We start from the raw sequence: 144,179 nt of genomic DNA, 5'->3' as shown, positions 1-144,179 counted from the left end.
ATAAGCACAACTTTTAATTACCCAAGCACAACACATACCCTTTGCGATACCCTGTCGTAAAGGATGACTCCAAATAGGAAGGGGGGAGGCATTCTGAATGCCGACCTGAGATTATGACTATTAGAGGGAAATGTTTTGTGAGATGCATTGAATTTTTGCGTTTTATTGTCATAATTTTTTTACGAAAGAGTATATCTCCTCATAGTAGTGTTACAAAGGAGTATGGGGACAAAATCCATATATGACCCTCTAGGGACATGTGTATAGTGTACATAGCATTTAGATTTCTATTTGAATGATTTTTCTTTTGTTGAGTTGTTTTAAGATTTTCTTTGTTTATTATTAAGAAAAAAAAATCCATAATCCACATGAAGAAAAGACTGACGAGAGGCCTGAGCACTACAAAGAGAAGAAGGTACAGGAAAACGATGAAACTTCACGAAGTATGTCTCAGCAGCCACTACAACAGCCGAAGAACTTGTCACAAAGCAGTGTCAACATGCAACCGACAAGTCATAAAAGTCAAAATCGAGTAGCTAAGCCACAAAATGAGTGAGGTGTTACTCCCAAAGCTTCAAGTAATATTCTATGTGGTCTAAGCGTCTTAGCTATTCTAGGTACTGCTCAAGCTGGAAGAGTTGAGCATATTTACGTTGTGTCGCTCATGCTGGTATAGGTGAGCAAAAGAGTCAAAGTCTAAGTACTTAAGTCTGGTGAAGTGAAGAAGAAGGTCCAAAAGATACTCTCGTACTGAGCACAGATACGAGTGGAGAAACTTCTACATCGATAACCCTTCTTGGAAAGTTGAAAGCTATTGAGACATCTTTTGATGTCACATGTGCTACATTTATTCCTCGAAACACCCATCATCTCCTTCTTTCACATTGCATGCTTTTGTTGACAAATTTCTCATATGTATATAGAATGTCCCATAATTGGCACTTGCATCAGGCACTCTTTCCGTGTTTCACCCAAGCACTCACCTTTCATGAACATGTACTTCACGTTCAACTGCTCAACTCCAATAAGAGCGTATACCAAAGGCATTTTTTTCCCACTGGGTTTTTTCCCTTTGGTCATCCAGGTTTTAGACCCTAATCTAAAGACACCTATCACCATCCACTTGTACCTATTCCTTCTACATCAACAATAAGGAAATGCTACTCAAATCAAATGACAAATGAATTGGAGCACCAATTTCAGATCATAGTATACTTCTCCTCAATGGCGAGTTGAAGAATGGCCTACAATGACAAAGCTGCAGACAACACTAACAACATGATTGCACAGGAACAAAGAAGTCCCCAATGAAGAAGAGCAGACATAAAAGTAATCCGAGGATCTCAAAAGATGAATGGTTATGATGATAGATGTCCACTCTAATGGATCATAGTTCTTGTTGTGGTTCGACAAAGATACAAGCAGTGAAACAGATGAAGCCAAAACAACAGCAAAGTGTTGACCGTTGGGTCAACAACACAACATAACTCAAGAACAAATAAGTCCTTAATGACAAAGAGCAGACATAAGGGTAATCAGAGGATCTCAAAAGCTTGTCCTTGATAATGCGCATCGAATGCTCGGCAGGGTTTTGAACCTCAAATTAGAATAATTAAGTCCTGGATTCGGCCTGACAGACAGACTTTGCATTGGAGTGCAACTTGGCCTAAAGAAGTTAAGGGTTTAGCCATACAATTTCTACAGAATTCTTACAAAGTTGTCATTGGCTCACAAGATCAGAAATCCAATCACTCAATTCTACAGATTGTCGAAGTTGTTTCTGTGAATCACAAATACTCTGAATTCCCAGTTTTTCTGGAGCAAATGATGGATGGACCTTTCTCTATCCATGATGATAAGAGTCAAGTTAAACGACATTGGGTTCTTTTTGAATTTAGATCTGGCAGTAGACCTATAATGACAGAAACAGTTGCTGTTGCAGCTCGGAGCGTGGATGTGAAAGACATAAAGTTCGTCATCAATTATGATTTTCCTGAATCATGTGAAGACTATGTACATCGGATTGGACGAACAAGACAAGCTACTGCAAAGGCTATAGTCTATACTTTCTTTACAACAACAAAACGATAGCAAAGACCACATCGCCATCGACAATCAGGTCATGTCGGGGACGACATGAACGCGGAAGGGGGGAATGTTGACCGCTGGGTCAACAACACAACATAACTCAAGTTTCGTACCAAAGTCTTATCTTTTGCGAGTTATGAAATGCTGCAGATTATGGCTATAAACGTCATTTGTAATGAGTAGTTATTCTAGTTTCAGAAGCCGGGGTGCAATGGCACTTCCAGATTGTAAATACAAAGCCATTTGACCCTTTCAACCCCATTTTTGGTTAAACCTAAGGTAGCCTTAGTATATAAGGTATCTAGGTCATTTTGTAAAAAAGACTTTTATCATAATCAAAACTTAGCGCCTCCGTCTACTGTGTGTGAGAGAGAAAGAGAGTGAGCGTGAGCTTTATCCTCTCGCTACGCCCGGCTCGCTCATCACATTGGAGATCCGACTGCACCATTGTTGTAGGCTCGAGGAGAACTACGCGACAACGCCAAGCATTCCACGCGAGACGAAGCGCACACGCTGACACATCTACGAGCTATTTGTGGTCGTAAGTGTATCAAACGATGTTTGTTTTTTGCGTGCTAGTAGTCTATAGAATCGTGGCGACATAAGCTACGCATAGGTACTCATAAATTTCAGTTTTGGGCACTTTCATAATTCTGCTCTGTCATCCTACGCGTTTTTCGCAGATGGGTTTAGAGTGAGGGTTTTGAGTATAGAAGCTTAGGGACAGGTGTATCCTAGTGAGGGGATGGTGTTCCTTAAGTTTCGTATGAATCTGGCATGATTAGGTGAGTTACCTTCCGTATGTGTGTATGTGGCTAGGTGGTTTAGTTGAGGGTAGTGAGGTTCTTGATTGTGGTTTAGTTGGCCTTCCAGAGTGTTGTATGTGTAGGATGGTCTCAGCCTGACAAGCTCAAGAGATTTCCTCCGTGTGCCTATCGTGTTATCTGTGTCCTCGATTGACGTTATGTTGATCTAGGTAGTGTTTGCATGCACTTCATGGGTGTGTGTGTCGCTTCCGTCCAACAATTTGTGAGCAGTACTTGTGGCAACATTAGGGAAAAGTTAAAGAGCTAAGGATAAAAGCTTCAATACACTCTCTCTCTCTCTCTCTCTCTCTCTCACAATTGAATCCTTCACTAACTTCTTTAACATTAGATATTTCCACAAGAAAGCCTCTACCTTTCCTTCTCTCAAAAGGTCTCATGATCTTTCACTTGTTTAATTACCTTGGTCCTTTTACAAAGCAAGGTGAAGATGGCGAGCAATTGATATCTTTGTGCCATTCGTGTCCTTCCTAGGCGTAGCATATATAAATGATTTCTGTTTAAAAGAAGAGTAAGATTCTGGAAAACCTTACATGTTTACGTAAACCTTTCTACTTTTATCTTAGATGCAGCTACCTTCAAGAGAATAAGCTCTTCATGTAACCCTTTCTCATTTTGGCTTAGATGAGCTCTTCATGTAACCCTTTCTCATTTTATCTTAGATGTAGCTACCTTAAAGAGAATGAGCTCTTCATGTAACCCTTTCTCATTTTATCTTAGATGTAGCTACCTTCAAGAGAATGAGCTCTTCATGTAACCCTTTCTCATTTTATCTTAGATGTAGCTACCTTCAAGAGAATGAGCTCTTCATGTAACCCTAGTCCCTTTCTCATCTTATTGAACTCTAAAGGCCTTAGTATCCATATGGATGAAGGTCGTCCAATTCTTGGTGTTTGACAAGTGTCCCTCAAAGGACCCTTGAAAGTCTTGAAAGCTTTCAAGAGCATTGAAGAGAAAGCCTTTCACATGATCTTTCCCAATGCTGCATTTACTTTATTTTGGAAAGGGTGCAACAAATTATTTGAACATTATAAATTTTCAAAAACTTTTGATTTTTTAAAACCACAAATCATTTTAAATTTAAGAACTGGGCTTGCCAAAAGCATTTTTCCTAACCAAAGAAATTAAGGGCACACTTGAAAGTTTGTCCATTTTTATGTCAAAATATCAAAGATTTATCGGTTTTTACATTAAAACTTGTAAATATTTACAGGTGTTTGTCAAGGATATCTCAGAATCTAGCCAAGATTTTGCAACTCTAGTCGGTTAAAAATACACTAAGCCCCGGTTTTTTTCAAACACTGCTTAAGAAGTAAACTAAATTCCACAACTTTACATTAAGAATTATGAGCTTTTACCTTTTTAAAATGGATTTTTAACTCTCATGCAGGGCTCGAGAAACATTTGTGGACCTGGCTTTGGAACCTTTTCACACGCATATGGACAGGCTAATTCTCAATTTGAGACGGATAATCGCACTAAAAATCTCATATTATAACTAAAAATTCCATAATTTGAACCGGCTTGAGAACCTTCTTGTCCAAACTTGAGCTGGCCATTTTACATTTTGAACAGGCTTTGGATAAAGCGAGCCTATCTTTTCTCGAGCCTTGCTCTCATGACCCCTCAATAGTCACCTTTTTGCCTTTTGAAGCCCTCTGTGAATACTTCACCATAGGACCAGAAATACTGGCTATGGTTCATTAGTTCTGAAGATTCCTCCAACCTGAGGCATAGGCCAGACCTTGATATTTGCTATCCTTCAAAAAACTGGAAGGAGATTTCGAACTCGACCCAATAGGCGACACATTTCACAAGTCAGCAAGCTAACCAATCGAGCATGTTTACTGTGCTGCCATCGCCAGCGCCATCATTATGAGGAAAAAAACTTTCCCTGCCTTCAACTTGCGCTCTTTGGCCTTCGACAGGTTTGCCCCCCTCTCGCGGCCCTCGCTTTCCCTCCCCCGCACTCTTAGGCCTTCGGCTGCTTTCCCCCGGGGCCCGTTAGTCACCACCTACACCTCCTTCCTACTTCCGCATCTGCCCAGATTCGCTCTCATTTTCCTTTTTCAAAATTCGTAAGACATCCTTCACCTCGTCTTAGATGTAGCTCGTAATGTATATATATTGTAGAATGATTGAAAAGATTTTGTTGCCACGAGTAGCAGCGCCATATCAGTGGCATCGCTTCCTTTTTCATGGCTGGCTCCCCTCCATGCCTCGACCTGCTCCTCGCCCTTCCCTCGAAATGTGCGTCTAACCGCCTCGTATAGCTCCACCGTTACTTCACTAGCTCACGGGAATACCCCGCTCCTGTGTAAGGGAATCTTTTTTTTGGATGCCTCTTCCGTTATAGCCGCTGCAGCTGCTCTTCAAGCAGAGAAGCGCATTTGTAACAGGGCTCGATTATCAGAAATTCACAATCGCAAGGAGAAGGTGTGTGTGTGTGTGTGAGAGAGAGAGAGAGAGAGAGAGAGAGAGAGAGAGAGAGAGAGAGTATTTACTCCTTCAACAGTCTTCAACAAGCCAAAATGACCTACAAGGTGGAAAAGAAAAACTATACTACAAATACTGAAGGTCGTGGCATAGCCCCTAAACAATAAAGGGGGGGCCGTGGTTGCAATGAAGGCAAAAGGGTCTAAAGTATGGCTGCATGCAATCATAGAGTGATGTAGGTACACCAATGTGAGGTACCCAAGGTGCTGAATAGAAGAACGGGGGAGTCCCTACTCCCAGAAATAGACAAGCAGTCTATCTGGGATCATCTCTAAAACTGCATTGAAAAAAAAAGCTGTTATTCATACATAGAAGGTAGACATATAATGAATAAGTTCAAAATAGCATGAAAGAAAGCAAGCCAAAACATGGTCAAGAATCAAGACTCTATGATTCCATGTGGCAACATGCATTTGCCACAAATGAGCGACTTGTGAGGAAAAACATAAGTAGATTGTGGGGACTATGTCGTAAGTTCTAAGGAGTGGCTGGTGGGCCGCATTAGGAAGTGTGTAAGGAATGAGTAGAAATATGACAGTGCCAAGTAGAGAAATGCTCGGTAGAGCTTGTCTACTCTCTCTCTCTCTCTCTCTCTCTCTCTCTCTCTAACCCTAAGCAGGTGATCAAGCCTCCCCCTAGGCGAAGGGTGACCTTGTGGGGGGGCGTCATAGTTACAGGGAATGGCCATTTTCAGGTCCCCGTTCCCCGTTTCCATCCCAATTTCCCGTTCCGGATCCTCATTCCGTGTTTCAAACGTGAGTATCCGAAACAAGGAATGGCATTTCATGCATGTTGCCGTTCCCCGTTCCCTGTTCCCTGTCCTGATTTCCCGTTCCGGGTAACTATGGGGGGTGTTACCACCAGCTCTGCCCCTCCCTCTTTTGTCCCTCCCCTCTTCTTGAGTAGTTAACCCCATCGTGTGCAGTCGCAACCGCTTGTGTGGCGCTCAAGATGGGTCTGCTGACCTACTGCGCTATTGTAGCGACAGTTAGGGTCTACGGATCGTCGGCAGCAGACTAGTGCCGGGTTGTATCCCATCAACAGGCTTTCTCTGTGACACAGAGAGGCATACTCTACCTTATTGATTGGCCTCAACACAGAGGGCGGTCACACCACTGATTTTCAACATGACGACTAAGGGCATCAACACCCCGAAAACCCTTGTGTGAGCACGGCCAAGCTTTGTTGCCATTTTGGCGGCTCCAAGCAAAACAGATCGCATCGGGCAACTTTAGGCAGCTCTTGATTGAGTCTTGGAAGAAAACCGTGACCTCAAAGTGCGTCTCATCACGCTCGAGGCATGAGTCAACTCTATGATTGGCCTTGCCACCGACAAGGTAAAGGAAGTGGAAGCCAAAGTCACCAAAGCTCACACAGTTACGCTCGCCAGAGTGGAGACTTGTGTAAAAACGAAGCTTCGAGAACGACATCGCCAAGAAGAAAATGCCCTCAACGTTTGTATCAGTGGGCTACCCACACTATGAATAAGTGCAAAGAGAACTTCTTCGATTGCACCAACTTCCTCAATGAGATCCTCAAGCCAATCCAGGTTGACCATGATGATGTAGAAGTCATCATCAACAAGCACAATACCAAGTGTATACCGAGCGGATATGCCATCCTCGAGTTCGGGAACAAAGAGGGATGACTACGCTACTCCAACAATCAAGTCTCCTCAAGGACACCGGATTTTGGATTGCCGAAGAACTCACTCCGATACAAGTCAAGCGCAAAGGTGAAGCATAGTAACAGGGGACGGAGCCTAGAGACGGGGGACGCCCGGTTCCAGGACGGGGATGAGTGGGGACGGACGGCAAACTGTCTACTAGGTGGGAACGCAGCCGAAACTTCTCGAGGACGGCAGGGGACGACAGCCAAACAGTCAACTTTTTTTAAAATTTGAAAAACTGATCGTTTCTAACGGTTAGTTCCTCTTCAAGAGCCATATTTTTGAACTTTGAAGCACTCCAATGGCTATAAAAGCCACCCTTTGGTTCCTCATTTCTCGATGTTTTATTAACACATTTGCATCTATATGACTCATGTTCTTTGGTCTATTTAGTGTAAATTTGTGGTCAAAGTGATGCTCTATGTGTGTGGCATGTGTGTAGGTCAAAAATGCCAAAAAAACTTTTTTTTTTTTGCTGTTCCGACCCGTTCCCGTCCCTGTTTCCTAACTTTTGCCGTCCCGTCCTCGTCCTCGTCCTCGTCCTCGTCCTCGTCCTCGTCCTCGTCCCCGTCCCCGTTCCTGACCCTGACCCGCCGTTCCATGGTATCATGAGGTGAAGAGCTCAAGAAAGTGCAATCGGCACGAGCCAAAGGCAAGTGGGCGGTATATCGTGGAGGGAAGGCCACCATACAAGAGTTTCAATCTCCCAAGCCTTCCACCATACCGCCAGATACCACCCCCTTAGCCTAGTTGGTCTCCCCTCTTCTATTTTGTATTTTTGAATTGCATCCTAGGGTTGTCATTCGTTAGCCACTAGATCCTTTCCAACCTTACTGACCCTTGTGTCATCCAACCCCAATGTAACAACCATTATCCCCTCTCCTTGATGAGAGGAGACACTCTTTGTACGTATGTTTTTGGTCCCATGGGTCATATGTGACCTTCCGAGGACGATAAATTTATCTGTGTGTGTGTCTGTGTTTCCGTCTCCCTCTCACCCTCCTCTTTCTGCCACACTCTCATCTTTTGCTGCACACTTTGATACGATATTAGAACCTAGGCTTGACGATGCTTGTGTTAAAGTTTTAGCATCTCAAGTGAACTGCCCAATGTGATCCATTATTTAGTTTGGATTTTAAGTATTTATTTTGCTTATTTGTCAAAGTCTTGGGTAGGGCAATTTACTGAGGTTTCTATATAAGCAACCCCTTGCCTCCATTGTATACACATTCAGTTATTCATTGCCAAGGTTGATGGGTTCAAGAGACTCTCTCTCTCTCTCTCTCTCTCTCTCTCTCTCTCTCTCTCTCTCTCTCTCTCCCCCTTGATCTCGACGCTTCCGCATCGTCGACTTTGACATGGTATCATAGCTTCTTGGTGTAGCTCGTGCTTGAAGGCCTTGGACGTGGAGGAGCAGCCCGCAAGAGAGGAGAAGACTACCTCGTCGTCGGCGTTGCCTCTCCGTGCGGCATCTCAAAACGCTGCCAAAACGCAGCCTAGTAGGAGACACACCCCAATGCTTTTGGAATGCCATTGCAGAGTTTCAAAAAGCTGGCCTCTTGCCATCGCCCCCCCTTTACCTTGCAAGCATGTCAAATCGCTGTCCGACAGTTCCCTCTAGTGACGGCGCCGCTTTCCCTTGCTACGTCCTGAGATGCCCAAACGACAGTCCACAAGCTCCCCCCCCTGCTTGCCTGCGTTTTGAAACGTTGCCCTGACCGGTGCCCCCTTGGCGACAGATTTCTCCCTTGCGTTTTGAAACGCTGGCAACAACAGCGGCGCCTTCCCCCCCTTTTCTTGTTGCATTTACAAAAAAGAAATGCCAGAGAGACTGCAAAGGTTTCTTAGTAAAGTTAAAAGCAGTGGCTTGAAAGAGGTTCCCACAAGCTGTGGAGGGCACCTTTGGAGACCTAGAGAGGGACAACAAGAGCGGTGGCTTGGGAGATAAAAACGAGGTACGGAGCAGCTTGGGAGTGGCAAATTTTGTGAAGTAGCTTGTGAAGCGTCTTGGGAGATGAAGCGGCGGAGAGTGGAACTTAAGAGAGGGTTTTGTACCCAATCTTTGGAGCGTTTTGTCACGTGACACATCCAACCCTATGTGTCCGTGGACAAGCTACAGCATGACCAGGGTTCAGTCAGTCTAGCCAGTCTAGAATAGGAAGTGATCTAGCACTTTTGTGAGTCTGTTCGCAGACCGTGCATGACCAGTCACTTAGATTAGATGCATATCCTCCGGTTGCGCACAACATGATTATCTGCATTACCATCAGAATCCATCAAGGGAATTTTCCAGTGCATTAAACCTATTTTTCCTATTTTTGACATTTTTCACTTATTTATTAAGTGACTTTTGCTGGGAACTAGATAGGGCAATTTTGCTAAGATAAAATATATTAGCAAACCAAAGCTAGCACTATCTGGCAGAAGGAGGAGAACATCAGGTACTCAGTGCAGCAAGCCTCTAGAGACCCTTCTCAGCTAGACGACCCCCCCCCCCCCCCCCCCCCCCCCCCCCCCTTTCAACCTGGCGTTTTTGGAGCCAAACACACCAACATTTTCTCTCCAACAGCATCAGCGTTTTCAGCCCCCCTTCATTGGCGGTTTCAGCCCCTTGCATTGGCGTTTCCAGCCAACAATTTCAGCAAGAAGAAGCCTCAGCAGTTAGCGTTTTTCAACCTCTGCACATGGCGTTTTCAGCAGCCTATTCAGCGATTTGAAAGCAGCAGAATCCAGCCAGCATCCTAGCGTTTTCCACCAGCATTTCAGCACGTGCATCATAGCGTTTTTGCAGCCCATGGACCAATGTTCTTGACAAGGACAACATCAACGTTTAGGGCAGCAAATTCAGCAGATAGGAGAGCAGCAGATCCAGCAATCCCAAGCAAGAAAGGACAGCCGACAAGAAGCATCCCAAGCATTCAGTTTTCAGCCATAGTCTCGTCCTCGTCGTCCACACCGTCGACATCGACATCACAACATTTTGACTCATTGCATCAGCCTTGTATCAGATCGTGCAATAGTAGACCACTCTCGCCATCAAGAGTGGGGCTCTAGGAGGAGGGTTTGACAACATCTACGGTGTCGTATTCTCTTCTCTCTATCTCTCAGTCTCATGCACTTCCATTCACAGTGTCCATTCACTTTGTTTGTGTCCATTGCACTCTCTCATTAAAGAACGAAAGGCTCTCCCTTCCATAAGTAAAAGGAACCTTGAGCACAGTTCGGAGCACTCATCTTGAGCAAAGTTCAACATTCATTCCGTTGACCTTACATTGGTATCAGAGCTTTGGCAGTGTTCGGTATCACTCAAGGAAAGAACCGCAAGAACCACATAAATTTTTTTGCTTGTTGCGGTCGCACGTAACCCAAGTCCTCTTGGGCGTGTCGATTCCTAATCTTGTTTTTGAAGAGTGACAGGAAACCCAAGAAAGAAGGGCTTGTCCAGCCTCCCCTTGTGCCTCTTTTCACTCATTGAGAGCGGATTGTGCACTTAGCGGCCGGCCAATCGACGTGAGGTGGGAAAAAGCAACCTTGGTGTGAGTGCAAGGCGGCCAGGGGGTGCGCCCACGTGAAAGAGAAGAACTCGGGTGAAGAGAAGATCCTTCTCTAACATAGATTGCAAGCGAAAGAAGCACCACAAGAACCTCAAGACCCTCAAGAACCCAAGAATCCAAGTTCCTCGTGAACTTAAGAACGGAAGACCACAAGAACCCACAAGAACCCAAGACTTCAATGGATGGTCATCACTCGAAGCGGAATGGATACTTCGCTTGGAGGTGGTGAGCATGGGAGTGGCGAAGACGATTTTTCCTCACCAGGAGGTTTTTCCGACCCTTCCCCATCTACGCCAAAGATTGCACTAGATCCTATGGAGGCTTTCGACAAGATGATGATGGACAGAAAGTTAGAACACGAAGCAAGAAAAGCAAAAATAGAGCGTGAACACAAAGAAAGAATGGCAGCCATAGAGCATGAGCACAATGAAAGGAAAGCCGCCTTGTTCCGATTCTTTTCTCAAGTTCAAGCACAGATGCAAGAGATTTGAGAAAAGGAGACTCTCTCAGTCTCTTCTTCTCCAAAGCATGACACACAGGATTTGCATGATGAATTGCATGATAATGATGAGCATGATGATTTGAATGACAATGACAAGCATGATGATTTGCATGATGATCAAGATGTGATTTCTCACACGCATGATGATTTGCATGAAGATGATGTGATTGTTCACAAGGATGATGTGTTAGTCGATACTTTTTCTAGTGAAGCTAACCTCATTGCAGATTCGATCAATCACGAAGAACCGAACTTGGCTCTCGAGTCAAGGTCCACAGAACCCCCACAGGAAGATTCGATTAAACACGAAGAACTGGTCTTGGCTCTCGAGCCTAAGTCCAAAGAACCCCTACAGGAAGTATTATGTGTTCGAATGATTTGTCAGCACGCATTGTTCGAGTGTTTCATTCATGATCGTTTCTTGTATTTTAGTTAGCGTCTTTATGTGATCCCTTTTCATAGGCATGTCATATTGTACGTTGAGCACGTTTCACTCATGAATGAGCACAGATGTATGCGGATTATTCATGAAAAGCTGAAAAGTATGCATTCAAGGAAGTCGCATTCCATGTCTCTTCCTTGGCACGACACAGTCGTAGAAAGAGCACAAGAAAGTATGAGCACCAAGCATGGGCATTTCCGTTGTGAATTGCCACAGTTGATTGATTTAGATCAGCAAGACAAGATTCGATCTCATTGTTTGCGTATGTGTGGTGAACGGTTTGGCACTCCGTCTATTTGTTCATCTACATTGCATGTACACTCTTTTAGGAAGACGAGATTTTTTCTAGTCACCTTACATGGCATAGGTATGTTCATGTTTTTGTGTTGGAAGTGGTTTCAGGAATTTTCAGCCATGGAGATTCTTGAAGAAGCATGACTCCGGACGAAGTTGAAGCATTGAAGGAGCCACAACAGACTTTGTGTCGCTTTCGGCGCGGCCCAAAGAAGCAAGCGTTGCAGACCTTTATGAAGTTCAAGTATCGCACAACCCACGCGTCAGAGTGGGCCGGCGAAGAGTCCTTTCCAGGATTCCGGATGCTATTGGCGATCTCCCTCGACGCCATACAGTTCGGTACCAGTACCTACTTTGAAAAGGAGGGGATGTCACGTGACACATCCAACCCTATGTGTCCGTGGACAAGCTACATCATGACCAGGGTTCAGTCAGTCAAGTCAGTCTAGAATAGGAAGTGATCTGGCACTTTTGTGAGTCCGTTCGTAGACCGTGCATGACCAGTCACTTAGATTAGATGCATATCCTTTTGTTGCACACAACATGATTATCAGCATTACCATCATTTTTCCTTTTTTTGACATTTTTCACTTATTTATTAAGTGACTTTTGTTGGGAACTAGGTAGGGTAATTTTGCTAAGATAAAATATAAGCAAACCAAAGCTAGCACTATCTGGCAGAAGAAGAAGGAGAGCATCAGGCACTCAATGCAGTAGGCCTCTGGAGACCCTTCTTAGCAAGACCCCTCCCCCCCCCCCCCCCCCCCCGCCCCAACCTGGCGTTTTTGGAGCCAAACACACCAGCGTTTTCTCTCCAACAACATCAGCGTTTTCAGCCCCCCTTCATTGACTGTTTTAGCCCCTTGCATTGGCGTTTTCAGCCAGCAATTTCAGCAAGAAGAAGCCTCAGCAGGTAGCGTTTTTCAACCTCTGCACATGGCGTTTTCAGCAGCCTATTCAGCGATTTGAAAGCAGCAGAATCCAGCCAACATCCTAGCGTTTTCCACCAGCATTTCAGCACCTGCATCGTTGCTTTTTTGCAGCCCATGGACCAGCGTTTTTGACAAGGACAACATCAGCGTTTAGGGCAGCAAATTCAGCAGATAGGAGAGCAGCAGATCCAGTGATCCCAAGCAAGAAAGGACAGCCGACAAGAAGCATCCCAAGCATTCAGTTTTCAGCCATAGTCTCGTCCTCCCCGTCCACACCGTTGACGTTGACATCACAGGATTTTGACTCATTGCATCAGTCTTGTATCAGATTGTGCAATAGTAGACCACTCTCGCCATCGAGAATGGGGCCCTTGGAGGAGGGTTTGACAACATCTTCGGTGTCGTATTCTCTTCTCTCTCTATCTCTCAATCTCATGCACTTCCATTCATAGTGTCCATTCACTTTGTTTGTGTCCATTGCACTCTCTCGTTAAAGAACGGAAGGCTCTCCCTTCCATAAGTAAAAGGAACCTTGAGAATAGTTTGGAGCACTCATCTTGAGGAAAGTTCAACATTCATTCCGCTGCACCTTACACGTTTTGGAAATGCCAGTGGATCGGAATTGCTTGGGATTAGTACGACGGCCTTGGAGTGCGAGGAGTGCAAGTTTCCAGTTCTTGTGTCACGTGACACATCCAACCCTATGTGTCCGTGGACAAGCTACATCATGACCAAGGTTCAGTTCAGTCAAGTCAGTCTAGAATAGGAAGTGATCTGGCACTTTTGTGAGTCTGTTTGCAGAACGTGCATGTCCAGACACTTAGAGTAGATGCATATCCTCTGGTTGCACACAACATGACCATCAGATTCTAGTCAGATCCCATCAATAGCATTTTTACAGTGCATAGACGTATTTTTTCCTATTTTTGACATTTTTTCACTTATTATTTTTAAGTGACTTTTGTTGGCAACTAGGTAGGGCAAATTTACTAAGTTTGTATATAAGAAAACCTAGCGCTAGCACTTTCTGGCAGAAGAGGCAGCAAGAGCACCTTGCTCAACAGGCAACTTCTCAGCAAGACACCCCCCCCTCAGCAAGGCTAGCGTTTTTGCATCTGCAAGAACCTAGCGTTTCCATCCACTTGCAGCCTGGCGTTTTGTGCACAGCAGATCAGCCCCGGCAGCAGCAAGACCAATCAAGAAGCCTAGCGTTTTGCATTTCCTCCAAGTATCTGGTAGTTTCAATCGGAAGGAGACATCATTTATCTTTTCAGTGATCTGGAAAGGTCCGTAGTATCGCATACTAAGCTTTGGAAAAAGCCTCTCCTTTCCCTTTTTCTTTCTTAGGCGTGCCTTCTCAAAACGTAAGAGCACCCAATCATCCTCCTTCAATTTCAAGTCGCGACGGTGGCGATCCGCTGCCTTTTTCTGTCGCTCTTGAGACTTCTGCTAAGTCTCGCGAACCTTGGCAAAAGCCGTATCCAAATCTCGTGTATATTCATCCGCTTCAAAAATCTTATCTTTCTGCTTAGGAAGGGTAGAACCTTCGCTGCACTTTCAACAATCTCAAATGGCGTCTTCCCCGTTGAAGAGTGTATCGTGTTATCGCAGGCAAATTCCACCAAAGGTAAGTACTTTTCCCATTGAGTCTTTTGATCCGAGATACAAGACTTCAATAAATCTAAAACCACTGAATTGGCAATCTCAAATTGCCCGTCAGTCTGCAAGTGGAACGATGACGAGAACTGCAACTGCATGCCAATGTTCTCCCAAATTGCCTTCCAAAACAAACTCATAAATCTGGGGTCTCTGTCGGAGACAATCGCCTCAGACATGCCATGTTATCGGAAAATCATTGTGATCGTTCTGTGTTCTCGGGAGATAAAAAATGATATCCATTGCAATACTTTCCCAGGGGTGGGTGGATATGCGTAAAGGCTGTAACAATCCCTGTTCCTTATGCCTGTCAAACTTGACCTTCTGGCATACTAAGCAACTGCGCACAAACTCTTCCACATCCTTTTTGAGTCTTGGCCAAAAGAAGTATCTCTCTACCCCCTTCATGGTGGTAGCAATGCCGCGGTGACTCGTAAAAGATGGACAGTGGCATTCAGTCATAACCTTTTCCCTCAACGGTTGTGCAACTGTCACAAAGTGATGACGTGGCGGACAGCAGAAACCCTAATTTCTGCCAGAAGCCCTAAAATTCTTGCAAACCCTAATTTCTGCCAAAAACCCTAATTTCCGGAAATCGCGGAGGCTTAATAAAAAAAATAAAAAATAAAAAATAAAAAATGATGAGCGACGCGAATCTTGCTTTTTCTCCATGCCATGAGAAAGAGAGAGAACTTGCTTTTTTTATAAAAAAAAGAGACTCTCTAAGAGAGAGAGAGAACTGATGCTTTTTATTTTAAAAGCTTTTGGGGCTCTGCTTTTGGGCATCCCTTGTACCTTTAAATTAGTGGTGAGGGCCTTACTTCTCAGAGCATCTGGACGCAGAGTCTGAGAGTGAAACCCTAACCGCTCTCTTGTACTTTGAATTGATTAATACAAAAAGAAATACCGAAAGGGGCGCCAGTCTTTGGGGCCAATATCTCTAGGCACGGAACTCCGCCGGGCCAGTGCAAATCTATTGTGATCTGTGAATTGTTTTGAAGTGGTTATTTGGTGCTGTCGCGGTTGATTCTTGACTTGGAGTGTCCAAGTCTGTTACAGTGGTATCAGAGCACGGCCGATTTCTCTTCTACGGGAAATCCGATCCCCGAATTTTTTTTCCATGGCACCTATGGCTTCAGGCAATGATCAGTCGACTCCCTCTGCATCTGGAGATGCGGGCAGGGATCACAAGGAAGATTCCGACAGAGTACGGCCCGCCTTGGCCTACTTAGGCGGAGCGGCGAGAGATGGAGTGTCGCCAGTTAATCGGCGATGCAACAAAGATGATGCTCAATTTTGCCAAGGACCCAAAGATGGCAAAATATATGAACCAGACCTCTTTGGAAGAGGTACAGATGGAGTGGCAAAGAACCACAACACCACTCCCGAAACCCGCTCTCAAGAAACCTTCTGCCTCCAAGAAAATATACGGTGAAGAAACTGGAGAACGTGGTTGATGCACGGATTGCTCAGCTTTTTGACGCGCAAAAGAAAGCCAAAAAGCACGGCAAAAAAGTAGAAGAAAAGCACTGACTTTCCAGGTTATTTGACTTTCCAGGTTATTTGGGTCGTCGGTCGACTTTTGACAAGGCAAAGAAACAGAAGAAGCGTGTTCGATTTGAAGGAGTACCCAGTTCTTCTTCTTCTTCTTCTGATAGTTCTTCTAGCTCCTCGGATTCGAGCGAAGAAGATAGAAAAGGTAAAAAGCGAAGCAAGTAACAAAGCTTCGGAAAGGCAAGAAAAAGGCAAAGAAGGCTACATCTCGCCCAGAGACTGACAGTTCTACTGAAGACTCGTCTACAGACAACTCAGATTCCGATGAGGGAAAGTTTTATGCGAACAAGAAGAATTTTTTTTTACAAAGCTAACCAGTATGACTTTCTCGAAGATAAAAGCAAGAAAGTCCGAGAGTTTAAGGAAGGTGGCCACTCGATCAAGTTTCAGGATACTCAGATGCTTCGAAGGCTTTGTCTTTTATACAGCAGTTTGACATTGCTTTCGCGGGAGGACGCTATTCAGAGCACTCCAAGATTCGGAGAGCTGCCTCTTATTTTAAGGGGAATGCTTGTACTTGGTGGTCCATGCTTCTTTTGAACAAGACTGCGCCAGCTACATGGCTGAAATTTAAGAGGCTTTTTATTTCTTCTTGGTTGACGCAAGAGTTTGAACGAGATATACGAGCTGCTTGGAACCATCTTCGGATGACCAAGAGCGATACAATAAATACTTACTGTGAAAGATTCTGGAGCTCTTTTCTACCCGCCTCTTCATTCAAGAAGATCTCATTCAGAGAACAGATTGAGCGGTTACCTTGGGTCTACCTACAGAGATCCGAGATCACTGCTTGGAACAGAAGTTAGCTTCTATTCAGGAGTTGATGAGTCATGCGAAGCGGGGCTTTGCCATTCACTCTGGCAGTTTGACCTACCCCACAGATGAGGCCATGACACAACGAGCCGAATAGACTTCTGGGAATGAAAGTAGAAAGAAAAAGAGCAACCCAGAGAAGAAGGATGCACGACCCAAGCTTACTCCTGAGGAGAGAGCTCGCTTCATCAGAGAGGGGAGATGCTTTGGATGCGGGGAACATGGACATATCTCTGTGAAGTGTCCTAGAAAGGCACAGAAAGATCAGAATGATAAAGAACGACGACAGGCCTGAGAGTTCGAGAGCAGCTGAGGAATGTGGCAGAAAAGGCAGATAGAAAAGCAGAACTGGTACCACATGGCGTGGGACCTGCACCGAATCTAATGAATGAAAGTACAAACTTTGCCGCTTTTGGGGCAAAGTGAAGGATCAGGAAGCCCTTTTGAAGGAGCCAAGGCCAACTTCTTTTCACTTGGAATTGGCGGCTAGATTTGGAACTACGCCCGACAGATTGACGCCACTGGCGGAGGTAGTTCGACTGGCACCCGGATGGGATGTTGCCATTACACCGAGCATTGGCAAACTTCGTTTGCAATGACAGGGGTGTTTAGGGCACGCGAGTGACGTTCTACTCGGGATCCCTTGGTACCACAAGAACTACGCCGTGGTTGACTACCGGGCCGAGAAAGCGACTTTGACAAATGAAGGGCTTAGAGATTGTACTTGATGAACTTCAGTTTTCTTACTCATTCTTTTGGGAGAACTGAACGATGGATAAAGGTTGAATATGTTTTGACCTGAAGAAAAGAATGCCAAGATTTTTTCTCCACGCTCATGCCGATTGCTTTTGAGAGGGCATGAAGATCATACCATTGATCTGATATCTGGAAGCACGCCACCGAATTGGCCACCTTATCGTGTGAGCCGAGTACAGAATGAAAAGATTATGAACCAAGTGAAAGACCTCTTGGAAAAGGGTCTTGTCCAGCCTAGTACTTCACCGTATTGCTCTCCTATGTTGTTGGTTTTGAAGAAAGACGGATCTTGGAGAATGTGCATCGATTATAGCGCTCTCAACAAAATCACCATCAAGAACAGATTTTCGATTCCTAGGATCGATGATATACTCGACAGGTTACAGGGATCCTCGTGCTTTAGCAGGATTGACTTGAAGAGTGGATATCATCAGATCAGGATAGCGCCAGGAGATGTCTACAAGACAGCTATTCCGACGACTTTTGGGTTATTTGAGCTTTTGATGATGCCTTTTGGCTTAACCAATGCTCCTGCGACATTTAACCAGATGATGGACAGGATTTTTCAAGAGTACATGCTATTTGTTGGCACTTTCTTTGACGACATCATTGTTTTCTCCAAGAATGAGGCATAATTTTTTGGGACACATTGTGTCAGCAGCACGAGTGCAAATGGACCCGGCCAAGATAGAGACTATCCGTGATTGGCCCGATTTGAGGAATGTCCATGAAGTTAGAAGCTTCTTGGGACTGTGTTCGCACTACAGGCGTTTCATACGAAAGTCTGCAGAGGTTGCTTCCCCTTTGCATACCTTGACTCAGAAACGAGTACCTTTTTCGTGGGGACCCACAGAGGTGACTGCCTTTCGGACATTGAAAGAGAAATTGACTACGGGACCTATTTTGACTTCGGACTTGCAGAAGTCATTTGAAGTATATTCTGATGCTTGTGGTTGTAGTCTGGGTGCGGTCTTGATGCAAGAAGGCCATGTCATAGCTTACGAGAGCTGTTTGTTCTCTAGGCCGGAGATGACAGCACAGATCTATGAGAAAGAGCTTTTGGCGGTTATCCATGCTCTTACTCAATGGCGGCATTACCTACTCGGAGCGGATTTTACTGTCTTTACAGACCATCAGAGTTTGCGCTACTTCTTGTCACAGAAGCAGCTTTCGGAAAAGCAGATGCGGTGGGCGAACATCTTGTCACAGTTCCACTTCCAGATTGTCCATGTGCAGGGACAGAAGAATGTGGTGGCAGATGCGTTGTCTCGGAAACCGTTGGTTCTGGTTGTTTTTGCGATACATCATAGGAGCTTCGAGGATATGGTCGATCAGTATGCCACAGGTACAGATTTTGCAGATATTTTCACAGGGATACGCGATGGGGAGACAGTAGCTCGATACTCCCTTCGGGAAGGCTACTTGATGCGAAAGACTATATTGTGCGTTACACAGCCGTTGAGGGATAAGGTTATGACTGAATGCCACTGTCCACCTTTTACGGGTCACCGCGGCATTGCTACCACCATGAAGGGGGTAGAGAGATACTTCTTTGGGCCAAGACTCAAAAAGGATGTGGAAGAGTTGTGCGCAGTTGCTTGGTGTCAAGTTTGACAGGCATAAGGCACAAGGATTGTTACAGCCTTTACCCATACCCACCCACCCCTGGGAAAGTATTGCAATGGATTTCATTTTTGATCTCTCGAGAACATAGAAAGATCACGATGATTTTCCGATTACATGGCACGTCTGAGACGATTGTCTCCGACAGAGACCCCAGATTTATGAGTTTGTTTTGGAAGGCAATTTGGGAGAACATTGGCACGCAGTTGCAGTTCTCGTCATCGTTCCACTTGCAGACTGACGGGCAATTTGAGATTGCCAATTCAGTGATTTTAGATTTATTGAAGTCTTGTATCTCGGATCAGAAGACTCAATGGAAAAAGAACTTACCTTTGGTGGAATTTGCCTACAATAACACGATACACTCTTCGACGGGGAAGACGCCATGTGAGATTCTTGAAAGTGCTGCGAAGGTTCCATCCTTCCTGAGCATGAAGATTAGATATTTGAAGCGGATGAATATTCGCGAGATTTGGATACGGCTTTTGCCAAGGTTCACGAGACTTTGCAGGAGTCTCAAGAACGACAGAAAAAGGCAACGGATCGCCATCGTCGCGACTTGAAATTGAAGGAGGATGATTGGGTGCTCTTACTTTTGAGAAGGCATGCCTACGAAAGAAAAAGGGAAAGGAGAGGCTTTTTCCAAAGCTTAGTATGCGATACTACGGACCTTTCCAGATCACTGACAAGATAAATGATGTCTCCTTCCGATTGAAACTGCCAGATACTTGGAGGATTCATAATGCATTGCATGTGAGTCTCTTGAACCCTGTTAAGGGTGATGTGCCTGATGATAGGGAGCCTGATGAGCAACCCGAAGTGGAAGAAAACGAGGAAGTCCTTGTTCCTGAACAGATTTTGGCACATAACGATACGAAGAAAGGTAAAGTCCGAAGGCGGGTTCTTGGTTAAGTTCAAGAACTTTCCTGCATTTGATGCGAAGTGGATGGAGGAGGAGGAGGACCTAGCAGATACTCCTCGGATTGTGAAACTTTATCTCGATGTATTGGTTTAGCATAGTCTACTCCAAACACAACCCAGAAACTCAGCTTGGCCGAAGATCTGGTGCAGTGGGATGCACAAGAGGGGAGTTACTCCGCTCCTTTGTCAACAGATGCCTCGATTTTGATACTAAAGTCACTGATGTCTCTTTGAGCTTCAGGGATACTAAGAGCTGACAGTATTCTGCTGGATGACTTTATGAAATGGAATTCCTGATAATGATACTGATTTGTTCTTGACTTCTTGCGAGTGCAGGAACTGATAGATGAAATGACTGCAGCATTTTGGTCTGATTGATCTCGAATAGACATGGTTGCAATAGGGGTTAGTCAATCGGACATCGTTGAGGTCCCGATTGGACCTAGATGTGATTGCTAGCTACATTGCCGATAAACCATGGTCTAAGATCCGAATGAATGTTGAATGTCATGTGATGTGACTGTTGATTTGGTACATGTGCTAGATGTGTGTTCCTAGTACGTAGGTACTAACAGCCATTGTCTGCTAAGACGGTTTATGGCTTCTGTCGGTTTTGCAGGCGTAATCGCGGTCGATTACAATGCTTTCAAGAGGGGGGTATGTCACAAAGTGATGACGTGGCGGACAGCAGAAACCCTAATTTCTGTCAGAAACCCTAAAATTCCTGCAAACCCTAATTTCTGCCAAAAACCCTAATTTCCGGAAATCGCGGAGGCTTAATAAAAAAAATAAAAAATAAAAAATAAAAAATGATGAGCGACGCGAATCTTGCTTTTTCTCCATGCCATGAGAAAGAGAGAGAACTTGCTTTTTTTATAAAAAAAAGAGACTCTCTAAGAGAGAGAGAGAACTGATGCTTTTTATTTTAAAAGCTTTTGGGGCTCTACTTTTGGGCATCCCTTGTACCTTCAAATTAGTGGTGAGGGCCTCACTTCTCAGAGCATCTGGACGCAGAGTCTGAGAGTGAAACCCTAACCGCTCTCTTGTACTTTGAATTGATTAATACAAAAAGAAATACCGAAAGGGGCGCCAGTCTTTGGGGCCAATATCTCTAGGCACGGAACTCCGCCGGGCCAGTGCAAATCTATTGTGATCTGTGAATTGTTTTGAAGTGGTTATTTGGTGCTGTCGCGGTTGATTCTTGACTTGGAGTGTCCAAGTCTGTTACAGTAATGCACAACATGGTTTTTCTCATCAAGTAGCCTTCCCGAATGGAGTATCGTGCTACTGTCTCCCCATCCCGTATCCGTGTGAAAATATCTGCAAAATCTGTATTTGTGGCATATTGATCGACCATATCCTCGAAGCTCCTATGATGTATCGCGGAAATAGCCAGAACCAACGGCTTCCAAGACAAAGCATTTGCCACCACATTCTTCTGTCCCTGTACGTGGACAATCTGGAAGTGAAACTGTGACAAGATATTCGCCCACCGAATGTGCTTTTCCGAAAGTTGCTTCTGTGACAAGAAGTAGCGCAAACTCTGATGGTCTGTAAAGACGGTAAAATCCGCTCCGAGTAGGTAATGCTGCCACTGAGTAAGAGCATGGATAACCGCCAAGAGCATTGAAGTTAGAAGCTTCTTGGGACTGTGTTCGTACTATAGGCGGTTCATACGAAAGTTTATAGAGGTTGCTTCCCCTTTGCATATCTTGACACAGAAAGGAGTCCCTTTCTCGTGGGGATCCACAAAGGTGACTGCCTTTCAGACATTGAAAGAGAAGTTGACTACGGGACCAGTTTTGACTTTGCCGGACTTGCAGAAGTCATTCGAAGTATATTGTGATGCTTGTGGTCGTAGTCTGGGTACGGTCTTAATGCAAGAAGGCCATGTCATTGCTTACGAGAGCCGATTGTTCTCTAGGCCGGAGATGACAGCATTTGCACTCCTGCTGCTGAGACAATGTGTCCCAAAAAATGTATCTCTGAAGCAGATGATCTCTGTGTTCTGCCTCATTCTTGGAGAAAACAATGATATCTTCAAAGAAAGTGCCAGCAAATAGCCTGTACTCTCGAAAAAAATTTATGTCCATCATCCCTTTAAATGTCGCAGGAGCATTGGTTAAACCAAAAAGGCATCACCAAAAACTCAAATAACCCAAAAGTCGTCCGAAAAGCTGTCTTGTAGACGCCTCCCAGTGCGATTTGGATCTGATGATATCCACTCTTCAGGTCAATCTTGCTAAAGCACAAGGATCCCTGTAACCTGACGAGTATATCATCGATCCTAGGAATCGGAAATCGTTCTTGATGGTGATTTTGTTGAGAGCTCTATAATCGATGCACATTCTCCAAGATCCGTCTTTCTTCAAATCCAACAACAATGGAGAGTAATACGGTGAAGTACTAGGCTGGACAAGACCCTTTTTCAAGAGGTCTTTCACTTGGTTCATAATCTTTTCATTCTGTACTCGGCTCACACGCTAAGGTGGCCGGTTCGGTGGCGTGCTTCCAGGTATCAGATCAATGGTCTGATCTTCAAGCCCTCTAAAAAGCAATCGGCATGAGTGTGGAGAAAAATCTTCACGTTCTTTTGTTCAGGTCAAAACATATTCAACCTTTATCCATCGTTCAGTTCTCTCCCAAAAGAATGAGTATAGAAATTGAAGTTCATCAAGTACAATCTTTGAGCCCTTCATTTGTCAAAGTCGCTTTCTCGGCCCGGTAGTCAACCACGGCGTAGTTCTTGTGGTACCAAGGGATTCCGAGTAGAACATCACTCGCGTGCCCTGAACACACCCCTGTCATTTGCAAACGAAGTTTGCCAATGCTAGGTGTAATGGCAACATCCCATCCAGGCGCCAGTCGAACTACCTCCGCCTGTGGCGTCAGTCTGTCGGGCGTAATTTCAAATCGAGCCGCCAATTCCAAGTGAAAAGAAGTTGGCCTTGGCTCCTTCAAAAGAGCTTCCTCATCCTTCACTTTGCCTTAAAAAGCGGCAAAGTTTGTACTTCCATTCATTTGATTCGGTGCAGGTCCCACGCCATGTGGTACCAGTTCTGCTTTTCTATCTGCCTTTTTTGCCACGTTCCTCAGCTGCTCTCGAACTCTCAGGCCTGTCGTCGTCCTTATCATTCTGTTCTTTCTGTGCCTTTTTAGGGCACTTCACGGAGATATGTCCATGTTCCCCGCATCCAAAGCACTTTCCCTCTCTGATGAAGCGAGCTCTCTCCTCAAGAGTAAGCTTGGGTCGTGCATCCTTTTTCTCTGGGTTGCTGTTTTTCTTTCTACTTTCATTCCCAGAAGTCTGTTGGGCTCGTTGTGTCATGGCCTCATCTGTGGGGTAGGTCAGACTGCCAGAGTGAATGGCAAAGCCCCGCTTTGCATGACTCATCAACTCCTGAATAGAAGCTGACTTCTGTTCCAAGCAGTGATCTCGGATCTCTGTAGGTAGACCCAAGGTAAACCGCTCAATCTGTTCTCTGAACGAGATCTTCTTGAATGAAAAGGCGGGTAGAAAAGAGCTCCAGAATCTTTCATAGTAAGCATTGATTGTATCTTTCTTGGTCATCCGAAGATGGTTCCAAGAAACTTGTATATCTCGTTCATACTCTTGCGTCAACCAAGAAGAAATAAAAAGCTTCTTAAATTTCAGCCATTTAACTGGTGCAGTCTTGTTTAAAAGAAGCGTGGACCACCAAGTGCGAGCATTCCCCTTAAAATAAGAGGCAGCTCTCCGAATCTTGGAGTGCTCTGAGTAGAGTCCTCCCGCGAAAGCAATGTCAAACTGCTGTATAAAAGACAAAGCCTTCGAAGCATCCGAGTATCCTGAAAAAGTATCAAATTTGATCGAGTGTCCACCTTCCTTAAACTCTCGGACTTTCTTGCTTTTATCTTCCAGAAGGTCATACTGGTTGGCTTTATAAAAATTCTTCTTGTTCGCATAAAAGTTTCTGTTATCGAAATCTGAGCTATCTGTAGACGAGTCCTCAGTAGAACTGTCAGTTTCTGGGCGAGATTTAGCCTTCTTTGCCTTTTTCTTGCCCTTTCTGAAGCGTTGTTTCTTGCTTCGCTTTTTGCCTTTTCTGTCTTCTTCGCTCGAATCTGAAGAGCTAGAAGAACTGTTAGAAGAAGAAGAAGAAGAAGAACTGGGTACTCCTTCAAAGTGAACACGCTTCTTCTGTTTCTTTGCTTTGTCAAATGTCGACTGACGACCCAAATAACCCGGGAAGTCAGTGCCTTTCTTCTGCTTTTTGCCGTGCTTTTTGGTTTTCCTTTGCGCGTCAAAAAGTTGAGCAATCCGTGCATCAACCACCTCTTCTAGTTCCTTCTTTGAATATTTATTGTGAGGAGAAGGTTTCTTGAGAGCGGGTTTCTGGGGTGGTGTAGTGGTTTTCTGCCACTGCTCGTGCAGTTCCTGAAAAGAAGTCTCGCTCATATACTTTGCAAATTTTGGGTCCTTTGCAAAATTGAGCATCATCTTTGTTGCATCGCCAATCAATTGACGACCCTCCATCTCTCGTCGCTCCGCCTGAGTAGGCCGAGGCGGGCCATACTCTCTGCCGGAATCTTCGTTGTGATCCCTGCTCGCATGTCCAGATGCAGAGGGAGTCGACTGATCCTTGCGTGAAGTCATAGGTGCCGCGGAAAAAAATTGGGGATCGGATTTCCCGTAGAAGAGAAATCGGCCGTGCTCTGATACCACTGTAACAGACTTGGACACTCCAAGTCAAGAATCAATCACGACAGCACCAAATAACCACTTCAAAACAATTCACAGATCACAATAGATTTGCACTGGCCCAACGGAGTTCCGTGCCTAGAGATATTGGCCCCAAAGACCGGCTCCCCTTTCTGTATTTCTTTATGTATTAATCAATCTTCAAAGTACAAGAGAGCGGTTAGGGTTTCACTCTCAGACTTTGTGTCCATATGCTCTGCAGAGTGAGCCCTAAACCACTAATTTAAAGATTACAAGGGATGCCCAAAAGCAGAGCCCCAATAGCTGCAGATCAAAAGCAAGTGTTCTCTCTCACAAGCTCTCTCTATGGCTTTTGTAAAAATAAAGCAGAGCAACTTGTTTTCTTTCTCTCTCCCCCTTGGATGGAGTCAAAAAGCAAAATTGCGTAGAAAAAAAATCATGTGTTCGTATGATTAGTCAACACTCAGTGATCGAGTGTTTCATTCGTGATCGTTTCCTGTATTTTAGTCAGCGTCTTTATGTGATCCCTTTTCCTAGGCATGACATATTGTATGTTGAGCACGTTTCACTCATGGATGAGTACGAATGTATGCGAATTATTCATTTGTTTGTGTCCATTGCACTCTCTCCCTTCCGTAAGTAAAAGGAACCCTTGAGCACAGTTCGGGGCACTCATCTTGAACAAAGTTCAACATTCACTTCCGTTGCACCTTACATCTTGCAACTTCAAAATGGCCTCCCGTTGCTCGAGCGCCCGTGACGACATCGACCAAAACCAATCAAAAGCTATGGATAACAGGTCGTCAACCATCCAGTTAGCGGCCTATGCAACAACACAGTTCTCAAGGAACCCGACAATTTGTTTGGCTCGAGTTTGTGAAGTCAAAAGCAAATGTAGGAGTTCGCTAGAGGACAACGGCAAATGTCAGTTGGGCAAGGATGGTAGTACCAGTACTCAGTTAGCTGCCTTGGTACCCACGAGGTACGACCACAGTTGTCATGACGCTTTGTTTGGCTCGAGAGTTTGAAGCCAAAGGCAAAAGCAAGAACTCACAGGAAGACAAGGATAAAGGCAAGCTGGACAGAGAATACGGTAATAAAGATTTGACAGAGTAGATCGACATGGCACACGTGGCGGCGGCCACAGTGGCCTCAACGTTAGGTTTCTAGTCAAATGACAAGTGTCACCACTAGCTTTAGCCAGAGAGAGGCAGTGGCAGAGAGGGGCAAGCAATGCTCCCTATAATTAATTTGGACCCTTGTGCTGGAGTTCAAGTTATTGGTGTTTGGACCCGTAGGTCGGAGTTCAATGCACATGTATCTGGCAGGGAACCAATTAGACGTCTAAAACACTATGGATGGGCGCGCCAATTCATTGTTGTTGGTCGGATCATGGACAGGATGTGTTCCAACAGTTCATTATCTTGGAGTTTTATATGTTGGACGTGATGTGCTCACACTTCATGAATGGGGATTATTGGACGTAGTGTGGTCTACAGTTTAAAGTTTCTACAAAGGCAACCGATGCTCAAGATGGTATTACTTTCAAGTACAATGTTGAGGAGAGCAACACCGAGGTGTATCCAATTGGTGGCCACTACTGGGATGTCCATGGTAGCTTCTTCATCGACTTGGTCTCACTATTGATGTCCACTATGAGCTGCAAAGAGGGTGTTAAGAGTTTTGGCATCTCAAGTGAACTGCCCAATGTGATCCCATTATTTAATTTGGCTTTTAGGTATTTATTTTACTTATTTGTCAAAGTCTTGGGTAGGGCAATTTACTGAGGTTGCTATATAAGCAACCCCTTGCCTCCATTGTATACACATTCAGTTATTCATTGCCAAGGTTGATTGGTTTAGGAGACTCTCTCTCTCTCTCTCTCTCTCTCTCTCTCTCTCTCTCTCTCTCTCTCTCTCCTTCTAGAGTACTGACCATGGAGGAGGTTGATGAGATCCGACAGCGACCAATGAGAGATTTCATATGAACCCGCAAAACCCCTCCACCCCCTATTTCCTTTCTCCTTAGTGTTTTAGTGTTAGTTCTTTGTAACTTTGTAATTTCTGTACTCAGACATGTTATCAGATTCACCCATTATTGTAACTTTTTGGTCTCATAGGTCATTTTGGCCTTTTGAAGACGTTAGTATAACATTTCATTTCATTTTTTTTCTCGTGCTCACTCCCCTTGGTCTCTACGCTTCCGCATCGTCGACTTTGACAACTTGGTGTATGCTCGAGGGCTCGGTGAGGGGCTGATTTTCAGCCAACAGTAGGGCGGCTTGCAAGTGTGTTTTTCTTGTAGAGAAACCTCTCACTTGCCTGTTTTCATCTAAAGCGAGCTTGTGGAGATCTGGTGAATTGCTACTCTCTCCCCTTTGGTGTCTTCACTATGTCTAGCAAAGATGAAAGATTTAATGGAAAAGTCAATGCGGTTGGTACTACCGAAGATTCTTGCAATTAGCCCCCTCTTGCTTCTCCCATTGAATCGGATCCACAATTCCACGAGATTCACCATGATTGGGTATGTATGGCTCTTCATCAGGGACTGTATGCTGTGCAGCACTCAACGCCACTACCTAAAAGTGATGCTACTCCTTATGAATCGCACACGTGGAAGCAATTTGAACGCCCAGATTTTAGATGCTTTAATCATCAACCAATGCCTTGACATTGGCCGACTGATCATTGTACAAGATGTTGAATTTCATTGATTCATAAGTTCAAGATGAGCTTTGGCTGCTGATCATAAATGGACGTGTTTGGGAGTAGGGTTTTTGCGTCGAGGTCATAGATGCTATTGATTATTGCATTCATTTAGCCAGCCAGAGACTCTCTCTCTCTAGAAAGGCGGTCCATGCCAATCTCTTTGTTAGACCAAAATCCTCTATGTTACATAATGATTTTCTTTCTCTAGATTCTCTTTTCAGAGAATGCCGATTTTCTCTCTCAAACTGAATTTCTGTTTTTTTCTCCACTACAAATTTTCTCTTTCTAGAACTAAGACGATTTTTCTCTCTAAAAACAGACTTTCTCTCTTTAAAGCTGATTTTCATTAAAAATGCTTTTTCTTGCTACTTTCGGACCCAATGTCACGTGCACATGATGTCAAAAGTGGCAGCGAAAGATGCAATGAAGACAAGAAGTGGCTCGTGATTTGGTGGACACCTCGACTCCGATCTAGAACACCTGCAATGCCACACACATGAATAAGGCACATGTGGAGACGAGAGATGATAGAGGTAGAAAGAGACAGGACATCTGAGCATATTTACAGGGAATGGCCATTTTCGGGTCCCCGTTCCCCATTCCCATCCTAATTTTCTGTTACGGATCCCCGTTCCATGTTTCAGACACGAGTATCCGAAACAGGGAATGGCATTTTGTGCATGCTGCCGTTCCTTGTTCCAATTTCCCGTTCTGGGTAACTAGGCATCTGAGAGAGAGAGAGAGAGAGAGAGAGAGAGAGAGAGAGAGAGAGAGAGATTTGGGAAAGGCTGTTCATGATGATAACAAGCTACTAATACAAGTGACCAAGGATGGTTCGGCATAGATCTGACATGCCCTATGGATAGACTCAAGGTACACACAACTGCGACCAATACTGACATTGTCAACTCCGGCCAGAACCCCAAGAAGCTCTAGGAACAAAGCAACTTGCAACTCCTCTTGGCTGAAAGGCAAATCTGAATGGAGGGAAAGAGACGGGCCTCAAGGCAACCGTCAAAGTATGGCTGCCCTCTTGCAGATCTGGGATGTCTCCTCTTCAAGCCCTCCTCAAGCTGCCCTGAGGGAAAATGCTAGGGATACAAGCAACTGCTGACCACCACAAGGCATGGAATAGGCTGCCGTCGATGGAGATTTGCAACACCTAGGCTGCCCAAAAACGCAGGAGAGGTTGATGCCAAAAACGCTAGCATGCTCTCAACGCAGTCCGATGGCCTCCTCTGCATGCCCTCAAGGGCACCCATGAGAGGGTGCCCCCTTTGGGGTTGATCTACACTGCCTGAGAGTAACCCCTCCCCCCCCCTTCACCTTTATACATCATTAAGGATACTGCCCGACCAAGACTCGCAGCCCTCACGACCGTAGAAATGGGCAAAAATAGGGAAAACTAGGGGAATCGGCAAGTGAGCAATATAATTCACTGGGGAAAAATACCTAGGGCATTAGAAGCCCGCATGGCCATGGAACCAAGCCAAAAACCCAAGGCTATACATGGCTAAACACAACCCGACCTAAGAAAACAATCCACATCGGCTTGGCACAGCAACAAAAAGCCCTCTCTCCCTAACACTCATCCTTGAGAGAAAGTGGGACTGACTGGACAAATCCAGAGTGATGCCTGAACTCTAATAGCCCCTCTCAGTTCCTGGAAAGGAAGACGGACTAGGAAGCTGGAGTGAGTAATCTTCAACTTCATGGATGAGGATATTTGCTACAGAATTTGGAGGTCGAATAGTTTCTGGCCAGTATACATCCAACCGCTACCCCCGAAAGACGATCAGGTAGTACAATGATGTCCGCTGGAAGTAAATCCAGTTGTATCAAGAATCTCCTTAACGCAACCGACTCATAAGTTGCACAACAAGCATTTGGTGAAGGTATTGCTGCTAATTGCTCCAAGAGAACGCATCAAAACTGAGGGTAAAGGCATAAACTGCCGGTATTGGGATCATTTCCCAACTTTGAAGTGCTCCATCCTCGAGGAAAAAGTCGGAAACTTGCACCTCCGGTCATATACCACATGCTAGAATCTCCAAGCTGCTACGAGAAGTCCAAAGAATGGGACAACCGAGGCTAGTGAGAAATTAACTGTCCGATGACGAAGAACCAAAGAACTGGAAGCCCTCTTCCTGAGAAAAGAGAATAAGTCCTACCAAAAAGAAATCTGAGACAACTTGGAGTAAAAGAACTTCCTCTGTAACTGAATATCAAGACAGCTTTCTCTACAAGACAAAAACGTACTTGCAAGCCGCCCTACTGTTGGCTGAAAATCAGCCCCTCACCGAGCCCTCGAGCATACACCAAGCTGTCAAAGTCGACGATGCGGAAGCGTAGAGACCAAGGGGAGTGAGCACGAGAAAAAGAATGAAATGAAATGTTATATTAACGTCTTCAAGACAAAAATTGCTTCGTCACATGAGGATCATGTTTGCCAAAGAAGCCGTTGGGGTCCAAAAAAGAACTCAGCTACTCAAGCAAACTCCTTGAGATCAAACCTAATGTCAGCCACCTCTTTGCATCTGCCGAGAGAGAGAGAAAAGAAAAGAAAGAAAGAAAGATTTTTAACGTCTATGTCAGGCCGAAATCGGCCTATGAGACAAATCAAATGTACATGGTGTGTATGTCATCCGTCTATCGGAAAGACAAATGAAACAAAACTGATACAAAACTGAACTGAATGTAGGTAGTGGAGTATCTAAGGAGGGATGGAGCTCTATCTCTAGGGCGATATGCATGTCTATATGCTCAAGGTAGTACAATCATGAGAATGCATCAAGCTATCTAGCTCCATCCTGTACTAATGGGGGGATGTAAGATGTGGTACATGGGCGGGTCTGGTGCCAAGGCTACCCGGATGAGAGAGAGAGAGAGAGAGAGAGAGAGAGAGAGAGAGAGAGAGAGAGAGAGAGAGAGAGAGAGATTTGGGAAAGGCTCTCCATGCTGGTAAAAGGCTGCTCATACAAGTGACCAAGGATGGTCTGGCATAGATCTGACATGCCCAATCAATAGACCCGAGGTACACACAACTACAACCGATAGTGACATTGCCAACTGCTCCTCTACATGAGACCATAGAGTCGACCACCGCACTGTCCAACACCCCAAGAAGCTCTGGGAACAAAGCCACGTGCAACTCCTCCTGGCTGGAAGGCAAATCTGAATGGAGGGAGAGAGACCAACCTCAAGGCAACTGACAAAGTATGGCTGCCCTCTAGCGGATCTGGGATCTCTCCTCTCCAGGCCCTCCTCAAGCTGTTGTGAGGGAAAATGCTAGGGATACAAGCAACTGCTGACCACCACAAGGCATGGAATAGGCTGCCGCTCCAGTGCATTATATTGCACTGGGGAAAAATACCTAGGGCATTAGGAGCCTGTATGGCCATGGAACCAAGCCAAAAACCAAGGCTAAACACAACCCGACTTGAGAAAACAACCTCACATTGGCCGGGCACAGCCACAAAACAAGCCTCACTCCCTAACACCTGTTCTTGGGAGAAACTGGGACGGATTGGACGAATCCACAGAGATGCCTTAACTCTTAACACATGGCTCTATTTGTCATGTGGACATGCTTCATTGACTTTAAGAGGCATTTTGCACCTATCCCTAGATAGGCGTGTCTAGAATCCTAGGAGGATTAGTACTGGCAATTTTGTGAGTCTATTCGCAGGACCTGCGGGACGAGTCCAATAAGTTTTGGAACCCTCTTGGATAAATGGATTGTACAAGCGTTTTGACAAATGTTATTACACTTTGGTGGGCATTTGGCATGACGTACATGTAGGTCTAGGTTAGAGGAAGAGTCGGTCCAGTCTGTTCGTCAAATTTTTCTTCAAAGGGGGAAAGGGGGGGGGATGTCACAAATGGATGACGTGGCATAACCTAGGGACTTGAGGAGGAAGTGCTTGATGAGTCAAGGCCGAGATGCACTGGAATGAAGGATAAGATTCTGATGCTATTGGCCTGCTTTTTGCAGTGAATTTTGTGCTGCATTTTATAGCGGGATTCACACTAATGAAATAGTGTCACAAGACGGGCACCACGCGCCAATAGAAAGGACAGACTGAACAAACTTTTAGCACTTCAACAACAATTGAAACTGAAAGAGAGAGAGCACACGCGACATGGAGTGGCGGAATTCCACCCACGAGAGTATTGGCCCCAAAACCTTGGCGCCCCTTTCAATATTTCTTTATATTGCATCAACAAAGTACTAGCCGGTACTCCATCCTCTGCCAAGTCAGCAGTCAGCGTGAAACGCATAATTCGGTACAGTCTGCCACATCAGCAAGCTAGCACGAATGCGGAGTTCCGTACAGTTTGCCACGCCATCTTCTTCTACTGCTTCTGCTTCTTAGGGTTTAGGCCCCTCGGTCGGTGATCTGCATAGTGGCTCCGTTCTTTAGTGGCTTGACACGTCAGCAATTTGTGACATCCCCTCTTCTTGAAAGAGAGTAATGGTCCGCAATTACAATATATCTGCAAAACAACTCAAGTTAGCTCAAACATTTCTGAGGGACAATTAGTTTGCTCTTTTTTTTTGTTAAGGAGTTGGCTTCTCCTTTCCTCTCTTTTGATCAAGGAGTTGGCTTCTCCTTTCGACTCTTTTGATCAAGGAGTTGGCTTCTCCTTTCGTCCATATCAGAACTCTTGATATTTCGGCGTAGTAAAATTAGCCATCACACCCAGACCGCAGTGATCTTCCACGGGTGTCTTGATGCACTAAAAATACATACCCATGCAATCTCATCCAATTAGGAATATTCAGTGGTTGGCACATCACAATGCAGCACAAATGCTCACATATGTATGTTACAAGACACAACGAACAACGCCACTGAGCACTCCCTCGAGACGAACGGTCTGTGGTATGAAGCTACTTAACGACTACCTTGTCACTCCCCCGCAAATAACCTAAAAAGGTCCGGGCCATGAGCTCAGAGGACTGTACAACCAAACTCTCCCAGACCGCAGTCTGCATCGCTTGGAGGTTCAAGCATACAACCAAACGCTCCCCAGACATCGATTTGCGTCGTTCGGAGTTTTTCTAGCATACAACGAAACGCTCCCCAGACGTCGGCCTGCGTCGTTTCGAGGTTTCCAAACATACAACGAAACGCTCCCCAGACATCGGCTTGCGTCATTTCGAGGTTCAAACAATACTAAAACAGTATTTCTCACTTCACCACCGGGGAGTACAATCACCAATCAATGAAACCAGTATGAAAACCAGAGTCAAACAATTCAAATCGGCACCAAGACAGGTTCAAAACAGATACCATCCATTTTAAACAAATTTCAAACAGGATCACCAAACAAGTTCTCAAACAAAACTTAAACTTAAAAAGAAATCTCGACATCAGTCGAGCTTGAAAAGTCGACTGGCTTTCCATCTTGAAACCTGCACCAAAATTTAGGGTTAGGTTCCTTCCATAAGGTCGTTACCGACCACAACATGGTCCATTAGCAGTGTTCCTTTGGCGGCGATGGTAGTCCGAAGACAACAATCACACCGGACCTCCAAGTTTATCAGCTTGAGAAGAGACATCTACTGAGAGATGTCAAGAAATTTCAAGATATAATCTGCTTCGTTACCGACCACAACATGGTCCATCAGCAGTGTTCCTTTGGCGGCGATGGTAGTCCGAAGACAACAATCACACCGGACCTCCAAGTTTATCAGCTTGAGAAGAGACATCTACTGAGAGATGTCAAGAAATTTCAAGATATAATCTGCTAGGGTCTCCATGGCAAGCATTTTAGGATACCCCACTCTACCAGAAGTTGCATTCCGAAGGAAGATGTCAGAAACCATATAACTTCAGGTTAAAATTTTCTTGAAAGCCTGCCAAGTCCTTGGAGTGTGCGGCTTGGTAGCTATAGACATCAACATCGGCATGGCACTGCTTTTGAGAAAAATAGTGACTCGAAACGAATCTTGGATCCTTCTCTTGCAAGTGATCTTTTTGGCTTATGCGCTGTAAGACATGAGCGATGAAGACGAGAGCGCGCCCGATGCACAATGAAGTATGGGTGGGAGTCACTAATAAGTCCGGGGTCGGGCCTCAAAGATACTTCAAATAAAATTCCAGTAGGCTTTTGGAAGCTCCGGTTTGCTCGTCTGCTCTTTTGTAGGACCTTCATGCTTTTAGAAAAGCACACACCTGACGCTCTGATACCACTGTCACAAGACGGGCACCACGTGCCAATATAAAGAACAGATTGAATAGACTTTTAGCACTTCAATAACAACTGAAACTGAAAGAGAGAGGCACACGCAACACGGAGTGGCGGAATTCCACCCCAGAGAGTATTGGCCCCAAACCTTGGCGCCCCTTTCGGTATTTCTTTATATTGCATCAACAAAGTACAAGCCGATACTCCATCTCTGCACCTTCGTCCAGAAGCATACCAGAGAATGAGCCCATGGCCTCATATTTAAAGGCCCTAGGCCCAAAAGCAGTTTACATGAAAAGCCTTAAACTCAAAAGCATCCGGTATAAAAGCATCTTGTCCAAAAGCTGCTAGCGCAAACTACGAAAATCTGTACAGTGGCATGTCAGCACATGTCAGCGCAAATCACGGAAATCCGTACAGTCTGCCATGTCAGCAGTCAGCGTGATACACGGAATTTCGTACAGTCTGCCACATCAGCAAGCCAACGCGAAATCCGGAGTTCCATACAGTTTGCCACGTCATCTTCTTCTACTGCTTCTGCTTCTTAGGGTTTAGGCCCCTCGGCCGTTGATCTGCACAGTGGCTTTGTTCTTCAGTGGCTTGACACGTCAGCAGTTTGTGACAAATGGCATTTTGGAGCGAGTTACTGAAAGTGTTGACTTTCTGGAGTTTTTTGATCTCAAGGTTTTAAAAGCAGTTGACTCAAAAGCCTTTTGAGCTTTTATAAAAGCAATGGCCAAGGGTCTTTCAATATGCACCTTTGGGGAGCCTCAATCATTTTGTTTTTGGACACGTGCTGTTCCCGGTAGTTGTATTCTTGGAGATAAATAATAAAGAAATACAGCAAGGGGCGCCTAGTTGAGGGTCGAGTGCTTGTGGAAGTGAAACTCTGCCACTCCGTGTCGCGTCTCTCTTGTGAATCGCTCTTTCAGTTTAAGTGGTTAAAGTATTTGTAGATTTACTATCGGGTGTGCTAAAGTCCGTTCTAGTTGTTAATTTCTATCGCCACGTGAAGCCGTTCTGGTTACATTGGGAGAGGGGCTTCACCAGGATCCATTTGTCTTGGTGTAGATTAGCTCTCCATTTGTGTCTGCTACTACTAAGAAGTAGGATGGATGGCTGGAGTGTGAAGCAAAGAAAACATGGCAAAGAAAAGTATGTACAAGCAGCCCCAAAGAAGAGAAGCAAGCCGAGCCTAGGGAAAACCAAGCTGAGGACCACAATCCTAGTGGAGGCCGAGGAGGATGGGGGAGACGGGGTAAGGGAGGGCTGGCAGGATGAGATGCTTGGCGATGTGTGTGTGTTTTTTGGGGGGGAGGGGGAGGGGGCAGAGACAGCAGGGTAGGGAGAGGAGGGGGACTGCGTGGGAGAGCAAGGACGTTGGGGGATAGTGACAGAAGGGGAGGCGGTAATGGCTCCTCCTGATGGATGAAATGTTGGATCACTGTTGTGCAGTTTGTGGCAAATTGGTTCTTTGTGAAGCAACAGGAAAAGTATCTTGGTCCTTTATATATAGAGTATGCCCAGCTCAACCCAAGTTACCTGGAACGTGGAAGGGAATGGCGACGGGATCCTTGCGGAATGGGGGAACGGCCGAGGGCCTCGAATGGAAATGACGCAGAATGGGAGGCATCAAAAACACCCGAATAATGCTTGAAGGCTTGTGGACTTGAGACTCAAGAGCTTGAGCCTTTAGAGGATACAGCTTGATAGCTCAGAGCTTGTGCTCTATGTAGTATGAAGTTAAGGGGAGGGTGTGTGTGTGTTGGGGAGGAGGGTGTGCATTTTATAGGGGGGGAGGCTCACTAAAAAAGTAACGCACTTTCAAAAACCGGCCAGTTGCTAGCGAGTCCGGCCGTTCCCTACCGTTCCGCCCGTTCCAAGATGTTCTTTCCCTGTCTGTTCCGCTTTGCTCTACCGGTCCCGAACGCCTGGTCGTTCCATGCTATGACAAGTGCTTGGAACGCTGTTCCGGCGTTCCCTAGGCTACAAGGGGTGTTCGTCGGTAACACAGGCTCAAGCTCCCCAAAATAGTTCCATTTGAGATCACAGAATGAAAGTTGATTTTTTCTCTGTTTGAACTATGGATATATTATTCAAGTTTTGGTGAGTATGTGAAAGATTGTCAAACAATCTTCTGAGAAAGTTAAATAGCGTGTTTTCATGCTGCAGTCTTAAGGACAAAGAAAACTGTAGGTAAACACAGTTTCAATTCAAGACGTGTGTTGAAGCTCCATACAAAACGAGTTCCAAAAGACTACTCGGGAGGATCTGGTCATAGAGACCAGGGTGTGGAGGGAAAACCCAGTCAGGTAGGAAGAGTACAAACAAAGGGCGCAAGATTCTAGGCACAAGGGCTAAACTACATAAGTATAGGTTTATTTAAAGCCCAATTTAATTATTTTTGTCAAGCCCCAATGAAGCTTTTCAAATGTCAACTTGCTTGTCAAGCTGCGATATTTGTAGATTTTTTTAAACTTAACTTCTTGACCTGTCACGTGACACATCCAACCCTATGTGTCCGTGGACAAGCTACAGCACGACAAGGGTTCAGTCAGTCCAGTCAGTCTAGATTTAGAAGTGATCTGGCACTTTTGTGAGTCTGTTCGCAGATTGTGCATGTCCAGTCACTTAGTGTAGATACATATCCTCTGGTTGCACGCAGCATAATCATAAACATTCCCATCAGAATCCATGAGAAACCTTGAGGGAATTTTCCAGTGCATTTAACCTATTTTCCAGTGCATTTAACCTATTTTCCCTATTTTTGACATTTTTCACTTATTAATTTAAGTGACTTTTGTTGGAAAGTAAGTAGGGCAAATTGAGTAAGTTTGTATATAAGCAAACCTAGACTAGCACTAATTGGCAGAAGAGGCAGCATGAGCACCTTGCTCAATAGGCAACTTGTCAGCAAGACCAACCCCCGCGACTACTCTGGCGTTTTCTCCACAGAAGACCTATTGTTTTGGCATCAGATCAGCCTTGGCGATTTGTGCACCACAGATCAGCCCCGGCGTCAACATGACACAGCAGATCAGCCTAGCGTTTTGCATTTGCAGAACAGCCGGCGACAACAGAACCATTGTGTTTTTGATTTGCAGATCAGCCCCAGCAATTTGCATATTCACTGCGACGGAACACCAAGAAGCATCAGCGTTTTCAGTTTTCACCCCTTAGACACCACAGATCAAGTCCCGAACCTCGCAGATCTCACCTTCCCGCAGCAGCTCCTCGCCGCATGGTCAGATCCCGCGCAGTTTACAGTTTCAGCCCGGAAAACGCAGATTTCAGCATCTGCGTTTTCAGCGCATCGTCGTCGTACCGTCGTCATCAACATCGTTGTCAACATAGAGTCAGAATTCAGCAGATAGAAGATTTGCAGATTTCAGCCCTTAGAGTTTTCAGATTTCAGCCCGTCTCGTCGTCATCCTCATCGTCGTCGGCAAGTCCAAGCATTGTAGAGATTTGTGCAATCATAAGTAGACCGCTCTCTCCATAGAGAGTGGGGCCTTCGGAGGAGGGTTTTACAACGTCTCTGGTGTCGTATTCTCTTCTCTATCTCTCACTCTCATGCACCTTCACGCACAGTGTCCATTCACTTTGTTTGTGTCCATTGCACTCTCTCATTAAAGAACGGAAGGCTCTCCCTTCCGTAAGTAAAAGGAACCTTGAGCACAGTTCGGAGCACTCATCTTGAGTAAAGTTCAAACATTCATTCCGCTGCACCTTTCATTGGTATCAGAGCTTTGGCAGTGTTCTGTATCACTCAAGGAAAGAACCACAAGAACCACATAATTTTTTTTTGCTTGTTGAGGTCCCACGAACCCAAATTCGCTTGGGCGTGTCGATTCCTAATCGTGTTTTTGAAGGGTGACAGGAATCCCAAGAAAGAAGGGCTTGTCCAGCGTCCCCTTGTGCCTCTTTACACTCATTGAGAGCGGACCGTGCTCTTAGCGGCCGGCCAATCGACGTGAGGTGGGAAAAAGCAACCTTGGTGTGAGCGGAAGGCCGCCAAGGGGTGTGCCCGCGGAAAAGAGCAAAACTCGGTGAAGAGAAGATCCTTCTCTAACATAGATTGCAAGCGAAAGAAGAACCTCAAGAACCTCAAGACCTGCAAGAACCTCAAGAACTCAAGAACCCCAAGAACCAAGACTCCCAAGAACCCAAGTTCCTCGTGAACGTAAGAACCCAAGACCACAAGAACCCACAAGAACCCCCGACTTTAGTGGATGGTCATCACTCGAAGCGGAATGGATACTTCGCTTGGAGGTGATGAGCATGAGAGAGGCGAAGAAGAATTTTCCACACCAGCAGGTTTTTCCGACCCTCCCCCTTCCCCATCTACGCCAAGGATTGCACTAACTCCTATGGAGAAGTTGGAGCAGATGTTTATGGACAGGAAGTTAGAACGCGAAGCAAGAAGAGCAGAAAGAAAAGCAGAAATGGAGCGCGAACACGAGGAAAGAATGGCAGCCATAGCGCGTGAGAGCGAGCAAGCACGCTTGGAAGCCAAAGAAAGACAAGCCGAATATGATCGTGAGAAGAAATCAAGAAAGGCAATGAACGACCGACACATGGAAGAGATGTTGCGACTTTTTTCTCAAGTGCAGGCACACTTTGCACAGAATCAGGAGAAGGAGACTCTCTCAGTCTCTTCTTCTCTAAAGCAAGACACACATGATTTGCATGATGATGATTCGAATGACAATGCTCAGCATGATGATTTGAATGATAATGATAAGCATGATGATTTGGATGACACTGACAAGCATGATGATTTGCATGATCAAGATGTGATTTCTCACAAGCATGATGAGTTGCATGAAGAAGATGTGATTGTTCACAAGAAGGATGATGTGTTAGTTGATACTTTCTCTAGTGAAGCTAACCTCATTGCAGAGACGATCAATCACGAAGACCCGATCTTGGCTCTCGAGCCTAGGTCCAAAGAACCCCCTCAGGAAGAACCGATCTTGGCTTTCGAGCCTAGGTCCAAAGCACCCCTTCAGGAAGAACCGATCTTGGCTCTTGAGCGTAGGTCTCAAGAACCCTCACAAGAAGTACTATGTGTTCATATGATTAGTTAGCACGCATTGTACGAGTGTTTCATTCGTGATCGTTGCCTGTATTTTAGTCCGCGTCTTTATGTGATCCCTTTTCCTAGGCATAACATATTGTACGTTGAGCACGTTTCACTGATGAATGAGCACAAATGTATGCGGATTTTTCATGACAAGCTAAAAAGTATGCATTCAAGGAAGTCACATTCCATGTCTTTTCCTTGGCACAACACAGTTATAGAAAGATCTCAAGAAAGTATGAGCACCAAGCATGGGCATTTCCGTTGTGAATTGCCACAGTTGATTGATTTAGATCAAAAGAGAAAGTTTCGATCTCATTTTTTGCACGTGTGTGGTGAACGGTTTGGCACTCCGTCTCTTTGTTCATCTACATTGCATGCACAGTCTTTGAGGAAGACAAGATTTTTTCCACTCACTTTACATGGAATGGGTATGTTCATGTTTTTGTGTTGGAAGTGGTTTCAGGAATTTTCAGCCATGGAAATTCTTGAAGAAGGAAGAAGCATGACTCTCGACGAAGTTGAAGCATTGAAGGAGCCACAGAAGACTTTGTGTCGCTTTCGGCCCGGCCCAAAGAAGCAAGCGTTGCAGACCTTTATCAAGTTCAAGTACCGCACGATCCACACATCAGAGTGGGCCGGCGAAGAGTCCCTTCAAGGATTCCGGATGCTATTGGCGATCTCCCTTGACGCCATACAGTTCGGTACCAGTACCTCACTTTGAAAAGGAGGGGATGTCATGTACACATCGAACCCTATGTGTCCGTGGACAAGCTACAACACGACAAGGGTTCAGTCAGTCCAGTCAGTCTAGATTTAGAAGTGATCTGGCACTTTTGTGAGTCTGTTCGCAGACCGTGCATGTCTAGTCACTTAGTGTAGATACATATCCTCTGGTTGCACACAACATAATCATAAGCATTCCCATCAGAATCCATCAGAATCCTTCAGGGGAATTTTCCAGTGCATTTAACCTATTTTCTCTATTTTTGACATTTTTCACTTATTAATTTAAGTGACTTTTGTTGGAAAGTAAGTAGGGCAAATTGAGTAAGTTTGTATATAAGCAAACCTAGACTAGCACTAATTGGCAGAAGAGGTAGTAGGAGCACCTTGCTCAACAGGCAACTTCTCAGCAAGACCAACCCCTGCAACTACTCTGGCGTTTTCTCCACAAAAGATCTAGCGTTTTTGCATTAGATCAGCCTTGGCGATTTGTGACCACAGATCAGCCCCGGCGTCAACACGACACAGCAGATCAGGCTAGCGTTTTGCATTTGCAGAACATCCGGCGACAACAGAACCATTTTCAGCCCTAGCGTTTTTGATTTGCAGATCAGCCCCAGCGTTTTGCAGATTCACCGCGACGGAACACCAAGAAGCATCAGCGTTTTCAGTTTTCACCCCTTAGACACCGTAGATCAAGTCCCGAACCTCGGAGATCTCACCTTCCCGCAGCAGTTCCTCGCCGCACGGTCAGATCCCGCGCAGTTTACAGTTTCAGCCCTGAAAATGCAGATTTCAGCATCTGCGTTTTCAACGCATCGTCGTCGTACGGTCGTCACCAACATTGTCATCGACATAGAGTCAGAATTCAGCAGATAGAAGATTTGCGGATTTCAGCCCGTAGAGTTTTCAAATTTCAGCCCGTCTCGTTGTCGTCCTCATCGTCGTCGACATCGTCGGCAAGTCCAAGCATTGTAGAGATTTGTGCAATCATAAGTAGACCGCTCTCTCCATAGAGATTGGGGCCTTCGGAGGAGGGTTTTACGTCTCTGGTGTCGTATTCTCTTCTCTATCTCTCACTCTCATGCACCTTCACGCACAGTGTCCATTGCTCTCTCTCATTAAAGAACGGACGGCTCTCCCTTCTGTAAGTAAAAGGAACCTTGAGCACAGTTTGGAGCACTCATCTTGACCAAAGTTCAAACATTCATTCTGGTGCACCTTACATGACCTTAGTGGCACTACACAAAAACCTTTGTCCTGATAGTGCAGGCGATGCGTAAAATAAGTTGGTCTTCAAGATCTTTGCTTCAGATTTTCTCGAAATCTTCGTGTCGTGTTTTTGCCTCTGCTGAGCTTTGGTGTATGTGATTGTTTGGAGAGTAAATGTAGTGGCAAGGATAAAGTGCTTTGAATCCAGTTTGCCAATTGTTTGTGCAACATATGTCAAACCCTGAGGTCCTTATTGATAGAGAGCTTGCTTATCCAGTTTTTGTTATTTTCTGTGGGCAGGTGACTGGATGTTCGGCGGTTAGTAGGTCATACTCAGGAGCTTCAGAAGAGGTATTTTTTTGTTTGTTTCTGATGGCTTGGCTTTTTCACCTGTTAATGTCCATTTATGTTCACTTCCTTGCCCCCTGATGGTTTTTCTGGGGACCAAGGTACATTGTATTCAAATCATTGCAATCAGGAACGACAGCACCAAAAGTTTTTATGTAAAGCTATGATTCTAAGGAACGTAGAACAAAACTGAAGGATATGGTACCTCGAGCTCAAAAGTTGAGCTTTGTACAACTGTCATTATGTTCAATGTCTTTGTTGAGGTGCTGAGTTAAGTTTAACCAGATTGCATATGCTTGGGCTTTTCTTTTTACAAATGCTTCTATGCAATTAAACTGTGGTAAGTGTTATTCTCTGCCAAATTGTTCCCAGTTTAAAGCTGTGCTTGGTGATAATCTCTGTCAAAGTCCTCCTAGTTTGAATGTTTTGGGTTGCTTCTGGATTTATTGGACAATCTTCTTGTTTTGCTACGATAGGTAACTCTTACACTTCAATTAATGTTAAGAAACTATCACGTTTCAATATAAATAAATTGGGCCAGTAGCAATTTGAATCACAAAGATCACATCAACCTATTATTTCAGCTTCTATTGATTGCAATTATCAGTACAGAAGCATCCATGGTTTTTTTCCAAGAGTTGTGAAGGTCATAATAGCATCCCTGTTGTTATGCAGGGCGATACATTGTCACCGGATACTCGAGCGTCCTTTCCCACCAGAGTTGCTCGATTCCAAGATGCATTTTGGAGATTCCTTCGCCCTCACACCATCAGAGGAACAATCATTGGAACTACGTATGTGACCCTCAAATGAAATTTTAAGACTGTACAATGATTCGGCAAATTGCCATTGTCTTACAACTTGATGTATATGCCAGGGCGGTTGTTGTGAGGGCTTTGATAGACAATTCTCATCTCATAGATTGGGGCCTTCTACCTAAGGCACTTCGAGGTTTATTGGCGCTACTTTGTGGAAATGGATACATTGTTGGTATTAATCAAATCTACGATATTGGCATTGACAAGTGTGTAGTTCATTCATCATACAATTCCGTTCTTCTTTGAGCTTGCAGATTTTCTAGTTTTGAGGTTAGTTGTTTGGGCAGATTTTGTGTCTGATTAAAACCTTTCCCAAGTCTTTCCTCTCTTGCTTGCTCATTCTGCAGATGTTTTAGAGTATCTTGCCTTATGTTCATGTAAGAGGTTTGTTTTTAGGTTTACACTTGACAGCTGCTCATCTAAGAGTCCCGAACAGGGCATTACATATCCGCAATCAGTTGGATGATGCTCCAAAACTCCCTCTTGTCTCGGCATGCCTCCTACAAAATCCCTGTGTTTTCTCCTTGTTTCTTTGGACCTGTCCCACTATGCCTTAAGGTCTTTTGCCATCATCTGAAAGACAAAACTCTTAGCCAAACTCTCCTGGATGTTAAGGATATGAGAAGGGTCATGGGAAAGCCAAGAGTCATGCTCATGTGTCGAAGAACAGAAATGCTTACAAGGCTGAGTTTTCTTTGCTGTCGATCCTGCAAGTGTACTCCCCAACCAATGCTCAGCAATTTGAGATTTCTACACTGAGCTGTGTGAGCCAACATATTGCGCTGCTGGTGTGTGTGGCTGCTGCGGCAAGTTTTTTCCCACAGATATTCACTGTTCACGCACGCACACTCACACTTGCGCACACGCACTTCCTCCCTGTAGCATTTTACACTTTTGCTTTTGCTGTACAGTAAGCAGCAGCTTTAGCCGGGATTGCTACCAATTGCATAGCCCCGAGCCATGGCTGTTTCACCCCAGCTTAAGTGCATTGTGGCTGCTGCGATCTTCACACATTCACAGCACCCAAATTCACATCACTTTTGTAAGTGAGTTGAGAGGTAAGGTGCAAGGGTTAGGGTCAATGAGGTGCAAGGTTGGAAGGTGGTCGGGTGATGGCTCCTCTGAAGGTATCTAAGAGGGCAAGGAATGAGATAAGGGATGGGCTTGACATGTGCTCTTGTATCCTAGCCTCCCATGGATCACCCCTTGCCCCCCTACTATAGCACCACATTTTGTTACTTTGTACTTTTGTCCTTTCTTGATAGATGGAGTATATACACATGTATATTTGATTGTCTCATCGGCCTACTTTGGCTTCTAATAGATGTAAAAAGATTTTTCTTTCTTTCTTCTATCAGTGAGAACTGATCTGTCCGATGATTGGCCGCTCTTTCTCAAAGAGGTATGTCAAAGATTGGCTTCAGTCCTCTCTTTTTAGCAAAGAGAGGATTTAGAGGATATTATTTTGTTGGGTAGAGGCACTTTCATCATTGTTTTATCTTCAACGGAAATATCTCAGCTCTAGGCACTCTCTGCTCTACCAATTCGTAGCTAGTTTGTTGCCTTGGTCTTGTGGTATTTGGACTTTGATATTGCTCGCTTTGAGGCAAGGTGACATGAAACGTTTTTGTGGTTTCGGCTGTTTCGAGGTCTCGAGGGGTTTGTAGTTACATCACTCCTCAGAGACCCTGCATTGCTAGGATATGTAAGGTAGAAAATGCCTAGAAGTGCCTTATAAATTTGAGTCATTGAAGAGTTCTAAAGTGCATCCAGTTTCTTGTACTAGCGATGTCAGGTGCAGTGGAATTGAAATGGTGAAGATCTATGCTTTTCTCTTCCACAAATCCTTAGTTCTTTCCTTGCGTTAATGTGTGCTCCTTAGCACAAGAGATGGTTCCTTTTATTTCCTGAGAGAGAGAGAGAGAGAGAGAGAGAGAGAGAGAGAGAGAGAGAGAGACCCAATGGGTTCCCGAATCCCAACCAACCCTCTCAAGGGCCCCCCACACCATTGCCGATGTGGTATTTGCTTTTGATTGCATAAATGGAATGTACACACATGTAATACCTCAATGCAAACTCTACTGACTTGAATGGGGAATGTTGCCACATCAACTCTTTTAAATGAAGCACCTCTAGGCTGATTTGATTCACCTTTGGAACTGTCTCGTTGAGTGGTTGCTGATGGCCACCAAGGGGTAGATCTAGGGTTGATTTGTGCTCTCGATGTGAGAGGAATCAAGGGCTGAGATCTGTTTGCAAAAACGCAGCCGATTTGTCGCGTGAAACAGGGCTGAAAATGCAGATGATGATGGAACCTATGATGGACAACGATGGGAGCACTTGATGTGGCAAGGGAATTGCTGAGAAGATTCTCAATGGGCGGCCGAAGTACCGGCTGCAGCAAAGAGGTAGCGCTAGCAGATCCACCACGATTCCGGTGACGCTGGGCCGAATGGTTGCTCCAGGTGGATGGCTCGTGAATGGCAAAACGGCAGGCGGCTGGTCTGCAAAACTCAGGCTGATCTCCTGGCGTTGGCTTATCTATTGTAAAATGTTGGGCAATGTGCTTCTTTTATAGGGAAGTTGAGATGCAAGGTCAGGTGTGCCAATTGGGTAATGTGTGCACATGTGAGTCTTTTGGCGATAACTCGTTGTTCTGTGATCCATTTGACGAATGGAATGGACCGACGCGTTACTTTAACCTAGACCTATATGCTCGTCGTGTCAGATGCCCACCGAAGTGTAATAACATTTCTCAAAACTCTTGTACAATCCATTTATGCAAGAGGGTTTTAAAAGTGGAAAACCTATTCTGTTGGACTTGTCGGGACATGCAAGTCTTGCAAACAGGCTCACAAAATTGATGGTACTAATCCTCCTAGGATTCTAGATACTCCTATCTAAGGATAGGTGCAAAATTGGCTCTGAAAGTCGATGAAGTATGTCCATGAGGCACATAGAGCCATGTGTACGTGACATCTCCTCGTGCCCAAGGTGAGGTACAGGTACCGAGCTGCATGGCTTCCTTGTATGAGGCTAGCAAATATGGATAGTCGATGAAAAATTCCTCGTCCACCAAAGCAGCTTCATGTGTCCCTCGATCTTTAAACTTCAGGAAGCATTGCCTCGCTTGTTTATTTGGTCCGTGCTTGAATCGATTCAAAAGGATCTGTTCAGGCTCCATAACTTGGACTTCGTCAATTATCTCCGGTTGCTTCTCATTTGGAATGCTCCTTGGAGGGTCACCCTGAAACAATTTAAGCCAATAAAAATGGAAAACATTATGAGAAGGTGGTAAACGTAATTGCATGGAAATTAACTTTTTGACTATACGAAAGGAGAGTTTAGGAAAGCTCTTACCAACTTGCTTGAAACGTTGCTTCATGATCCTTAAAAACACCCAATTACCTTCCTTGAATGAGACATCCTGTCGATGCTTATTAGCATGCCTAAAATAGGACTCTTGAGCCTTGCTAAGCCGAAGCTTAACACGCTCGACTACCTCCGCATAGGTTTGACCAAGAGACTTAGCATCATTAAATTTGGACATACACCTAGTAAATAAAGACTGAAACTGAAAAGGTCGGCCAAAAGCTGTCTCATATGAAGCATGGCCGATTGCACTAGAGAACGAATCATTTAGGATAGCCTAAACTAACAATAGATATTGTTCCCACTTAGATTGTTTATCATGAACATATGCTTTGAGAACATCAAATGCTATTGGTTGCAAATTTCACTTTGCCTATCAGATTGTGGATGAAATGTATAATTTTTTTTTAATTGAGCGCCAAAATTTTTAAACAAAGCATGCGAAAAATGTAACGCGAACTTTGTATCACAATCCGACACACTTGATTTGGGTAGACCACACAATGGTTGCTAATGCTTTATGAACAATCGTGAAAGAGGAGGTTCGCAAACTCAGGTTGGGTGAGTTTGAGCAGCGGAGTGCGTGCGCACAGGTCGACTCCAGAGAGGCAGAAAGAGGTAGCGCTTGTTGCAGGAGAGAGCAACGTAAGTTTTAGAAGTTCAAAAACTCGAGTGATGAGGTTTATGGGATTCTTTTATTAAAATGTGCCGTTTGGCCACTTGGCCACTTGGACAATGTGAAACTGTTAAAAATAGTTCAAGTGGCTTAAAGGCCAATAAATGAAGTATAATGCTTGTACAGGCCCAAAATGTTGGGCTAAAAATATATAGAAAATATATCTGCGAAGCTCTCGAGCAGAGCTACTCGCTGGGAACGGTCCAGAGGAGATCGGAAGTGACCTCTGGGCATTTATCCCGAACAACCTACCATTGAAAGGCCTATATGTAACTCTCACGATCTGTAGGCAATGCTCATATCGTGCCTTAGAGAGATTTTGATAAGAGCATCTGCAAGGTTTTCATGTGTGCTGATTTTGATCAATGAGACTAAACCATAATCAAGCATTTATCTAATAAAATGGTATCGCAGATCAATATGTTTGGTACGCGCTTGAAACATGGCATTTTTAGCCAAACAGACTGCACTATGGCTATCACAACCAAGGATAGGTGTATCATCAGAGAATCCAAGCTCACTGACCAAGCGGGCTAGCCATATGGCTTCTTTGGAAGCCTCAGTGACTGAAATATATTCAGCCTGAGTAGTAGAGAGTGCAACTATCCTCTGAAGTCTAGAGCATTGAAACTGGCCCGCAGGGCGGTAGACTTTAGCTTTCACCCGAATCTTTACTTGAACTCTACAGCACAAAGCAACTCCAAGGATAAACGTGTGCTTGGAATTGAACACTTCAAACAAACACACGGCTTGGCAGCTAGAGTGCTTCCAAGCAGACAGCGACACCCTGTAGACCCCCAGAACTGTACATGGTAGTTTGAGAAGCCTAACTAGTGGGGCATTACCATATGTGCAAAGGGGAGAGAGAGACGCACGAGAGCAAATCATCGTGCTACATGAGACAAGGGAGAAGGCAAGCTTTCCATTAAAGTTGTGATCACCTCCTGCACCCAGTACTTTGTTTTTTTTGTTTTAGGAGTCGGGTAGGGCACTCCTGGCCGCTCTCCTCATACATTGGAAAAGTATACAAGAAGAACAACCAGGATTATGCACCCAGAATCCTAAGGCAGACGCTTTTGTCACTAGTTTCCTCTGAACTACGAGAGGCCAGAGTTATCTACACTTCTTAGGGCCATGACCATTCCCTTGAGAGACCCATTTTGCTAACTTGATACGCATGCTCAAGCATGGGTAGATACTGTTCCCACTTGCCCTTATTATCCAACACAGAGCATTTCAGCAGATCTAAGATAGTAGAATTACCCTCTTCTGACTGTCCATCAATTTGTGGATGAAATGAGGAGAAAAACTTGAGCGTAGTGCCCATGTTTTCAAATAAGCCTCTCCAAAACAGGCTCGTCGTATGAGGATCATGTAACAAACTTGGACACCCCTAGTCTAGATTATACCGCTACACAATAGAGATTCACTTCAAAACAGTTCACAAAAGACGACACGGTCCGACGTAGTTCCTTGCCAAGAGGTATTGGCCCCAAAGACTGGCGCTCCTTTGGTATTTGTTTTTATATTAATCTGTGTGCAAAAGTACAAGAGAGTCTGCGGGTACTCACTCTTAGACTCTGCGTGCAGATGCTCTGAGGACTGAGTCTCAAAGGACTTATCTTACAAGGGATGCCCAAAAGCAGAGCCCCAAAATCAGTTTAAACTCAAAAGCTTCTCAAACTCAAAAGCTGCCAAAATCTGCCAACGCAATTTCCGTATGGCCTGTCAATGGAAATCACGGAATTCGGTACGTTGCCACGTCAGCATGTCAACGAAATTTGCGGAGATCCGTACGGCACTTCCACGTCAGCATATCGGCGCGTTTTTCGGGGGCTGCTGCCAAGTGGCATTTCCTACCGTAGGGTGTGTGCGTCCAAAGGCCTGCCACGTACCAGTTTGTGACATACCCCCTCACTTGACATCACAAGATATCACATGACAAATCACATAGAAATTCATTCCAAATCTCAGACCATGATCAATCGGCAACGTATTTAGTAATCGCATCTAGATCCATTCTGATGCCCGATTAACTAATCCTTATTGCAATCATGTCTATAGAGATTTATGAGACCGAAATGCTGCAGTCATTTCATCTTTCAGTTCCCGCACTCAAACAAGTCAAGTACAAATTAATCATTTGCATTTTCGGGAATTCCACTTATAAAGTCATACAACAGAATACTACTCAGCCCTTTAGTATCCTTGAAACCCAAAGGGGACATTAGTGACTCTATTCAAAATCGGGGTAATTCATTGACAAAGGAGCAGAGTGACTGCCCTCTTGTGCAAACCCGTTGCACTAGATTCACCTTCGCTGAAGTCGGGTTCTATCAGAGTAGACTATGCTAAACCGAATGCGTCAAGGTAAAGTTCCAAAATCTGAGGAGTATCTGCTAGGTCCTCCTCCTCCATCCACTTCGCATCCAATGTAGGATAGTTCTTGAACTTAACCAAGAACCGCCTAATCACTTTACCTTTTAGCTTTCTGTCCTTGTGTGCCAAAATCATAGTTACCGGGGAACGCCATGGACAGGGAACGCCGAACGGCGTTCTAGGGGAGGTACATGGTCCGGAGCGGCCAGACGTTCCGCAGAGGCTTTTGATAATGGAACGGCCGGTTTGGAACGGTTGGGGAAAAGCCTGGTGACCTCGGAGGGAGAGAGAGAGAGAGAGAGAGAGAGAGAGAGAGAGAGAGAGAGAGAGAGAGAGAGAGAGAGATATGAAATGAAATGTTATATTAACGTCTTCAAAAGGTCAAAGTGATCTATGAGACCAGAAAGTTACTATGCGGTGTATCTGATACAAAGTCAGATTAACAAAATAAATTAAACTAGGATAACAGAATAGAAATACTACGGAATCCTAAACTAAGCTGATAGGTGTGAAAGGTGAAAGGCGCGAAATGTGTGAACTAAGCAGTACAATGTGTAGACAATATGGGAGGGAAGTAGAGAATCCATCTTCATAGAGATCCATCTTCATATGCACTCTGGACGACGAAAAAGTATGGCTCGAATCCTTTGCTGTAGCCTCCTTCGAAACTGTGTAGCTCCTCTTCTCCATCGAGGTTGTCTAGATCTCCCTAGCTCGGTCTATGAGAATGCCCGTAGTGCAGGCAGACCTCTCCACTGTTGGCTGCTCCTCTGTTCTTTTGGGTGTACAATATCTAGTGTATAGAAATCTGTGATCTGTCTCTGGGGTTGTCTCTCTTCAGCTCTCCTCAGTAAAGTTTCTCTATGCCTGTGTAACTCAAGTAGATATAGCCCAAGACATCTCTGATCCTCATAACTCATGACCCTAGATGGAGGCCCAAAACCTTCTCTGAATAGACAATGAAAACGGCCTCATATCTCATAGTACACTGTGCAGTGACATATGTAATGTACCTCTGCACCTGGCTCTAGATGGCATAAGCGGCATATCTTGCTATCTGCTGGTGTCCCTCTGAATCTGCCAGTCTCAATCTCGAGCTGATGTGAGGACGTGCGTATCTGGCCAATGGCACAACGCAAACCATGAGATAGATGTGTGTCCATATAGCTAGGTCGAATCACAAACCCATCCTCCGTGAAGTGGAGAAGATGGTCTCTATAGAAAGCCATCTTTGTACCCAACTCCTATATCGGCTCTATCCAGGTACTCCTCGTGTCTAGCTGGATTAGATCCTGATGAATGAGTCTATTAATCTCTACCCGCGTCAGAGACCTTAAGGGTGCCTGTAGAGAGTATTGAAAAGGAGGCAATCTGTCCATGGTGAAGCCATGTGTTTGAAACCATGATGCCATTTGTGCATACCGTATCCCCATTAAGAGCTAATTGTCTAGAGGACTCTAGAGCCACCCTGGCATATCTGTCTCTAGTAGTATCCCACAGACTGTGTACAAAGGAGATTGATCTGGTAAGCCCCTCAATTCCATAGGGGGGGCAGCTAATTCTGCTCGAATGATATCATGCTGTACAGAAGCCTTGGCTCTAATCTGCCAAGAGATCATAGATACCAGGGGCTTCTCCATATGCCTCCAACCATCCTGGCCTACAGAAGGTCCCCAAACCTGCACCCCATATAACATAGTTAGAGGCAACCACAGCATCAAAGAGCCATAACTTTGGCCTAGGTTCCTGGAACTGAACCTGCGAATACAGCCTCTCCATTCCTCCCAGAGCCGCGCCAGCTCTAGTTAGTCTAGTCTCTGCTGCTCTTCTCAAAGAAAATCTCGGCCCAGTAAAGACTACCCCCAGGTAAGTGTATGCATCTGTATACTCCACAATCTCGTGACCATATTTGAAAGTAGGTGCTGATCTCTTGACCCATTGTGGTGTGGTGTTAAACACCATAACCTTGGTTTTACCTAGGTTTACACACAATCCACTATCCTCTACAAATTGCGTAGTGCATCCAAATGTCGTTGCATACCTTCTGGTGAGTCAGATATCAGCACAATATCATCAGCATATAGCAACAATGGGATCCACGTCCCTGCCAGCTGGGCACCCCTGTCACCCTCTCTGTCAATGTAATCAGACACCTCATCAACATACATACCAAATAAAGTAGGAGACAATGGGCAGCCCTGTTTCACTCCAATAGTAGAGTGAACTAAATCAGATACCCCTTCCGGAGTGCGCACATGTCCCATCACTGATCTGTACAAAGCCATAATCCCCCAAATCACCTCTATGGGCAACCCCATCTCCTGTAGTCTGCACATCAATCGAGCTCTTGGTACCATGTCAAATGCTTTGCGAAAATCCACAAAGCTACAATAGATCCGTCTCCCATGTGCTCTGCCCTCCTCAATGATGGCCCTGAGTGTCAGAATATGATCAAGAGTGGAGAAACCCCTCCTGAAGCAAGCCTGACCCTCTGCTCGTACACCCTCGCCCTCTGCCCAATTACTCAAGTGTTGCTCCTAGATAGATGCATACAACCGTGCCAATGTGTGTCCAACCATAATAGTGCGGTAGTTCCCAGGCTCTGTAGGGTCACCAACCTTGAGGATGGGCACAAAATTAGACAACCTCCAAGTCTCAGGTAACCAACCCCTCACACATGGCACGATTGAACAACACTGCGAGAACCTCCATCAGCATATCCCTGGCATGTATAAAGTGCTCCGCTACTAGACCGTCATGATCATATGCCTTTCCTGTCCTCATCCTATCGATGGCCCTTTGTACCATCTCAGATGTAAAGAAAGTGCTCGTAGCTGGACAAGGCTTGGTAGGGTCTGGAAGGGGTTCCTGTCTAGGAACCGTATATAATGATGTCGCATATTGGCCCCACACATCAGGTGAAGTAATCACTGGGGGAGGGGAGTGCTCATGGAAGGGTCGCCATGCCTCTCCTGAGTCCCTACTCAAGAACATCTGATATAAGTCTCGGTCCATCTGAGCTCGGTAAGCTTGCTTCTTCCGTCGCACAAGGCGTCGGAAAGCAATCTGAGACTATCTGTAAGTGATGACTGCTAGAAGAAGATCCCTCTGAAGCTGGGCTCTCATCTCTCTGCACTACTCATCATACCAACTATTCTGGGGCATGCTCCCAGAATGCCGTCTCTTGCTCGGCTGAGTGTGTGGGTATGCCACTGATGCAGCCCCATGCAGTGTCTCAGTCAGTAGAGTGGTGCACTCCTCCACTGAGTGGCCTGTACCATTTTGTGCCAGCTGTGCCTTCCAATAGACGGTCCCAGATCTCCTCTGTATAAACGAAATCAGTCTTATAAACGAAATCAGTCTCTGATGTAAATGTATAGCGGGTGTGTGTCCTACCTCCTGATGTCTGGGTTGTACTGTACTGAAATTTAACGGACAATGTCAAGAGAGCATGATCTACTGCTATGCCCACTGGCCTGGCTCCCACTGTGAAATTTTGGATGTAGGGGACAAAGCTTGGTTGTGTCATAACATAATCCACTGTACTGGCCCCATGTCTGTGTGGAAAGCATGTGAAACCGGCTGCTCCAGGAAATCGCTGTAAACCATTAAGTATGGCTAATCCATGTGTAGTCGTCATTTCCACGAGGTATCTTCCATACTCCGTCTGCTCTCTGTCATGAGCATCTGTCAAGTCCCAACTCACCTACATCCAGCTCTCTAAGCATCTCATTTGAAGTGTCGTAGAAAACTGTCTGCGAGTTGCCCGTTCGGGCATTGAAGTCCCCTAGGAGAATGATATCACCATCCCTAGAAAACTCCCATATGTCATCATCTAGTATAGAGAAAGGTGACTGCCCTCTGGATGCAGCATACACTGATGTGCTGGGAGGAAAGTAACATATGGCAATAGATAGGAATCGACCTGTGTCAGCTCTCAGTCTCACCCACATATATCTAGCATGATCATCTCTTCGTACAATATGTAGTAATGGTTGTAGTTCCTCTCTGAATAGCACTGCTACTCCTCCTGAACCTCTACTCCCATGCTCAGATCTCGCATTTGTCCCGTGAGATGTCTCCCATCTGTATCCTACCACATGTGGCATCACCTGTCCAAGGGCCTGATGAGTCTCTGAGAAGAAAACAATATCCTTGTCTTTGAAACTTTCCCCAAATGCTTCCACGTCCAACCTCATAGACCCATTACAATTCCAGGTAGCCATCTTCAGTGTGGTCCCATAGGTCTCGCACTGTCATGCAGTGCACCGCTCTAAAATCACCACCCGTCCATCGCTGTAGAAGGCTATCTTTCCCTTCTCCCTTGCCGCTGTAATCTTTGGCATTATCTCTCTTATATGTGCGAGCTGTGAGAGCTTCAGGTCATCACCGAGGAAAATACGTGTTTTTTTGAGAGTAGGCCTCTTCCTCAAGAATTCCTTCTTCTCTTCCAACGAGGGGAAGCGTAGTATGAGAGCTCTCCCCTTTGAAGAATCTCCCGTGCCATCACTTTTCTTACCTACCCTCCATGCCTTTGTGTGCAAAGGCTTCTCCATCCCCATCATGGATGTAAGGCTTGTGACCTCTTTCTCCACATTGTTTATGTCCTTGAGACCGGTCACTCTCACATGCAGTGCTCGCATCCGCCTTCTTTGTTCCTCTTTGAGGGTCATGTTGATAAGCGTCGGTGTACAAGGAGTTTCTTGACCTTTCCCTTTCTTGGCGACCTCAATCCATTTTTCGGCCTCATCCGCCTTTTTCTGTGTCCTTGTTATCATCTCCGCCCATGAAGATGTCTTTGCCATACTCAGTTTCTCTTCCGCTGTGATCATCCTTACCTGTTCCTTGATTTCCTTCATTTCATCTATTACCGAGGGCTGAAATTCGCCTTCCTCTAGTCCACTGCTTACTCTATCAGCAAGCTCCTGTTTAAGGGCTGAGACTTCTTTTTTGAGTGTCCGTATCTCGGCGTTTGGGTTCTCTTTGTTTGAGGGCTAAGACTTCTTCTTTGAGTGTCTGTATTTCTACGTTAAGGCTCTCTTTCGCCTTCTTCCATTGTGCGCCTTCATTGAAGACCATCTGAAGGAGGTTGGCCTTCTCCTTCCACCATCTTTCCATCTCTGTTTTCCACTCCTTCATTTCCTTCTCCATCTGCGCCATCCGCTTGTTCGTGAGCATGAAGGTTGCCTTTGCTCGTGACTTGCAAACAGGTGAGACATTGACGGCTTCCGTGTCCTGTGCAAGGTCCTGTGCAGGGGAGATTGCTTCCATGAGAGAGAGAGAGAGAGAGAGAGAGAGAGAGAGAGAGAGAGAGAGAGATTGATTTAACATAAGATTGAGATGTTTTGTGCTGTTTAATAGAGTGAACAAGCCTTTTCTACCTGTGGCTGCTGGAGATCTTTCAATCCCCGCTGCATGGGCATTAGTACTTTCTCTTGCACTACTTGGTGTGATTATTGTGGCAACAAATTTTGGCCCTCTCATCATGGGCTTGTATTCGTTTGGGCTATTTCTTGGTGCAATTTATTCGGTTCCGCCTCTAAGGTTAAAGCGCTTTGCAGTTGCAGCCTTTTTAATAATTGCAACAGTAAGTGTGCTAATTTCATTGAAGTTTTGCATTTGAACATAAAAGCTGGATTGTAGACTGCTTTTTCTGCATTTGAGAATTGTGTTAAGAGTTCCTTCAGTGGTTTTCTAGATCAGCTTGACAAGAAACAGGTCTTCACGACTTGGCTTGTGGAAGCATTGAAATACCTCTGCGTTTTTTTTTTTGAACAACTGATTAAAGTATTGAAGTGTCGTTATTCACAAATAAACTCAAATTCAAGTTTGGTTTTTTCTTGTTTACTCTAGTCTTGAAAGTGGTGATTCATTCAAGGCTCTAGAGCTTTTATTTTCTGTGGCAAAGTAATACAAGACATGACTAGCTCTCTTCAATTGTTAGCGGCATTGACCAAGGCTTTTTTTAGGGAAAATCTCTTTCTGTTAAACTCACAGCAATGCTGCAGCTTTTTCAGTGGGAAGTGTTGTTAAGGCTAAGGGCTTGGGCTTGATGTCTTTATTTGGGCCTTTCCATACATTCATAGTCAAAACAGAAGAAGTTGCATGCACTTCCAATCATCTATTAGTCGCCCATACAATGTTACTTTGTAATGCTAGGTGTATGTCGACATGTTGCACCTCAAGTCATACCGTACCATGGCATGGCATGCATAGTGAAGCATTGCTAGGTATCAATGCTTTACTCTTGACATTGATCCATGAGGCGAAGATGCGTTTGATGACAGATGGCTTTATGACTCGAGACCAGCTTGAACTCAAAACAAGCGGTTTTGTTTTCATAGGTTTATTGGACCTTAAATTTTTCTTACTCTGACAACTTTAAGGACTCCCTTTTTTTGCAATGAAACATTTTTTTTAAAATGACTTGCTCACAACATAGCATCTAGGTGCATCATCTTCTGCTCTTTGTAGAAACAATATTATTCCCAAACTGTGAAAGACCCCCCCCCCCCCCAAAAAAAAAAAAAAAAACCACACACACACACACACACAACCCACCAAAAAGATCATATAAAAGGGAGAGAACACAGCTGAACACAACTGTGTTTTGCGATGTAAAATCGCTAAAAGCAAACATAGAAGAGTTGCAAGATTTCTAGGGATATGTCCTCATTGTCAAAGGCAAAATGTAACGATTGCCTCAATGAAATCTTGAAGGATGGAAAAGGATCCACCTCTCGACGGTGAAACATACGGAGATTGCGATGGTGGCACAAAGACCACAACGACCAAAATCTGACCCATGCGAAAAAGATGGCAAAATGTTGGAGGGAAGTCCGAAGAATGCCAAAAAGCCAGAAACGTTTGTGGAAAACCATTGAGGGAAATCGAAGATTCATACACGCAGAAACGCATCGAAGGAATGTCCTGGTGCAACGACAATCCCAAAGCAGGTGTCTGACATTCTCATCAACAATGGAGCAATTGACACAACGAGAGGAGCTAATGTGACGCGCTTCAAGGAGAGTTCCAACCGGAAGAACTCCCAACAAACAACGCCAAAGAAACAGACGCTCCTTAAGAGGCAAGTGAGACTTCCAAATCACAGTGAGAGCTTGTCTCCACCATCGTTCAGATTTGTGCAAAGCCCAAAGCGTATTACAGTGATCAGCCAGCCAAGAGTCTTGCACAAGAGAAGCATAAATCTGTTGGGCAGAAATCACATCTATAGGAGTGTCCCATAAAGTCCAATCCTGCATACGACAACCACCTGCCAGCGGTGGAATAGGGAGGAAATCAGCCAGCATACGCTGAAGCAGGCTCCAAATCCGACGATAATGCATGCCCAACCCAAAGCGTGCTGCTGCCTGAGAAAAAGTAAGCAGATTCCCAGTTGAATCCACCACATCATCCACTGTGCATACTCACGACCAGAGAGGAAGTAGGCTTGACGAGGCGATTGATCAACCAGGGTAATAGAGAACACCTTACTCCAATGAATGCTTTCCAATCGCAAGGAATTTGCATCAGCTTGCTGCCTGCCATGCCAGTAGAGATGATCAGTAACATCTTTCCAAGCGGAAAGCAAGGCAGAGGTGAATAAGCAACCAGGAACAGAGCCAGATGGCATTTAATGCATACTGTGCCACTAGGTCCATTCTTTTACTAGAACGAAGACCTTCGTGGTTGGTTCTTGTCCTTCCCCCTCAAAAGCCTCAAGCAAATATGCGCATATCTCACCCATTTCCGAGGATTCCATGGCCATTTGTTTCCGTCGTTTGTAGGAGCAGATGATATCCGAAGCGGAATCTGTCATGAACTTGAGAAAACCTACTGGGCTGTGCTAAGGTCCCTGCGGTAGCTGATTCACTCGCTTTGCTTCAATGTACTGCTCACCTGCTTTCTACTGCACCTATCTCTTCTCATGCACAGGACTTCCCGACCCCACCAAGCCCTCTCGCGCTGAGAGCCTGTTGGTAACTGGAAGGCTCACTTGTGTGCACCACCGCTGAAGAAGCCTGCTCGCTACACACTGGCGCGCACACGCACATACGCGCGCGCGCACACACACACACACATACACACACACACACATATCTTTTTTGAAAGAAGGCTAGAAACAGTTGTAGAAGGCCTCAAACTGCTGAAGTGAAATGTCTTATTCAAATGGAATAAATCACAAAAAGATTGAAGTACTGAGTTTGAAAGTGGGGGTAGGGAAAACCAAAGAACTTTTGCCTTGATAAAAAGCGTGCTGAAGATGGTTGCATGTATGATAAAGAGTCCAAAGGGTTTAAGAACGCACCCAAGTCTGGAAATAGGCACATACTGGTAGTGCTGGCCACAATTTACTAAAAGTTCAGAAGAGTTTTCCAAAACGGTAGTGATGAAAATGATATTGCAGCCGTTGTGTAGCACAATGAAGATAATTGTGAGGACTAGAGCAATGCCACAGCATGTGACGTAGAGTCTCATTGTGGCTAATCTAATAGTTTATAAGAATTTTATATCTTAACCTATGGCTAAGTCAGCAACAATATTACAGCTCTCAAAGGTGTTGTTCTATTAAGCTAGAAGAGTAAAGAATGTTAATACTAAGGAGTTAGTAAGGGTTTACGCAGGCATGGCATAGTGGGTGCTTAAGCCCAGGACGGTTAGCAAATACAAAAGCAAAGAGCGAAGAAGTGCTCGAGTAATTTTTGCTGCACCAAAGCAGGTCATCAAATAATTTAGTCTTAACCATATGTGATGAGTTTGAAACATAGTTATGGGAAACAGGGAAAGGGAACAAGAATCGAAACAGTAACGGAAATAATTGGACTTTTGAGTTATTGTAGGGAATGAGGGGGGTAGAAGCGACAATGGAAACGGAACAAGACAGGAAAAAGTGGAATTTTGGGTAACCATGGTCTAAGAACAAGCTCAATTATTTGGGCTGCAACTTATGTGGCTGTCTGCCTTCACATGGAGTCTACTGATGTTTCAGTTTTTCATCCCCCCCCCAAAAAAAAGAAAAAAAAAGAAAAAAGAAAAGAAAACCCACCCCATCTCTCAAAGTTTCGTGTTTTCCCCTTTTGGCAGACTACACTTGCTAATCAGAAGAAATTAACTTGAATCTAGGTACGTGGGTTTCTACTTAATTTTGGTGTCTATTATGCAACAAGGGCGTCTCTAGGACTTGCCTATACATGGAGGTTGGTATCAAGCAGCAAGCTTTGAAGTGAAATGTTTCTTTATTGAGGGTGATTTGTGTTTGCAGTCCGCCTATCTTGTTCATTACTTCTTTTGTGACAATTTTTGCTACTGTGATCGCAATCACAAAAGATCTTGCAGATGTGGAAGGAGATCGCAAGTAAGTTTGTGCAATGTACTCTGACCTTCTTTATCAGTCCTTCAACATGGGTTAGTAGTTTATTTTCTTGTCCCCACGTTTTGTTCATGAATCTTCTGCTGGAAGTTGGTCTGGGCTCCCGTTCAAATGGTCAAGATCATATGAAATCAGGAAGTTCAATACTAATTAGTCAAATTTCAGTTCAAATTAGATGTTTTTGTACTTGTATTGCCATGTACGTCATCTTTTATTCATCAGAGTAACTTCCAAACTGCCTTTGAAGCGTTGCAGGTGCTGGAGTGCATATCTGATGCACTGCTAGTGTGAATATGTGTTCTCTGTAGCTACACTCATGTGCTGTCATATGGAAGCTTAGGGTGTTGTGTTGAAGATTGATACTGATGGTCTTTTTTGTCACAAATATCCCATCAGTAAATTGTTTACTTTTTAAGGTGCTTGGAAAGCAAATTGTGTTGTGTCCTGGTGTCAGTCAGTCTCAAAAGGATTGTGTCTCTGAGAGATTATACATCAAGATGTGAGCATAAAGATTGCACCATATGAAGCAACAAAAAGACAATCGTCAATAGGGAAGAAAAGACTATCTCGTGTTTCCTAGGTCTTGCTGGCTATTACTGAAGCAAAACAAAAATAGTCTTATTTTTGAAGTTGAGAATTTGGCGGAGTGAGAAACTGGTTTCAACCAAAAAGAATGGCTGTCCTTCAAAAACACCATTTGCAGATACCATGCAGTGGGTAACAGCTAGAAGTATGCACGTCGTGAGGCACAGTTGTGCCAGATGCAAAATGGACCACGAACAGGTGAGGATAGAGGACACAATTGCTCTTGAACAATTTGCTTGAAGAGAAAATTGAACCTCCTAACATAGCGCCAAACATAAATGATCAGATTTAGCTTGAGGGATTAGTCGCTTAGAAGTTTCTATCACTTTTCCTGCACATCTTTAACTTGAGGACTCCTACGTTATTTTCTATGATTTAGTTTGAAGCTTATGTTAACATGAAGTATCATATTGTTTTACTGTATAGATAAATTGCAAAAAAAAAAAGGCTTGTTATCAGAGTTTGTTGAAGTGCTTGTGACAGTTTTTTTGGGTATTTATCAGGTTTCAGATATCCACATTTGCAACTAAGCTTGGAGTGCGCAATATTGCTTTCCTTGGTTCTGGATTGTTACTCATGAATTATCTCGGTGCCATTGTAGCTGCTTGTATACTTCCAGAGGTTTGTTTTTGTGTTTCTATCCATGCACGTGCACCATGACCAGTATTGGCACTCCACGTGCACATGTAGAACACACCCAAAACAAAACGCCCGCCCCCCCCCCTTCCCTTGTCTTTGCTGGCCGTTCGAACTGCTTCTTTTCATCTCGCCGCCACTGACATTGACTTGCCTTTTCTCTTTCCCATAACAGAAAACACAAATGGAGGCTTCTGCTCCGCCCCAGAGGAACTCAAACAAACCCCCCCCCCCCCCCCCCCCCTGCAAACACCACCATCCAACTTGCTCTATCGCCGATGGAGCAAGGGAGCCTTGTAACAAAGGTGCAGTGCCTTCAGACCACCTCTGTCATTTGCAAGATTATCGGCACTTGGGCTAGCAGAGACGAGGTGCGTGACCTCCTCCAGACCCGCCTTCTTGCAGAGGTGGGCAAGATCATCGACGTACAACTACTTGGGCGTGGTTACTACGAGATTGAGTTTGAGATTCCCAAGATGGCTTCCAAAGTCATTTCAATGAGCCCATTGGCCATTCGAGCAGTCAGGGCTCATTTTCGACAATGGTGCCATGGTTTTTATCGAGCTTCTAATGTTCTTGTCGAGGAAGCAGATTTGCCCATTTCGGTCTATTTCCCTTGCCTGAGGAGAGAGTACCTCTCGCTTCTATCTAGGATTGGTTCTGAGATTGGAACAGTCTTGGAGACCCCACGCATGGGAGCTTCAGTTGTTGCCAAGGCAGCACGTATACCTACAATATGCGTTTTGGTTCAAGACACCCACACTCTCTTGAAGGGAGTTCTTCTGCCTAGGTTGAATGGTGGTTTGCTCCGCCAGAGTGGAGTATCTGGGATCCCCGAGCCAATGCTTCATATGCAAACCAATGGGCCATCTGGCGAAGGCTTGTCTTCGCTAGAGAACTTGACCCTCGCCACACTCTCAGCCTCCCAAGGCTGGTCAAGCAGAACAGAGATAGACCCTGGGTACACAGGCTGACACCTCTTTAGAGATGGGTGGTCAGTAAACTGATGGCTAGCAGCAGGTTCATGGCCACCACTATCAGGGACGGGCTCGACATACAGCCATCCCTGGTGGCTGGCCTATGACAGGCCAACAACATTGGGTTTCTACAAGGAACCATTTTGACCCTCTACAACAAGATATACCTGAGGAGTCTCCTTCCACCCCAGCCTCCCCCCCCCCCCCCAAACCCCCCTTTCCTCCCTCTTGTCTCTCTCATCTCCCCCACGGGCCCTGTAGCCTCATCTCGTGGCCCATCTCACACTCCACCTCTAGCTCAGGGGACAGGACACTCCTTACCGGCTCGGAGATCTCTTGGCAGTGGTTTCGCTACGAGCCGACTGGCTCAAGAGGGACAACCCTACCTGAGGACGCCACTTTTGGTGTTTTGCATCAGTCCGTTGCGGGTTTTGATATACGGCACTAAGAATAAAACAAATTGAACTCTTGTAGAGAAATAGTGACAAGTTTTGGTAGTACTTTGGAGTGGATAAAGAAGCACATTTTTGAAAATACCACATTTTTCCAAATACGCTATTTACCTAGGGGGGAGGGGGAGAAGACAAATCTATCTTGATGGGAGCAAGAGTAACAACACAGTTTATATTGCTTCAACGGCGGGACGATGGGATTTCTTCGACTACGACTTTACGTGCTTTCTTGGCGACCCATTTCCTAAGCTCAAGGAGGCAGCTTGTTTCAGAGTACATATCCTCTTTCTGGCAGCCAGAGGTGCCAAGGCCTTGGATACAGCGGTTGGTTTCTCCTTTTCGTTGTGTGGCAGGGATCACACAGAGTGGAATCTGCATACAATACTAGATTGGCTACTACAGTTGGTTATAAACACATTGTAATATATATTTTTCTACAGACACCCAGAGTGCTCCTTGCTATATATTTGTACATGAGGATTCATGGACAGAGGATGTAGCCCTTTGGATTGCACCCTCATCTTGGGCATGGGTTGGATAGTTACTCTAGGCACGCTTCTCTCGGGGTCACTCGAATGCGGAGTACTCTCCATCCAAGCTGGCTTTGAAGATTGCGAGGTTGGCTGCCACGGTAGTATTGGTGTTCTCTCATTGATCCCATGAGGATTGTCTCATGGAATGTGCAGGGTCTAGGTGGATCCCAATTTTTACGCCAAAAGAATCATTTGAGACACGAGCTTCAGAGATCCCTTGTGGGTGGCACGATAGATATTCTTATGCTTTAGGAGAATCACCTCTTTGAGAGCCGTATTCGGGATTGTGGACACGTTTTGCGTGGCCGCTATGAGACCTTTTGGTCAGCTTCTTTTGGGCCTGGAGGCATTCAGGGAGTTGTATGTATGACTATTGCGGACTCATGGCAGCAGGCCATTGTTGGTAGAGGTATTATTGTGCCAGGGCCCAATGGGTCACTTTGCAAGTTCAAGGTAGCCTTGTGGGCTCTTGAACATTTATGCACCCAACCATGTGAGTGCACGGGCTGAGTTTTGGTCACATATTGCAGAGTCCTTGCCTCATGCAGGTGGATTGGGGGGACTTCAACATGCTGGAGGACCCCTCGGCTAGGATTGGGGGTAGCCATGCTATTGTTCATGGGGCTGAGTTGGCTGCTTGGGAGCGTCTATGTATGACTTTGAGGATTTCGGATTTATGGAAGCATGCGGGCTTTGTACGGCCCTTAGATAGCCTCTCTTTCTCGATCTAGCCACAAAGTAGGGGCCGTGAATTTATCTAGGATAAATCGCTTTTACGCTAGTGACCACATTTGTGACATGGGCGGTTCAATATGCATTTTGGCAAGGACTACTTTTTCCAATCATACGCCAATGATTCTTATCGTGTCAGATAGAGAGAGGAGTGGTAGTATCATGCTACGCATTCTAGAGAGGATTTTGTTGGATGCAGAACCTAGAGAGTAGGTTGTGGCGCTTTGGTGAGTTAGTATGGACACAGGGTGACCTGTTGCTAGCGCGGCCACTGGCCTTGTGGAGCTTAGTCGTTTCTTTGTCCAAGAGTCTGCAGTTCGCTTGGGTGCAACCAAAGAGGAGGAGCAGCGGCTCCGATGGGGCATTGCTTCCTTACAACGGATGCAAGAGCGTCACCTCCTTGGATGGAAGAGCAGATCCAACAGGCTTGGCAGGAGTTGATCACCATTGAGGAGAAATGCCACGAGTTTGCCTTCTATCGTCAGACATCTTTGTGGACTCAGGTGGGCACAGAGTTATTGGTGAGTTCTTTGAGATTGTGGGTCCTCGCCATGCGCACACTAGTGTTTGCCAATTGAGGAGGCCCGGTGGATGTGTTGCTACATAGCCTGATGATATGCTACTAACTTTTACTGGAAGTTGCCATCAGCCGAAGAGCCACAGTCAGAGCGTCGGGACCCTCAGGACACTTCCCCGGGGTGTCTATCCCGCGGAGGATGGTTTGACTCCCAGTTGCTTCTTGGAGTATTGGGAGGCTCTTGGTTGAGACCTTTGTAGTGCTTAGATAGCACAAGTGAGGGTTTGATCTATCTTATCCCCAAGGAGGGAGGCTCCCTGGACGAGATTCGACATTGGCGACCCATCACCTTTCTCAGCTGAGCCTACAAAATTTTAGCAAAGGCTCTGAGTTTGAGAATTCAGCCGCTACTTGGGAGCTTCATGCATGAGACACATACGAACTTTGTCAAGGAGTGTAGTATCCTTGACAACATTTTCACCTTTTGGGAGGCGATTGCTCTCGCTCGTCTTTGAGGAGAGGACCTTGTGTTACTCCTCCTTGATTGTGTCAAGGGGTACTATGCGCCGGATGGGCTTTTCAGATGTATGAATCAGGGGAGTGTCAGCTTTCTATAGGTGTGCGCACAGTCAGGTGCTGTTGGTTGGGGGGGGGGGGAGGGGAATGCTTCATGCTCACACGATCTATATGACAGGGCTTCCCTCATGCCCCCTTCGTGTTCCTTCTCTATGTTGAGGCGACGAGTAGATTGTTGAGCTCATTGAAGGTTAGTTTGCGTGAACTACAACTACCTATTTGGGGAGATGAGCTTTTGGACGCTAAGTTTGCTGATGACTTAAGCATGTTTCTAGAGGACCGGGAGGCCAACTTGCATAAGTATGAGTAGTCTCTTGAGGTGTTTTGTTGTGCATCGGGAGCATTGATTAGCTGGCATAAGACATTGGCTTTCTAGCTTGGTAGTGCTCCCATGCCCAATCGGTCACATGGAGAGGGCTTTAGGTGGATCTCCACAAGGACATCAATACGATACTTGGGTTGTCAGGTTGGTTTGGATCTGTCACCAGAACAACTGATTGCTCCTCTCCTCCTTTTTATCATGAGAAAATTGCTCCATTGGAGTTCAACACGGCTTTCTCTTGCTGGCAGGGTTGTAGTGGCCCAACCAGGTGCTTTTGGCTACTATGTGGTACATCATGTCTTGCTGGATTTTCTCAAGGTCTTGCATCAACAAACTGGAGAGGTTGATTAGGATTTTTTGTGGTTAGAGCGAGACACACAGTTGGCTTGGACCAAAGTCTCCTGGCAGGTCATCACGTGACCTTGCTCTTAGGGAGGGCTGGGGACCGCTCAATTGTTTTGCCACGCTATGCATGCAATGCCTATCAAGACATTAACGTTCATAAAATGCTTCTGCATTAAGGTGTGCCCTCATTTCAACAAGGAGCATGCACCCAACATATGTTTTTTCAAAGATAATGCTAAGAACCAAAAGAGTCTTAGAGATTCCAAAGGCAAAGTACATATTGTAGAAGAAAAAGAAGAAGAAGAAGATGAAGAAGAAGGGGACGTCAACATTGTTTACTATGAGGATGCATTGTAATGGGTTTAGACACTGCCCCAAATCCAAAATTTGGTTGTAAGATCTACCCTCTTGCATTAGATTTATGGGAAAATTACCAAAATACCCCTCTAATTTGTGGAAATTCCCAAAATACCCCTCAAATTTTAAAAATTCCCAAAACACCCCCAATATTTTGTCATAAATTCCCAAAATGCCCTTCAAATTTTCGAAAATTCTCAAAATACCCCTGGTTGTGAAATTAAATTTCTCCAAAGATTAAAAAATTTGTAGCTTTTCATAAGAGACTCGTTCCTTATCAATATAAGATGCTAAATCCAAAATTTGAGTTGATTATGTAGGCTTTGGATATGAATTGCTTCATTATCTTTAGAATAATTGCCTTTTTTTGCGAGGTAATTTGTGGCAAATTACATGTTAAGCATGCAAAAACGGATCTCAATTATCAAAAAGGAATAAAGATTAAAAAATCTTGAACAATACAATCAAAATAGATACAAGGGTATTTCGAGAATTTTTGAAATTTGAGGGGTATTTTGGGAATTTCCACAAATTAGAGGGGTATTTTGGTAATTTTCCCTAGATTTATCTTATGAGCCATATGTAGTTACCCAATGTAACCCATATTAGACTCCTTGATTAGAATCCATGCTTTTTTCATGTAAGCGTTAGCTTACAGGGACGTCTGCTAGGGTAAGCCTTTAGCTTACACACTATGTGTGACCAATCCCTAAATCCAAGCATATTAGCATGCACCCCTATGTGCATGGATACAACTTCCTACATAGATTTCCCTAACACATCCTTCTTTGCTATGCACATGCTATTTCCCCTTTACCACATGTGGTGCATATCACTTTCTTGCATTTATTACCACCTTCCATCTTGAGCCTATGTAAAGGTCATCATGCAAAACTTGCATTCTCTCTCCTTTATTCCAATCAATCAAGCACATTTCGTTTCATTGTATTGACTACATTTTATCTCTAATCTATTTATCTCTCTAATGCCATGGTGCTCACACAACCATGAATGCTACATTGTTAATGCTCCATAGCTCAATTCTTCTTTCACACATAACACGAGTCCATTGGGACATAGTCATTTTCCCTAGAGAAGAGGGAGGCTTTGGGATTATTGATCTATAGATACAAAGCAAGGCATTGCTTGCCAAACTCATAGTGCGCGGATTGTTTCGAGAGATCAAGCCTTGGAAATTGTTTCTGTACCATGCTTTGTCAAATACCTCCCCACGTTTTGGATCTATGGATTCTGTCGGGGTTTGGTCCGCGACCATGAGATTTATCTTTACAGATGCACCTTTGGATACATCTTGTTTATCACCATTTATGTGCTGCTTACTATGGATTTGAAAGGAATTATGTCTTGCTTTGATTCGATACCCGCCTTCTTGTGTCCAAGAGGTAGCAAGGCAGTCACTTGTATGGAATGCATATGTGACAGGTTCAGAAGGGCGTTAGCTAGGGGCGATGACTCACATTGATTGGGCGAGATGGGATGACGGGCCAGCATGCGGTTTACGCCATTGGTCAGATGCTTCCTTGGTTGGTGCACATGTTATAGGTGCTACCTACGAGATCCACAAGGGGGTTGTTGCCCGTATGAGAAAGATTGATGAGTCTATTCCACTTAAGTGGCATGGGGCTACATCGGGGGACAGACTCTTTAACCTTCTCATCAAGGTTGGAGGGTGTACTTTGATCCTTGTTTAGGAGTCCCGATTGTTGGTCGGCAAGGGATTCTAGTATTTAGCATTGTTGAGACTGGCCATCATGGATGTCACATCAAAATGGAGTTTCAGAGTGATGTTCCACCTGCAATTGACTACCTATTGATAGCCTGTTAGAATGGTAGGCTCTTTTGCGAGGAGATCATGTGTTGACCTGTTTTCACTACTGAGGAGGCACCACTTTGGGGATTATGGATTTGTCATGGAAAGCCCCTTGTCTAATTGGATTGGGATCCTGGTGAGTGGCAGCGGCCTTCATTGTGCGATGATGGAGCCCCTCTATTCTTTTTTGAGTACATTGTATCCCTTAAGAGGAGGATTTTATTGCGGACACGGCGCCCACCTCACCGTCTTCACTAGTCAAAGGTATGGAAGGGATCAGCGCATCTTCTTGCTTTCCAATGACAGTTTTGGTCATGCATATGGACCCTCAGGATCAGTTGTAGGATATGTTTTCTCGTGTGGTTGATAGCATATGCAGGATTGCCTATTGGCACTTTGGCTGTAGTCACCCGACTCATGAGAGATGTACTTTAGAGGATGAGTCCTTGAGGCATTATTTTTGGGTTTATCCTTATGCGCAGCCATTGTGGATGGCAATTTGTTTGTCGATTGGAGTGAGCATCCATGATGGGTTCATGAGGTGGGGGGTAGTTGTATGGCTTTTGCAATTTCCGGGGTCACACCCCTTTTTTCAAGGCTTGCCGACAGACCTTGTCTTCATGCTTATTTCCTTAGGATATAGACAGGGCACTCTATAGATGATCCTAGATGCAGGTCACCAGTTGGACTTTTACGAGCAGGACACAACTTTCACTATGATAGAGCCCATCTCTCTTAGCATGTGTGGCAAACAAAATTGTGCAGGCGACTCTGAAAAGCTATTTTTAGAGGATACTTTGGAACCTGTTATGTGTCCTCGTAAGCAGCTAATGTAAAATCCTTGTACCATGGATGCAAAGAAACCAATCTGTCTCTGAAGCTGAGAGGAGTGTGGCTGACGACCCTAGAGGCAAGCTCTTGCGATGAGAAAATAGCAACAAAAGTACCTCTGCCGAGCAAGATGATGTCCTCCACTTTGCCTTCATCCGAACCAACGAGAGTGCACGTGAGCCACTCTCGAATGTTGACACGAGCATAGGAATATCTGATCAAGCGGCTGACAACCCCTCTTTAAGAGAGAACCTTAATACAATCACCTATCTTCTGCTCAAGTTCCTTTGAGATGACAAAAGACGGTGCCATAATCCTTGAGAGAGAAAACCTCCACTAATAAAGCTTTAGATTCGAAACAAAACCTGCTGTCCGTTTCCTTCCTTGCCCTTCGAAGCCCGAGAGAAATGGGCGAGTGTGGGTTATGCGAAAGATGTTAAGAGTACTGTGAATGAGTGTGTATGTGTGTGTGAATGAGTGGGTGAGTGCCAACAGGTGAAAACAGCCAAGGACAGGAAGTCTGTTGGCTGGATACAGGACAAGGTTGCAACTAAAGGAGCTGTAGGTTGACAAGTTGTAGGTAAGGCGGGAAAGAATGGCGGGTGCATGCAAGGTGGCTGGGAAGCCTTCACTTTGGCCTAGGCAAACATAAGAGGCGGAGGGGAAAAGGCTATGGGCGGATGCTGTGGACTGGAGCAGCTGTTGCTGTTGGCAGAGGCAAACAGAAGCCTCGATCAGGGTTTGCTGGCGGAGGTCGACAGAGCAACAACAGGCAAGGAGCTTACGAACAAGACATGCAACAAGGGCAGAGTACGGGCTAGGCTTTCGGACAGCGGGCAGGCCTATGAATTAGGGTTTTGAGCAAAGAAGGCTAGAGTTCAACATATCTTAGGAGGTCACGCCATTCCCCCCCCTCTGTGTGTGTGTGTGTGTGTGTGTGTGTGTGTGCGTGCAACATTCCACAGTGCAGGGGGTAGCGTGCAACATTCCATAGGGCAACGCTGCCTGTGCATTAGGGTTTCGGGCAGCAAGGGGCAGTACGCAGGGAGCCATGGCAGCAAAGTGACACGCGAAGGCTGCATGATAGCAAATTTCATACATGCAAAGGTTTTTGGCAATAAAATTCAATTAACGGGGGGCTGCTATTGCTGACGGGCTGCTGCTGTTATTGACGAACTGCTGCTGCTGCTGACAATGTTAGGTGCTGCGGAATGAATGTTTGCGCTTTGCTCAAGATGAGTGCTCCGAACTGTGCTCAAGGTTCCTTTTGTTCTTATGGAAGGTAGAGCCTTTCGTTCTTAATGAGAGAATGCTATGATCACAAACAAAGTGAATGGACACTGTGTGTGCAAGTGTATGAGACTGAGAGATAGAGAGAGAAGAGAGATACGACACCAGAGACGTTGTAAACCCTTCTCCGAAGGCCCCACTCTCTATGGCGAGAGCGGTCTTCTTATGGTTGCACAATCTGGTACAAATGGTATGCATGAGACTGATGCAAGTCTAGGCTATGTCGACGATGACGACGATGATGACGAAGTCGACCTAAGGGCTGAAATCTGCAATCTTTCTACTGCTGTCCAAAAAGGCTATGGGCTGAAATCTGCAAATGTTCTATTTGCTAAATTCTGACTCTATGTCGGTGCCGATGTCGATGACGACGATGCGACGACGACGCGCTGAAAACACAGATGCTGAAATCTGCGTTTTCCGGGCTGAAACTGTAAACGTGGCGGAAACTGACCGTGCGGCGAGGAACGTCTGCGGGAAGGTGAGATCTGCGAGGTTTGGGACTTGATCTGCGGGTACTAACTGCTGAAAACTGAAAACGCTGATGTTCCTTGACTTTCCGTCGCGGAGAATCTGCAAAATGCTAGGGTTGGCTGTAGATGCAAAAACGCTAGGGCTGAAAATCTGCAATTCTGACGCCGGTTGTCTTGCAAATGCAAAACTCTAGGCTGATCTGATGTTCGGTTGCTGCCGGAATCTGCAAGTGTAAATGGCTGATCTGGTCCAAAAACGCTAGGATGTTGCTGTGGAGCAAAAACACTAGGTCTCTTGGGGGGGTTGTGCTGAGAAGGTGCCTGTTGAGCATGTGCTCCTGCTGCCTCTTCTGCCAAATAGTGCTAGCCCTAGTTTGCTTATATACAAACTTAGCAAAATTGCCCTACCTACTTTTGTTGGAAAGTCACTTAAATTAATGAGTGAAAAATGTCAAAAATAGGTAAAATAGGCTAATTGCATTGGACAATTCCCTAACCGATTCTAATGGATTCTGATGGAAATATCTGATGATCATGCTGTGTGCAATCAGAGGATATACATCTACACTAAGAGACTCACAAAAAGTGCCAGATCACTTCTAATCGAGACTGACTGGACTATCTGAACCTTGGTAATGCATTAGCTTGTCCACGGACACACAGGGCTGGATGTGTCACATGACATCCCCTCCTTTTCAAAGTGAGGTACCGGTACTGAACTGTATGGCGTCGGGGGAGATCGCCAATAGCATCCGGAATCCTGGAAGGGACTGTTCGCCGGCCCACTCTTATGTGTGGGTCGTACGCTACTTGAACTTCATAAAGGTCTGCAACGCTTGCTTCTTTGGGCTACGCCGAAAGCGACACAAAGTCTTCTGTGGCTTCTTTAATGCTTCAACTTCGTCAAGAGTCATGCTTCTTCCATCTTCAAGAATCTCCATGGCTGAAAATTCGTGAAACCACTTCCAACACAAAAACATGAACATACCTGTAAAGTGAGTGGAAAAAATCTTGTCTTCCTCAAAGATTGTGCATGCAATGTAGATGAACAAATAGACGGAGTGCTAACCCGTTCACCACACACACGCAAACAATGAGATCGAATCTTTCTCTTATGATCTAAAACAATCAACTGTGGCAATTCACAACGGAAATGCCCATGCTTGGTGCTCATACTTTCATGTGCTCTTTCTACAAATGTGTCGTGCCAAGGAAGAGACAGGGAATGTGACTTCCTTGAATGCATACTTTTCAGCTTTTCATGAAAAATCTGCATACGTTTGTGCTCATTCATGAGTGAAACGTGCTCAACGTACAATATGTCATGTATAGAACAAGGGATCACATAAAGATGCTGACTAAAATACAGGAAACGATCACGAATGAAACACTCGAACAATGCGTTCGTATCAATCATGCAAACACATAATACTTCCTGTGAGGGTTCTTTGGACCTAGGCTCGAGAGCCAAGATCGGTTCCTCCTGAATGATCGAATTGTCCTGTGGGGGTTCTTTGGACCCCGACTCGAAAGCCAAGATCGGGCTTTGGCTTCCTTTCTTTCTGCGTGTCTGCGTTCCATTTCTGCCATTCTTTGTGCATGCCTGCGATCCATGTCTGCTTTTCTTTCTGCATTTCTTGCTTCGCGTTTTAACTTCCTTTCCAGAAACATCTGGTCTAAAGCCTCCATAGGAGTTAGTGCAATCCTTGACGTAGATGGGAAAGGGGGAGGGTCAGAAAAACCTCCTGGTGGGGAATTCTTCTTCGCCTCTCTCATGCTCATCACCTCCAAGCGAAGTATCCATTCCGCTTCGAGTGATGACCATTCTGAAGTCGTGGGTTCTTGTGGGTTCTCAAGTTCACGAGGAACTTGGGTTCTTGGGGGTATTGAGTTCTTGGGGTTCTTGAGTGTCTTGCGCTTCTTGAGGTTTTCTTTCGCTTGTAAACCGTGTTGGAGAAGGATCTTCTCTTCACCCGAGTTCTACTCCTTTTTGCGGGCGCACCCCTTGACGGCCTTGCGCTCACACCAAGGTTGCTTTTTCCCACCTAACGTCGTTTGGCCGGCCGCTAAGTCCACGGTCCGCTCTCAATGAGTGAAAAGAGACACAAGGGGAGGCTGGACAAGCCCTTCTTTCTGGGATTCCTGTCACTCTTCAAAAACACGATTAGGAATCGACACGCCCAAGCGAACTTGGGTTCGTACGATCGCAACAAGCAAAAAAAAATTCTTGTGATTCTTGTGGTTCTTTCGTTGAGTGATACAGAACACTGCCAAAGCTTTGATACCAATGTTAGGTGTAGCGAAATGAATGTTTGCGCTTTGCTCAAGATGAGTGCTCCGAACTGTGCTCAAGGTTCCTTTTGTTCTTATGGAAGGTAGAGCCTTCCGTTCTTAATGAGAGAATGCTATGATCACAAACAAAGTGAATGGACACTGCGTACAAGTGTTTGAGACTGAGAGATAGAGAGAGAAGAGAGATACGACACCAGAGACGTTGTTAAACCCTTCTCCAAAGGCCCCACTCTCTATGGCGAGAGCGGTCTACTTATGGTTGCACAATTTGGTACAAATGGTATGCATGAGACTGATGCAAGTCTAGGCTATGTCGACGATGATGACGAAGTCGACCTAAGGGCTGAAATCTGCAATCTTTCTACTGCTGTCCAAAAACGCTATGGGTTGAAATCTGCAAATGTTCAATCTGCTAAATTCTGACTCTATGTCGGTGCCGATGTCGATGACGACGATGCGACGACGACGCACTGAAACCGCAGATGTTGAAATCTGCGTTTTCTGGGCTGAAACTGTAAACCTAGCGAAAACTGACCATGCGGCGAGGAACTGCTGCGGGAAGGTTAGATCTGCGGATACTAACTGCTGAAAACTGAAAACGCTGATGTTCCTTGACTTTCCGTCACGGAGAATCTGCAAAACGCTAGGTGTTGGGGTATAAAGCCCAATGTGGTCGCCCAGGTAAGTGGGCGGGCCGCCAGGTATGTACACATGTTCTTTTGTAAAAACCTAATAAGAACTCACTATGCTCTACACATTACAGTAGAGCGAGTTCACCATATCGTCGTGCTCTTCTTCTCGCACTCTCTCTCGCTTCGCACTTCCGCTCGTACTCCTTCAACTGGTATCAGAGCTCAGATCGAGGCTCGGGGCAGCACTGCAGGAGGCTAGAGTCACCAGCTCAGATTGGAGTGAAATTCGACAGGCGAAGACACGGCCCCAAATCTTGTGCGGGTCCGAAGGGCTCGGTGTTCTCAGAATTTCATTCTGAGATCATCTCGGCCACCGTTCTGCTTCGACAAAGGTCTGCGCAGGCCATTTTCGACTACGTGGTATTTGCGGGTGCAGATCCGACTCTGCAAATTTGGGATTTTCGGCCTACGACTGCAGGTGCTGAGGATATCGACACTCCCAGAGTGTTGATTTGTGGCTGTCTACACATCGAAGGATGGCTCACAGTTCTTGGAGGCGTGTCACATACAACACGGACGCATCTACACACAGACTGTAGGCGACATCCACTAGTTGATCAGGTAGCTTGTGTTTGCTGCTTGATATTCCAGATTTCATCCTGACATTGCAGGTACTTCCACATGGGATGTATTGTCAGAGATGATGTATGTCTGTTGAGGGTTTGCTGGTTGTGAGTCACGCAGCAAACAACCGCCGCAGCGGTTACAGCATACAGTGGAAAATTTGTGGATGTATGACTTTGTGGGAAGTCTATGTACTGTCAGATTTATTGCAGCCTTTGTTGAGTGTCGAGTGAGGTTTTATTGAGCTGGGGGATTCTCGAATGTTGAGATCCTTTCGGTGATACAGGTCTTGGAGCGATCCTTCGAGCACCCTTAGATAGGCAGCTAGGATGTATTGACTGTGAGTTAGACAGTTGGGATTGCATCTTTGCTTTACTGCCGTTGAGGCATTATCGCAGTCTATGCTTACAGGACAGTGTGACAGGACAGTGAGAGCCAGTACAGTGCTGGACAGATTTACCCGCAGCTTATAGTGTTAGAGTGATAGTGTTTTTTGAGCTGTTTTTGGTCTGTTTTTGAGTACACCATAGCCATTTTACAAAGGAGACTCTACTGAAATTCCTGCAGAATCTGAAGCTTTCTTGGTTCATTTGACAGGTTGATATTGGTTCAGAGGTCAGTTTACAGGGGAAACTCTGCCGAATTTTTCCCAAGAAAGTAAACTACTGTGAAGCGTAGCTATGACTGGATCACAGGACACTACTCTTAACAATATCAAGAAGCTGTATGGAACCAATTTTCCATTGTGGAAGAAACAGATTTGGCACGTGTTGGTACAAAAGAAGCAGATAAAACCTATAAAGCTGAAGGGGATAAAACCAGAAGATATGGACAAAGATGAATGGAGCGAAATGGATGAATTGGCACTTTCTACCATTATGTTGACTTTGACAAAAAGCGTTTACTTCAATGTAGCAGACGAGATGTCGGCTTATGAAGCATGGACAAAGTTGAGTGATCTTTATGAGAAGCAGAGTGCAGCTTCACAGGTATACTGGCTTAAGAAGCTTGTTGACTTGAAGATGAAAAAGGGACACCTATGTCCAACCATCTGAATGAATTCAACACCATCTACAGTCAGTTGTCAGCTCAAGGTGTCAAGTTTGATGAACCTGTTAGAGCTATGTTCCTGTTGATCACATTGCCGGAAAGGGACACTTTTCGCACAGCTTTGAGTAATTCTGCACCTCCAGACGGTTTGAACATAGCAGGTCTAGAAGGAAGTCTGCTTACTGAAGAAACCAATAGAAAGACAATGGACAAAGGCAAAGGAACAGTCTTAGTTGTCAGGGGAAGGACCAAAGAAAAGTACAAAGGTGGAAAGAGGAATCAGTCTCATAGCAAGTCCCGCAGTGCTAAAGGCAAGAGTGACATAGAATGCTACCATTGTGGCAAGAAGGGTCACATGAAAAGAGACTGCAGAGAATGGAAAGCAGAAAAAGGCAAAGAGAAAGCTGAAGACCATGGTGAGAAGAACAAGTCCGCAGTGAAGATTCAAGAAATAAATGTGACAAACACTGTTGCAGAGGATGACAATCTAGTGTCAAGAGACATCTACTTCTTGAAGAATACAATGGACTCAGCTCTTCTTACAACATCTGATGGAAATGCACTGAGTGACTGGATTATAGACTCAGGGGCATCACTTCATGTGTCTCCAAACAAGGAGTGGTTTACTTCTTATGTGACCACTAAAGATCATGTTCGGCTAGGCAATGGGCAGACATGTGAGATCTTAGGTGTTGGAGATGTTCAATTGAAGTTTCAGAATGGCTCTTCTTTCACGCTGAAGAATGTGAGACATGTTCCCGCAATTACAAAGAGCTTGATCAGCACAGGTTTACTTGATGATGCTGGCTACGTCACCACTTTTGGACAGAACATGTGGAAGATATCCAAGGGTTCCATGACAGTAGCACATGGAGTAAAGTCTGGAGGACTTTACATGATTTATGTATCAAATGTCTCTAAAAATGTAATCAATGTAACCGAGCAGCCGAACGTTTCTTTGTGGCATAGCCGGTTAGGACATATGTCCAAGAAGGGAATGGAAATCTTGTCTCGTTCTGGTTATTTGCCTGGCTTTTCATTTAATGATTTTGAATTCTGTGAACATTGTCTGTATGGTAAGCAAACACAGCAACCACATAAGCATAGAAGCAGTAGAAGAGATACACAGTTGGCACTTGTTCATAGTGATTTGTGTGGACCTATGCCTAACCTATCTTTAGGGGGAGCTTCTTACTTTATGACATTTATAGATGATTACTCGAGGAAAGTATGGGTTTACTTTCTCAAGCACAAGGATGAAGCGTTTAGTGTTTTCAAAACGTTTGTGACACTTGTGGAGAATCAGAGTGGCAAGAAGCTTAAAGTCTTACGCATTGACAATGGTGGAGAGTATGTTTCAAAGGCCTTTCAGGACTTTTGTGAGTCAAAAGGCATAAAACGTGAACTTACTGCTCCTTACAATCCTCCTCAAAATGGTGTTGCTGAGAGGATGAATAGAACCATACAAGAGAAGGTCAGAAGTATGTTGTCTAATGCACAGCTGCCAAATGGGTTTTGGGCTGAAGTTGTATCAACAGCTGTTCATCTTGTAAATAGATCTCCTAGCAAGGTTTTGCAGAAGGATTCAGTGCCAGATATGGTATGGTCAGGCAAAATGCCCTCATACAAGCATCTCAGAGTCTTTGGCTGTGAGGCATATACTCATGTTCCAAAGGAATTTAGGAACAAACTTGAGCCAAAGAGTAGAAAGTGCATCTTTCTAGGCTATGGTAATTCTTGTGAGATGGGGTATTGACTTTGGGATCCCGAATCCAGAAAGGTTGTCCGCAGCAATGATGTTCACTTTAATGAATCCAAATATCATTCTAAACCAGAGAGGGTTGAGGAGATTAGAAGAGTTGTCTTCCAAGAAGATGGACCTGCACGTGCAAGACATAATGTCAGGGCTCAAGAGGAGCAAGGACAGGATAGAGTGGAATCACATGTTGTGGCTGAGCCTGAGCCATCTATTGTGCGTAGATCTGGACGTATCACGCGACCTCCTGATAGGTTTGTTCCATCTATGAACTATGTCATGTTGACTGATTGCAATGAGCCTTCATGTTACAAGGAAGCAATGCAAATGAAGGACTCCGGGAATTGGCAATTGGCCATGCAGTCAGAGATGACAGCTCTGCATAAAAACAAGACATGGAAGCTAGTTAAATTACCACAGGGCAAAAAGGCTCTACCTTGTAAATGGGTTTACAAGTATAAGATCACCGCTCATGATAGTCAGCCAAAGTACAAAGCAAGGCTTGTTGCCAAGGGCTTTAAGCAAGAACAAGGCATTGACTTTGATGAAGTCTTCTCTCCGGTGGTCAAGATGACTACATTGAGATGCTTTCTTGCATTGGTTGCCATATTAGATTTGGTGTTGCACCAAATGGATGTCAAGACAGCGTTCTTGCATGGTGATTTAGATGTGGAAATTTACATGCAGCAGCCAGAAGGGTTTGTTGAGAAAGGCAAGGAAGATTTGGTATGCCAGTTGTTAAAGAGTCTTTATGGCTTAAAACAATCACCGAGGGCATGGTACCATAAATTCCACAAGTTTATGCTTTCTCAAGGCTACAAACGTAGTGAGTTCGATCACTGTCTATATACAAAGAAGGCTAAGGATGGCAGTTGGCTGATCCTTATTTTGTATGTGGATGACATGTTGATTGCTAGCAAGCACTTGGAAGAAATTTGAGCTTTGAAGTCAAAGATGGCAAAATCGTTTGACATGAAAGACATGGGTGAGGCAAGTCATATTCTTGGTATGCGCATTGAGAGAGACATATCAAAGAAGTTGATTTGGTTATCTCAAACAGAGTATATTGACAAGGTTTTGCAACGTTTCAATATACGGAAGGGAAAGGCATTGAGTGTTCCACTGCCACCATATTTGAAACTTAGCAAACAAGATTGTCCTGTGTCTGAGGAAGAACATGCTGAAATGGATAAGATTCCATATGCGTCTGCAGTGGGTAGTTTGATGTATGCAATGATTGCTACTCGCCCGGACATTGCATTTGCAGTGGGAGTAGTAAGTCGATACATGTCAAACCCGGGCAAGAAACATTGGGAGGCAGTGAAAGGATTATTGAGATACCTGAAAGCTACAAAGAGTATGCGTATATGCTATGGGAGTCAGGAGCTAAGTGTAAAGGGTTTTACAGACTCAGATTATGCAGGTGACTTAGACAACCGAAGGTCTACGTCAGGGTATGTCTTTACATTGGCTGGTGGAGCAGTATCATGGCGTTCGAGATTACAAGATTGTGTTACTCAGTCTACTACAGAGGCTGAATATGTTGCAGCATCAGAGGCATGCAAAGAATCAATTTGGCTTAATCGACTAGTAACAGATTTGGGAATCAAAGAAGAGATGCCTGTGTTATATTGTGATAGTCAAAGTGCTATGCAATTGGCTCGCAATCCAGTTTATCACTCAAAGACAAAGCATGTGGATGTGAAGTATCATTTCATCAGGGAAATGCTCGAGGATAAGCAACTTCAGCTTGTCAAAGTTCACACCATAGAAAATCCTGCTGATCTACTTATAAAAGGACTTTCCTCAGAGAGCTTTGCGCATTTTCGCAAGCAGTTAGGTGTAGGGTAGTACATCACTTCTCTACATCTCTTGTATATTAGCTTGTATAGTAGCTTCTCTCACACTTAAAGTACCACATTGGACTTTAAGTGGGAGGTTGTTGGGGTATAAAGCCCAATGTGGTCGCCCAGGTAAGTGGGCGGGCCGCCAGGTATGTACACATGTTCTTTTGTAAAAACCTAATAAGAACTCACTATGCTCTACACATTACAGTAGAGCGAGTTCACCATATCGTCGTGCTCTTCTTCTCGCACTCTCTCTAGCGTCGCACTTCCGCTCGTACTCCTTCACTAGGGTTGGCTGCAGATGCAAAAACTCTAGGGCTGAAAATCTGCAATTCTGACGCCGGTTGTCTTGCAAATGCAAACGCTAGGCTGATCTGATGTCCTGCTGCTGCCGGAATCTGCAAGTGCAAATCGCTGGCTGATCTGGTCCAAAAACGCTAGGCTGTTGCTGTGGAGCAAAACCGCTAGGTCTCTTGGGGGGGTTCTGCTGGGGTTCTGCTGAGAAGGTGCCTGTTGAGCATGTGCTCCTGCTGCCTCTTCTGCCAAATAGTGCTAGCTCTAGTTTGCTTATATACAAACTTAGCAAAATTGCCCTACCTACTTTTGTTGGAAAGTCACTTAAATTAATAAGTGAAAAATGTCAAAAATAGGTAAAATAGGCTAATTGCACTGGACAATCCCCTAATGATTCTAATGGAAATATCTGATGATCATGCTGTGTGCAACCAGAGGATATGCATCTACACTAAGTGACTCGGCATGCACGGTCTACGAATAGACTTACAAAAAGTGCCAGATCACTTCTAATCTAGACTGACTCGACTGTCTGAACCTTGGTCATGCTGTAGCTTGTCCACGGACACATAGGGCTGGATGTGTCATGTGACAGACAGGCTGTTGTTGCCTGTGCGCTATTGCTTTTGCTGCTTGCCCTAGCCTACGCGAACCTTAAAACACAGTAGCTCGAGCACGAGCACTTGTCCGAGCTTGGTGCACGAACCCTCAAACACAGCGGCGCGAGCACCTACACCTGCCTCAACCTGATTTTTAACGCAATTCAGAGCTGAGACCCAGAACTCTCACGAGTTGCAGACCTGCAGGGAATTACAGAAGAACATTGAAAGAAATTAGCAGAAAGGAAAATCAGAAAATCAGAAAACGTATGATTGATATGAGGAAAACATATGTATGCATTATGCGGGACATGGATGTATGCGTAATGTCGATATAGTGGGTTGGCCTCTCTTGCAGAAGTGCAAATTGTGTTTTTGATGGAGGTCATGAGCGCTTCGCCCGTGTGTAAGCCCCATACGAAGGCAACCTTTGTGCTTACAAACAAGCGGATAACACGAATGGAAAGGGAGATGAAAGAGTGGAAAGCAGATACGGAGGGATGGTGGAAAGAGAAGGCCAACCTTCTTCAAATGTTTCTCAACGAAGGCACGCAATGGAAGAAGGAGAAAGAGGATTTGCACGCAGAGCTACAAGCACGTAAGGCGGATTCAAAAGCACTTAAAGAAGAGGTCTCAACCCTCAAGCGAGAGCTTGTTGATAGAGCAAGCAGTGGACTAGAGGAAGGGGAAATCCAGCCCTCGGTGATAGAGGAAATCAAGGTCATCAAGGAGCAGGTACGGATGATCAAAGAGGAGGAGAAACAGTGTGGTAAAGACGTCTTCGTGGATGGATGTGATCACGACGATACAGAGAAGGCGGATGAGGCCGAGAAATGGATAGAAGTCGCTAAGGAAGGGAAAGGGAAAGAAACCACATCTGTCCCCACTCCTACAATCATCAACATGACTCTAGAAGAAGAGCATCGAAGGAAAACTAGAGATTTGCATATAAGAGTAACCGGTCTAAAAGACCGAGATGATGTGCAAGGGGAAGTCGCAGAACTTCTCCGCATGATGGGTACCGAGGCTACTCATACAAAGGCATGGAGGGTAGGGAAGAAGACACAAATAAATGGGGAGACTTCAAAAGAGAGAGCTTTAATCATCCGTTTCCCATCCATGGAGGCAAAGGACTTCTTGAAGAGGCGTCCTACACTAAAGAAAACGGGCATATTCCTTGGAGATGACCTCACTCTCACACAACTTGCGCATATGAGAGAGGTAATGCCAGAGATTCAAGCGGCAAGGGAGAAGGGAAAGTATGCCTTCTACAGAGATGGTCGGGTGGTGATTGTACAGCGGCGCTCCACATGACAGTGCGAAACCTATGGGACCACACTCAAAGTTGCCACCTGGAATTGTAATGGATCTATGCACCTTGATGTGGGTGCTTTTGAGGATAGTTTTACCGGAAGAGACATCGTCTTCTACTCTGAGACACATCAGGCCCCTGGGCAGTCTATGCCTCACATTAGTGGATATAGATGGGAGAAAGCCTGTAGACAAGAGACACGATCAAAGCAGGGGCTCAGGAGGAGTTGCAGTGTTATTTAGGGAGGAGTTGCAGCCATTGATACATATAGCCTGCAGGGATGAGCAAGCTAGGTACATGTGGGTGAGGCTGAGAGCAGAGACAGGCAGATATCTTTACATTGCTATTTGCTACTTCCCCCCGAGTACGTCAGTTTATGCACCACCTAGAGGACAGTCCCCCTTTTCTATTTTGGATGATGACATATGGGGGTTCTCTAGAGATGGTGACATCATCATTCTAGGGGATTTCAATGCTAGGATTGCCCATCATCAGATAGTATTTTATGATACTTCACAGGAGATGCTGAGAGAGCTGGATGTTGCAGAGACGGGCCTATCCAGACTATCACAGGATGGGGAACACACTGAGTATGGACGACACTTGATAGACATGGGGGCTACACATGGATTGGCCATCTTGAATGGCCTACAGAGATTTCCCGCTGCGGGGGGTTTTGCATGCTTTCCACACTGACATGGAGCGAGCACCGTGGATTATGTCATGGCACAGCCGAGCCTCATCTCTAGTATCCAGGATCTCACGGTTGGACCCAAACCTGCTGGTGTGGCAGTGGATCATGCTCTTGTGTCGTTGACCATCTCTTTTCAGTTTAGTGTAGCACACAGGCCACGAGCAACAACCCCTACTAGCTACACCTTCACGCGGGAGACGGACTCTGTATACATAGATGGGATCTACAGAGGTCTGTGCACAGAGGGGCCAGTACGCATCATCTCTGTACACAGTTCCCGAGCAGCCCCCCCTTCTCGACCCCCCCAATCCATGCCCACACACATGTGCTTTTATCACCGCCCGTTGAGATGGTGAGGAAGGCCATTGACAGGATGAGGACTAGGAGAGCATATGATCATGATGGCTTAGTGGTTGAGCATTTCACGCATGCTAGAGATCTACTAGCAGAGCTTCTAGCAGTTATGTTTAACCATGCTATGTGTGAGCTCTTGCTTGATACTTGGAGCCTATCTACTGTTGTACCTATCTTCAAGTCGGGAGACCCTATAAAGCTTGGGAATTATTGCACTATCATGATTGGACACACATTGGCACGGTTGTACGCATCTATTCTTGAGCAGCAGCTGAGTAGATGGGCAGAGGGAGGGGATACGCGCAGCCGGGCAGGCAGGGTTCAGGAGGGGTTTTTCTACTCTTGACCATATCTTGACACTCAGAGCCATCATTGAGGAGGGCAGATCGCATGGGTGACGGATCTATTGTAGCTTTGTGGATTTCCGCAAAGCTTTTGACACAGTGCCTAGAGCTAGATTGATGCGCAGATTACAGCAGATGGGAGTACCCACAGAGCTCATTTGGGGGGTCATGGCATTATACACGTCAGTAGTGGGGCATGTACGCACCTCAGAGGGTCTATCCACATCGGTTCACTCAACTATTGGGGTGAAGCAGGGTTGCCCGCTCTTTCCTACTCTATTTGGTATGTATGTGGATGAGGTTTCTGACTACATTAGAGATGGTGATAGAGGTGCATAGCTAGCAGGGACATGGATTCCACTATTGTTATATGTTGATGATATTGTGTTGATCTCCGACTCTCCGGAGAGGATGCAACTTCACTTGGATGCTTTGCATAGGTTTGCCCAGGAAAGTGGTTTGTCCGTCAACCTTGGTAAAACCAAGGTCATGGTATTTCATACCACCCCACAGTGGATCAGGAGGTTAGCGCCCGCATTCACATACGGCCGGGAGACAATGGACTATACAGATGCTTACACGTACCTTTGAGTGGTTTTTAGTGGGCCAGCATTTTCATTGAGGAGGGCAGCAGAGACTCGATTGACCAGAGCCCATGCAACATTGGGTAGATTGGAAAGGATGTGTTCACAGGTTCAGTTTCAGGAGCCTCGGACGAAGCTCAAGCTCTTTGACACTTTGGTGGCTTCTGCATTGCTTTATGGAGCTGAGATTTGGGGACCTTCATTCGATCATCATGGGAGACATGCCACAGTGATGGATGGGGGGACATGGAGAAGCTGCTGGTCTCTATGATCTCGCGGCTCATTAGAGCTAAGGCTTCAGTACCACGTGCTATTGTCCGGGCAGAGCTAGCTGCCCCCCCACTAGCGGTTGAGGCGCTCATCAGATGTGTCTCCTTCATACACTTCATGTGTGAACTTCCCAGAGACAGATATGCCCGCCTTGCACTTGAGTCCTCTCGACAGTTAACCATGCAGGGAGATAGAGCATGCTGGCATGGGGAGATTACATCATAGTTTCAGGCGCATGGGTGTAGCATAGACAGATTGCCTCCCTTCCATTACTCACTGGATGCACCCTCTTTGACTCTTACACAGTCCGAGATCACCAGGCTTATCCGCTAGGACCTGACTCGGCTAGACACCAGGTGTCACAAACGGGAGCGCATAACACTATAAAATACATTCGGATAAATAGGATTTATCACTTATTACTGAAGCCAGAGGATATAGAGAGAAATAAAATAGAGAGAGAGATAGAGAGTGAGAAGATTGACACAGTACTGGGGACCAGAAGATGGGCTGGTCCCCCCCCCCCCCGTAATAGTATCTTTATTACTGAGGAGAAGTCTATACAAGCACTTGAACCGAATGTATTACCACGTTCGTTCTAGAATAAGACTTGATGGTTCCCGGAAGCCTCAGCTTCCGATTCCTAGGGCAAAACCCTATTCCAAGGAACTTTCGTTGCTTATTCCAATTCCTCGAGAATCAAGGTTCTCGCCTCTGGATCTCACCTTCCACACTTAGGGCATGGCATCCCTGCAACTCTTTTCCAACTCTCTTTCCAGAGTCCTCTTCCCGCAGAATAACTCTGCTTTCCCGGACACGAAGTCCTTACTTGGGAATCCCAACTTCCGGATCGCAACTTGAGAGACTACCTCTCTCCGATCCGTGGATCTACTTCCCAAACTCAGGTACGAAACCCTTGGGCTGATCTGGCTCTAGTTCCTCAGAGCGCTTTTCTCCTGTAGAGGCTCATGCCTTCCTCTGCTCCTACTCCCTCACGAAGAGGAAGTACACCTGCAATCAAATACTCAAAGATCATAACATGAAAATCGTTACCTTAAAAGTCTCGACGCTCGAAACGCAACTCGGTTCTCGAAAAAGAAATTCCCCAGAAGAGATCTCTACATAGAAAATCCTCTCTTCCAATCCTACACACAAAAGAGGTGTGTTCTCGGGTTCCTTCTCGTAAATCAGCCCCGTCTACGACGTTTATGGGCTGAAAACAGAGAAAAACAGCAACTTGTCGCGATGGAAACACGCTTCGTAGACACTTATTCGCGAGGGAACTCGCGCACTGGGTCTTGACGACATCTGGTACACTTGGGGCAGCCATGGGCATCACCGGCAACGTCTTCTTTACAGCTGAAATCTGCAGCAGCATCTCCTCCTTGCAAAGATTGGTCCTTCCCTTTGGGAGAGGGCGTGTGATTGCTTTATAGCTTCTAGCCACGAGCACGAATAGCTGCTCGCGTAGAGATCGCGGCTCCTTTTTTTTTTTTTTTTTCCCGTTGTTCTGCCAGAAAAAGAGAGAGAAAACGCTGGTTGATCTGTTGCCTTATTTATCAGATGGCTGCCCACTTATTAAGTGGGCGGTCGGTCACCTTTAAAAATGGTCTGAATCTGTCCAAAAACTCAATAAAACCTTATAAGTTAAACACAATGCTTTCACAGCACTTCCCAGGCGTCCCTGGATGCAATCACATGCACAGTTGCAATGCAGACATAGACTTCCTCGCGAGAAAGCATCTGCTTTCCCGAAAGGCAATCCCGCTTTCTCAAAAAGCATTTGTTTTTCCTCAAAGTTTCCTCTGAACCCATCTTCATTCAAGTGCTTGCTTTTTCCTTGTGCACAATTCTAACACAGTTCGGAATTTCCTCTCGACTATGGATATCCCCTTTCCGATGCACCTGTCACCCACCTTGTGACGCATCAGGAATACCCATCACCTAGTCCTTTCCTACCGAACTTACGGTACAATCTCCTTCGCGATGCTCTATGTCACCCATCCTATGACGCATCAGAGATGTCCGTTCCCGGATGGTCGGATACTTCTTTCTGATGCTCCCTGTCACCCATCCGATGTGATGCATCAGAAGTACCGGTTCCTGGTGGCCTTACAGATATTCCCGTTCTCAATGCTCCCGTCATTACTTTGAATGACGCACTAGGAATACTCTGTACTCGGATGTCTCCAGTGAGAAAAACCCTCTCACTTAAAATTCCAATAATTCATTTAGAATTATTTTTCATGGTGTTCCAAGCGAGAAAACCCTCTCACTTATAAATCCAATAATTCATTTAGAATTATTTTTATGTCAGATAAAGCCAATTTAGCAACACAAGGAGGACATGGATATAGCCAGCACAGGAGCTGGGCACGAAGATGGCTTTCTACATATCATCTTCTCCCGCTTATGGAGGACGGTTTTGTGACGAGGCCTAGATACATGGACACCCACTTGTCTCATGGGATACGATATGCTATTGGCCAGATACGCACATCTTCACACCAGCTGCGGATTGAGACTGGGAGATACAACAGAGTACCAGCAGAGGCCAGGATATGCCCCCTGTATGACATCGAGCCTGAGACAGAGTTGCACTACACATGCCACTGCCCCGTCTACTACGAGATACGAGGCCGCTTCCATTGCTTGTTCATGCGGTATGAGGATCAGAGATCCCTGGGTCTATTTTTGCTCGAGCTGCGCAGACACATAGAGAGCTTGATGAGAGGAGAGGCTAGCCAGTCTCAGAGACAGATCGCAGACTTCTTTAGAGCTGCCACTGGACAGCCGGAGGAGCTACTACCACAGCGGAGCTCGTCGCCTCACACCAGAGGCACACTGATCAACGGAGCGACCGAGCTGGGGAGATCCAGACGCCCACGATTGCAGAGGACTACACAGCGTCGATGGAGGGTGCATCAGAGGATTCAGATCACTTTGGCCCGACACGTACAACGCTCGGTCATACTACTTACCATGGAGGAGATTGATGAGATCCGCCAGCGACCGATGCTGGATCTCTTGTGATCTAGCTATCCCAGCTAGCTGCTTAGTTCACACCTAGCAGTTTAGGATTCCATAGTATTTTATTTTGTCATTTTGTCATCTTGTTACTCTGACTTTGTATTAGATCCACCACATTGTAACTTTCTGGTCTCATAGGTCACTTTGGCCTTTTGAAGACGTCAATATAACATTTCATTTCTCTCTCGGATGTTTCCTTCTTTTCTTTTATGCTTTATCTCAGATGATTGTAGCACATCTGATACAGTTGTAAGTTTTGGTCTCATGGGTCATTTTGGCCTTTCGAAGACGGTAATATAACACACTCTCTCTCTCTCTCTCTCTCTCTCTCTCTCTCTCTCTCTCTCTCTCTCTCTCTCTCTCGCGCGCGCGTGCGCATGTGTAGGCTATGTTGACGTCAAGGAGGTTTGTACGACGAGTGTAAAATGAGCCACTAGGGAGGTGCATAATGCCATGTGATATGGGCATGATCCCGACTGAAAAGAATTGAAGATCTTACCCATGTGTGAAGAAAGTTGCATCTTCGCTGCTTCGCTACCCTAGAGGGCCTGGCTGAAGCATCCCACTAACTACGAAGAGTATGCAACAGCTCAGTCCAAATCATAGTTACCAGGAATGGGAAATTGGAACGGGGAACGGTAACATGCATGAAATGCCATTCCCTGTTTCAGATACACACGTTTGAAACACGGAACGGGGACTCGGAACGGGAAATCGGGATGGGAACGGGGAACGCGGACCTGAAAATGGCCATTTCCTGTTACTATGGTCCAAATGGCTGCCAAAATGGTGGATGTAGGGGAGGAATGTGAGCCCGCAATGTGAGCACATCAAGCCTTCCACATGATCCAAAGTATGATGCATTCATGCATTCAATGCAGATTTTGACACCTGTGCCATCTATAAAGGTGACTAGAATCCCTTTCATAGTCTTTCCAGATACTATCACTTTTGAGTGGAAAAGGATGCTACACTCGCAGAGTATTGTGGTTACACTCGCATAGTCTGCAGCAGCTCGGTCCAAATGGCTGTCAAAATGGTGGATGTAGGGGAGGAATGTGAGCCCGCAATGTGAGCATATCAAGCCTTCCGCATGATCCAAAGTATGATGCATTCATGCATTCAATGCAGATTTCGACATCTTTGCCATCTATAAAGGTGGCTAGTACCCCTTTCATAGTCTTTCCAGATACTATCACTTTTGAGTGGAAAAAGATGCTACACTCGCAGAGGATTGTGGTTACGGGAAGACCAAACCAATGCCTTAGATGTCATGAGATAAGGCACTTGGTGAGGGATTGCCTAAGAGGGCGACAACGGAGACAGACTGTTTGTAGGAAGAGACGATCCTCACAGCCACAACAGACCCAACAGACCCAACAGAGTTCTGCACAGCAAGAACCTGTGCGGAGTCGGCAGCATGAGAGTGCTCAACAGCCTCACAGTGTTGAGCTATACAGAGAGATAGGTAGGTAGGTACATGCACAACCTATCCTTGTTTACAGACTGGTAGTGAGATAGAGGTTGGCAGAGGCAGAGCATTCTTAGGCAGATCTCCGAAGGAGAGGTTACTAGGTTTGGATTCAGAGGAGGTTCAGGGGAGCTGGACAGAGGGATAGAGGAGGATCAACACTCGATGGCAGCCCAAGAGCAGCTTGAGTTGCCCCAGGATTGGCCAGTTCAGCAGACTTTGGATCTCTTGGAGATTCAATCGTAGGTGCCTCTCACAATAGGCTTTGCTCAGGGGGAGCAGGAGAGCGAGTCTTTGCAGTTTGCAAAGGATTTTGACTATTCAGCAGGTTTCACATCTCCAGTAGATGTCCCGGTTTCTGAGATCTTGCTTGCTCAGTTCTTTGAGGTTGGCCCATGGAGATCTCCATTGTTTCTTTGAGGAGTGGACCACGATGGGTCGATATGTTTTTCCTGCAGTTGTTAGGAGCACGTCGCATTTTCCTTGGTCGAGAGAGAGCTCCCATGATCAGATTTGGTGTTCAGGTTTTACATGATCGCTACTTTTGGACGAAGAGGTTGTCTAAGATACCATACAGAAGTAGACCATGGTTGAGGCGAGGTACTTTATGGATATCAGATAGTTTGCAAATTTGTTTGAGAGTCAATTTAGAGATACCTTAGGGAAGTTGGTTTGGTTAGAGAGATGTGCATCTTGGTACCTTTCCTTGGCTTTTGAGGTGGAGAGCGAGTGGGTCCCTCCTGCCGCCTCTCTTATAGTTTGGTTGTGCTGTAGATCCGCATCCTCTTTTGGGGTACATCAGGATGTGGATGATTTGGAGGCACGGCCTAGGGGCTTCACAGTCCTTGGATTTATGAGCTGCTATAAGAGGTTTTTACAACGGATGCTTTATATGAATCAGATACCCGGCATTGGGCTACATCGCTTGAGGTGGAAAGAGCTTTAGGCAAATTTTTGTAGACTTGATCGCAATCCAGATAGCTATCTTCACCACCTAATTGTAGTATCTATATTTAGATGTTTCTAGTGGTTTGATTTGGGATTTTCCCCCATGATCTCCTTGTGTACCTTTAGGGTTTTTCCCATTGTCTAGTATATGGAGCTATGGTCGATTTTATGTAATGCAAAGGGTCAAAGCCCCACTGTCATTGCATTTATAATCGTCTTGTAGAGGCGGAAATTGTGAGACATCAATGAATATGTGTGCCCTATGGTTATTAAAACAAGGACAAAAGTACAGGAAAATAGGGCCTCAATCCTGCGTATGGGTGATGAAGGGATGGAACTCTAAATCTATGAGTATGAAGCTATAGGCTCAGGGAGTACAATCATGATATGGATGTATCCAACTAGCTCCATGCGGTACCAAACTGGGGTTATTGGTTATCATGCATGCATGGGGAAAAGTGAAGAGTCCACGAAAGATAGCAGTAAGATCTGAAAAAGCCTTCTCCGCTCTCTACTGCTTGGCCGGCTGATGTGCATTCATACCTCTCTAATTGCCCTTTGACATATACTTATGGCCCAATTCAGGGTGCTCTGGGCCCCTTGCAAGATCCAATAATCTCGCCTACTGTTTTTTGACTCCTCTCTGAGTAGGAGGGGTGTAGAAGTGGCTCTCTACTGACAGTGTTCGTAGTGGCATCAACACCCTAGCATTGCCTAGACTGCATACCTTCTAGTGAGTCTGTCTCTTGCAAAACTTGCCATGGAAAAGCTTTCTGTAACACCAGTGAAAGTACCTTCCAAATACACATAGGAGTCCACAATCTCATCTCAATTTGGCTGCTAGGGTGATCTGTCGAGAACATAGTGACATAAAAACGCGTTTCGGCCCTTTGAAACCTCGAAACGGTTAAACGGCTGAAATGTTTCGGCGAAACGGGTGAACCGAGTTGATTTTTTTTTTTGCCCCCCTTTTGGCCAGTTGACTTCAAACAACCCGTTTGGGGACTTTTTAAGCCATGTACATAGCAAAAAATCGACAGATTTTTTGACCCTCACACACATTGAATAATCTCTCTCTCTCTCTCTCTCTCTCTCTCTCTCTCTCTCTCTCTCTCTCTCTCTGTGAACCTTTCACATCAGCCTCTGGCCCCCTCGTCTTTACATGTAACATTTAATGGCCTAAAATCTTATGTGTAGCGGAAATTAGCATGAACATAGTGGGCATTTCATTAGAATAGATTCCTAATGAGAATTACAAGAGTGCTTGGGTGGAGAGAGAGCAACAAAAAGCATAACACCTAGTTAGATAGCATCGACAATACTTTCAAAAGAGAGAGCAATTAAGCTATTGACAATAGTTGAGGACCGGATTTGCATGGAGCCGGTCCCCCCTCCAAAAGGCTTTGTATTATGGTTTCTCCCATCAAGAGAGACATTGTACAATACAATTCTTTGTGTTCCTTCAAGACTAGCTAGTGCAATGAAGATGGAAGCTTCATACACCAAGCAAAACACTTAATCAAACACAACTTGAATTATCCCCGTTCTCAGACCCAAGACCTCACACACCTTCGAAGATGGTGAGAGCTAGCAGGGTATGAGAGTAGATTGAGAGGAAAAGAAGTATCTTACGAGAAAGATGTACATCTCCTCACATAATCACTCATATTAGCATAGCTTAGCTTAGTAATTAGCTTGGTAGAGAAGATGAGCATGCATTGAAGCTTGGCTCTTGGTTGGATTTGCATCCACATGCCAAGAGAGTGTTGATGTAGGCTTCTATCTCACAAGCTTGGAGTAGGTGATGAGCTCTCCATTAAAGCTTGGGAGGAGATAGAGTATTCTTCCTTCACACATGGTCAAGTGTGTGTGTGTGTGTGTCAATGCCAAGCAAAAATCAGCCCCCCCTCTCTCTTGGGCGAGCCCTAGCTGCTAAATAGGTCTGGCTTTTGCCTCATTGGACCTCCCCAGGTCAAGCCAATAGGAATTAAGCAGCATAAGTGATAGCCTTCTGACATGTGTCCCCCTTTCCCCTTTTGTGAGAGCTTTAGGTAATTAAATAATTAAACTAAACTCTCATTGGACCCCTTTGCCTCCTGGCCAATAGGAATCAGGCAAGCCATGGGGCTCCTGAATGCTCATTGGACCCCTTGGGAGACTGCCCAATAGTCTTTTAGGAGACTTAATTCTCATTGGTTTCTTTTATTAAATGTTTTTAAATTAATTAAACTAGATTTACTCTAGCTTAATTCTCATTGGTCCACTTCAAGGGTCTTCCAATAGGAATTGGGCACACCTTGTGGGCATCTGGCCTAGGGAGCTGACATGTGTCCCTCATTCCCTTTGTGTAAAGGGAGCCTGTGTGTGTGTGTGTGGCTTTCTCTCTCATCTCCTACCTTTGGGGCTCGCCCCCTCCCATGTAGGGATGTGAAAAGACTTTTAGGGCACACACTAAGCATCCAATTTTCCCTAGGGTTGACCTTTGGACACAACCTTTGAATTTTGGAACCTTAGCATTTTGGAAGTCTTAATGGGCTGAACCTTAGGGTCTTTTTGGCCCATTGTTTCACATGGCTCTTTTGCAGATGGCCCCCCCCTTTGGATCCCTACTGTGGCCGGTCTGCTAGCTTAACCAATATTCTAGCTTTTTCTCCCTTGGCACTTCCCCACATTAAATGATCAATTTAATATGAGAAAATCATTTAGGAGAATTAGATATTGATTATTATGACATTACCTCTCTCTTGAAATCATAGTCGTCCTCGACTATGGTGTAGAGAAGATAAATCATATGCATGAGTCCTTTTCTTAGCGGGTAGAGGATCCCTATGTTACCCTACGACATCATTCCATAATGGATGACTAGTCCATTTGGCGCTTGAGAGCCTGAGGCTGCCGCAAGCATGTCTGCACATTAGTCCTATCAGTCTTCCATAGTAGAGTGACAAGCTCTACTTGGTGTTTGGGAGACGTCGTCTCCGCAAACTTGATCTAAGCATGCATACTACTTCATTTTTGTGCACAAATAAAGAAAAAGAGAGTCTTATAAGACAAAAATTTTTGTTCATTTTTAACATTTTGTACATTTGCTTACTCTTGGGAAGCATTGTAAGCATTGACAAGGTTTAGGTTATCCTTTAATTGTATGCCTTGAATCCATCTAGCATCTTCAAAAGGATAATTCTTAAACTTAATAAGATATCGTCGGATAGTCTTACGGCCTCTTAATACCTTGTCTTCATGTCGGAGAATGGACTCAGGCTGCAGCACCTCCTCGTGGTCCTCGATCTCCGGTGGGTCTTCAATAGTTGGTTCTTGAGGTGGCTCTCCTTTGTAAGGCTTTAAGAGGCTCACATGAAAAGCATTGTGTATGAGCCAATGATTGGGCAACTTAAGTTGATAGGCCATCTCATTGATTGGCCTAAGAATCTGGAAGGGACCATAGTACCTTTTTGCTAGTTTAGCATAGTACTTTTGGTGGCCCGTAGGATTCTTGCCCGTCGTGTGCCTTAATCGAGCCTTGGGAAACTTTAACAAGACCCAATCGTTTTCTTTAAAGGCTTGGGCTCTTCTGTGCTTGTCAGCAGCAGCCTTTTGTCTTTGCTGTGAGATAGAGATAGCATCCTTAATCTTTTGGAAAGATTCTTGTAGGTCTCGGCTATACTCATCTGCAGCGAAGATCTTCCCATGTACCTTAAGTAGCAAGGGACTTTTTGATCTTCCCTCAATTACCTCGAAAGGTGCTTTTCCTGTGGAAGTATGTACAGTGTTATTGTAAGCATACTCTACTAAAGGTAAGTACTTCTCCCATTGGGATCTTTGATCTACTTCCGTTACATAGGCTTTTAGTAGATCGAGAATGGTTAGGTTAGCTATTTCACTTTGGCCATCAGTTTGTGGATGATAGGCCGAAGAGAAGTTTAGCCTTGTTCCTAAATTCTCAAAGAGACCCTTCCAGAAATTACTGGTCATTCTAGGATCTCTATCCGACACTATGGACATTGGCAAGCCATGGTACTTGAAAATTTGTGAAATGAAGAGGGTTGCCATTTGATGGGCTTTGATAGTCTTTTTGACAGGTATAAAATGAGCTTGTTTACTGAACCTGTCTACTATCGTCCATATTCCCGTATTCCCATGGATAGACTTAGGCAATCCAAAGATAAAATCCATGGATATGCTCTCCCAAGGTGAATTAGGGATTGGCAAGGGTTGAAGCAATCCAAGCTGCTTCCCTCTATCAAATTTTGTCTTTTGACATACCACACATTTGGAAACATACTCGTGTATGTTCACTTTCATGGTAGGCCAATAGAAATATGTTTCAATTCCCTTTAGGGTAGACTGAATCCCTCTATGCCCCGCATATGGGGGAGCATGAGATTCATACATTACTTTCTCACGTAGTGAGTTAGTAACGCATAGTCTATTGCCATAGAGAAGATAACCATCTTGTAAAGTAAATGGTTCTTCTTTCTTCCCTAATGCAAGGGCTGAAATCACATCTCTAAAATCGGGATCAATAGCATACTCATCTATCATTGAAGATAGATCATTGTGAGTTGCTATGGAAACCGCATTCACCCTCGGTCGTCTTGAGAGTGCATCGGCTACTTGATTATGCTTGCCAGCAATGTGAGCAATATGAAAATGAAATTGCGAAAGGAAATTTGCCCACCTCATTTGTTTGTCGGAAAGCTTGGTCTGCGTCATGAAGTACTTAAGACTTTGGTGATCCGTTCGCAGAATGAAAGGAGTCCCCAATAAATAGTGCTTCCATGAGTCTAAGGCATGTAGAACTGCAAGGAGTTCTTTTTCGTATATGCCTAGAGCTTGCTCAACAGGGTCGAGCCTTCGACTCTCATAGCCTATGGCGTGCCCTTCTTGGAGTAGAACAGCCCAAGGCAATCACCACAAGCATCACATTGGACCTCAAATGGTTTTGAGAGATCCGGTAGTGTAAGCACAGGTTGAGAGATAAGCTTTTCTTTAAGCTTTTCGAAAGCATTGTTCTCCTTAGCAGACCACGTATACCTAACATTTTTCTTTGTTAGGTCATGTAATGGTCCCGCAATTCGTGAGAACTTTTCTATGAAGCGTCTATAGTATGCACACATACCTATAAAGCTTCTTAGTTCATGAAGATTCCTTGGTTTAGGCCATCCTTTTATTACCTCTAACTTGGATGGATCCATTTGGATTCCATCTTGAGAGATAATGTGACCTAAATATTGAATCTCTTGCAAGAAAAATTCACTTTTCTTTCGATTAACATAAAGTTTATTCTCTCTTAAAACTTGAAATATTACCTGGAGGTGTTGCTTGTGTTCCTCCAATGAATTAGAGTAGATGATAATATCATCAAAGAACACTCCAGTGAAGGTTCGATGAGGCCTGAACAGCTTCTCCATCAAGCGGTTGAATGTGGCTGGTGCATTAGTCAAGCCAAAAGGCATGACAATGTATTCGTAAAGACCAAATGTAGTACGAAATGCGGTCTTTACAATGTCTTGATCAACTATCCTTATTTGATGATAGCCACTTTTTAGGTCAATCCTACTGAAGTAGGTCGATCCTTGTAGCTTATCAAATAGGTCTTCTACCCGTGGAACGGGAAACCTATTCTTGATAGTGATCCTATTTAGTGCTCTATAGTCGACACACATACGATATGTGCCGTCTTTCTTTTGCACTAATAGCACAGGTGAGCAAAATGGAGATGAGCTAGGCCTAACCATGCCCTTCTCAACTAACTCATGCACTTGCCGCATAATCTCCTCTTGTTGAGCTTGAGAAACTCTATAAGGAGGTTTGTTAGGCGGTGAACTTCCTGGAAGAAGTTCAATTGCATGGTCGTCATTACCTCGTTTAGGAGGTAGCTCACAAGGGATGTCGTCAATAAAAACATCTTGAAACCCCTTGAGAAAATTGAATAACTCTAATTCCTTTTGGTTGCTTTTATTTTCTTTTGTTAAAGCATTAGGTTCATTTTGAGAATCTTTAACAAAAATCATGTACACGGAAATAGAGCTCTTTATTGACTTGTTGAAAGCTGGTGTATGTACAATGGGGATGGTGTTACCCATCTCCTTAGCATCTATATACATGTCCTTTTCCCTGAACTTAAAGGAGATTCTCCTTTCAGGAAATTTAATATCGGCAGCCAGGCGGTCAAACCATGGTGCCCCTAGGATTACATCCTCATGCTTGAGAGGAGAGATAAAGAAGTCCTCTTTGTCCACATAGCCTTGGACATGAAGCCTCAATTTCCCGATTAAGGGAGTGACTGAAGCTTCTTGCCCCTTGAAGGCACTGTCTGCGGGTAGGATATCTCCCATCTCGTAGGATTGTATGCCTAGCTTGGTGGCTAACTCCATAGATATGAAATTGTGAGTAGAACCAGGGTCAAAGAGAATAAAAGCATCATGTTCTCTTACCTTTCCCCAAGCATGGCATAGAGGAGATCCTTTGTGGTGAGTTTGATGAATCTCCTCCTCTTGGATTTCAACCAAAGAAGCTCTAGGAGGATCTTGGCGGTTGTTCTTTTGGGGACAAGCGCGGTACGCATGCCCTTGTTCGCCGCACTTGAAACACCGGTTATCTTTACGATAACGCTCAAGCTCTTCAGGAGAGAGTTTATTCTTTCCTTTGTAAACTCCCTTCTCTTTAGCTTTGTTGGAATTGCCCTTAGGAGACTTTTGGACATTGTCCTTCCCCTTAGGCTCATTGGAACCCTTGTTTTCCGGGGGCTTATTATTTCTTTTACCCCCCGTTTGGAAATTGATTCGCGAGGCCACCATAGTATGGTGTATTACCGCCGATATGGTACGTGGCCTTTGGGAGTTGACATACTCCGCCATTTCTTCGGTTAAGCCCGCACAAAATTGTTGCTTTTGCTCTCCAAAATCCAACTTTTTGAAGACAGTGGCTTTGAGTTGTAGGTCCCAAAACTTGTCTACATATTTGTGGATGGATTCATTGGGAGAGAGCTTTAAGCTTCGCCATTCGGTGAGTACTTTGTCTTTGGCATTGGTGGCCAAAAACTGCTTCATAATGGAAGCTCTTAAAGCCTTCCATGTTCGTGGAGCTTCACCGTTAGCTCGTAGGCTAGACCACCATTGTCTGGCGGACTTTTGAAAGTGCATAGCTACATGGCGTAGCTTAGAGGACTCCGTGAAGCCCTCATCTCCAAACGCCGCATCGAATTGCTGGATAAAGGCCAAAACTTTGTCTGTAGCACCGAAGGTGCCATCATAGGTAAGGAAAGAGATGCTCTTCCCTCCCTCTTTGAATTTCTTCAGCTTGGACGACCTCTTCCATGCGGCATAGGATTTCCTATGGCCTCTTCTTTTTGATGGTTCAAAAGTTGCACCATCACTTTCTTCAGAAGGTGAAGAATTTGAAGAAGGTGGAGAAGAGGGTGACCTCTTTCTCGCCTTTTTCTTGTCTTGATCTTTGTCGTCTTCACCATAGCTTTCATAAGAGGAAGAGGATGAAGAAGATGGAGAAGAGGGTGTCCTCTTTCTCGCCTTTTTCTTCTCTTGCTTTTTATCATCCCTCTTTGAATTGTGGTGAGGAGAAGAATATGATGGTCTTCTCCGCTTTGGTGGTGATGGAGAGCGTTTAGCCCGCCGTCTTCGTGGAGCCATCTCCGCCGAGGTGGCGGGAGACTCGCTTCTTTCTCGTTCCTTCGGTGGAGGCTCTTGAGTTCTCCTTTGGGAAGGAGATGCATCATCAAGAAGTAAGTTCTTGAGCCCTTCATATGGATTCTCTTCTTCTTCCCGAATCGGAGAGAGACCTCTTTTGGTAGTCTCACAAGGAGGCTTCCTAGGTGTTCTCTCGTCATGGTGATGAGCTTGGAGAATCCCGTGAGCACGGAGCTGCCGTTGCACTTCACTTTGGAGAGATGGATTGCCCATGGCTTGTTGAAGCCTAGAAACAAGATAGTTAACAAGCATTGAAGCATCATTAGTAGCTTGCTCATGAGCAAAATCAAAGTTATCAACATTAATTTCACTCTCTTTACTATTGTCAGCCATTCTAACAACTTTTAGGTGTAAACTTTTTAGGTGTACTTTGGCACTTCAAGCCCTAGTTGCTACTCCTCTTTACCCCTTTAGAAAAAGCACTCAAGCTATTGTACCCGCGGCTCGAATACCATTAATTGCAAGGAATAGAAGAGAGGGTCTTTCGACACCAAGACAGCACCGGCTCCTGTCAAGCTTCTAATAGCTCAATAGTGGTTAAGCCGTAGGCAAGCCCCGTAGGACTCCACTATTAAGACCATAGCTCTCGACGGTGATGCCCCGTTAACTGCACAAAGGCAGGCGCACTGCAAGGCTGAAAAATCCCTATTCTACTTACTCACAGGCAATTAATAATACCAACCATTTGTAGCTAGCTTGAGGACCTCCCTTCTTGAGCAAGAAAAGAGAAACCTTGAGCTCTGATACCAATGTAACATTTAATGGCCTAAAATCTTATGTGTAGCGGAAATTAGCATGAACATAGTGGGCATTTCATTAGAATAGATTCCTAATGAGAATTACAAGAGTGCTTGGGTGGAGAGAGAGCAACAAAAAGCATAACACCTAGTTAGATAGCATCGACAATACTTTCAAAAGAGAGAGCAATTAAGCTATTGACAATAGTTGAGGACCGGATTTGCATGGAGCCGGTCCCCCCTCCAAAAGGCTTTGTATTATGGTTTCTCCCATCAAGAGAGACATTGTACAATACAATTCTTTGTGTTCCTTCAAGACTAGCTAGTGCAATGAAGATGGAAGCTTCATACACCAAGCAAAACACTTAATCAAACACAACTTGAATTATCCCGTTCTCAGACCCAAGACCTCACACACCTTCGAAGATGGTGAGAGCTAGCAGGGTATGAGAGTAGATTGAGAGGAAAAAGAAGTATCTTACGAGAAAGATGTACATCTCCTCACATAATCACTCATATTAGCATAGCTTAGCTTAGTAATTAGCTTGGTAGAGAAGATGAGCATGCATTGAAGCTTGGCTCTTGGTTGGATTTGCATCCACATGCCAAGAGAGTGTTGATGTAGGCTTCTATCTCACAAGCTTGGAGTAGGTGATGAGCTCTCCATTAAAGCTTGGGAGGAGATAGAGTATTCTTCCTTCACACATGGTCAAGTGTGTGTGTGTGTGTGTCAATGCCAAGCAAAAATCAGCCCCCCCTCTCTCTTGGGCGAGCCCTAGCTGCTAAATAGGTCTGGCTTTTGCCTCATTGGACCTCCCCAGGTCAAGCCAATAGGAATTAAGCAGCATAAGTGATAGCCTTCTGACATGTGTCCCCCTTTCCCCTTTTGTGAGAGCTTTAGGTAATTAAATAATTAAACTAAACTCTCATTGGACCCCTTTGCCTCCTGGCCAATAGGAATCAGGCAAGCCATGGGGCTCCTGAATGCTCATTGGACCCCTTGGGAGACTGCCCAATAGTCTTTTAGGAGACTTAATTCTCATTGGTTTCTTTTATTAAATGTTTTTAAATTAATTAAACTAGATTTACTCTAGCTTAATTCTCATTGGTCCACTTCAAGGGTCTTCCAATAGGAATTGGGCACACCTTGTGGGCATCTGGCCTAGGGAGCTGACATGTGTCCCTCATTCCCTTTGTGTAAAGGGAGCCTGTGTGTGTGTGTGTGGCTTTCTCTCTCATCTCCTACCTTTGGGGCTCGCCCCCTCCCATGTAGGGATGTGAAAAGACTTTTAGGGCACACACTAAGCATCCAATTTTCCCTAGGGTTGACCTTTGGACACAACCTTTGAATTTTGGAACCTTAGCATTTTGGAAGTCTTAATGGGCTGAACCTTAGGGTCTTTTTGGCCCATTGTTTCACATGGCTCTTTTGCAGATGGCCCCCCCCTTTGGATCCCTATTTTCCCTCCTTTGGATCCCTACTGTGGCCGGTCTGCTAGCTTAACCAATATTCTAGCTTTTTCTCCCTTGGCACTTCCCCACATTAAATGATCAATTTAATATGAGAAAATCATTTAGGAGAATTAGATATTGATTATTATGACATTACCTCTCTCTTGAAATCATAGTCGTCCTCGACTATGGTGTAGAGAAGATAAATCATATGCATGAGTCCTTTTCTTAGCGGGTAGAGGATCCCTATGTTACCCTACGACATCATTCCATAATGGATGACTAGTCCATTTGGCGCTTGAGAGCCTGAGGCTGCCGCAAGCATGTCTGCACATTAGTCCTATCAGTCTTCCATAGTAGAGTGACAAGCTCTACTTGGTGTTTGGGAGACGTCGTCTCCGCAAACTTGATCTAAGCATGCATACTACTTCATTTTTGTGCACAAATAAAGAAAAAGAGAGTCTTATAAGACAAAAATTTTTGTTCATTTTTAACATTTTGTACATTTGCTTACTCTTGGGAAGCATTGTAAGCATTGACAAGGTTTAGGTTATCCTTTAATTGTATGCCTTGAATCCATCTAGCATCTTCAAAAGGATAATTCTTAAACTTAATAAGATATCGTCGGATAGTCTTACGGCCTCTTAATACCTTGTCTTCATGTCGGAGAATGGACTCGGGCTGCAGCACCTCCTCGTGGTCCTCGATCTCCGGTGGGTCTTCAATAGTTGGTTCTTGAGGTGGCTCTCCTTTGTAAGGCTTTAAGAGGCTCACATGAAAAGCATTGTGTATGAGCCAATGATTGGGCAACTTAAGTTGATAGGCCATCTCATTGATTGGCCTAAGAATCTGGAAGGGACCATAGTACCTTTTTGCTAGTTTAGCATAGTACTTTTGGTGGCCCGTAGGATTCTTGCCCGTCGTGTGCCTTAATCGAGCCTTGGGAAACTTTAACAAGACCAATCGTTTTCTTTAAAGGCTTGGGCTCTTCTGTGCTTGTCAGCAGCAGCCTTTTGTCTTTGCTGTGAGATAGAGATAGCATCCTTAATCTTTTGGAAAGATTCTTGTAGGTCTCGGCTATACTCATCTGCAGCGAAGATCTTCCCATGTACCTTAAGTAGCAAGGGACTTTTTGATCTTCCCTCAATTACCTCGAAAGGTGCTTTTCCTGTGGAAGTATGTACAGTGTTATTGTAAGCATACTCTACTAAAGGTAAGTACTTCTCCCATTGGGATCTTTGATCTACTTCCGTTACATAGGCTTTTAGTAGATCGAGAATGGTTAGGTTAGCTATTTCACTTTGGCCATCAGTTTGTGGATGATAGGCCGAAGAGAAGTTTAGCCTTGTTCCTAAATTCTCAAAGAGACCCTTCCAGAAATTACTGGTCATTCTAGGATCTCTATCCGACACTATGGACATTGGCAAGCCATGGTACTTGAAAATTTGTGAAATGAAGAGGGTTGCCATTTGATGGGCTTTGATAGTCTTTTTGACAGGTATAAAATGAGCTTGTTTACTGAACCTGTCTACTATCGTCCATATTCCCGTATTCCCATGGATAGACTTAGGCAATCCAAAGATAAAATCCATGGATATGCTCTCCCAAGGTGAATTAGGGATTGGCAAGGGTTGAAGCAATCCAAGTTGCTTCCCTCTATCAAATTTTGTCTTTTGACATACCACACATTTGGAAACATACTCGTGTATGTTCACTTTCATGGTAGGCCAATAGAAATATGTTTCAATTCCCTTTAGGGTAGACTGAATCCCTCTATGCCCCGCATATGGGGGAGCATGAGATTCATACATTACTTTCTCACGTAGTGAGTTAGTAACGCATAGTCTATTGCCATAGAGAAGATAACCATCTTGTAAAGTAAATGGTTCTTCTTTCTTCCCTAATGCAAGGGCTGAAATCACATCTCTAAAATCGGGATCAATAGCATACTCATCTATCATTGAAGATAGATCATTGTGAGTTGCTATGGAAACCGCATTCACCCTCGGTCGTCTTGAGAGTGCATCGGCTACTTGATTATGCTTGCCAGCAATGTGAGCAATATGAAAATGAAATTGCGAAAGGAAATTTGCCCACCTCATTTGTTTGTCGGAAAGCTTGGTCTGCGTCATGAAGTACTTAAGACTTTGGTGATCCGTTCGCAGAATGAAAGGAGTCCCCAATAAATAGTGCTTCCATGAGTCTAAGGCATGTAGAACTGCAAGGAGTTCTTTTTCGTATATGCCTAGAGCTTGCTCAACAGGGTCGAGCCTTCGACTCTCATAGCCTATGGCGTGCCCTTCTTGGAGTAGAACAGCCCAAGGCAATCACCACAAGCATCACATTGGACCTCAAATGGTTTTGAGAGATCGGTAGTGTAAGCACAGGTTGAGAGATAAGCTTTTCTTTAAGCTTTTCGAAAGCATTGTTCTCCTTAGCAGACCACGTATACCTAACATTTTTCTTTGTTAGGTCATGTAATGGTCCCGCAATTCGTGAGAACTTTTCTATGAAGCGTCTATAGTATGCACACATACCTATAAAGCTTCTTAGTTCATGAAGATTCCTTGGTTTAGGCCATCCTTTTATTACCTCTAACTTGGATGGATCCATTTGGATTCCATCTTGAGAGATAATGTGACCTAAATATTGAATCTCTTGCAAGAAAAATTCACTTTTCTTTCGATTAACATAAAGTTTATTCTCTCTTAAAACTTGAAATATTACCTGGAGGTGTTGCTTGTGTTCCTCCAATGAATTAGAGTAGATGATAATATCATCAAAGAACACTCCAGTGAAGGTTCGATGAGGCCTGAACAGCTTCTCCATCAAGCGGTTGAATGTGGCTGGTGCATTAGTCAAGCCAAAAGGCATGACAATGTATTCGTAAAGACCAAATGTAGTACGAAATGCGGTCTTTACAATGTCTTGATCAACTATCCTTATTTGATGATAGCCACTTTTTAGGTCAATCCTACTGAAGTAGGTCGATCCTTGTAGCTTATCAAATAGGTCTTCTACCCGTGGAACGGGAAACCTATTCTTGATAGTGATCCTATTTAGTGCTCTATAGTCGACACACATACGATATGTGCCGTCTTTCTTTTGCACTAATAGCACAGGTGAGCAAAATGGAGATGAGCTAGGCCTAACCATGCCCTTCTCAACTAACTCATGCACTTGCCGCATAATCTCCTCTTGTTGAGCTTGAGAAACTCTATAAGGAGGTTTGTTAGGCGGTGAACTTCCTGGAAGAAGTTCAATTGCATGGTCGTCATTACCTCGTTTAGGAGGTAGCTCACAAGGGATGTCGTCAATAAAAACATCTTGAAACCCCTTGAGAAAATTGAATAACTCTAATTCCTTTTGGTTGCTTTTATTTTCTTTTGTTAAAGCATTAGGTTCATTTTGAGAATCTTTAACAAAAATCATGTACACGGAAATAGAGCTCTTTATTGACTTGTTGAAAGCTGGTGTATGTACAATGGGGATGGTGTTACCCATCTCCTTAGCATCTATATACATGTCCTTTTCCCTGAACTTAAAGGAGATTCTCCTTTCAGGAAATTTAATATCGGCAGCCAGGCGGTCAAACCATGGTGCCCCTAGGATTACATCCTCATGCTTGAGAGGAGAGATAAAGAAGTCCTCTTTGTCCACATAGCCTTGGACATGAAGCCTCAATTTCCCGATTAAGGGAGTGACTGAAGCTTCTTGCCCCTTGAAGGCACTGTCTGCGGGTAGGATATCTCCCATCTCGTAGGATTGTATGCCTAGCTTGGTGGCTAACTCCATAGATATGAAATTGTGAGTAGAACCAGGGTCAAAGAGAATAAAAGCATCATGTTCTCTTACCTTTCCCCAAGCATGGCATAGAGGAGATCCTTTGTGGTGAGTTTGATGAATCTCCTCCTCTTGGATTTCAACCAAAGAAGCTCTAGGAGGATCTTGGCGGTTGTTCTTTTGGGGACAAGCGCGGTACGCATGCCCTTGTTCGCCGCACTTGAAACACCGGTTATCTTTACGATAACGCTCAAGCTCTTCAGGAGAGAGTTTATTCTTTCCTTTGTAAACTCCCTTCTCTTTAGCTTTGTTGGAATTGCCCTTAGGAGACTTTTGGACATTGTCCTTCCCCTTAGGCTCATTGGAACCCTTGTTTTCCGGGGGCTTATTATTTCTTTTACCCCCCGTTTGGAAATTGATTCGCGAGGCCACCATAGTATGGTGTATTACCGCCGATATGGTACGTGGCCTTTGGGAGTTGACATACTCCGCCATTTCTTCGGTTAAGCCCGCACAAAATTGTTGCTTTTGCTCTCCAAAATCCAACTTTTTGAAGACAGTGGCTTTGAGTTGTAGGTCCCAAAACTTGTCTACATATTTGTGGATGGATTCATTGGGAGAGAGCTTTAAGCTTCGCCATTCGGTGAGTACTTTGTCTTTGGCATTGGTGGCCAAAAACTGCTTCATAATGGAAGCTCTTAAAGCCTTCCATGTTCGTGGAGCTTCACCGTTAGCTCGTAGGCTAGACCACCATTGTCTGGCGGACTTTTGAAAGTGCATAGCTACATGGCGTAGCTTAGAGGACTCCGTGAAGCCCTCATCTCCAAACGCCGCATCGAATTGCTGGATAAAGGCCAAAACTTTGTCTGTAGCACCGAAGGTGCCATCATAGGTAAGGAAAGAGATGCTCTTCCCTCCCTCTTTGAATTTCTTCAGCTTGGACGACCTCTTCCATGCGGCATAGGATTTCCTATGGCCTCTTCTTTTTGATGGTTCAAAAGTTGCACCATCACTTTCTTCAGAAGGTGAAGAATTTGAAGAAGGTGGAGAAGAGGGTGACCTCTTTCTCGCCTTTTTCTTGTCTTGATCTTTGTCGTCTTCACCATAGCTTTCATAAGAGGAAGAGGATGAAGAAGATGGAGAAGAGGGTGTCCTCTTTCTCGCCTTTTTCTTCTCTTGCTTTTTATCATCCCTCTTTGAATTGTGGTGAGGAGAAGAATATGATGGTCTTCTCCGCTTTGGTGGTGATGGAGAGCGTTTAGCCCGCCGTCTTCGTGGAGCCATCTCCGCCGAGGTGGCGGGAGATTCGCTTCTTTCTCGTTCCTTCGGTGGAGGCTCTTGAGTTCTCCTTTGGGAAGGAGATGCATCATCAAGAAGTAAGTTCTTGAGCCCTTCATATGGATTCTCTTCTTCTTCCCGAATCGGAGAGAGACCTCTTTTGGTAGTCTCACAAGGAGGCTTCCTAGGTGTTCTCTCGTCATGGTGATGAGCTTGGAGAATCCCGTGAGCACGGAGCTGCCGTTGCACTTCACTTTGGAGAGATGGATTGCCCATGGCTTGTTGAAGCCTAGAAACAAGATAGTTAACAAGCATTGAAGCATCATTAGTAGCTTGCTCATGAGCAAAATCAAAGTTATCAACATTAATTTCACTCTCTTTACTATTGTCAGCCATTCTAACAACTTTTAGGTGTAAACTTTTTAGGTGTACTTTGGCACTTCAAGCCCTAGTTGCTACTCCTCTTTACCCCTTTAGAAAAAGCACTCAAGCTATTGTACCCGCGGCTCGAATACCATTAATTGCAAGGAATAGAAGAGAGGGTCTTTCGACACCAAGACAGCACCGGCTCCTGTCAAGCTTCTAATAGCTCAATAGTGGTTAAGCCGTAGGCAAGCCCCGTAGGACTCCACTATTAAGACCATAGCTCTCGACGGTGATGCCCCGTTAACTGCACAAAGGCAGGCGCACTGCAAGGCTGAAAAATCCCTATTCTACTTACTCACAGGCAATTAATAATACCAACCATTTGTAGCTAGCTTGAGGACCTCCCTTCTTGAGCAAGAAAAGAGAAACCTTGAGCTCTGATACCAATGTAACATTTAATGGCCTAAAATCTTATGTGTAGCGGAAATTAGCATGAACATAGTGGGCATTTCATTAGAATAGATTCCTAATGAGAATTACAAGAGTGCTTGGGTGGAGAGAGAGCAACAAAAAGCATAACACCTAGTTAGATAGCATCGACAATACTTTCAAAAGAGAGAGCAATTAAGCTATTGACAATAGTTGAGGACCGGATTTGCATGGAGCCGGTCCCCCCTCCAAAAGGCTTTGTATTATGGTTTCTCCCATCAAGAGAGACATTGTACAATACAATTCTTTGTGTTCCTTCAAGACTAGCTAGTGCAATGAAGATGGAAGCTTCATACACCAAGCAAAACACTTAATCAAACACAACTTGAATTATCCCCGTTCTCAGACCCAAGACCTCACACACCTTCGAAGATGGTGAGAGCTAGCAGGGTATGAGAGTAGATTGAGAGGAAAAAGAAGTATCTTACGAGAAAGATGTACATCTCCTCACATAATCACTCATATTAGCATAGCTTAGCTTAGTAATTAGCTTGGTAGAGAAGATGAGCATGCATTGAAGCTTGGCTCTTGGTTGGATTTGCATCCACATGCCAAGAGAGTGTTGATGTAGGCTTCTATCTCACAAGCTTGGAGTAGGTGATGAGCTCTCCATTAAAGCTTGGGAGGAGATAGAGTATTCTTCCTTCACACATGGTCAAGTGTGTGTGTGTGTGTGTCAATGCCAAGCAAAAATCAGCCCCCCCTCTCTCTTGGGCGAGCCCTAGCTGCTAAATAGTTCTGGCTTTTGCCTCATTGGACCTCCCCAGGTCAAGCCAATAGGAATTAAGCAGCATAAGTGATAGCCTTCTGACATGTGTCCCCCTTTCCCCTTTTGTGAGAGCTTTAGGTAATTAAATAATTAAACTAAACTCTCATTGGACCCCTTTGCCTCCTGGCCAATAGGAATCAGGCAAGCCATGGGGCTCCTGAATGCTCATTGGACCCCTTGGGAGACTGCCCAATAGTCTTTTAGGAGACTTAATTCTCATTGGTTTCTTTTATTAAATGTTTTTAAATTAATTAAACTAGATTTACTCTAGCTTAATTCTCATTGGTCCACTTCAAGGGTCTTCCAATAGGAATTGGGCACACCTTGTGGGCATCTGGCCTAGGGAGCTGACATGTGTCCCTCATTCCCTTTGTGTAAAGGGAGCCTGTGTGTGTGTGTGTGGCTTTCTCTCTCATCTCCTACCTTTGGGGCTCGCCCCCTCCCATGTAGGGATGTGAAAAGACTTTTAGGGCACACACTAAGCATCCAATTTTCCCTAGGGTTGACCTTTGGACACAACCTTTGAATTTTGGAACCTTAGCATTTTGGAAGTCTTAATGGGCTGAACCTTAGGGTCTTTTTGGCCCATTGTTTCACATGGCTCTTTTGCAGATGGCCCCCCCCTTTGGATCCCTATTTTCCCTCCTTTGGATCCCTACTGTGGCCGGTCTGCTAGCTTAACCAATATTCTAGCTTTTTCTCCCTTGGCACTTCCCCACATTAAATGATCAGTTTAATATGAGAAAATCATTTAGGAGAATTAGATATTGATTATTATGACATTACACGTACGTTGCTGCAGCTGGCTGCTAACTTACCTTGTTCACTGGTGACTCAAGTCTCACATCTAGATTTTGGTATTTCACATGTCTTGATAGGTGAATTTGCACGTATATTCAATGTATGATTATATGTACATATATGTAAAACGAAACCTGTGTTTCGCTTTTTTTGAGCTGTGAAACGAAACATTTCTGAAAGTCCGAAACCCCGAAACATTTCATGTCACACTGGCTCAGAGGTCTAGAAGATCATGACCTTGGTTTTCCCTAGGTTCATTGTGAGGCCCCTCAAAACTCATCCCAGGCCCGAAGATGTCATGGGAGGCTAGTGAAAGTAACTACCAAATGTACATAGGAGTCAACGATCTCAACTCAGCACCACCTTGCTAGTGTGAAGACAGCTCTAGTCCTGATCTGTCCAGAGGCATGAAGGATCATGCCCTTTGTTTTCCCAAGGTTTAGGCGACAGGCCCCAGTGCAAACAAAACTCATCCAAGGCCTGAAGATGCTACTACCCAGGAGAGATTCTATCAAGGTCTTGTGAAGGCAAAAGAGAACTTGCCTAAGAGACAAAACTATATACAAGATGTCTTGTCAGCTGGATGTCATACGATACAACAAAACTCATTGGTTAGTGGGAAAGTACAATTGTGATATGGTTTTAGACTTCTCTGTTTGAATGAATCTACAATAGCCAAAGAATTGATCAGGACTTCCAAGTTTTTTTTACCACGTATGGAATGTGAATGCTCAAAACTAAAATACCAATTTTGCAGGTTTTTAGAAAAGGTTTTATGGTGGTGAGCCATTCCCTGCTGTCAGCTGCTCTCATATATCAGGTCTTTTCTTACCTTTATGATCAAATATTTTTACTGGTGTTGTCGTGTTTTGATTTTCTGTGTGAGTGTTGCCTCTGAACTCACATATTGGTTGGTTCACCCTGCAGACATGGCTTTTGGACGCATCTAAGTACAGTAAGGTAATTACTTTTCCTGTAATTATGCTTACAGGGTAGGGAAAGAACTTCTAATGTTATTCATTTGGTGTATGGCAGGAAGCAATTGCTGTGTACTATAGGTTCATTTGGAACCTCTTTTATGCTGAGTATGCCATGTTTCCTTTCATCTGACGTTTTGAGAGAGCTGAGTAATCCGTTCTATTTTACAACTTTGGAGGATTAAAAGCATCCGAAAACCCAGGCCTGCATGATAAAGAAGCAAGTTAAGATATGATCATGTGTATGCCAACGGTCAACGTGCCGCATTTACCATTTTTGAATAAAGATTTTTTCTGCAGAGGAAGCTGCAATTCATTGAGTGTGAGGCCAAGATTAGCTTGAGCAGGTGATGGCAGCTTGCAGAGGGCCTGGGAGTGGCTAGCCTTCGACTGCGATACTCATTGGGAATACCATTGAAGATTTTGAACAGGGACAGTGCTCACATATCCCAGTTTGTAGTGTAAATTTCGGAATTGAAATCGAGAAATCCTTGTTGTAATTTCATTGGGCCTTAATTTTCAAGGTTAATAGTTGGGCACTTCAGCTAGAAATCTTGGTAATTATCTTAGGTTTTGGCATGAATCCCTGTTGTGTCATTGGTTGACCTTAAAACCAAGGCCAAGAAAGCCAGTTTTCTCGAGCAGTGAACAGGGACATTAGCGAAATCATAGCCTACCCAATTTTGTGAGTTGAACAACACCAAGGTACTCACAAAATTACAAAAGTTATTTCAGTTGCAAGGGGTTAATATGAATGCTAAGTTGTTAGCTTTTTCTCTTGTGTATCATTTTTTACAGATTATATACCTCCCTATATTCAATAAATGGGTTCGCTGAATGTCGTCACAAGCTGGTGTCAAAAGACCCAAAACTTGTTGAAGTTTTCTGACCATCTCCAAACTTCAAACAAGAATGTTTTCTTGTTTGTTGTCAAGCTATTAAAGTAGCACCTGTGATTGCATGTAAATCATAAAGCTCAATTCCAGCTATGACTAAAGTATTATTTCCTCAGGGTACTAAAATTTTGCAGAAATTGCCATATAAGTGAGACGGCGAAACTAAACGAAACTCTGCTGCTTTGAATAACGAATATCTTTGGCCTTGATGTATAATGTCTGATTGAAAGGCTTCATATGTACCTGGGAAAGTTCACATTGCTAGCCTATGCTTGGTTCTACTGCAAGCTCTCCGCTAAAGTTCGGTTACGGAGTCCATGCACTTGGAAAAAAAAACCTTTGATCCCTCACCTCTAAGAAATGTAGTGCATAGGATTTAATGAACCTGTCATTTTTCTGTTCCGTCTCTCTCTCTCTCTCTCTCTCTCTCTCTCTGAGTACATGTAGACATAAGTTTGTTTTTTTTAGTGTTTAAAGAGTGAATGCTCTTAGCCAGTGAGGGAAGAGCTTCATTACAGAACCTTCATCTTCAAAATTACTTTTGAATTTCTAAATTATTTTTGTTTGAAAGATAGTCTAATATAAGTACCAATTATGAGATACTCTTACTGCAAGAAATTATCTATCGTTGGCAAAAGATTTTTTTTAAAAAACCTCTCCACTGCCTTCATTTCCCTCCTATTTTTACCTCTTGCCTTTCCCCCCTTTTCAACACCTTCTCCCTCCTTTCTCTACTTCCCTCTTTTTCTCTTTCTTATGTGCCATCGGCTTCATGCAATGGAATTCGTTCAATCAAAACAATTTAGCATATCTATCAATCTATCTCTGACAAAATGTAAGGCAAAAAAAATGCTAGAGAATGCCATTATAGACTTAGTTGCAAGACACAAGAAGGCTGTTGCCAGCGAAGACCTCCCCTTGAGTACATATATAAAGATCGAGACCGAGTTGTAAGGCAAAAATAAAAGCTAGAGAATGTATTTATATAGTCATAGTTGTTGGCAGCTTCTTCCTTTGATCTTTGCCACGACAATGTATGCCGTCGCTTGCTTTGATTTCTCCCCTTAATGATTACTTTCTTCTTCTTCTTTGTTTTGAATAAGATATTTGCCATGCATATTTTGGTGCTCTGGTTGTACATGATTTCCCCTATTCATTGTTTTGAAGTGCATGCAATGATATTTTGATTAATGATATTTCTCAATGAGAGAATGCTGAAAAAGACGCTCAAATGCACTTGTGTGCTCAATTTTGTGTTAGTGCTTGCGTGCTGTCCAAGTCTTTTGGTTTGTAACTTTTAGTGAACACACACAAGAACCTCCTCCCCTTCCTCCTTTCCCCTCTTTAGTAAACCAAACTAAAATTTAAGAAAAAAGAACCAATTGCCAATTTCTCAAGGCCATGCTCGCGACATTGATGTTCTTGCCGATTCGTTGGAGATTCTGTTGAGAGGCGATAGTCGTGGATTGTCGGAAGTGGGTCATTGGACTTCAAAGAATTCCGTGAGAATCTAGCCAATGTGAGGCTGATATTGTGGGGCGAACAATTGTCTGTTGCATGGTTTGATGCTCTCAAATTTGCCTTGTATGCCGCAAGCCTAGAAGTCTTGAAAATGCACACTTGTATCTGAGCATGGTAATTAGTGGGTTGGTGTGGTGTTGAATGAAGCTTGAGAGCAACCCTAATTTTGTGTTGTTGCTACATGTTGAAGCTCATAAAGCATGCAAAATGTTGTATTAACCCAATATTTGTTCACCCACTTGCGATGCTCTAATTGGATGCCAAGTATGCTTGTTGCCAAAGCAGGTTACCAACAGTGTTGGATGTGCTCGTTGCTAACGTGGTCGACATGCCTTAGAATATACTACAACCTTGTTTTGTTGTGTTGATGGTAGCTCATCCCGGTGCTATCAAATTTATTGTTCCTCTCCACCAGTGGCGAGCTCAAGGGCTCCAAGTGGGAGATTGTTAAGTATAGAGCCTTATTTAACTTTGTGTTTTTAATTCTAGAAACACACATTTTTTAGGCCCTTGTTATGAGTAGAAGCTATAGTGCATGAGAAAAATCACTAATCCAAAATATTCCTTTTTGCCGGAATATCATGGCCGGATGGCGGCCAGGTGACTGAAAATTGGTCCGTAGATATGTGGTTGGTGGTCTTGAAGGAGTACGAGCGGAAGTGCGACGCTAGAGAGAGTGCGAGAAGAAGAACACGACGATATGGTGAACTCGCTCTACTGTAATATGTAGAGCATAGTGAGTTCTTATTAGGTTCTAACAAAAGAATGTGTGTACATACTTGGCGGCCCGCCCACTTACCTGGGCGACCACATTGGGCTTTATACCCCAACAACCTCCCACTTAAAGTCCAATGTGGCACTTTAAGTGTGAGAGAAGCTACTATACAAGCTAATATACAAGAGATGTAGAGAAGTGATGTACTACCCTACACCTAACTGCTTGTGAAAATGCGCAAAGCTCTCTGAGGGAAGTCCTTTTGTAAGTAGATCAGCAGGATTTTCTATGGTGTGAACTTTGACAAGCTGAATTTGCTTATCCTCGATCATTTCCCTGATGAAATGATATTTCACATCCACATGCTTTGTCTTTGAGTGATAAACTGGATTGCGAACTAATTGTATAGCACTCTGACTATCACAATATAACACAGGCATCTCTTCTTTGATTCCCAAATCTGTTACTAGTCGATTAAGCCAAATTGATTCTTTGCATGCCTCTGATGCTGCAACATATTTAGTCTCTGTAGTAGACTGAGTAACACAATCTTGTAATCTGGAACACCATGATACTGCTCCACCAGCCAATGTAAAGACATACCTTGACATAGACCTTCGGTTGTCTAAGTCACCTGCATGATTTGAGTTTGTAAAACCCTTTACACTTAGCTCCTGACTCCCATACCATATACACATACTCTTTGTAGCTTTCAGGTATCTCAATATTCCTTTCACTGTCTCCCAATGTTTCTTGCCCGGGTTTGACATGTATCGACTTACTACTCCCACTGCAAATGCAATGTCTGGGCGAGTAGCAATCATTGCATACATCAAACTACCCACTACAGACACATATGGAATCTTATCCATTTCAGCCTGTTCTTCCTCAGACACAGGACAATCTTGTTTGCTAAGTTTCAAATATGGTGGCAGTGGAACACTCAATGACTTTCCCTTCTCCATATTGAAACGTTGCAAAACCTTGTCAATATACTCTGTTTGAGATAACCAAATCAACTTCTTTGATATGTCTCTCTCAATGCGCATACGAGGAATATGACTTGCCTCACCCATGTCTTTCATGTCAAACGATTTTGCCATCTTTGACTTCAAAGCTGAAATTTCTTCCAAGTGCTTGCCAGCAATCAACATGTCATGCACATACAAAATAAGGATCAGCCAATTGCCATCCTTAGCCTTCTTTGTATATAGACAGTGATCGAACTCACTACGTTTGTAGCCTTGAGAAAGCATAAACTTGTGGAACTTATGGTACCATGCCCTCGGTGATTGTTTTAAGCCATAAAGACTCTTTAACAACTGGCATACCAAATCTTCCTTGCCTTTCTCAACAAACCCTTCTGGCTGCTGCATGTAAATTTCCACATCTAAATCACCATGCAAGAACGCTGTCTTGACATCCATTTGGTGCAACACCAAATCTAATATGGCAACCAATGCAAGAAAGCATCTCAATGTAGTCATCTTGACCACCGGAGAGAAGACTTCATCAAAGTCAATGCCTTGTTCTTGCTTAAAGCCCTTGGCAACAAGCCTTGCTTTGTACTTTGGCTGACTATCATGAGCGGTGATCTTATACCTGTAAACCCATTTACAAGGTAGAGCCTTTTTGCCCTGTGGTAATTTAACTAGCTTCCATGTCTTGTTTTTATGCAGAGCTGTCATCTCTGACTGCATGGCCAATTGCCAATTCCCGGAGTCCTTCATTTGCATTGCTTCCTTGTAACATGAAGGCTCATTGCAATCAGTCAACATGACATAGTTCATAGATGGAACAAACCTATCAGGAGGTCGCGTGATACGTCCAGATCTACGCACAATAGGTGGCTCAGGCTCAGCCACAACATGTGGTTCCACTCTATCCTGTCCTTGCTCCTCTTGAGCCCTGACATTATGTCTTGCACGTGCAGGTCCATCTTCTTGGAAGACAACTCTTCTAATCTCCTCAACCCTCTCTGGTTTAGAATGATATTTGGATTCATTAAAGTGAACATCATTGCTGCGGACAACCTTTCTGGATTCGGGATCCCAAAGTCAATACCCCATCTCACAAGAATTACCATAGCCTAGAAAGATGCACTTTCTACTCTTTGGCTCAAGTTTGTTCCTAAATTCCTTTGGAACATGAGTATATGCCTCACAGCCAAAGACTCTGAGATGCTTGTATGAGGGCATTTTGCCTGACCATACCATATCTGGCACTGAATCCTTCTGCAAAACCTTGCTAGGAGATCTATTTACAAGATGAACAGCTGTTGATACAACTTCAGCCCAAAACCCATTTGGCAGCTGTGCATTAGACAACATACTTCTGACCTTCTCTTGTATGGTTCTATTCATCCTCTCAGCAACACCATTTTGAGGAGGATTGTAAGGAGCAGTAAGTTCACGTTTTATGCCTTTTGACTCACAAAAGTCCTGAAAGGCCTTTGAAACATACTCTCCACCATTGTCAGTGCGTAAGCATTTAAGCTTCTTGCCACTCTGATTCTCCACAAGTGTCACAAACGTTTTGAAAACACTAAACGCTTCATCCTTGTGCTTGAGAAAGTAAACCCATACTTTCCTCGAGTAATCATCTATAAATGTCATAAAGTAAGAAGCTCCCCCTAAAGATAGGTTAGGCATAGGTCCACACAAATCACTATGAACAAGTGCCAACTGTGTATCTCTTCTACTGCTTCTATGCTTATGTGGCTGCTGTGTTTGCTTACCATACAGACAATGTTCACAGAATTCAAAATCATTAAATGAAAAGCCAGGCAAATAACCAGAACGAGACAAGATTTCCATTCCCTTCTTGGACATATGTCATAACCGGCTATGCCACAAAGAAACGTTCGGCTGCTCGGTTACATTGATTACATTTTTAGAGACATTTGATACATAAATCATGTAAAGTCCTCCAGACTTTACTCCATGTGCTACTGTCATGGAACCCTTGGATATCTTCCACATGTTCTGTCCAAAAGTGGTGACGTAGCCAGCATCATCAAGTAAACCTGTGCTGATCAAGCTCTTTGTAATTGCGGGAACATGTCTCACATTCTTCAGCGTGAAAGAAGAGCCATTCTGAAACTTCAATTGAACATCTCCAACACCTAAGATCTCACATGTCTGCCCATTGCCTAGCCGAACATGATCTTTAGTGGTCACATAAGAAGTAAACCACTCCTTGTTTGGAGACACATGAAGTGATGCCCCTGAGTCTATAATCCAGTCACTCAGTGCATTTCCATCAGATGTTGTAAGAAGAGCTGAGTCCATTGTATTCTTCAAGAAGTAGATGTCTCTTGACACTAGATTGTCATCCTCTGCAACAGTGTTTGTCACATTTATTTCTTGAATCTTCACTGCGGACTTGTTCTTCTCACCATGGTCTTCAGCTTTCTCTTTGCCTTTTTCTGCTTTCCATTCTCTGCAGTCTCTTTTCATGTGACCCTTCTTGCCACAATGGTAGCATTCTATGTCACTCTTGCCTTTAGCACTGCGGGACTTGCTATGAGACTGATTCCTCTTTCCACCTTTGTACTTTTCTTTGGTCCTTCCCCTGACAACTAAGACTGTTCCTTTGCCTTTGTCCATTGTCTTTCTATTGGTTTCTTCAGTAAGCAGACTTCCTTCTAGACCTGCTATGTTCAAACCGTCTGGAGGTGCAGAATTACTCAAAGCTGTGCGAAAAGTGTCCCTTCCGGCAATGTGATCAACAGGAACATAGCTCTAACAGGTTCATCAAACTTGACACCTTGAGCTGACAACTGACTGTAGATGGTGTTGAATTCATTCAGATGGTTGGACATAGGTGTCCCTTTTTCATCTTCAAGTCAACAAGCTTCTTAAGCCAGTATACCTGTGAAGCTGCACTCTGCTTCTCATAAAGATCACTCAACTTTGTCCATGCTTCATAAGCCGACATCTCGTCTGCTACATTGAAGTAAACGCTTTTTGTCAAAGTCAACATAATGGTAGAAAGTGCCAATTCATCCATTTCGCTCCATTCATCTTCGTCCATATCTTCTGGTTTTATCCCCTTCAGCTTTATAGGTTTTATCTGCTTCTTTTGTACCAACACGTGCCAAATCTGTTTCTTCCACAATGGAAAATTGGTTCCATACAGCTTCTTGATATTGTTAAGAGTAGTGTCCTGTGATCCAGTCATAGCTACGCTTCACAGTAGTTTACTTTCTTGGGAAAAATTCGGCAGAGTTTCCCCTGTAAACTGACCTCTGAACCAATATCAACCTGTCAAATGAACCAAGAAAGCTTCAGATTCTGCAGGAATTTCAGTAGAGTCTCCTTTGTAAAATGGCTATGGTGTACTCAAAAACAGACCAAAAACAGCTCAAAAAACACTATCACTCTAACACTATAAGCTGCGGGTAAATCTGTCCTGCACTGTACTGGCTCTCACTGTCCTGTCACACTGTCCTGTAAGCATAGACTGCGATAATGCCTCAACGGCAGTAAAGCAAAGATGCAATCCCAACTGTCTAACTCACAGTCAATACATCCTAGCTGCCTATCTAAGGGTGCTCGAGGGATCTCTCCAAGACCTGTATCACCGAAAGGATCTCAACATTCGAGAATCCCCCAGCTCAATAAAACCTCACTCGACCCTCAACAAAGGCTGCAGTAAATGTGACAGTACATAGACTTTCCACAAAGTCATACATCCACAAATTTCCCACTGTATGCTGTAACCGCTGCGGTGGTTGTTTGCTGCGTGACTCACAGCCAGCAAACCCTCAATAGACATACATCATCTCTGACAATACATCCCATGTGGAAGTACCTGCAATGTCAGGATGGAATCTAGAATATCAAGCAGCAAACCTAAGCTACCTGATGAACTAGTGGATGTCGCCTACAGTCTGTGTGTAGGTGCGCCCGTGTCGTATGTGGCACGCCTCCAAGAACTGTGAGCCGTCCTTCGTTGTGTAGACAGCCACAAATCAATACTCTAGAAGTGCAGATATCCTCAGCACTTGCAGTCGTAGGCCGAAACCCCAAATTTGCAGAGTCGGATCTGCACCCGCAAATACCACGTAGTCGAAAATGGCCTGCGTAGAGCTTTGTCGAAGCCGAACGGTGGCCGAGATGACCTCAAAATGAAATTCTGAGAACACCCAGCCCTTTGGCCTCGCCCACAAGATTAAGGGCCGTGTCTTCGCCTATCGAATCTCACTCCAATCTGAGCAGGTGACTCTGGCTACCTGCAATTGCTGCCCCGAGCCTCGATCTGAGCTCTGATACCAGTTGAAGGAGTACGAGCGGAAGTGCGACGCGAGAGAGAGTACGAGAAGAAGAGCACGACGATATGGTGAACTCGCTCTACTGTAATGTGTAGAGCATAGTGAGTTCTTATTAGGTTTTAACAAAAGAATGTGTGTACATACCTGGCGGCCCGCCCACTTACCTGGGCGACCACATTGGGCTTTATACCCCAATAGGTCTATGTCCAGTTGCTACCTACTTGGCGTGTTGGATGATGCGCCGAGTATGCTCCCAAATTAAATAGGCCAAGAGAATCTATTGTAATGGCTTTAGTAGCCTGGATTGTGTGATATCTGATTAGCCAATAGAATTCACCTTGGTTTTTTGTGTCGTATTCCAGTTGTAGTAGCTTCACAAGATAGTGGGGCCGAAACTAATGCATGTTAAACAAAGTTGTAGGCTTGTGGTAGTTCATTCTTAATTTGCAGCACAATGAATATGCAAAATTTTTGTCACATGAATTCGGAGCGTGCCGATTGTTGTGGGGTGCTTTTAGCTCAACAAAAGGCTGATTTTGATGTGCTAAAATCGTAGTGTAGGGGTAGATAGCTAAAGCTAAAAAATGACTTGAGTGTTGCTGATGCGTGAAGTGGCACTGACCATTCAACATTACCCACAAAAGAATATATGGTAAAGACACCAATAGATGCTATTGCAATGTTCAAGCGCATTTCATACATCACATGTATCATGTTCGTCAAGATCGCCATAATGCTTCTTATATGCTTCGAAACGTTTCATCATGTCGAGCAAACAGATGGGTCATGGATGTCGTTCCTTGAAGGCAACAAAGGATTATGCTACGATCTTTTAGAACAACCCATGAACAAAATCTTTTATGGTTTCTATGTTTTTTCCATCTTATTACATAAACTTATTTAAGGAGGGATCTATATCGAGGTGTTTATTTACATGTCAAAGATCTTTGGATCCATGACAGCCATACGGGCACACTTTAGAGCTGAAGAAAGAAATTGGGGAAAAGAAACTATGCATCAAGTACGAAGAGGCTTTGGAAGCCTTGCAAAAGAAGCACAAAGCATGGAAGCTCACCCACTACCTCACCATCCGATAATTGTGTCGCAAATGACCCAAGGTGAATGTTCTCACCCAAGCTAACAAGCCACTACTTCCCATCATATTGAGCCCAAGAGTTGTAATTCCGTCTTCACCTATGAATGCAAATCCCGTTGAGTCCAAACCTTGTACTTTATTTTATTCATTCGGATCGGAAATGTATAGTTGGTAATTAGGGCCATGAGCTTTCAGATTGTAAGTGTTTATTACTTAGACGTGATCTCAAGCCCCACTTACCCTAATTTTGAGTCAAAACAATCTTTTCTAAACCTTGGCTAAGGTATAAAGCAACCTTTTGTAAAATAACTCAAGTTTTAGATAACACAAAGTTAATGTACAACTATTGCTATTATCCCCGACTTCCCCCTTGCTTCTTCCGCTCGTATCTCTCTCGTATGGGAGTAGCATTGTGATTTCGAGCATAGGTATGCTCTCGTAGGTGAAATATTTTTTTGACGTAACTCTCGCAGTATTGTGTAACTTTGAGTATGTTGTCTACGCCGTGTTTTTACTCTTACACACGATTAGTGCATTTAAACCGAGTTTCAAACATAGGAGTAGATACAGCTCGCTTAGAGAATGCTACAGAGTGCTTCGAGTGCCATAATTGAAATGTTGAAAATAGGTTGCCCAAAACAAGTGCGATCTTTTCAAGGTATCGAAATACATTGTTGTCAACATATAGATGTTTTCTATGGCTTGATCTATCAATGAAGTGAATTTGAGTGCATCTTGGAGTGCTCTCGCTATCACAAACCATCATAAGAAACATGCAAGATCGCTTTGCTAACATGGATATGGTGGGGGTTGGCACCCCGCCCACATTTAGACTTAGATTGGGTTGGTTGTTATGACACATGAGTGTCTATAAGTGGTTTCTCTTTCATGGTCGGTAGTTCCTATATATCGTGGTTGAGGAAGAAGCAATCTACTGTGGCCAGTTCTAGTTGTGAGGCATGGAATTCTTCATAGCTATGATTGGGTGTATATGGCTCAGACTGCTTATAGCTAATTTGGTTCGTGGATAGAACACAAAGAATCAGAGCGCATTGACATCAGTTGTTAGGAACCCAATTTTTCATGCTCACACAAAGCACATTTAGGTGCATTATCACCATGTCAGGGAAAGACTCTTAGCAGGAGAGATTAGCTTGGCTTATGTACTAACAAAGGATTTGTTAACAAAGGCAGTGCTTCGTGAGACGTTCAAAGCTTTGTGCAAAGCTGTGGACTTGATTTCCTTTGTCGATTGATCATGTCCTTAGGGCATGGCACTTCCCTATACACTATGTGCCAACTCTTGTTCATCGCATCACTCCCAAGGGGGATTTGCTACCATATATGTGGTAGTGATGTGTGCAAACATACTCATAACTACTACTGTACTTTTTCGTTTCTCGTGCATTGTATATGCACCCATCACTCTAGGGCTACTTATCTCTTCTATTTGTGCACTAAGCAATTCACTCTCTATTGTGTGCCTTGAGCTTCTTCAACTTCTACAAGCTCTGTGTGCACTCGTGCAACCCTACTTCCAACATTTTCTAGCTATAAGGTCTTGGAAAATAAACCAATTCTCACAAAAAACAATTATAAGTAATTTGTTTGTATGCCAAGAACTGCATTTGAGAGCTTTCCCAGATTTCTTCAATTTGGCTCTTGACCTTAGCAGGAATGCACCATGTACCCTTGAGTGTAGGTGTGCCAGATTTCAAAAGAGTTGCAAGAATGCTAGGTACTCTTTCCTAATAAAGTGGAAGCTAATTATTGGAGAATTATGGGAATGATGTACTTGTCATTATTCTCTCTCTCTCTCTCTCTCTCTCTCTCTCTCTCTCTCTCTCTCTCTCTCTGTGGTAGATTGGTTATGCCATTTCCCTCTTGAATAACAGGTCTTGTGTTCAACTCTCCTCGTCGGATAGATCTTTAAGATAGTTTCCTACGACGTTAAAATTCTCTTCTTCTTGGGTGTGTGTGTGTGTGCCAATTTGAGGAAAACAGTATAACCTTTCTATCTTGGACCCAAGTGTGGTAGATTGGTTATGCCATTTCCCTCTTGAATAACAGGTCTTGAGTTCAACTCTCCTCGTCGGATAGATCTTTAAGGTCTCTTGGGATAGTTTCCTATGACGTTAAAATTCTCTTCTTCTTCTTCTTCTTCTTCTTCTCTCTCTCTAGCTACTAATTATAGTTAGGGGAAATTACCAACATACCCATCAAATTTCAAAAATTCCAATTGGACCCCTCATATTTGGCCAAAATTCTCGAAATGCCCTTCTATTTTGCCAAATTTCCCAAAATACCCCTGATTAACCTCTCAAACATCTCAAAAAACAATTCTTTTTGCAACTCCTGACAAGATGATTGGCTCTCCTCAATAGAAAATGATAGAACTAGGATTTTAGATGGTATCTAGGGCTCTTCATATGAATTTTTTTTAATCATTTTTGAACACAGATGTCCCTATTTGTGGCTAAAAGATAGATCTCCCTTGTCATAAACATTAGACTATGCAAAAATTGGGGCAAATCCATTCCAAAATGATGCAAGGGTATGATGGGAATTTTTGAAATTTGAGGGGTATACTGAGAATTTCCACAAATTACAGAAGTATTTTGGTAAGTTTCCCAACTTATTTAGAGGGCAATAAAATACAACTTCTGACACAATTTTCCCGATTAGAAGCTGGTCATTGATGGCACCCAAAGTGTAGCAAAGTTGGTAAGCACAATCCTTCATGAGACTAATGTCACTGATACCAATCTTGAATAGCCCAATACAATATTTTTTACATGGAAGACTGCTCTGAATTCCACCCTAGAAAGGTAGAGATTGAACTTGACATCTGAACTTAGCACCCTAATGTCAATTTCACATAGGCATGGTGGGAGGGCAAGATCGGGGCCGTTCATCTGTGGTGGCCAAGTTTACAAATTCTACCCGACTTTACACAAGTGCATCTGACAGCCCTCATGCTCCCGACCATTGATCCCTCTGAGGGGCACAAAGTCTACATATATGAGAATCCCTTGAAGAAACTGAGAATATGATCGTTCACAACCTCGGGCTTTTCCAGATGCAAAAAGTGTTGCACTCCCTCAAGTACAATCGTCTCTTTGAGAAAGGGAACATCTGCTGCCATGCCACCATGGATATAGTCCTTCGCCCCAGGGAACTCATACAAAAGATCTCGGTCTCCGATAATGAAGATCGAAGGAACCATCACCTTGCTACCTGACCATGGAGCTGTGAGCTCCCAAGACCTGCGGATAGGAGAAAAAACTATGATTATACATCTTGGACAGAGGCGAGCTCTGCAATATGTCAAATAATGTCTATACACTACAGCGAAAAACCGTATAACAGTTCAAAATTGAAACCCAATCCAACAACATAGCGTACACTATGTACACCTACACACAGTGCAGTGACAGCAACACGACAATGAGCCTTACAAGTTTAAAGCACGATAATAGTTGAGTGCAGGGGTAAAGCCATGCTTGCTAAACTCTGCAACATAGTAAGCGAGTTCCTCCTCTGACATCCAGTCCGGAAGTCGCGCTTCCTTGGGCCTCTCCAGAAAGCCCAAAGTTTGCTCTAATTGAGTCCCAAATACATGTGTAAACAAGACTTCCGGCGTGATGCTCGCAATCTGAGCTTCAACTTTCCCAGGAATCTGAAACACAACTTGAAAGTTTCATCATAGATTCTCAACAGCAAATGCAGGCAACGTTTGGAAATGCGTATGGTCAAAATAATGATGAGAAGCCAATCGCACAACAATCTGTGTTTAAAATCAATGGGGTTGTTTAAAACCTGAAATTTAATCATGTAATGTTCCTTCCCATAAGCTTCTGTTAATAACTGCACCATGCTTCCCTTGGGGTTGCGCCGTGTAAAATACACACTCAGAGTTGCAAGTGCTATGACTCTGTCTGGGCGATAGAGGGACAATTGCCAGCCAATTATAGCACCCCAATCGTGCGTAACAACAAAAGCCTGCATGCTCCATATCCAGAAACCTTATCTCAAATCAAGGCACATTTCAAGGGATCCCTGATGTTCATACATACCTTTTTCACTTGTAAAGCATCTAAGAGGCCAATCAAATCACCCACAATGTGCAAGAATGTGTAGTTTTCAGCACCTTCAGGTGCAGATGTATCACCATAGCCACGCATATCTGGAGCTACTGCGTGATATCCTGCTTTAGCAAATGCTGCAATCTGTTTGCGCCATCCATACCACCCTTCAGGGAAACCATGAAGAAAAAGCACAATTGGACCTACAATATCAACAAGCTACTCAAATTGAGGAGGCCACTAAAAGAATAATGATCGCAATTGTGTAATGGATTTTCAACACTTCAGAGAGAGAGAGAGAGAGAGAGACCTGAGCCCATTTCGACAAAGTGCATGGAGATGCCATTGGTCGAGATGGTTCTGTGGGTCACGCCCTCCATTGCCCCGAACTCCAGCTCTTCTGATAGTATGTCTTGCAACGCAGAAAGATAGTTATAGCCTAGCTGCTGCGACAAAATGAAACACTGCTTGCTTTCGTTTCAACATAAAACTCTGCTCTATGCACATCTTTATCTACATTTTGACATGAAATTGGGAATATGGCACATCTCTATCTACATTACAGGGTAGAGGAGCCAGTAAAATGATGGGTCCCTCTTTAGGAACCAGTCGACCTCTAAATAATAAAACATAATTTACCCCTTTAAAGGCACCAACGCACCAGTTTCTCCTTGGTTAGCACGTCTGAGAATGTGATTGGACCGTTCAATTCAAGGTACAAGCCTGTTGTCGTTTTCGTCACTAGACCCTTGTTTTTTCACCGTATTCCTGGCCGATTTTCGCCTGCAGAGCTCCCTTCGCGCTTCCATTTTTGTTGGAGCCTGCCGACACCAAGCTATTTCATTTGTACACCTCCATGCTCGAAATGGTGGAGTACAGCTCTCCCAATTGCGCGTGCATTTTCACCACCTCTAAATTGACTCTTCTACCCTAGTTGAGTGCTCCGAATAACCATCTATAACTATTCTATTCTATAATGGAAAAATGCTATTCCTTTCCAAGTGTCCTCCCCTGCGACATGAAGGCTAAACTAAACGAGGAATAAGCTATCGGCTCCAATGCAATTAGTGCAAGCTCGAGTGGAGTTAGTGCAACCTAGGGGTTTGAGCCACGACCCACCACGCAACTTGCATTGCAGCTCTAGCTCCACATTCTCGACTACGACAACCCTACCTCCACTTGAGATTGAGTCTGAAGCTACACTAGCAAGTCGGGCTTGTGTGTGTGTGTGTGTGTGTGTGTGTGTGTGTGTGTGTGTGTATGATCGATTATCTAACAATAGTTTGATTTAACAAACTATTGAACCATACAATGGGACTAGAGACCAGACAAGGGTTACATGAATACATAAAAATACGTCTTTATAGTAAAAAATGATAGAGACAAGATTGTACAAATGACAACATTTTAGACTGGATGTATTGCATATATATATTTATCAGACAAGTGTTAACAAGTACAAAACCAAACACTGGATAATCTCCAACTATTAGTGCAGTTCCCTTCGTATCCCAAGGAAAGAACCGCTTACCTACCACCATCCAAGAACACAAGCACGTCAGTACTAGCATTACTTGGGAAAACAGGTGTCAATGACCCCTTCCCCTGGTTATCGGTGTCCAAAATTACAAAGAAACTAACAACCTAACAGAGATTAGATTTTATGACAAGAAAAAGTAAAAATTTGGGCAGCATTTCCTTCGTAAAATGGACAATTTCTCAAATATCCATTTAATGCCATCTCTGCTGAGACCCTCACATGAGGTTTAATGCTTCTAGCAACCAATCCAAAGCTAAATTATTGAAAAGTAAAAAGCTGTAAATGTGTTATTTTCATGTCAAAAACCATCAAGTTAAGCCTCAATTCAAATTGCTAAAGTTAACAATTATGCATAGTAAGTGTAACCAGTTGATATGTTTGTTCAAGTTGTTTCGTGAGGCTCAATATTCCGAACCCCAATCATCCCAATTCACAAGAATCCCCTGCAAACATTTCATCAGTACCAATATGCCATAAATATCATCATGAATTCGCTTTAATTATATATCAGTACCAACAACAAAGCCAAAAACCAATACTTCACCAGATGTGCATATCTTTTATCAAAAGAGACATGTATGTGGATCCAGACAACCGCCCAAAAAGCTATCCTCTTTCAACCTCAGAAAAAGCCAATCTTTGGAATAGTTAACCTTTATGAATTTGTTGTATAAAAACCATGAGATTCCAACTTTCAGTCTATGTAATTAAAATGAATGTACAACTTGACATAGGTTTCAGAGCTCAACCCCAAAAAAGACCGTTAGAAAGCTCAACCAAAAAGTCTTCGTGAGTCATAACAATGCCTTCCTGCATTCCAGATCTGCTTCTTTCATAGACTCGAGAATAGGAAATGCGTATAGATGGTCATCTCATCAACCAGCACTCATATAGAATTCACATGATGAACGTCCAACCGTCCTCTTCATTTTAAAGTTAATAACCATTTATAAGCTAAACTATGTACGCAAAATTTCGGCAGCATTTCCTTTGTATATGCTCAGTCATTTCAAAAAAATCTAGTCAATGTCATCTCCCATGAGAACCTCACATGAGGTTGTATGCAAAACAGATAATGACAATCATTTCCATAGACAAAGGTTGTTTTTTCTTTTTGTTCTGTCCAGTCTTGATACGTTCAGGTCAATGAATCAGTCTGGTATACCATCCGATCTCTATATGGATTGCATGACATGAGAAATAAAAACCCACATTTATCATTAAGTTTCAGTTGATTAGATGTCAAAACACAACACTTGTACACTTTCTCCAAATCTTGAGCAAAAAAAGGCAATGTTTTAAGAAAATCTAACTACGTATTGAGTAGGTGCAGAAGGCCAAGGACTTTATGTCCCAACGACCTAGCAATAACAATATGCAGCCTGATAGAAACAACCAGCAAGTTGAAAGACCAACCCTCTGATTGTCCACGGTGAATAGAAAAGCCAGAAAATTCACATTATGCTAAGTACAAAAACCTGCAAAGGGACACTACACCTTGCAATTTCCAAATGTTTTTTATTTAATGGCAATATTTAGTGAAGACATTCCTATTATTGCAAAAACTTGATACTAATTTCCCATAATTATATAATAGTATTGTATGCCAAGGAATGCCATCTTTCTAGAACATTCTAAGAACTTGTTATTTACCATAAACCCGAAATATATTGAGTAGGTGCAGTTGCACCTACTTGTATGTCGATCTTTTTCCTTTCCAAAATAGACAAGGTTTTGTAGGTGAAAAAAGCTGGATGTCGATTTCCGCCGTAGATGTACATTCTGTCAATCTTATTGTGTGTTTGAGTGGCAATGAAGGCCAACATGGAGAAGGAATCAACGGACGAGAGTCATGCTGCCATGCTGTGTGACAAATTGCCGAAACCATCATGGGCATGTGAGGTAAATTGCATAAGGTCCAAGGCTTCACAACCAATGTGACCTAAATACTGAATCTCTTGTAATAAAAACTCACTTTTCTTTCTATTAATAGATGATAATATCATCAGATAACACTCCACTAAAGGTTCGGTGAGGCTTGAATAGCTTCTCCATCAAGCGGTTGAATGTGGCTGGTGCATTGGTCAAGCCAAAAGGCATGACATTGTATTCGTAAAGACCAAACGTAGTGCAAAATGCGGTCTTTACAATGTCTTGATCAACTATCCTTATTTGATGGTAGCCACTTTTTAGGTCAATTCTACTAAAGTAGTTCGACCCTTGTAGCTTATCAAATAGGTCTTCTACCCGTGGAACGAGAAACCTATTCTTGATAGTGATCCTATTTAGTGCTCTATAGTCGACACACATACGATATGCGCCATCTTTCTTTTGCACTAATAACAAAGGTGAACAAAATAGAAATGAGCTAGGCCTAACCATGCCCTTCTCAACTAACTCATGCACTTGCTGCATAATCTCCTCTTGTTGAGCTTGAGAAACTCTATAAGGAGGTTTATTAGGCGGTGAACTTCCTGGAAGAAGTTCAATTGCATGGTCATCATTGCCTCGTTTAGGAGATAATTCACAAGGGATGTCGTCAATAAAAACATCTTGAAATCCCTTGAGAAATTTGGATAACTTTAATTCCTTGTGATTATTTATATTTTCTTTTGCTAAAGAATTAGGTTCATTTTGAGAATCTTTAACAAAAAGCATGTACACGGAAATAGAGCTCTTTATTGACTTATTGAAAGCTTGCGTATGTACAATGGGTATGGTGTTACCCATCTCTTTGGCATCTATGTACATACCTTTTTCCCTGTACTTAAAGTAGAATTTCCTTTCAGGGAACTTAACATTGGTAGCTATGCGATCAAACCATGGTGCCCCCAGGATTACATCCTCGTGCTTGAGAGGAGAGAAAAAGAAGTCCTCTTTGTCCACATAGCTTTGGACATAGAGCCTCAATTTCCCAATTAAGGGAGTGGCTGAAGCTTCTTGCCCCTTGAAAGCACCATCTGCGGGTAGGACATCTCGCATCTCAGGGGCTTGGATGCCTAGCTTGGTGGCCAACTCTGTGGATATCAAATTGTGAGTAGAACCAGGGTCAAAGAGAATAAACGCATCATGTTCTCTTACCTTTTCCCAAGTACGGCATAGAGGAGATCCTTTGTGGTGATCTTCCTCTTGTTGGATTTCGACCAAGGTAGCTCTAGGAGGCTCATGGTGGGTGTTCTTTTGGGGGCAAGCACGATACAGATGCCCTTGCTCCCCGCATTTGAAACAACGGTTATCCTTGCGATAACGCTCAAGTTCTTCAAGAGAGAGTTTGTTTTTGCCTTTGTAAACTCCCTTCTCCTTAGCTTTGTTGTTATTGGAATTGCCATTAGGAGACTTTTGTACATTGTCCTTTCCCCTTAGGCTCATTGGAACCCTTGTTTTCCGTGGGCTTAAGATTTCTCTTAGCCCCTGTTTGGAAATTGATTCGAGAAGCCACCATGGTATGGTGTATGACCGCAGATATGGTGTGTGACCCTTGGGAGTTGGCATACTCTGCCATTTCTTCAATTAAGCCTGCACAAAATTGTTGTTTTTTCTCTCCAAAATCCATCTTTTTGAAGATAGCGGCTTTGAGATATAAGTCCCAAAACTTGTCTACATATTTATGAATGGATTTGTAGGGAGAGAGCTTTAAACTTCGTCATTCAGTGAGTACTTTGTCTTTGGCATCGATGGCCAAAAACTCCTTCATAATGGAAGCTCTTAAAGCTTTCCATGTTCGTGGAGCTTCACCGTTTGCCCGTAGGCTAGACCACCATTGCCTGGCGGACTTTTGAAAATGCATAGCTACATGGCGTAGCTTAGAGGACTGCGTGAAGCCCTCATCTCCAAACGTCACATCGAATTGTTGGATGAAAGCCAAGACTTTGTCTGTAGCACCAAAAGTTCCATCGTAGGTAAGGAAAGAGATGCTCTTTCCTCCCTCTTTGAAATTCTTGAGCTTGGACGACCCCTTCCACGCGGCATATGATTTCCTATGGCCTCTTCTTTTTGATGGTTCAAAAGTTGCACCATCGCTTTCTTCGGAAGATGAAGAATTTGAGGAAGATGGAGAAGAGGGTGACCTCTTTCTCGCTTTTTTCTTGCCTTGTTCCTCTTTGTTTGCACCATCACTCTCTTCATAAGAGGAAGAGGATGAAGAAGATGGAGAAGAGGGTGGCCTCTTTCTCGCCTTTTTCTTCTCTTGTTTTTAATCATCCCTCTTTAAATGATGGTATGGAGAGGTGTGCGATGGTCTTCTCGGTTTAGGAAGGGGATGGAGAGCGTTTTGCCCGTAGTCTTTGTGGAGCCATCTCCGCTGAGGTGGCAGGAGACTCACTTCTTTCTCGTTCTTTTGGTGGGGACTCTTGAGTTCTCCTTTGGGAAGGAGACACGTCACCAAGAAGTAAATTTTTGAGCCCTTTGTATGGATCCTCTTCTTCTTCCCGAATCGGAGAGAGGACTCTTTTGGAAGTCTCACAAGGAGGCTTCCTAGGTACTCTCTCTTCATGGTGGGGAGCTTGGATAATCCCACGAGCACGAAGCTGCCGTTGCACTTCACTTTGGAGGGATGGATTGCACAAGGCTTGTTGAAGCCTAGAAACAAGATAGTTAACAAGCATATGGGGCATCATTAGTATCTTGCTCATTAGCAAAATCAAAGCTATCAACATTAATTTCACTCTCTTTACTATTGTCATCCATTTTAACAATTTTTAGGTGTACTTTGGCACTTCAAGCCCTAGTTGTTCCTCCTCTTTACGCCTTTAGAAAAGCACTCAAGCTACTGTACCCGTGGCTTGGATATCATTAATTGCAAGGAATAGAAGAGAGGGTCTTTCAACACCAAAACAGTACCGAATCTTGTCAAGCTTCTAATAGCTCAATAGTGGTCAAGCCATAGGCAAGCCCCGTAGGACTCCACTATTAAGTCCATAGCTATCAATGGTGATGCCCCATTATCTACACGAAGGCAGGCGCACAACAAGGCTGAAAAATCCCTATTCTACTTACTCGATTGCAATTAATAATACCAACCATTTATAGCTAGCTTGAGGACCTCCCTTCTTGAGCAAGAAAAGAGAAACCTTGTGCTCTGATACCAATGTAGCATTTAATGGCCTAGTAACTTGTGTGTAGCAGAAAATAACATGAACATACGGAGCATTTCATTAGAATAGATTTCTAATGAGCTTAGCAAGAGTGCTTGGATGGAGAGAGAGCAACAAAAAGCATAAACACCTAGTTACATAGGCATGAACAATACTTCAAAAGAGAGAGAAATTAAGCTATTGACAACAATTGAGGACCGGATTTACATGGAGCTGGTTCCCCCTCCAAAAGGCTTGGTATTATAGGTTTCCCCCATCAAGGGAGACATTTTATAATAAAGTACTTTGTGTTCCTTCAATAACTTGATGGTGCAATGAAGATGGAAGCTTCAAGCGTCATGCACACACTGATAAAACACAACATCAATTCCCTCATGGTCTCAGACCCTAGACCTCACACACCTTCGAAGATGGTGAGAGCTAGCGGGGTAATGAGAGTAGATTGAGAGGGAGAAGGAGTAGTCTTACGAGAAACAAGTATATCTCCTCACATAATCCCTCTAATAGCTTAGCATAGATTAGTAATTAGCATGGTAGAGGAGATGAGCATGCATTGAAGCTTGGCTCTTGGTTGGATTTTCATCACAAAGCCAAGAGTTGTTGGTGTAGGCCTTTGTTCTCACAAGCTTGGAGTAGATGATGAGCTTTCCGTTAAAGCTTGAGAAGGAGAGAAAGAGAGTCTTCTTGCTTCACACATGAGATTGTGTGAGTGTGTGTGTGATAATGCCTTGCCAAAATCACCCCCCTCTCTCTCTTGGTCGACACTTCTTGCAAATTACTCTTGTTGGCACCCCATTGGACCCTGCAAAGTTTAGCCAGTCATAATTGAGAAGCATAAGTGATAGCCTTGTGACATGTGTCCCCCTTTCCCCTTTTGTAAGAGCTTTAGGTAATTAAATAATGCAACTAAACTCTCATTCGACCCCTTTGTCTTCTGGCCAATAGGAATCAGGCAAGCCATCGGGCTGCTGAATGCTCATTGGACCCCTTGCGAGACTGTCCAATAGTCTTCTAGAGAGCTTATTCTTATGGTTCTTTTATTATGTGTTTTTAAATGAATTAAACTAGATTTACTCTAGCCTAATTCTCATTGGTCCACCTCTATGGCCATCCAATAGGATTTGAGTGCACCTTGTGGGCAATTGGCCTAGGGAGTTGACATGTGTCCACTATGCCCTTTGTGTAAAGGGGCTTGCATGAGTGTGTGTGTGTGTGTGTGTGTTTCTCTCTCATCCCCTACTAAAAGGGGTTGCCCCCTGCTATGTAGGAGCTTGCAAAGACTTTTGTGTACACCCAAAGCATCCAATTTTCCCTAGGGTTGGACCATTGGACATAAACTTTAAATTTTGGAACCTTAGCATTTTGGAAGTCTTAATGGGCTGAACCTTAGGGTCTTTGAAGCCCATTGTTGCACATTGCTCTTTTGCATATGGCCTCCCCTTTGGATCCCTATTTTCCCTCCTTTCGATCCCTACTGTGGCCGGTCCGCCAGCTTAACCAATATTCTAGCTTTTTCTCCCTTGATACTTCCCCATATTCAATGATCAATTTAACATGAGAAAATCATTTAAGAGAATTAGATATCAGTTATTATGACAATATGTGCCGTCTTTCTTTTGCACTAATAACACAGGTGAACAAAATGGAGATGAGCTAGGCCTAACCATGCCCTTAACTCATGCACTTGCCGCATGTTCTCCTCTTGTTGAGCTTGAGAAACTCTATAAGGAGGTTTATTAGGCGGTGAGCTTCCTGGAAGAAGTTCAATTGCATGGTCATCATTGCCTCGTTTAGGAGGTAGTTCACAAGGGATGTCGTCAATAAAGACATCTTGAAATCCCTTGAGAAATTTGGATAGCTCTAATTCCTTGTGATTATTTATATTTTCTTTTGCTAAAGCATTAGGTTCATTTTGAGAATCTTTAATAAAAATCTTGTACACGGAAATAGAGCTCTTTATTGACTTATTGAAAGCTTGTGTATGGTGTTACCCATCTCCTTAGCCTCTATGTACATATCTTTTTCCGTGAACCTAATGTAGATTCTCTTTTCAGGGGATTTAACATTGACAGTCATGCGATCAAACCATGGTGCCCCTAGGATTACATCCTCATGCTTGAGAGGAGAGATAAACAAGTCCTCTTTGTCCACATAGCTTTGGACATGAAGCCTCAATTTCCCAATTAAGGGAGTGAATGAAGCTTCTTGCCCCTTGAAAGCACCATCTACGGGTAGGACATCTCCCATCTCATAGGCTTGGATGCCAAGCTTTGTGGCCAACTCTGAGGATATGAAATTGTGAGTAGAACCAGGGTCAAAGAGAATAAAAGAATCATGTTCTCTTACCTTTCCCCAAGCATGGCATGGAGGAGATCCTTTGTGGTGAGCTTCTTCTTCTTGGATTTCGCCCAAGGTCCTTTGTAAACTCCCTTCTCCTTAGCTTTGTTGTTATTGGAATTTCCCTTAGGAGACTTTTGTACGTTGTCCTTCCCCTTAGGCTCATTGGAATCCTTGTTTTCCGTGGGCTTAAGATTTCTCTTAGCCCCTATTTGGAAATTGATTCGAGAAGCCACCATGGTATGGTGTATGACCGCAGATATGGTGCGTGACCTTTGGGAGTTGACATACTCCGCCATTTCTTCAGTTAAGCCCGCACAAAATTGTTGTTTTTTCTCTCCAAAATCCATCTTTTTGAAGACAGTGGCTTTGAGATGTAAGTCCCAAAACTTGTCTACATATTTATGGATGGATTTGTAGGGAGAGAGCTTTAAGCTTCGCCATTCAGTGAGTACTTTGTCTTTGGCATCGATGGCCAAAAACGCCTTCATAATGGAAGCTCTTAAAGGTTTCCATGTTCGTGGAGCTTCACCGTTTGCCCGTAGGCGAGACCACCATTGCCTGGCAGACTTTTGAAAATGCATAGCTACATGACATAGCTTAGAGGACTCCATGAAGCCCTCATCTCCAAACGTCGCATCGAATTGTTAGATGAAAGCCAAGACTTTTTCCGTAGCACCAAAAGTGCCATCGTAGGGAAGGACAGAGATGCTCTTTCCTCTCTCTTTGAACTTTTTGAGCTTGGACGACCTCTTTCACACGGCATAGGATTTCCTATGGCCTCTTCTTTTTGATGGTGCAAAAGTTGCACCATCGCTTTCTTTAGAAGATGAAGAATTTGAGGAAGATGGAGAAGAGGGTGACCTCTTTCTCGCCTTTTTTTTCCTTGTTGCTCTTTGTCTGCATCATCACTCTCTTCATAAGAGGAAGAGGATGAAGAATATGGAGAAGAGGGTGACCTCTTTCTCGCCTTTTTCTTCTCTTGTTTTTTATCATCCCTCTTTAAATGATGGTGTGGAGAGGTGTGTGATGGTCTTCTTGGTTTAGGAGGTGATGGAGAGCGTTTTGCCCACAGTCTTCATGGAGCCATCTCCGTCGAGGTGGTAGGAGACTCACTTCTTTCTCATTATTTTGGTGGGGGCTCTTGAGTTCTCCTTTCTCCTTAGCTTTGTTGTTATTGGAATTGCCCTTAGGAGACTTTTGTACATTGTCCTTCCCCTTAGGCTCATTGGAACCCTTGTTTTTCGTGGGCTTAAGATTTCTCTTAGCCCCTATTTGGAAATTGATTCGAGAAGCCACCATGGTATGGTGTATGATCACAGATATGGTGCGTGGCCTTTGGGAGTTGACATACTCCGCCATTTCTTGAGTTAAGCCCGCACAAAATTGTTGTTTTTTCTCTCCAAAATCCATCCTTTTGAAGACAGTGGCTTTGAGATGTAAGTCCCAAAACTTGTCTACATATTTATGGATGGATTTGTAGGGAGAGAGCTTTAAGATTCGCCATTCAATGAGTACTTTGTCTTTGGCATCGGTGGCCAAAAACTGCTTTATGATGGAAGCTCTTAAAGCTTTCCATGTTCGTGGAGCTTTAGTGTTTGCCCGTAGACTAGGCCACCATTGCCTGACAGACTTTTTAAAATGCATAGCTACATGGCGTAACTTAGAGGAATCCGTGAAGCCCTCATCTCCAAACGCTGCATCGAATTGTTGGATGAAAGCAAAGACTTTGTCCGTAGCACCAAAGGTGCCATCGTAGGTAAGGAAAGAGATGCTCTTTCCTCCCTCTTTGAACTTCTTGAGTTTGGACAATCTCTTCCACACGGCATAAGATTTCCTATGGCATCTTCTTTTTGATGGTTCAAAAGTTGCACCATCGCTTTCTTCAAAAGATGAAGAATTTGACGAAGATGGAGAAGAGGGTGATCTCTTTGTCGCCTTTTTCTTGCCTTGGTCCTCTTTGTCCACACCATCACTTTGTTCATAAGAGGAAGAGGATGAAGAAGATGGAGAAGAGGGTGACCTCTCTCTTGTCTTTTTCTTCTCTTGTTTTTTTATCATCCCTCTTTGAATTATGGTGTGGAAAGGTGTGAAATGCTCTTCGCCGTTTAGGAGGTGATGGAAAGTGTTTTGCCCGCTGTCTTCATGGAGCCATCTCCGCCGAGGTGGTAGGAGACCCACTTCTTTCTCGTTATTCTGGTCGGGGCTCTTGAGTTGTCCTTTGGGAAGGAGATGCATCACCAAGAAGCAAAATTTTGAGCCCTTCGTATGGATCCTCTTCTTCTTCTTGAATCGGAGAGAGGCTTCTTTTGGAAGTCTCACAAGGAGGCTTCCTAGGTACTCTCTCGTCATGGTGGGGAGGTTGGAGAATCCCATGAGCACGAAGCTGCTGTTGTCATTCACTTTGAAGGAATGGATTTCCCATGGCTTGTTGCAGCCTAGAAACAAGGTAGTTAACAAGCATAGGGGCATCATTAGTAGCCTGCTCATTAGCAAAATCAAAGCTATCAAGATTAATTTCACTCTCTTTACTATTGTCAGCCATTCTAACAATTTTTTAGGTGTAATATTTTTAGGTATACTTTGGCACTTCAAGCCCTAGTTGCTACTCCTTTTTAGCCCTTTAGAAAAGCACTCAAGCTCTTGTACCCGTGGCTCGAATATCATTAATTGCAAGGAATAGAAGAGAGGGTCTTTCAACACCAAAACAATACCGGCTCTTGTCAAGCTTCTAATAGCTCAATATTGGTTAAGGTGTAGGCAAGCCCCATAGGACTCCACTATTAAGACCATAGCTCTCGACGGTGATGCCCCGTTATCTGCAAGAAGACAGGCGCACAGCAAGGCTGAAAAATCCCTATTCTACTTACTCAATTGCAATCAATAATACCAACCATTTATAGCTAGCTTAAGGACCTCCCTTCTTGAGAAAAAAAAAGAGAAACCTTGTGCTCTGATACCAATGTAACATGTTATGGCCTAGTAACTTGTGTGTAGCGGAAAATAACATGAACATAGTGAGCATTTCATTAGAATAGATTCCTAATGGGTAGAGCAAGAGTGCTTGGATGGAGAGAGAAACAAAAGCATAACACGTAGTTAGATAGGCATGAACAATACTTCAAAAGAGAGAGAAATTAAGCTACTGATAATAGTTGAGAACCTGATTTACATGGAGCCGGTCCCCCCTCCAAAAGGCTTTGTATTATAGGTTTCCTCCATCAAGGGAGACATTTTACAAAACAATTCTTTGTGTTCCTTCAATAACCAGCTCGTGCAATGAAGATGGAAGCTTCAAGCACTAAGCAAACACTTATAAAATACAACATCAATTCCCTCATGGTCTCAGACCCAAGACCTCACACACCTTCGAAGATGGTGAGAGCTAGCGGGGTATAAGAGTAGATTGAGAGGAAGAAGGAGTAGTCTTATGAGAAAGAAGTATATCTCCTCACATTATCACTCATAAAATCTTAGCATAGCTTAGTAATTAGCATGGTAGAGGAGATGAGCATGAATGGAAGCTTGGCTCTTGGTTGGATTTGCATCACAAAGCCAAGAGTTGTTGGTGTAGGCCTCTGTTCTCACAAGCTTGGAGTAGATGATGAGCTTTCCATTAAATCTTGAGAAGGAGAGTCTTCTTGCTTCACACATGAGATTATGTGAGTGTGTGTGTGATAATGACTTGCCAAAATCACCCCCCCCCCCCTCTGTCTCTTGGTCGACCCCTCTTGCAAATTACTCTTGTTGGCACCCCATTGGACCCTGCAAAGCTTAGCCAATCATAATTGAGAAGCATAAGTGATAGCCTAGCCTTGTGACACGTGTCTCCCTTTCCCCTTTTGTGAGAGCCTTAGGTAATTAAATAATGCAACTAAACTCTCATTGGACCCCTTTGTCTTTTGGCCAATAGGAATCAGACAAGCCATTGGGCTGCTGAATGCTCATTGGACCCCTTGGGAGACTGTCCAATAGTCTTCTAGAGAGCTTAATTCTTATTGGTTCTTTTATTAAGTGTTTTTAAATGAATTAAACTAGATTTAATCTAGCCTAATTTTTATTGGCTCACCTCTATGGCCATCCAATAGGATTTGAGTGCACCTTGTGGGCAATTGGCGTAGGGAGTTGACAAGTGTCCACTATGCCCTTTGTGTAAAGGGGCTTGCATGAGTGTGTGTGTGTGTGTGTGTGTGTGTGTGTTTCTCTCTCATCCCCTACTAAAAGGGCTCGCCCCCTCCTATGTAGGAGCTTGCAAAGACTTTTGTGTACACTCAAAGCATCCAATGTTCCCTAGGGTTGGACCATTGGACATAACCCTTGAATTTTGGAACCTTAGCATTTTGGAAGTCTTAATGGGCTGAACCTTGAGGTCTTTGAAGCCCATTGTTGCACATTGCTCTTTTGCAGATGCCCCCCCCTTTGGATCCCAGTTTTCCCTCCTTTGGATCCCTACTGTCGCTGGTCTGCCAGCTTAACCAATATTCTAGCTTTTTCTCTTCTGGTACTTCCAAATATGAAATGATCAGTTTAACATGAGAAAATCATTTAGGAGATTTAGATATTAGTTATTATGACATAATAACCTGCTCTTAGGCGTCCTCATCTAGTACGTCATAGACTCCTACATAGTAGCTAGCTCTTTGGTATCCTCATCTGGTAGTTTTGGTCATTTTTCACTTACTACGGTCAAATTGCCTATTGTAGTAAGTTTTGACTCCTTCTAATTTCAGTTTAGCAATTTTTCAATAAGCATAGTTAAAAAGCTTATTATTGGCAAATATCATGGTTACTCATCATCCAAGTTTCTTAATAATATATCAGTTTTCTTTCTTTAATATAAGTAAACATGAAAACAAAATAAAGTCTCATTATTGTAGACAAAGCTATAAAAGTCAAGGGAAACAAATTATATCTCACACACACAAAAATTGATTTCCAAATACCACAATTGGATACCCTCTCTTAAAAGAGTAAAAGATATTACACAATGATGGAGATTATCGTAATTTTTTTGAATAGTTTATATTATATTCTCCCAAATAATATTAATAATACATGTCTAAAGACAAATGAGATCACAATATATACGAAGAAAACATCAAATGTAAATGTAATTTGGATACACTACAAGTCTATGTTGTGTTGATTATTCAAAAGTCTCATTACATTCTTAGAATATGACCATAAGTTTGGACCACAAAACTCCAGTTATACGTTTATTAAATCAAAACATCTACATCTTTCATATTATGCCATAAAAATGGAACATAATGTCAAAATATCTCTGTGGGGTGTATTAAAAACCTATATCTCTTTAAAGTTTTCAACGATCTTAGTTGATCTTCTCTTGTGGTAGAAACTAGAACAATTGGGTAAGAGTCTCTAATGAGTTAAAGCCCTGAAACCATATTTGTAGAGAGTATGTTTGCATATCTAAAAATAGATAGTGTTAACTTGTTCTTGAGTTCAAAGGTAAGTAGACTTGTAGAGATAAGTGATATTTTCTCATAAGATTGTTCCAAATAAAATCAATGTAAGTACATCAATTTGAAACATCTATATCATTCATATAAATATGAGCCCCAATGGCACCAATTATAGCTTAATGGCCCTTAATTAATAAAATTGCCTCAAATAAAATCAATGTAAATATGTCAAATTGAAACATCTACATAATTCATATACCCATGAGCCCCAATGGCACCAATTATACCGTAATGGACCTCAATTAATTCTAATTGCATCCAAATGCATCGAGTTGCATCGAATTAGAATATAAGGCTTTACTGCACACATCTACATCTACTTATGTTTTAGTATACCAAAACCAACTCAAGTAAATCCCATGCCACTTACTTTGACACCTCTAAACTCATACCAATCATTGTTGGCTAGAATAAGTTCAATAGAATGAAACTTGAGTTCACATTGGATCCACTCATATTCAATGTTAGTCAAATATGAACAAAATCATACATACAAACAATCAAGATATCAAGGCCATGTACCTATGTTTTGTCAATTGTTACTTGAACTTGTTACACTTTATTGCACAGAATTTAACTCATTCACGACCAAAGTTCTTTGCACTGGATTCAAGTGAAATTCAATTGACATATTTTTCTTACAATTTAATTTGAGCTGCTTCAATGCCGCTCATTTGATGCCTCTAGACCTAGTTGTTATTTACTCAATTTGGGTCTAGAAAAACTTTATTTGAAATGCTATTGATTGGAAGCATTTGGGTTTAGAATATGTACACAATTTAGTTCTACTACATTGGTTCAAATTCTCTTTAAATTGAATTCAATTAATCTAATTGGATCCAATTATTTTGATTTGCACTTCATTGGACCGAGTTGCACTTAGCTATACTTATCACATCTTGATTGAAATTATACATTGCTTGATTGTTTCACCTACGATTGAGCAGTCTCATTGGGATGTTAGAGATTCACAAGATCATGTATTGACTGTACCATCTGTGGAGCGTGCTATTACTCCTCTCATTCACTCAGCTAAATCAACACAACAGGTTTGGGATATTTCGGCTAGTCTTTATGCAAGTCGCAATGAGGCTAAAATTGCATTGTTGCTTAAAGAACTGAAATTGAAGATTATGCATGAGGAAGATGACATGGACACTTTCCTTGCTCGTATCAAGGTTATTAATGAGCAGCTCATTTTTGCAGGCGGAGTCATTTCTGTCAGTTCACTTGTGCAGATTGTTCTTGATGTATTTCCAAATTCTTACTAGACTTTTGCTAGTACTTGGAGACTTATGACCCAAGAAAACCCTCAAGCTGTCAAGTTTGATGTATTATGCACATTGCAATTGCAAGAGTCACTTTCAAGAAAGAACAAGGCTAAAAAACGTGCAATAGAACATGCTTTTGTTGCTGCTCAAAGAAAAGGTGGTAATAGCAATGTAGCCATTTCTCATGGTTCTTCGGTGAGTAGCAAATCACACATTTCTAATGCTTTTTTTGACAGTACCTCGTCTAGGAATTTTGGTGGAAAAGGCAAAAAGAAGATGTGTTACCATTATTGCAAGGCTAAAAATCACTTGATGAAGTAGTGTCCTAAATTGAAGACAAAATAGGCCAAGAAGAAAGAGGTTGGTTCCACTATTGTAGAATATTCTAAAAATGAAGATTGTGATGTAGATGCAAAGTGGGCATTTAGTATAGAGTGTACTTATGATCCTTTTGTCCATGATGCATGTATGTCAGTTGCTGCAGATTCACATGTGTCGTATTTTAATAATGGTGCTATAAAGAATATTACTTCCATAGTGACTTGTTTACCTCTCTCAAGGCTATCCCTCATGGGAATACAATCACTTGTGCTAGCAACGCCTCTTATCCTGTCAAGGGAGTTGAGAAGATTGTGCTAACTACTAGTTCTTTCACACTTGTTGATACACTTTATGCACCAAGGATAAAAAAGAACCTTTTGTATGTATCTGCACTTGCAAGGCTTGGTCTTGTTGTCAAATTTGTGGATGACAGATGTACAATTCATGATCTTAGTTTTGGTGATTGCATTTGGAATTTTGTGTGTCGTGGGTTGTATAAGCTCACTTTGTATGAAAAGTGGGGGTAGAATTTTGCAAATGCAATTCTGGACTCAAGGACTGTTGTAGATGCAAAACTTTGTCATGCACATTTTGGACATCTGAATTTTTCAATTTGCTACATGTGGAGTTGCCACTTTGTTGCATGTGCGGAAATATGATATGGTTGCTTCTTTGCCGCCTCTTGAAGCAACTTCAAAGCATGTTTGTGAAGGCTGTATTTTGGGTAAGATGCATCGCTCAAAGTTTCCAAACGATGGTTCAGTATGGGCTACATGCAGGTTGCAACTTGTGCATAGTGATGTTTGTGGGCCTATGCAAACTCCATCCTTAGGAAATTTCCTATATTTTGTGGCTTTCATTGATGATTATTCCAGGCATGGATGGGTGTCTCTGCTTAAAGATAATTCCAAAGTGTTTGCGTGCTTCAAACAATTTTTGGCTATGGCTAAAAATGTCTCTAAATGTACTATGGACACCCTCCGTTCAATTGAGGGAGGAAGTATGTGTCTCATGAGTTTAAATTCATTTATAGCTAGTTGTGGGATAAAACACCAATGTACAGTGCCATATACACTTAGGTAAAATAGTGTTGCTGAAAGGAAAAATAGGTCGCTTACAGATATGGAACAATGTCTGGTCAAGAGTCAAGCTCTTCCACATTCATTTTGGCTTGAGGCCATCATGTGTGCTACTTACGCATTTAATAGGTATCCTACAAAATATTTTGCAGTATGTGGCTCCTTATGAAGCATGGCATGATAAGAAACCATCTATTGATTGTGTGCATGTTTTTGGTTATTTAGCTTATGCTTTGGTGCCACAAACATAGCGCAAAAAATTGGATGATAAGGTTTTTGAATGCATTTTTGTTGGTTACAGTACTAAAAGCAAAGGCTACACATTATACCATCTCCAAACCAAATGCATATTGGTTTCACAAGCTGTTGTGCTTGTGGAAGATTCTGCTCAACCTTTGTTATCATGTACCAGAGAAAGTAATGTAAGCTAACAAGACATTTATGACACTTTGTTGCCTCTTTTCAATGGTGGAAACTTTAATGTAAATTCCAAAAAGAAAAATGTACAGCCTATGTACGAGGACTACAAACCTATTACTGCTCCAATGGAAATAGGTTTGAAATTGACTCTTCATGATGCTGGTGATCCTGGTGACGTCACTGTTTATCAGAATGTTGTTGGATTCCTTATTTATGTATGCAGTACAAGGACATATATTCAATTTGTAGTCTCACACATTAGCATCTTTATGCATAGCCCAGGGTCTAAGCATTGGTAGGATATCAAGAGGAGTTTTTGGCATTTTACATCTTGGCTTGTTTTATCCCAAGGGGGGATCACTGGAACCATATTTACATGCTTTTTTGAACTTAGATTGGGTTTGTTGTTATGACATGAGGGTGTCCACAAGTGGGTTTTGTTTCATGCTTGCCAGCTCATGCATATCATGGTTGAGCCAGAAGAAACCTACTATGGCCACTTTCACTTATGCAGCTCAATACAGGGTAGTCTTGCCTGTCATTCTAGGGCTAACTTATCTTTCCATTGTGCACTAAGCAATACTCTCTCCGTTGTGTGCATTGAGCTTCTTCATCTTCTCCAAGCTGTTTGTGTTTCCTTGCAATCCTAATTCCAACAGTGTCTTCTTCGAGGGGGTGGCTACTACAACAATTATTGTCATAAAATCTAATATATAACCAACCCAAATGATTTTCTCACATTAGCTGATAGTTTAATGTGGAGGAATAGACGGGAACAAGGGTTAGAATATAGACAAGTGCTTACGGGTCTATCTCAACACAGGGCCAATGGGAAAGGGGTCCAAATGAGAGACGATCTGTGAAAGACAAAGGCTAGCTATTGGACCTTAAAGACCTTAGGGTTAGCTTCATTAAAGACCCCCAATGGTTAGTGTTAAAAGTCCTTTGACCTTATGTAAGCTAGGGTTGTGCTTGAGGTGGGAACCCGACCCAAGCTTGAGGTGCTTGTCGTGTTGCTGGCTAAGGTGCTTGAGGTGCTTAATGAATAAGGTGCTAAGGTGCTCCATGACTAAGGTGCTTGAGGGTAAGGTGTTCCACAAAGTCAAAATAATCCCGAGACTTGAGGGGGCGATCCCTAATTGTAGGGGCTAGAGAGAGAACACACACACCCTCACACAAGGCAAGCTTGGTACAAAGAAAGAAAATAGGACACTTGTCAAGCTCCTCTTCATGTTGCCCTCATGGTATGCCTAAAGCCTATTGGTTAGCCTCCCAAGGGGTGCAATGATAATTTAGTTCATTTAATTAATTGTTTTTGCATTTATCAAGTCCCTCTCTCAAAGGGGAAAGGGGGACACTTGTTCCAAGGCTACCCTTGTTGCTTGTTATGCACTAGGCCTGTGATTGGCCAAGCTTGAGAAGCTCCAATCAAATGCCAGAGAGTTCTAGAAGAGGGGGTCAACCAAAGCAAGGAGGGGGGTTGCTTGGGGGGTATACTCTCTCCCCCCCCCCCCCCCCCCCCCCCCCCACACACACACACACACACAGAGTACTCATACTGATACTTCTACTACTGGTATCAATACTGCTATACTGCTATACTAGACTGGTAGTACTAGTGTTGTACTAGTCCTGTATATATTGGTATTGGTACTTACTGATACTACTAGAACATAGTGGCACTATACACTACTGGTACTGATATTTCTATACTAGTACTGGTAATACTGATTTGTATTGGTAGTGTATATACTGGTACTGGTACTCGTACGCATGCGCGTGCACACACACACACACACACACACACACATATGGCTATTTATAGCATGTTGCTAATTCCCTAGTATATTTTTGCTGGGACTATTGGCCTGGGGTACCTTAGTGAATAACTCGCTTAAATTCATTACGTAATTTTGGTAAGATAGTACCTTAATGGTATCTAATCCTTAGATACTAAATGGGTTATGGGTGGGTTATCGCCTCTATAAATGATGGCGTCTTTTGCTTAATAGTAAGGTGGCTCCCTCCTGAAAAGTCTACAATACTGCACTATTAAGTGCTCTGTGTGTGTGTGTGTGTGTGTGTGTGTGTGTGTGTGTGTGTGTGTGTGTGTGTGTGTGTGTGTGTGTGTGTGTGTGTGTGTGTGTGTGTGTGTACATGGCGGTGCTGTTACACCATCCTCGTCTTGAAGCCGGCAGGCCCGCCATACGGCTAAGAAGGAAGGTGGCCAATTGCTCCAAACCCTTTTAAAAGGTGAGCTTTACATGCTCACTTAGCATTGGTGGTGTGTTATTTGGGAGAAGTGTCTGTACATTAGGAATGTGAGGATTTTACCTACAAAGGGGTAGTGTTAAGTGTCAGATCTATGGCAAACGACAAGGATAAGTAGTCTATGTGGAGTTGACTGCTCCAACTCAATCTCAGGTGACTTTTGGCATTGAAATGGAATGCTGTCCAAACCGTTTGATGGTTGTGAGTATTCCTCATGCATATGCCGGTAGAGGCACTTAAATAGCTTCTTCTGTTGAACTTTATCTCATGAGAGCTTGTAAAGCACAAGGGGATTCAAATGTTTATTTCCCCTTGTAAATGACTTCATCTCTGACTATATGATTAGCTTGACCTTTCTTATTATTTATCTTGAAAGCAATCTAGTTGGGTGACATCTATAACATGTGGGATCCCCATGCATCACCTGCATACGTTACCAATGCTAACTAGATGTTGTGTTGTTTCCATGGGTGCAGGTGAGGGTTACCTCCTCAACTATGGTTTTCAAAGTTCCTTGGCTTGAAGATGCCGACTATTATATCTTCTGGCTCTTGATTTTAGCACTTGTGTATAAAGACTGTTATGTACTATGAATGTGAATTGTACCTCCTTTTGATTGACATAGTTTCTAGTGTCTTTTGTAATCTGAAAGGATTTTTTGGTGTAGAAAGCGTTATAGGTACCACGATAACAGGTTTTTTGTACGATAGCAGGTCTTTGAATAGTATCACTACTATTCTTGGTGTCAGGTGTGTGTGTGTTCCAATAACAATATAACATATACACCAAAAAATCCTTCGTACAAGTTTCTGAATAGGTCTCCAAAGTGCAGTACACAGAGATTTACTGTATAAGTACAGTGGTTGTATGTACGCTTGATTGTGGACACTCGTTGAGTGTAGAAAGCGTTACAGGTACCACGATAGCAAGTTTTGGGGGTTTTTCGTACAAGTTTCTGAACAGGTCTCCAAAGTGCAGTACACAGAGATTTATTGTACAAGTACAGCGGTTGTATGTACGCTTGATTGTGGACACTCGTTGAGTGTAGAAAGCGTTACAGGTACCACGATAGCAGGTTCATCAGATTTGCAGGTTTTTGCAGATTGCATCTATTTTGTCTTAGTGCTTCAAGATGTCTGACGGTTTCAGTCAGATTGTTACTGAGAAGCTTGAGAAAAATAACTACCCTGCATGGAAGTTCAGAATAACAAATTTCCTAAAAGGAAAAAGGTTATTGGGACTATGTAGAAGGAGACAATGAAAAGGAACCAGAGATTCCCGAGGCAAATGCTACAGCAGAACAAAGAAAAGCTTTGAGGGACTGGCAACAAGCCAGAGAAAAGTGATGTATTGGCTTTCTATGAGCATCACAGATGGCATGATGGGCTATCTATAGGATGCTGAAACCCCCGCCATTGCATGGAAAAACTTAGGCAGAGTGTTCGAGGTGAAACCAAGGCCAGGAAGCTTCAACTAAAGTCGAAGCTAAATCAGGTTAACAGGAACAACCTCTCCATCAATGATTATGCCTTGAAGATCAAGAGTATCATTGAGGCTCTTGGATCTATTAAAGTCTCAATGGAAGACGATGACATTGTCCATGCATGCTTGGATGGTCTAGGAGATGAGTATGTACATTTCAGGTCTTCCATGAATACAAGAGACGACATCCCCGTGTTCCAAGATTTGATTTCTATGCTTATTCTTGAGGAGAAGAACCTTGGTCTTGACACATCTTCTTCTCGTGGTAGAAATAGGTCTGAACAAGCCTTCTATTCTAACTCCAACAGAGGTAGAGGTAGAGGTCGTGGTCGAGGCCCAAGTGGTTGCAGGGGCCAATTTCAAGAAGGTCAATCAAATCAAAACAATACAGGTGGCAGGGGAAACCAGTCTCAAGGCAGGGGGAGTCAAAGAGGTCGTGCTGCAGGATCAAGCAGGCAACAACATACTGCAGATAGCAGAGAATGTTGGACTTGTAGTGAAAGAGGTCACATGTCATGTGACTGTCCAAAGGGAAAAGCAAGTGGAAAGAGAGAACAGGGCAACTATGCATCTACTAGCAGAGATGTAGATGACAACAAAAATGAGCGCATGTTTGTTATTCAGTATGTAATGAATACAATGACTGCAGAGAATTCCACCCAAGATGATGTTTGGTATGTGGATTCAGGTGCCTTTAATCACATGAAGTCTCGTGGAGAGTGGTTTAGAGATATGCGCAAACCAAATGTGTCAGGCTATGTGCAGACAGGAGATGACACAGCTCACCCCTTTGCTCATGTAGGGGACATACCTCTAAATACGAAGAGTGCGAAACAAAGTACTTAGCAGATGTACTTCATGTCCCAAACATTACAAAGAATCTTGTTTCTATTGGACAAATGGTTGAGCAGGGTTTGCAGGTTCGCTTCAATCCAAATGGCTGTTATGTAGAAGATTTCCATAATGGCTGTAAGCTGATCACAGAGGGCAAATGTGTGGGCAGGATGTTTACGCTGAATGTAGACATGCCTGAGGTAAAAGCTGCATTATTTGCACAGGGCACAGGTGTTGTGGCTGATGTTGACATTTGGCACAAACGCATTGGCCAGATCAATGAGCAGAGATTGCGCAGCATGAAATCAAAACAGATTGTAAAAGGTTTGCCCAAATTCAAGGTGGATGGTATGCATAAAGTGTGTGCAGCATGCCAGTTTGGAAAACAGTCAAAGGGCTCATTTCCACATGAGCGCAATGTATGAAAAAATCCACTTGAGGTGGTGCACACAGATGTTTGGGGTCCAACCGATACTGCAAGTATACATGGTTGCAGGTATTATGTCTCTTTCATTGATGACTATACAAGGAAAGTATGGGTCTACTTCATCCGTAACAAAAGTGAAGTGTTTGGTCACTTTCAAGACTTCAAAGTCATGATCAAGAAGGAGACAGATATGCAAATCAAGACATTGAGGTCAGATGGAGGGGGAGAGTACTTCTCCAATGATTTTTCATATTTTCTGTGAATGCATGGTATACATAGGCAGTTTACATGTAGATATACTCCACAGCAGAATGGGGTCGCAGAAAGGAAAAACAGGCACATTGCAGAGGTTGCACGTGCATTGATGAATGAGAAGAACATGCCTCATCATTTCTGAGCTGAAGCTATAAATAAAGCTGTGTACATTATGAATAGGACACCTACAGCTGCGGTGCATGATGTAACACCTGAGGAAAAGTTTACAGGTACAAAGCCTGATTTGGCACACTTGAAAGTGTTTGGCTGCATAGCTTACGTGCATGTACCAGATGAGTTGCGTAGGAAATTGGATCCTAAAGCAGAGAAATGTATTCTTGTGGGATATTCCCTTGAACAAAAGGGGTACAGGTGCTACAATCCTACTACACGAGAATTACGAGTGAGCAGAGATGTAGTCTTTGATGAGATGAGCAGCTGGTACAGTAATGCACATGGCACTATTGGGGCTAATGTAAAAGATGATGTGGTTGTACAAAATGTGAGGCCACAGTCACAGGTTTTGAGTGGACCACAAGATTCCTCTTCTCGTGGCTCTGTTGAGAAGCCATGGAATGGTAGACTACGTACGCAGGTTACTCCACCAGCAGGTACATGGAATGTATCACGAAAAGGAAAGGAAAAGTTGATGAACCTCCCTTTATGGCTGATGCATCATCAGGGTTTTCACATATAGACATGGATTCAGATGGTTCTGAACAAAGTCTTGATGAGGAATTTGGAATTCCGGCTGTCAGGACACCTGGTGTAAGGAAAGTACAAGAAGATGCTAGAGGGCAAAGGAGTGACCTAGGACCGCGCAGATCTAACAGAGTCAGAAATCCAGTTCAGAAATTGACTTATGATGGGTATCTAGCACATCACCAAGCCTGCATGGCTAAGGTGATACAGGATGTGGAGCCCACATGTTTTGAGGATGCAGTTGGAAATGTGCATTGGGATGATGCAATGAATGAAGAGATGGCTGCATTGGAAGCAAACGACACATGAGAGTTGGTGCCATTGCCAAGTGGCAAGAAAGCTATTGGCTATAAATGGGTGTATAAAACCAAGCTTAAGGTTGATGGTAACATTGAGCGTCACAAGGCAAGGCTGGTCGTAAAGGGTTATGCACAGACATATGGCATAGACTATGAGGAGACCTTTGCTCCAGTGGCAAAGATGACCACTTTGAGAGTTGTCATAGCAGTGGCTGGATCTAGAGGATGGATTATGCATCAAATGGATGTAAAGAATGCCTTCTTGAATGGTGAGTTGCAAGAGGAAGTGTATATGGATCAGCCACCTGGTTATGTCGATCCAGGTTACCCAGATTATGTATGCAGACTTCTCAAAGCTTTGTATGGTTTGAAGCAGGGCTCTAGAGCATGGTATGACAGGATTGCCAAGTATCTTGTCAATATTGGGTTTAGGAGAGCTCATGCTAATCATTCACTCTATGTACGTGAGAGTGATGTGGGGATTGTGGTCATTACCATATATGTAGATGACCTTATTATTGTGGGTGACAATGCTATGGAGATTGACCATGTGAAGGGTCTTCTCAAATAGGAGTTTGAAATGAAATATTTGGGTGAGTTGCGCTACTTTCTTGGCATTGAGGTGATCAGGACTCCAGAGGGTGTATGGCTATCACAGAGACAATATGCTTTGTACATGTTGTCAAAGTATGGTATGGCTAATTGTAAGCCAATTTCTATTCCCTTGGATGTGAATGCAAAGCTGAGTGCAGAGAAGGGTGATGTTGTTGAGGATGTCAAGATGTACAGGAAGATTGTGGGTAGTCTAATCTACTTGACTATCACGAGGCCAAACTTGAGCTACACAGTAGGCTTGGAGAGTCAGTTCATGCAGCTTCCGAGAAAGCCACATTTGGATGGAGTACGACGCACACTTCAGTATGTGCAAGGGACTCTTGACTACGCATTGTTCTATGCATCAGATGTGCCATTAACATTGTATGGGTATACAGATGCAGATTGGGCAGGTAGCATTGTTGATAGGAGATCTACGAGTGGATTCATGTTCTCTTTTGGGACTGCTGCTGTTACTTGGAGCAGCAAAAAGTAGCCTACGGTTTCTTTATCAAGCACATAGGCCGAGTACAGAGGTGCAGCAGTTGCGGCATGCGAGGTAGCTTGGCTATGCACATTACTTGAGGACTTGGGAGTGCACGTGAACCAACAGATTTTCATCCATTGTGACAACCTCAGCAGCATGTAGTTGGCTAGGGACCCAGTGTTCCATGCCAGGACCGAGCACATAGAGGTCCATTACCACTACGTTCGAGAGTGAGTGTTGGCGGGCGACATCGACTTGGTCTACATCAGCACAGAGGAGCAGATAGCGGATACCTTTACCAAGGCCCTCGGAGCTGAGAAGCTTCGACGTTTCCGGACTATGCTTGGACTCTGCAACATGCAAAGCTCGAGGGGGAGTGTTGAGATGTCGAGTTCTACATCTTGAGCTGGCATCCACTACGGGTCTTGGCCACTTACGACATTTACTCAGCGTTAGGTGATCGACACGGAGGATCTTTGCCAGTGATTCTACAGCTGGACTACACTTATAGTGCCAGCCTAGTACGCTTCTAGCGTGTTCACACTTAGTGATCGCATGTACATATGTGCTACTTTTCAACTTTAGCACTTAGTCATTTTGTACTCTCTTTTCTGTGTGAAGAAGAAGAAGCTTTCCATGTCTGTGTGCTTTGTGCTTGTCTTGTGTAGCTCTCTTGCATCGTCTTTCTTTACAAGGCCGTGTGAAGAGAGCCCCATCCCTCAAGGATCAGTCCAAGAGAAAATTATCTACGACAGACATCGAGGGATTAAAATATAGTAACTAGGTCTTTGAATAGTATCACTACTATTCTTGGTGTCAGGTGTGTGTGTGTTCCAATAACAATATAACATATACACCAAAAAATCCTTCGTACAAGTTTCTGAACAGGTCTCCAAAGTGCTGTACACAGAGATTTACTGTACAAGTACAGTGCTTGTATGTACGCTTGATTGTGGACACTCGTTGAGTGTAGAAAGCGATATGGGTACCACGATAGCAGGTCTTTGAATAGTATCACTTGCATCTGGTCGTGGATTGCGAACGAAGGGATTGTGATGCTCTTG

General features: G+C 43.8%; 2 protein-coding genes across 3 annotated transcripts; one reads left to right on the top strand and one right to left on the bottom strand.

Annotated features, from left to right (window-relative positions):
• The first annotated feature begins 40,981 nt into the window (after positions 1-40,981).
• LOC147451772 (homogentisate solanesyltransferase, chloroplastic-like) lies at positions 40,982-105,403 on the top strand. Of its 2 annotated transcripts, none has more exons than XR_015188823.1 (11): positions 40,982-41,101; positions 41,774-41,892; positions 41,976-42,122; positions 53,705-53,930; positions 57,467-57,540; positions 57,606-57,698; positions 58,802-58,919; positions 104,410-104,472; positions 104,580-104,612; positions 104,688-104,853; positions 104,930-105,403. XR_015188823.1 is itself a non-coding variant. In XM_086517638.1 (11 exons), exons 1-11 carry the CDS (start codon positions 40,982-40,984, stop codon positions 104,970-104,972), a joined length of 1,086 nt encoding a protein of 361 aa, XP_086373764.1. In that variant the 3' UTR covers positions 104,973-105,403. The 2 variants fall into 2 exon arrangements, 1 of the variants encoding a protein (XP_086373764.1); XM_086517638.1 differs by having other exon boundaries at positions 104,688-104,737.
• An 11,442-nt stretch (positions 105,404-116,845) lies between these two features.
• On the bottom strand, positions 116,846-119,105 carry LOC147451771 (epoxide hydrolase 3-like). Its single transcript, XM_086517637.1, has 6 exons — positions 118,879-119,105; positions 118,528-118,629; positions 118,209-118,420; positions 117,952-118,134; positions 117,591-117,811; positions 116,846-117,398 (listed from the first exon to the last, which is right to left on the bottom strand). The coding sequence occupies exons 2-6, from the start codon at positions 118,595-118,597 to the stop codon at positions 117,146-117,148; spliced, it is 939 nt and encodes a 312-aa protein (XP_086373763.1). The 5' UTR covers positions 118,598-118,629; positions 118,879-119,105; the 3' UTR covers positions 116,846-117,145.
• Between the last annotated feature and the right edge of the window lie 25,074 nt (positions 119,106-144,179).

The sequence above is a fragment of the Adiantum capillus-veneris genome, chromosome 8, assembly GCF_014529385.1.
Source record: "Adiantum capillus-veneris isolate H3 chromosome 8, ASM1452938v2, whole genome shotgun sequence".
Lineage (NCBI taxonomy): Eukaryota > Viridiplantae > Streptophyta > Polypodiopsida > Polypodiales > Pteridaceae > Adiantum > Adiantum capillus-veneris.
The sequence above is the reverse complement of the archived record's forward strand: the minus strand, read 5'-3'. Positions and strand labels throughout refer to the sequence as shown.

Excerpts from the sequence above, each read along its gene's own strand:
- LOC147451772 (XM_086517638.1), top strand. The coding sequence starts at position 40,982 with ATGTCAAACCCTGAGGTCCTTATTGATAGAGAGCTTGCTTATCCAGTT. Across the intron at positions 42,123-53,704 it reads TACGATATTGGCATTGACAA|AGTGAACAAGCCTTTTCTAC; the intron begins GTGTGTAGTTCA and ends GCTGTTTAATAG. Across the intron at positions 58,920-104,409 it reads CTGCTTGTATACTTCCAGAG|GTTTTTAGAAAAGGTTTTAT; the intron begins GTTTGTTTTTGT and ends CCAATTTTGCAG.
- LOC147451771 (XM_086517637.1), bottom strand. The coding sequence starts at position 118,597 with ATGGAGGGCGTGACCCACAGAACCATCTCGACCAATGGCATCTCCATG. Across the intron at positions 118,421-118,527 it reads CTTTGTCGAAATGGGCTCAG|GTCCAATTGTGCTTTTTCTT; the intron begins GTCTCTCTCTCT and ends TTGATATTGTAG. Across the intron at positions 118,135-118,208 it reads ATGCTTTACAAGTGAAAAAG|GCTTTTGTTGTTACGCACGA; the intron begins GTATGTATGAAC and ends TGGAGCATGCAG.